Source organism: Megalops cyprinoides, chromosome 15 (genome assembly GCF_013368585.1).
Source record: "Megalops cyprinoides isolate fMegCyp1 chromosome 15, fMegCyp1.pri, whole genome shotgun sequence".
In the NCBI taxonomy this organism is placed as follows: Eukaryota; Metazoa; Chordata; class Actinopteri; order Elopiformes; family Megalopidae; genus Megalops; species Megalops cyprinoides.
In genome coordinates, this window is record NC_050597.1 from 12,419,553 (window position 1) to 12,563,731 (window position 144,179).

At 45.9% G+C, this 144,179-nt stretch overlaps 4 protein-coding genes across 6 annotated transcripts; all 4 read right to left on the minus strand.

The window, feature by feature from the left end:
• Positions 1-4,522: 4,522 nt before the first annotated feature.
• Positions 4,523-14,064, minus strand: b3galnt2 (beta-1,3-N-acetylgalactosaminyltransferase 2). The gene is made up of 12 exons (XM_036547072.1): positions 13,831-14,064; positions 12,869-12,995; positions 12,032-12,132; positions 10,561-10,754; positions 9,840-9,935; positions 9,580-9,690; positions 8,857-8,935; positions 7,222-7,405; positions 6,894-7,019; positions 6,587-6,746; positions 6,293-6,349; positions 4,523-5,813 (listed from the first exon to the last, which is right to left on the minus strand). Exons 1-12 carry the CDS (start codon positions 13,934-13,936, stop codon positions 5,673-5,675), a joined length of 1,482 nt encoding a protein of 493 aa, XP_036402965.1. The 5' UTR covers positions 13,937-14,064; the 3' UTR covers positions 4,523-5,672.
• A 3,647-nt stretch (positions 14,065-17,711) lies between these two features.
• Positions 17,712-29,665, minus strand: LOC118790048 (guanine nucleotide-binding protein G(I)/G(S)/G(O) subunit gamma-4). 3 transcript variants are annotated; one of them, XM_036546845.1, is made up of 3 exons: positions 29,573-29,665; positions 23,251-23,355; positions 17,712-17,932 (listed from the first exon to the last, which is right to left on the minus strand). In XM_036546845.1, exons 1-3 carry the CDS (start codon positions 29,603-29,605, stop codon positions 17,804-17,806), a joined length of 267 nt encoding a protein of 88 aa, XP_036402738.1. In that variant the 5' UTR covers positions 29,606-29,665; the 3' UTR covers positions 17,712-17,803. The 3 variants fall into 3 exon arrangements, with proteins under 3 accessions (XP_036402738.1, XP_036402737.1, XP_036402739.1); XM_036546844.1 differs by having other exon boundaries at positions 23,251-23,358; XM_036546846.1 differs by lacking the exon at positions 29,573-29,665 and adding an exon at positions 28,929-28,991 and having other exon boundaries at positions 23,251-23,358.
• Positions 29,666-33,932: 4,267 nt separating this feature from the next.
• lyst (lysosomal trafficking regulator) lies at positions 33,933-110,239 on the minus strand. Its single transcript, XM_036546317.1, has 54 exons — positions 110,195-110,239; positions 109,216-109,468; positions 91,914-92,005; positions 84,257-84,455; positions 80,763-80,853; positions 77,193-79,254; positions 73,844-74,822; positions 72,506-72,667; positions 70,366-70,522; positions 65,755-65,972; positions 65,405-65,471; positions 65,136-65,245; positions 64,276-64,702; positions 63,556-63,709; positions 63,266-63,439; positions 62,794-62,954; positions 60,573-60,763; positions 59,453-59,698; positions 58,159-58,332; positions 56,744-56,893; positions 56,315-56,452; positions 56,014-56,212; positions 55,280-55,408; positions 54,148-54,787; positions 52,393-52,573; positions 52,051-52,220; positions 51,486-51,716; positions 50,818-50,984; positions 50,301-50,453; positions 48,154-48,345; positions 47,754-47,938; positions 47,302-47,511; positions 46,229-46,405; positions 45,577-45,653; positions 45,281-45,469; positions 44,762-44,907; positions 44,488-44,584; positions 44,258-44,319; positions 44,012-44,067; positions 43,747-43,899; positions 43,117-43,361; positions 41,932-41,998; positions 41,388-41,544; positions 40,827-40,967; positions 40,371-40,588; positions 39,703-39,933; positions 38,849-39,038; positions 38,277-38,413; positions 37,636-37,734; positions 37,058-37,197; positions 36,219-36,316; positions 35,792-35,948; positions 34,537-34,608; positions 33,933-34,099 (listed from the first exon to the last, which is right to left on the minus strand). Exons 2-54 carry the CDS (start codon positions 109,294-109,296, stop codon positions 33,961-33,963), a joined length of 11,538 nt encoding a protein of 3,845 aa, XP_036402210.1. The 5' UTR covers positions 109,297-109,468; positions 110,195-110,239; the 3' UTR covers positions 33,933-33,960.
• Positions 110,240-114,543: 4,304 nt separating this feature from the next.
• On the minus strand, positions 114,544-142,483 carry nid1a (nidogen 1a). The gene is made up of 20 exons (XM_036546817.1): positions 142,152-142,483; positions 134,152-134,454; positions 133,652-133,881; positions 132,951-133,366; positions 132,464-132,604; positions 131,828-132,079; positions 130,982-131,182; positions 130,311-130,544; positions 129,047-129,184; positions 127,725-127,853; positions 127,266-127,409; positions 124,843-124,962; positions 122,021-122,251; positions 121,666-121,838; positions 118,727-118,853; positions 118,366-118,537; positions 117,541-117,698; positions 116,939-117,062; positions 116,044-116,156; positions 114,544-114,992 (listed from the first exon to the last, which is right to left on the minus strand). Exons 1-20 carry the CDS (start codon positions 142,353-142,355, stop codon positions 114,862-114,864), a joined length of 3,741 nt encoding a protein of 1,246 aa, XP_036402710.1. The 5' UTR covers positions 142,356-142,483; the 3' UTR covers positions 114,544-114,861.
• Positions 142,484-144,179: the final 1,696 nt, after the last annotated feature.

Genomic DNA, 144,179 nt, shown 5'->3' on the forward strand with positions numbered 1-144,179 from the left:
TGCATCCTCCAATCACAGCCTCCACACAATAAAACCAAACACTTGACTTAACAACTTCCCTCTCTCCTTTCCCTCCTGTGATGGCTTAGAGTATGACTGTGATAACTGTTCCTAGCAACCGAAATCCTTCCTTCCTCTTTCTCTAATAAAATCAAGGAAATTAGGTATTTAAAGCTCTGGTGTGTGTTAAATGCCTACGCCATTTCATTACCAGGGTTGTATCCTCTTTTTTTGGATTTCAAAGTGATAAAAATAAGTGATATAATTTGTGAAATCTATTCAGTGTATTCACTAAAATGTTCCTCATCTACTCTCTGCCAAGATATACTACACGTCCCTTCCAGTGTGACAAACCAAAACCACCATGTGCTGTTTTTGTTCACCTCTAGACCTAACATACAAAAGAGTGCTCTAACAGAAGCTTTATTTTCTTTGGAGAACTCCACTTGAGTTTCTATTTGAAGAAGAATAAATAAAAATCAATATTTGCTGAGAAATTCAGCGCACTCATCTCAGGTACTGGCCTACTTCCTTCTAAAAACCCTGCAACCAAAAAGCAAACCCTCGCTGCATCTTAATCAGCTTGAACCATTAATGATCATAAAACAATGAAAATACATTCTCTCATACACACAGAAATGCTCTGTGGGACCATGCACACAGGTGTTTTCCTGCTAAAATTTCAATTGGCGTGTAATTCTGAAAGGAGCAGGAGCAAGAGCAGGAGTGGGGGTGGGGGGGAATTTTAGCAGCCATTCCATTTATTAGAATTCAGCTTGCCCATCTCCATCTGCAGTTGTATGTAAGTACATAAAGTACAGTTCCCTGTTCTTTATGTACTTACATACAAGTATAAATACATGAGAAATTTTAGATTGAACCCATTTGTAAAGCTACACATAGTTGATTACCAGGGTGCATTGTTCTTAAAAGTGTCTGCTGGCAAAACTAGAAAACTTTTTTTGTATTTAATTGTATTAAATAAATTATTAACTGTGTTTACTGGTCCTCTTGTAAACACTACCTTATGCAATCAAAGTTTACCTGACATACTGTATTAAGGTAGCCTTTCAGAGAGGCACATGTAGTGTGTTGTTTAAACCATTAGATGGCCCCATAACATCACATTGCATTTGGCTAATAGCTGCACTGGAAGAAAACTACACTTAGAACACTTTTCATGAGCAGAAATTTGTGTACAAGTGTCCAGCTGGTGTCTTGAGTATCCATCTGGTGACAGAAACTAAGTAAAACAATAATTCTAACAGATTAATTCAATGCACATTGCTATTCATTATTTAAATAGAATAAAACACTGTGTTACGACTTTAAATTGGGTTAAAGGTACCCAATTTAATCACGCTGATTTGCACATTGATGTCATGTCATAATACACTGCCAAAATGAGCTTGGTCATACAGAGACTGAACCAGGGACTTAAAACAAACAAAGGGACACACACCCAAATATTCTCCTGTGCTTTGGAGGTTTTCATTTACACAAGGAGACAGTAAAATAATAATGGCAGCTTTGGAAAACATCAAAAAATATATTCATATTTAAACTACAGCGTAACGTAAAAGCACTCTATTGCCTATATAAATTAAAAACAACGGCCAAAGACATTTCATTTAGCAGTGGCTCTCCCTAAGTACCTTCCCATAGACCTAACCAAGAATTACATGAACCCATATAATGTGATCATGATATACTGCAACTACTGTCCCTGGTCCCAGGGAAACAGCTGAAGGACTGCCAAAAGAGAGACGTAGTAATAACTCTCCTGATGAAGTCAATGGCAACGTGTTCTGTCTCTCTGAAGATTTCCTCCACTCATTTACATGCGCGCTGCACCGAGCGGTGTTATTTAAGGATCCCGTTGTGAAGCCTCGTGTTTTGATGTCAGATTTTGCGGCTCCAGCAACATCTATGAATCATATTAATTCAGCAGCACTCACTTTATGCACTGCTGAACTTTCCACTGCTGTTACGCATACTTGCGAATCAGCGTTTACTGGGTGTCTTTATGTTGTTGGTTTTTTTTTAATCGTTGTTATGATCGCTGAACAAATTGGATTAACTCATTACTAACGCTGGGGGTATACTTGATCCGGTTGAATGACATGCGAGCCCACGTAAAAACCCAGACGCAAAATTGCCGTGACATTTTTGATGCGTTTTTTGACAAAATTAAAGTGTGGCTTAGCTGCAGGTCTGCAAATGTGGGACACCTAACAAAATGTTGTTAGCATGGTAATGAGAAAGCTGCGGTGAGACAGCAAATTCTGAAAACTATTCCCAGCGTGATGCTGTCTAATAATATCTCCACTCGCCCGAATCACATTCACAGTTGCTGGCATGAGACACATTTGGCGTTATGAATAAATGATTTTTTTTTTTTTTTGCGGGGGGGGGGGGGGGGGGGCGTACATTGCAAAACAGGTACCTGAACTGCAGATTCTATAGAGGCTTGGTGGAAACATCGGAGGGAATCGTTAGAACCTTACCTGTATTACTGGAGAGTCTAGACGAAGGGCCTCTCTCAGGTCGTCCAGACTAAGAGGTGATGTTCACGTGATTTAAAAGAAGGGGTATTCCATTATAGTCAGTGGTTCTTTCAGCTTCTCCTTTACTTTTGCTACTTGAGTTTAATTCCTGCCATGTGATTTTACTGTTATTTGCTTCTGTTGCATCACTCTTCTGGAATATTCAATTATTATGAAGCCCCCTGCCCTCTGCTATGCTTTCTGTGCACAGAGTAGACATCTTGAAGTGCCATGACCCTGCACATTGTGTATCTCTGAATGGTAAGGCCACTGATTGCTGAGTACCTAGACAACAGGGTCAGCTGCATTCATTTAGCCAGATAATTGATCCACTCATGCAATCAAGGTGTCAGATGGCGTGAAGGAAAAAAATAAACAGAAACATCACCAGCGCTCCAGCAGATTATAATGGCAAATGATGATTTCCTATTTCAACCAGTCAAAGATTCAAATAGGTCCATTCTGCCACCACAATATAAATATCAGAAAGGTCTTTCCTCAATTGAGTTCAATGGTTTAATTCAGACATGTCAAAATCAGTTCCTGGAGCAGCATGTGTATGCCAGATTTTCTTTCAACCGGTTCCCCTGGCTTAATAATTAAATAATTATTTTGCTGTATTCAAATGCATATAAGCGTATACAATACACTGCAGTGAAATACCTATTGAGTATGTATGGCATTCAGGCTCTAATTAGCAACACATGTTAGACATATCCAAGAGTTAGTGACTGGAGCTCAAGGAAGTACTTCAGAGCAGTAGCTGGGGCAAAACTTTTTCTTTTTAAACTCATTGCTGTTCCCTGATCTTTTTATTCTCCGTTCCCCTTCCGCTGTTACACCTTCTGTTGCCGCCCCTGCAAATGAAAATGCATATAATCTACTGACTTGCAGTTTATGTGCACTGAGGTCCTATAGACTTGTGTGTCTTAACCCCTGTACAAAGAAGAACGTGGGGAACATCTGTTTTTTTATGATGCACCCTAAAACGAGTAGCCTAGTACCGGCGATTTGCTCTTGGACAATCAATTGCAGAGAAAGTCGTCTTCTCGCCGCGCTTCCCATCTATCTCTTTATCAGTCGCTGAAAGCAGGATCTTTAAATAGCCGAAGAAGTGCAATGCGATCTGCCAGCGGTACACGGTCTGAAACGCGAAGGCGGCAACCCGCGTTATCATGCCGCTCACACACGCAGGGCGCCCGGCGAGAGAGGCGCTCTCGCAGGCGCAGTTAAAAGCGGGGATGAATCGCTCGTCCTCGCACGCACTGGACATCCCAAATCAAGACAAATGGGCCTCATCATCCTCCATGCACCGCGTGCTTTCAAAGGACAAACCAATATCCTTTTTCTTCTTTGTCCTCTCAGCCGTAGCCCGTTTGTCCTGTTACGGTTGACAGGAAAGCAATGGAAAATAATGTGGGTAAAAACAGTTGTTACACATGTACAGAATCCCGTACCCGTTTGAATCCACAAACATCTCTATGTGCTTCAATAGCAAGGCAGTGTCTCCAGATGTACGATCAAGTTTCCTGTGCAGAAATCCCCCGTTTAGTAGTGAAGCATTTCATTATCTAGCCAAGGAACTGTCATTGTAAAACTGAGCAGGATAAAACACAAAGGCTAAAATAAACAGCAATTATGTGCTCACCATACGGTTATTTTGTAGATCATTTTTAGGTACAATTCTTAATTTCAGTGTCCCTCCAAAGGATTTACAACATGTACATCATTGTGGTACAAACGGAATTCCTCATTTAAAAAGGACATCTCTAATTCCGATGATTTCGTGTGCTTTTCGTGATCTCTACCGGAAAATGTTTGATCTGCGGCTCGAACTAATAATTATTCATTGACAGGAAAGCCTCCGGTCACAGGCTTATTAAAACAATAGGCTTGCATCAAAGAGAATCGGTTTGCCTTTTTAGTGGAAAAAATTTATTGATTAGAAGGAAAACTGACATCTCGCACAGCATGGGTTTACTTAGTATTTGCTGACTGTGTTCCCAGGTGGTGGGAAAAAAACACACTGAAAAAGCAGGGCTACACTGAAAGCATTACAAACTGTATTGCACATCATTAAAGAACATTTTTCTCCCGGCAGGGCAGTTACAACGTATATAATCCGCATCACTGAAGTGTTGAAATAAATCACAAGTACTTTAATTACTGCTCACAATTAGCAATTAACTTCGACCATTTTCTCCACAACGCACACCATTAGGACTTTTTGTCCGTTTAAAAAAAGGGAGCTCTTGCTTCAGTGAACTTAAAATCATTCTCTTTATTTCCTGTCACCCTGGACAAGGCCTTTTAGACTGTGTCTTGCAGAGCAGCGGGATGAGTCATATCAGATGAGAACTCTCATAATCTGCGTTGCCCTCCTTTCAGCAAATTTCAGAGTGACATAGCATCTCGCAGTTTAGCTGCGGCACGTGGGAAAAGGGACGCACAGGTGCCATTTTCTAGAATGATCCGCTCTACATAGCTGCAGAAATCAGACTTAGTACGCCTGGGGGCTTACTGAGCGTGTCTGACAACATTCAAGGCCACGTAACTATTTAGCACAATAATTACGTTGTACAGATGAGGATGGAGTGTTGGTGTGTCATTTTATACTGAACAAAAACCCTGTGTCGGGTATGACAACTTGCAGATAATCTAAAAATGTCAAGAATAAGGCATGACAGAAAAAAACAAAGACTTAAGTCTACACAACATTTTAACTGTCACTGTTGAAACACGCGTAAGTTTTTTTTTTTTTTCGTGATTGCTTGCTTCTAATTCTGCATTGGCATCTGTTCATTCATAAAAAAATAATCAGTGGAGACCTGGAATAACCAAGTCCTGCACCCTTTGAATGAGCTTGCGAGAACTATCCTGAGTCACGGCAGTAAAAAACTGCAGCGTACAACGCATCCCGGTGAGGGCCTGACAACCTTCATTCGGCATTTAGCCCAGATGCAGAGGGACAGCATGACCGTATCTCTCTCATCGCCACTCGGAGCCCTCCCCCTTGAGCCCAAACTTGCAGAGTCGATGTTTCCAGTGGACGTCCCATGTTCAGGATGACGTCTGACTGCGAGTATCCCTGGCCCTCCGGTTTAAAGGGGGGGAGGAGGGGTGACCTCAGGGGTGACCCCAAGGGCAGCCGCACGGGTCCCCACAGACCCTCCTCCTGTCCCACAGAGAGCGCAGCTCCTCCGCCGAGTGCTGTGGCGAGGATAGCATGTCCACGAAGCACTCCTTTTCACACAGCCAACCCGAGTCCTGACACACACACACACACAACCATGCATGTACACATACATATACAATACACATGAAAAACAGAGTACTTAACACTATTATTATTAATACACTAGTATTAGAGGTGTCTAAATTCTATTGAGGCCTGTGTGTATACTGATTTTTGTTCCATAATTGTCCCTGATGGCTCAATTGATCCATTTACTTAGGTATATACACAGATACATATATTTATGAGTTGCAGTAAAATATTTTTGATGCATCATATTCAAAATGTAAAAAAAGATGAGTAATGACTCTTACAATTAATAAAAAGCATAGCTTGCAGCACATACCAGAAAACACATACCCCCAGGACCTGAATTTCACACTCTTAGTGTATATCATCATCAGCATATCTTTCCTTTTTTAAATAATTAATAAGTCAGTAGCTGTCAAACGCAGGGGTAGACTGGGGGTGACTCTGTGGAGTGTCTCTTCTGCTCTACTGATGTACTGACCTGATATTTTCGTGGACCGACAGCAGCCATCCATATACCCATACTCACATCCTCACCCTGCAATAAAAAACAGCACTTTCAAGATTTACTTTTGTGTATAAATATGAGGAAATAAAATAACCACAGCATCACAGGCTGCACTGAAAAATGTCACCGATAATCCTGTATACATTTTTCCATTGATCACATAAAAATTAAATTAAAAATTTTCATATCATTAACGCATCCCTTACAACATTTTGCTCTCATGCCAAGTGAAGTCCGTGGGATGGGGGGAGGTGGGATTGCCAGTACCTGGTAAGCCTTCAGCTTCTCCGCATTGCTGGCCAGCCACTCCACAAGGTCCCGAGAGACGACATAGCCGGAGCCACAGGCGAAGGCTGGATAAGCCGGGCTGGCGTACTCCAGCTCCTGCCACTTCCCAACACGGTCCACCGCCCAGCTCTGCCTGAAACTGAGGCACATGCAACCCTTGGAAACCCTTTTAGAGCCTTACCGAGATAGCACAAAGTCTCATATCAGAGAGATATTACATATGAAAGCCAGTCTAAGTAGATATGAAAGAGCTGAGTGGAGGCCTGTGATACTATTCGGAACTTACTTTCCCCACCAGAAATTGCTCCTCCTCAGCCCCTTGTGGTCTATCTTCATTAATACTGCGTCCACGTCGATATAACAATCATCATCCGTCTTCAAGAGCAGACTGAAGTCAGCATTTCCTATTGACCTATTGGAGTGGGAATGGCTACTTTAATTAAAACCTCAATTTATGCCTTTTTTCTGCCCCAAACGGAATTTGCAATCAAATGGAAAAGGAAAAACTCTCACAGAACGCTAGCGTGCACGCGCACACACACAGGACAGCCTGGTGTATAAACTGTGGATCCGCAATTACATACTGTGGCTGAAAGAGTACCAGGCAGCCGTACCACTTGTAGAACTGCAGCAGTTTGGAAGGCACGTTTCTGTAGGTGTCCACCACGTCCACGAACACCATGTCACCGTGCCGACGGCTCTCCTGCTCCAGCACCTCATCCTCCTGCCTCAGCCGGGACGCATGGTCATCCAGCCGCGCCTGTCGCCCCCGCAGCATCTCCAACAGGGCCTCCACATCTAGAGGGGGGTTGTTCAGCAGAGCTTACTTAACACATTGTACACGGTATTCCCACTCAAGACCGTGTAAAGTCAAATTCAAACGCAATTTTAATGACTGCTTGTGTTGTTTCTCAACTTAACTGTAGTAGGAACCTCCACTGGAGGGCCTTTGTTCTTGTGTATTTAGCAATAAAATGAAAATGTGAAATTCTTTTGCGGTTTTCTTTCCAGTCCAATGTCTCACACAGAACCCAGAATGTGTTTTGCAAAAAAAAGAGGGCAGGTGAGAGCTATCCCATTACACCTAGTGTGAACTGAAGGCAGAGAGCAGCAATGCTGAGAGGATCAATGTCCATTTCAGGCGAAATCTTATGAAACAACAACCTCCCCATGAAATATAAATGGATTAATTGTTCTGCGACTGCTGCCTAAACATGCTTTGAGGGCTCATATTGAGATCACAGAAAAATTATTGTTTCATTGAGTTAGAACTTCTATACACACCAAAGTACACATACTGTTATGAGGGAGGTGTCGTGTGCCTGAAAGCTTCACAAGCGGAAACTGAAAAAGCAGCTGGAGAGTCCTCTGCTCCTTAAACAACCTAGTGCACCTCAATTTCATACCAAATAAAGTGAAAGATAAGGCACAATGTGAAAGCTGAGCTGCTTTTAGATTTAGTGCCTATTTAAGGATAAATGTCCACTTTGCAAAAAATTTCTTCCTCTTACTGCTGAAATATTCAAATTTTGGAAATTGTACTACTTTGAAGATGGAATTGTGGGGGAGAGCTTTCTGATACTTAGCTTTCAAAACACAATGTTCTTGGAATTATGTATCGGACAGCAATGAGTTTGTGTAGTAGGCCAAATGCAAACCAATTTCCAAGCAATATCAACAAGCTGGCACTGCTAAGTCTGATAGTAAATGTCATCAGTCTAGTAAGACAGATGCCTTGCGCTCCCCATGAAAAGTAATACTGAAGTTGCTGTTGCGATATGCTTTATTTGGCCTTCATTTGACAAGGATGATCCACTGAGACCTTTACAGTAATACCTGGTCAACCAAGACGGGTGGTGAATACAAGGAGCTGTGCTGCTATAGGATCGATCAATAGGTAACCAGATGGCCTTTTCAAGAACAGTGGAACATTTCACCACTTCCATTACCTTTCACTGACTTTCTAGGATGTAAATATTTTTAAAGGATTGTGGGAGTGTGGGAGCGCTGAACATATCGCAGTGCAATCCGTCTGCATTAGCTTCCCCACTCCCAACCCATGTTCTGCCAGACTGCACAAATGTCTCAATAATGTAGGAATTTCATTTGTTTAGGTGTTTCTTTTTTTTAACAGTTTCCATGTCACTTATCGCTCCTCACTGCAGACATTTTTGCAGAAGAGCAAAGACTATATTTAGCTGTGTTGCGTCACTTTCTCTTTGCTGCTCCTGCAATGTCAACGGACCCACCATAAATCGAGAAAGTAAATCCTCCCGCCAGTCCAGGAAAACCCAGAGCACTTCTGTGAGGCAACGTCCCCTCTTCAACCTGCAGTACATTACAGGCAAGAAAAGCCTCACATCCAGCCACATTAGACAATCAGAACTGAACAGGCACTGTTAACACAGGCTCTCTCGAGCTCAACTGCCTCTTGTGGTGTCACACTGTTACTATGGGAAGTGCTATCTCTCATGTCATGAATCAATGACAAGGTGCTTCTCCTAGCTGCAACAAAAATATTGACTAAAAATGTAATTTTAAATAAATTCTTGCTGGACAAGTGACAAGCATAATTTATGTTTAGGAGTGACCTGAATATACCTCATCACATCACAGATTCATCACACTAGCACAGAGTGCAATAGTGTAGCTTAGTGGTAAGGGGCAGTGCTTGTAACCAAAAGGTTGCCGGTTCAGTTCTCCACTGGGGAATGGCTACTGTACCCTTGGGCAAGGGTACTTAGCCCAGAATTGCCTCAGTAAATATCCAGCTGCATAAATGGATAAAATTGTAAGCTACGTAACTCTGGATAAGAGAGTCTGCTAAATGACAATAATGAAATGTAATGTACTAAAATTGGCTAACAATAGACCCCATAATGGTACCCATTCTAATAATATGGTTCTATTATGTCCTAGTCACCACTGAGGAGAACAATATGTCCCAACCAACATAATGAAGAATTACTTACTGAGGATAATTTCAGCACCCCTCCTCCATTGTTCAGCTGGACCCTGGAGACATTTGCTGTCATCAGATCTGTGGAGTCAAGACTCTCCCACACCAGCGTTCCCTCAAATCCCTGAGGACAGAATAACCTTTGAGAATAACAGCCGACCTCATCAGCGACAGGTCTCCGCAGAGCCATAGCCCGAAACCCTGACCGTGGACCTGCCCTCACACCGGTGCGTTCAGCCAGGCGACGCTGCTGCCCTTGGGACCGGGACTCACCCTCGGCAGGATGAACTGCTCCACGGGTTTGTACCACACCCCGTTCACGTTGGCCCCGGCGCTGATGGGGCTAAACCGCGCAGTCACCACGGCCTCCTGCAGACAGAACACAGAGCCCGAGACAGGTACGGCAACAGCATACCAGAGACGCATCTCACTTCAATATCAAAGGACCAAAAATAAATAAATAAATAATAACAGTCAGCGTGACTTCACCTGCTGTGGGCTGGTCTCTGCTCAGCTTTTGAATTTGTTTTTCCTTTTTGTTCCCCCCCAGTAATTTTTCCTCTAATAATGCTGCAGATTCTGCACAGGCTCACTGATCTTTTTAGTAAATAGATCAGTTGATATAGAGGGCTCTGTGGACTAGGTGAGCTGGAAAATATCCAGATGACTTAAACATTAGTGATTCTGCTCAGAACCAGGGCAAAAAAAATCCATGGAAAAAGAGCTGGCACTGATAAGCCATGGCATTTTGTAACCCTAAGTCACACGGTCCCCATGGAACCATGGACAGTGGCCAGATCTGGTTCAGTATCTGAAGCTGTGCTCACAAATAGATGGCAGAGAACACAAAACCGAGTGCCATCACTGCATAAGGTCCTTGATTTGGTATAAAAGCACCACAAAAGGTGGATAATGAGAGCTAAATGAAGGCCCCCCCCCGGATTGCAGCTGCTTCTCTGAGCAAACGGATCCCCCTCCCTCGTGGCAGTCTTACCTCTTGGTCCACCTGGAAGAGCTTGACAGTCACATTCCCCCGGAACTCCAGGTTGGGGCCATCGGGGAACACCCCCAGGCGCGTTATCACGACGGGGTGCAGGACCTTGAAGTCCAGGCTGACGACGGACACTTCAGAGGGGACCAGGACCGAGGCATCGGGCACGGAGAGCACCTCGACCTCCTGCCCATTCACTGCAAACAAGCAGCACGATCAATCGACAGGAAAGTAGCACTCTGAAACACGTATCGATCAGGGCTGCGCGGTTTCTGTAGATGGGACCGTTGACAACATTTTGACTGCGCAGCTTTGATGGTGGCACGGGGGGGAAGAGAGCAGGAAAACGGCAGGCGCTACATTATTCCTGACATCAGCAGTTTGAGAGCCCTCTCTTCTTGGGGCTCCTGTCTAAAGGCGGACTTCATCACAGCAGTGGGGCTTCTTAATTAAAAAAAGAGTAGTTTATTACCCAGGAGATCAATGGAAAGTACAAGGCTGTTAAAAAGAGGCCGAGTTTTATTTTTACAACTTCAACGCAAGTTCCTTCTCCCCTGTCCCTCGACAAAAGCCAATTAAACACAAAGCGCCAGTGAGTAAGGTTTACTGGAGCAGATGCTTCTTCGCTTGCTGGGAGGGATGGGGATCGAGATGCTTTTAGCGTTATGCGGAAATTTCTCTAAAGTCGAAGGCTAATTAAAACACTCATTTTTGCAGCCCTGTCAGCACAAAAACAAACTGTGCCTCCTCAGAAAAAAAATCTTTGGAGCCAATTAATTGTCCATTTAGCACACGCGCTGACCTAAATCCAGAGTTAAAAGCATAATTGCATTTTAACACAGCTGTTAACGTGCCTCTCTCAGTCACATAAAGCATTGCAGCCACCTAGCTCCAATCCACAGCTCTCCATTTCTGACAGCAATTGCATAAATAAATAAAGCCATTAACGCTTTGAGCCACTGGAGAGGGAGCTGATCAGGAGGAGCAGTGAAGGGTCTGAGTGCAGAATTTCTGCATAAAATGTGCAAATTTCATGTTCGCTGGCAATTAAAGATGCAAGTCAAAATGAACCGAATGATTCCCTTGAGACAGTCTGAGACAAAGTCATGGAAGACAGCTCCTGCCGGGCCAGTCGTGAAGTCGGGTAATGGATAGAACTGCAGTGTTCTAAAGGTTCAGAGATTTGGCATGGCTGGTCACAGTTCAAAGAGTACTTTCGAGTGAAGTCTGAAGTGTAGGGACAGACAGGCAAAGCTGCCACCCTTTCCAAATCAATGCAACTCCGTTCCAGACTACAACTCAGTTCCAGACTTCAATTTCACATGTAAAGCTCCCTTTGAAACTGCCCCAGCTGAGCTGGAGTGAATGTAAACTGGATTCATGATTTCTCTTCTTGACAACAGTGTGACCCAAAGATGTAATGAATTTGTGATAAGAAAGCAGTGGCTGATAGAGTGAGATGTGCATACTGTACCTGGATCAGTGAGGTTCAGCAGGGTACATGAATAGGGATCCTCCCTGTCCTCTTCAGGTATTGGACAGCCATGCCTGCCAATTATAAACTTGACTGCCACCCTGAAAGCCACAAGAACACACACTGAAGAAAATCTTACGCACATGAGTACCTGTGTTGCCTTTATACATACACCTTCAATGTATTTCTGTCCAAAAGCCATTACAAGGGAAGGCCTTCTCATGTTGTTATGGTGACAGACATTGACAGGAAAATTTTCCCCTTCACCCCTTCATTGTTACCACCATACTAGGTAGACTGCTCACATGTTATTACAGTCAGTGCAAGGTCTGCTCACTTCCACCAATTAGCTTGTTTAGTTAAACAGTTGTTTCATATTTAGGCAGATCTCTGACAACAACCCATGCTATATGGAATGGTTTAACCATTACTGTTTTTGAACCTGCCCATTTAATGTTCACTCTTTTATTTGGTATATTGCCTCTCCCACTGTACCATGTTCATCTACGTCTTGTACATTGTAATACATATAGAGATAACAAAGGAAAAGGAAAAAGGGCACAATCTGGTAATACTGATATGCCTCTTAAAATATGGACACTTTTCTATCCGTAGGAGACGTACAGTATATATTTCGTCATTCTCAATGCGCCCCCCCCCTCTGATGTTTTCCATGGGTCACTTCTAATGGCTCTTGCAAGGGCAGTAATGCAAATCGCCAAAGTGCTTTTCAAACTAAACAAAATCTCAGTTTGAACATTGCTGTGTACGCAATGCAAACACACAGTCTGGATTCGCAAGAATACACCGTGACGAAATGAAGCGAAGCACACGCACCGATGTCGGAACTGCGGGTGCTCCCTGATGTATCCCAGCCACGTCTCCCTTATCGCGTCCCTGAGAGCATAGTGCTGCCGCGCGGACAGCACTCCCACCAGAACTTCTCGAGAATACGGCTGCCGATCTGTTGGGTTTCATTGAACAGGTTTTTACAGCCAAAATACGCTCTCTCTCCGTTGAGGAAAACGCTTTTTAACATCTTCATTCAATGCAATTTTACAGATACAACGATCTTGCTGCGATTCCAAAGGTCAGACATTATCCCTTTATCTTGGGGATATTACATACTGCACAGTTTTAGGCCTAAATCGAACATGACATATCAAATATACCTTATACGTTTACTTTTTCATGGGTCTCGGGGTGAGCCCTAGCACCAGTAGCCTAACGGTGTCCATTCGGGTATAATTACACTTGCACGAAACTAAATACCACAGTGTAAACTGTAAACATCAAATGACGAATTACAATGTAATTGCGGAGTCTAGCGATGCTGCTCTTGTTCCTTTCAAGCTTCAACGTTATTATAAACGTTTTAAGTCAATAAAAAGCAGGCAACGCTCACGTCATATTATTGCAAACGCTAATGCATCTAACGACGAGCATACACTTTGCCATTAAGCACTTAAACACTAGTAGCTTCTTCTACGTGGAGGTTTCCGTTTCAAGCCTTGGGGTGTGGTGCTAGCTAAATAGATGTTGCAACTTCAGGACCAGTCCTCTTTCGAAAAGGATAACTGGAGACAGAAAAAATATCAACGCCCATCTTGATAACTAACCAAATGAACATCCACAATTATAACCACATGTATTGCGAAGTATTTTTAAGTTCCTCTATTTTACTTACAGATCTGCTTATCAAGTACGAGATGCACAACTAATAAACAATAAACGCCGAGAAATATTCGCTTGCCGGTAGCATGAAAAGTTCAGAAACTGCGTGGGAGAGATATACCTACCTGAATCCTTGAGATCCAACAAGAAGGCGGTTCTGTTTGCCACTAGCCACAGATGCACCACAACCGCGACAACACACGGACACAGCAGCAATACTAAACTTCGCATGGACAGACTCCTTGGTGTTGATCCAAGCGTTTAACGGGCTGTGTGCGCTAACGATCTCGGCTGATTTGCTTTGAATAGCATTACTCAGTTTCTGAACGCGATACATTCCGACTCCGAATGCCCCATGTCTGCCTACTGTGTGCGTAGCGAGCTTGACGACGAGCGTATAGCCAATAGGACGCAAGGACTGCGACGCTGTGCCTTCTGGGGCTTGAAGTTACACGTGGTAAATCACGGTTGGCCTGTTTGATCGAGTAAGTTGTTTTAAGTAATTGCCTTTCAACGCCACTTAATTAGTTTGTAAACAGCAGTTCATGTGCCAGACTTTACTTGAAAATATAAATTGTTAATGGTTTATTTGAAATATACAAAGTAAGTTTCCCATGATACGTCACGTGTGCGTTTGAGAGTGTAGTTAGCTGGTCAGAAACTAGTTATATAGGTAACATAAGTTTATTCATTGGCGACTGCTGTTTTGTTTAAATATTTTAAAAGCACATCCAAGCAACGCAGATGATACGTTGCACTACAGCAACCTGCCACCTGAGGTCCCTAGTGTCATATGGTGAATTCATAGGAAATCAGGTTATTTTGGTCTGCAGTAGATGGATGTTTCTAAGTTCAACAAAATGATTGCAGTGATGACACAACTCAGGTTTTCTTTTCTTCATAGAATTCACTGTGCGATGTTTGTTTCCTTCAGTCTGATCTATCTGACTTACAGCTGTGCATTTCCACAGCCCCAGCCAGAACAACAAAAAAGAAACCTGAATATATGCAAACCACATATTTTCAAAATTGTCATTATGTTCCATTTCATTTAGCATTACATCAAACAAAAAATATAGGCAGACATTTTAATTAAAAATGTGCCTGTGTACGTGTTTGGCCATAACATTGATGAACCGCAAAGCTTCATTAATAAGGTGCAAAATAATATCCATAAACTATACTCTAGACAAAATATGCTTTATGTACGATGTATTTTAATTTGCAATATAATAAAAGGGGGAACACAGATTAACTTTTGGCCCTCGGATGCGTAAAATGAGGTTTGAAATTATCCTTGAGCTGAAGTCCAACTGTGAGACACTTAAATGCTGTATCTGTACAGAACAAAAAATAATCCCTATGATAGCTTGACAGAAGCATTATACTCTGACCATTCAACTCACATTAACCATGAAAAACACCACCTATCATTTTTATTTTTCATAAAACATTTTTTTCTCAATAACCCTTTCAGGGTGAGGAGAGTGAAAGTAATAAACATGTCCTCATATTTGCTTTGTCTTTTTCTGTTCTCTTTTTCTCCCCTGTTCCTCCTCTCTGTATGAGGTTGCGTATAGAATCGGGGGGTTTACATAGTTAAGGTTCTTGTAAATAAAGTGATAATCATGTTATTTCTATTTCTACATTTCTTGGCTGATTTGAACTACTGTCTATTTAAGGAGAAGAGGCTGTTGCAAAAGGAGAAATGCTGCACTAGGGGCTAAGGCCCCAATATGCAGTAGAATTATTACCCATAGGAAAAAGCCTCAAAAGACCTACAGAGAAAATGCAATCCATCCAAATATAATAAAAGTATTAAATAAACGCAAAATGTTTTTCAAAAGGCTTTGAGAAAGCATGCTTGTGCTAGGCTGTCAGATTATATTTGTGGAAGGAACAAACCTCATAAGCAACTCATCAGTGGAAATAGCCAAAGGATTAAGGAATGGTTTGGAAGGTATGACACACTCAGAACTAGACAAGGCTATTTTCCCCATTTCACAAACTTTATATTGGTACACTGTACGTACAGATCACAACTGCTCTTTTTATAGTCCGAATCATTGCTATGCAGGACAATGCTATCACAGCCTCAGTGATGTTACTGTCCCCGCTGTTTTTCTTCTCCCTCTTAGAAACTTACGGACTATGTCCAGGGCCTCCTATGAGATGACTGGACTGTGTTATCAAAGTGAGGTCTTATTCAGGTGACCTGTTTGGGAAAAGCTACAGGTCATGGCTTTGCTTCCATTCTCTCTTCTGCGATATTATCTTACACTAAAAATGGAAGGAAGACCCATTTTTAACCAGGTTTGAAAGTTTCAATTAAAACATGAAAAAATCACTGATATTGCTGTGGCATAATATAAAAACTTCCACTCTGAAATCTGTCTCTCAACATCAAATGGGTAGGATTATAAGAGAGTGGCCATGATGTGTAGGCACAGTCTCTTTTCAGCCAGTCAAAACAGCTATCTTTATGACATCTAGATGAGTTGAATGACCCAAAATTTCCTCCTGTAGGAAGGAATCTATATTTCAGCCTTCCTTCTAGAAAGAAAATGGTGACCCTGGAGAAAGAAGCTGGTATGTGAGTGTTATACTGCATAGAGACAGGCACTATAAGATAGCAGCCTTTGTATAACATCAAGATAATACTGTTAGAATAAGGTGTTTGAACACGTTATCATTTCCACCCTGGTTGCAAATGGATTTGTTCTGTAAAATGTATACAACTCAGATGTTCACTCAATTCAGTCTGCTTGGTATGCTTGGTCCAATACAAAAAGCCATATGTCACATCTACACACTGTTCTAACCACATATATACTAACTCCAGTTATGTTTCTTACAGTTTTAGAATTATAAGCTGCTTCTGAATACAAACAAATCAAAACAGCAAGCAAAAAAAGTATTTTCACATGAATTCTCTCAAAATTAAAATGTGCATCTTTTCTCTCCCAGTAGGTTATGAAAAGTCTGTGGTTTTTAGTAGAAGTATTTTAAAGATTTGAATCTGACCATATACAGTACATATTTATGCGAACCTTGTAATAGGACATCATCACTAAAAACTGCATTTTAATAAACAAAACACTGAGTGAAGGCTTTCGCAGCAGATATGGCGATAAGCAGTGCCTTTGTAAGTTACAGCCAAGCTGTAGTAATATTTCCTGTTTTTTGATGTGTAATTTTGTCATGGATATATATGGGTGGGCGATCACTGCTGAGGAGCTGAAAGGGAAGTGAAATCTTGCCAAGCTGGCATGAGATTCTTATCATAAATCTAAAGGAGTGTGGAGCAAAGACAGATATATAGGCTATATAAAGGGTACCACAAACAGTCCGTGGTTGTAAACACAGCATGTGGTAATCCACATGATCAATAACTCACAATCATAACTTAAGCAAACCTACATTAAGCACCAATGCATTCTGGGAATTCCATCTGCTGTAAATCTGGATCCTCAATATTACTGAACTTACAAAATTTAGGTGATACTATATATTGTTAGTGTGCTCTTACAATGTCCTTTGTATCCCGTCAGTCTTATTTGCTGTTTTATATGTTAAGAGCAGATGATGATAAGAATATTTTCAGTCACCTGTGCTGTTCCACTTTCACACTGAAAAATAATGCCCATATGCTTTTCCCATACTTTTCTAAATCCAAATCAAAGAAATCCAGCCAGGATTACATCTGTTTCATAGTGTCATAGTGACTGCTATTTTCATTAGGGTGATTAAAAAAAAAAAACATCCTCCACATTCCTTTGTTAGCACTTTTTGATTCCCGAGGCTTATGAACATTAGGCGACTTTCAAAGAAATAAAATTAAAAGCCAATCCCTCCATAAACAGTGATACCATTCAGTAATAGGATGTAAGGAACACAACGTAAGGAATTTAAACAAAAACACAAAACTATCAGACAAAAAGCAGCAAGAGGACCGACACGCCCCCTTTTGCCTTCACCAGACCGTAGCTGCTCCCAGGGTGGCAGACCCACAATGCCTGCCTATGGCCAATCGCTTCAGGGTGACCAGGGAGCTGGGTAGCATGGGCCCCATGCCCAGAGCGCTGTGGGCACAAGGCCTCAAAGGATAGTACAGAACAACTTTTTCTCCCTGAAGGGGTTCTCGGAGGCAGGCACTGGGACAATGAGCGGGTCGTCTTGTATGTTGGCCTCACAGTACGCAACCAGGTCGGCCGCCGCTTTCGACACCTGAGGGAGAGGGAAAAAAAAAAAGTCAAAGCAGTTTGCATTCCAGCACATGGTAATAACAAAGCACCTTCTCATATGGGCGTGCATCCGCGCGTGCACACACACACACACACACACACACACTGAGAACTGCATCTGGAGGAGCACTGCTGCCTTCATTATGGAGCTGATTGTTTCTTATGATCACACATTCTCTCCCCAAAGCCTGCATTGGAAAAAATGGACGGCAAACAAGACCAATGTCCTCTCATCAACACATGTCTGGTTCTCAGGATAAGCATTCCTCTGCAGCCAAGATATCCTGCAAACCTGAAATAGAGTGGAGAAATCAATTGAGAAAGAGAGAAGCAGACAGAGAATGGGCAGGAGAATTGGGTGTGAGAATGAAAAAACAGTTTGCCTGGCCACAATATTTCTCCCTGCCAAAAACTAATGTATTGTGTATGTATACATACATAATACATATATAATTGTTGTTGGTGATATTAATGTTTGCATGATGATAAAGGTAAATTTGAATTGAACTGATTTTTTGTTTTTTTTTTGAGAGAGAGAGAGAGATTGGGATAGAGAGATAGACCTTGTGGAATCATACCATAGTTAATTCAACATGCGGACATATTGTACATCAGCAGTTGAGAGCTCTTATTTGTTGCACGTCATCCTGACGCATTATCCATAAAGGCCGTTCTGTTGGGGAAGTCAACCACAGCAATACAGCAATTATAGCAGACGTCCTTCTGCCAGACAGACACTCACACGGGGGCATATTAGCGGCTTGCCTCCATATGGAGAATGGTCCCAGCGCAACCCAATCAACACAACACACCTGACAGAACTTGGATATCTGCAGCAGAGTCTTCGTTGGTGAATAACACATCTGATTTTTTTAATTGTCTGAACGTACAGTTTTTCAGGCCAAGGCCATTGTTTCCTCTCTTCAAAAATCTTTGGTCGAAGACACTATACCTACGGATTAAAGAAAACATGCAAAAGGCATTAAAGTAGAAGAGCTATAAGTATGTCCTCAAATGCTTTCTAATAAAAAAATAAAACTAATTATAGTTAATATATCCTTCTTCCTTTGACTGATTTGGAACCACTGCTGATTTATAATCTCAGCTGCAGCTCTGAGTGCATCTCAATCTGCTCTGTAACATAAAAGCCCCAGTAACACTTTCTTATTACTCATTATTATTCCTCCTGAGAGGGTGTAACATCTGCCCACAAGAGGGAACATCTCTGTTTTCTACCCAGAACTGTCTGTTTTTTAAATCTGTTTTCGGACATTTTTGGTTGGGAGCATGGGGAGGAAAAGATAATTATGGTTAGGGTACGGGTCTGAATTATTAATACAGAATACCATGAAAGCAATTAGGGGGCCTATCATAACAGTAAGCCAGAATGCCTCCATCAATAAACATGACCTTGTGTGTCATTTTGCTATTTGCAGAAAATGGAGTAAAAAAAAAAAAAAACAACAAATCGGAGACCCTGCTGCAGGCGTGACCCAATGTGTCATCTGGCCCAGACAGGCTGTAATTATGGTATATAAGCCAGCGATGGTGGAGCGCCCCTCTAATTAGCACATATCAGGTTCCGCCATGTGATTGAAGAATTAATGAATAGTCCTATCCTCCATCAGCTCACACTGACTTTGTTCCTACAACTGATGCAATCTTCCACTGACAGACCCCTAATTAGATCTGGCGATCAGGGGAAGAAGCTGTCCTCTGCATCTACAAAGGGTAAAACAAGAGGCAAAGTATCTCCAATTTAGGAGAGAAGAAGCTGTTTCAGGGGCCACATGTTTCTCTAGCCTGTGCCTCAAGTCTACTTCCTGCACTCTCTCAATATGAAAATGGCCAAGTAACTGGAGTGTATATAGAACATACTAATCTGTGAAAAAGCTACCATACTGGTCCTATAGAACCAACATGCTGGCTAAACTGTGCTCCCTATCCAATAAATGTTATTGTGCAGTGCTGAGAAGTGTGCAACATATATAAAAAGCTTTCATAAAATTTGATATCCAGTATGGTATGTGTATGTCATGATCACTTTCATCTGTACCTTCCACTTCCCAAAAATTGGAACATCTTAAGTCATGCTTCAAATGTGAAAAAATGCCAATGTCTGTGATGCAATGATGTTTAGCTGAATTTCATGTGTATTGAATAATCAGTTGTGAAGGTGAGGTGACTTTGGTTCATTACTCGTGATCATACGGCGTAGTATAAAACACAAATGCAATTTAATAAAACATTGACATTTTCATTTTTATAATGAAAACATATTAAGAAGAACCTTTATGGCAGAGCTGGAGCACCTCCTCAAAAAATGCTGCATATATATCAGGCCACAAGCCCTGTAAACACCTGCTATACATCCTGTTCACCCTATTTTTAAGGAGCCATGTCTATTCTACTGCCTTTGTCTTCAAAAAATAGAAGGAAAATAATAATTCCCACAATAATAATGGGAGAATAAGTGTTGTGGGTGCTCAAATACCTCATTGCCAATTATGTAAAAGGCCAGTCTAGCTGTTTTTGCCTGCAGGACTTCTACAAACAAACAAGACTCCAAACGAGATTTCCCCTACAGTGATTAGTTTATGATAGGCACAATTTCACATTGTGTGTCCACACTGAAATTGCAGAAAGCAATGATTTTTGGCACTGCTACATGGGTACTGACCAATTTCTACCCTAGACAAGCAATGCAACAAAAACTGAACCAAGTAAGGATGATTATATAGCAGAGAGGAAGTTGCCTGCTGACTGTGTGAGCAGGCGGATAACACATCGACTATAATGAAAAGGCACTTTCTTTTTTTAAACCCAGCAAAAATCAGCACAGTTGGTGTGGACGTCCACCATGGGCGCTATAGCATGGGAAGAGGAAGCTGTTTCTCGTCATTTCTTTTCTGAAGTCCTTTATCTTTTTCTCCACTTCTTTCCCTTGATTCATGGTAAACTAAAATGTTTCAATTACCTTAAGGAGAAAGACAAATTAAATTACAAAGGAAACCTGTAAAACCTGTGTGGTAATGAGAAAGCACTACAGTGCCAGAAAAGTCTTCAGTTGGATTGTTCTGCAGGTGGTCTCCTAATAAGCTGCTTAATGGCTGAAAGGGGGGGGGGGGGCGTGCAGCTCTGGGAGGGGAGGTGTGGGAGCAGACAGGGCTGTGCCTGTCTTTTAGCTGCTGTCGTTTTTCCTCACAGCCCCCGAGGCTATCAGGACCTTGGACAGTGGTGGCCTAAGGCATGAAGCACACCTGGAGTTTCCTAATAATCAATTCAGGCATTGCACGGTTGCCTTCATCAGGACTGTTACTGTGGCTATGGAGCGAGACCTCTATGGACGCACCAGCTGCACTCCCTGTCTCTCCAGGCTCTTCAGTCAACCAGGAACCATCCTCGAACCCACTGTGGGAGGACTCGGAGTACGTGCAAACCCACGTTGGGATCTTTTTTGTTGTGTCCCGATTCGGTTTTGTATTTGTCTCATCATATCAAAGGGAATAAAATAGCCATCGGCCAGTTTATCCTTTTGTGCGCGCTCCTGAACAATCACTGCCCGGCATGCCGTCCGCCGGGCGCTGTGCCACGGAGGGTTTACATAATTAAGTCACTTTTGATGATGTCACAGCCCCGGGAAACTGGCCCCCCTCCCGCTGTTTTAATCATGCCGGTGGCTTAAATGAGTATTCTGTCAGCCAAAGACCGTTTTCAGTTTAGGACACATGATGATAACAGGAATTCTGCACCAGAGAGCAAGTTAAGGACAGCCTCTTTTGATTTCAGTCTGGGAAATGTTTTACTATCTGCAAAATAATCAGATCACAGCTGGCTGGGGGAGCAGTAATCATTCTAGCAATGACTCCTAAATGGGGGGTAAATAAAGTTTGAAATCAGTGGAGAGCTGCGAGTTGCAGATACAGCAGAGAACTTTCCTTTAAACTGACAATGGTCCTGAACCTGCTTTGTGGTGATTTAAAAGCTTGTTCAGTAAGGATCACCCGTCAGTAGCAAACGTCTTTCTGCTTGCTTGTGTTGAATATGCTAGCATTACTTTTTTTGCACTTAAGTATGCTACAAAAAGAAACAAGAGATCATACGAAACGATCAAAAACAGGGCCAGGATAATTATCTCCGCCTGGCTTATTTGTAGCTCAAGAGCTGCCACTGGTGAAAATGCCTACACCTCAATTACAGTGCCCACTGAAGCCTTTTCTAAAGAGAGCCTTAAAGCTCCAGTGACTCAATGACAGCGCTGACAGCCTTACACCCCTGCTGAAATCACAGGCAGCACCGTCAACACCAGCACTCTGTCTTCTGCCTGCTCCTTCACCGCGCTGTTATTCCTCATCAGAGGCTCGGCGAGCCAGTGTGTGTGTAGAGTGGTAATTCTGTGAAACAGGACGCGTGCTTGGCGGACGCTTGTCATTACTGCGGTCCACATTAAGCGGAACACTCCTCGCCTGACTTTGATTTTCATTTCCAGCGGTGACTTAGAGCCGGCTGCTTCCTGCCTGCTGCCAAAAACAGGGCTGATTGACTGGCTTCTGTTCCGCATGTCTGCAGGGCCCGTCGCTGCTTCAGTGCTTACCGGGACATCAGCCCTGATTGAGTCCGAGCGATGCTGTCATTCAGACTCAGCACCCGCCCGTCACCGAGGCAAGGAAAACGAGCAGGGGAAATCATCTGGGAAATGTGCATGGAGATGGTGCTGTAGCCAAACACCAGAGGATGGGAGCGCGAAAAGGATGGGGGAGCTTAATATGGAAAGCCTCATCTTGGGCACAGTGCATACAACCCTGTGCATCTTACTGAAAAATACCAGAATAACTAAATTGCTCTAAACTTGGTATTGAAAAGTGACAGCCCTTGTGAAAAAAATCCCTGAATTTCATTATACAAATGATCTATATGACTACTTCAGTTGTTTCTCCAAGGCAGAACCACTATTGAACCTTCCACCAGCTGACTCTACACATTCTGGTTGCTCGATAATGCCTGGGTCTTTGGGTCCCATCCTGTGGAATACCTGACATTAACAGTCAAAAAAATATACATATGTAGTACATGTGTGTTTGCATACAGACACAGAAGCAGACGCAAACACACACATAAGCACCTCCATGCACACGCATATACAAACATGTACATAGGTACACACACACACACACACACACACACACACACACACACATACGCACGCACACGCGCACACACACACACACGCGCACACACACACACGCGCACACACGCACACACACACACACACACACACACACACAAACAGGGTTACAGTACCTTTATCCTCTCCATGCAGGACTCTATCTTCAGCTGTTCCACAGATTTCCTTGCCTGTGAGATGCTGGCAGTGCAGTTGTTGGCCACACCATCCTTCATCATGGCCTGCTGCAAGATAACCAAGAGCAAGGAAAATAGAGGCAGAGTTTGGGTATGTAGTCTACAGATTACTGTCACAGATAATATGCATGTAGGGCTTTAATTTACACCCAGATACTGTGACCGATGTCCTGCATTGTCAGAGCACCTCTGTCTTTCTCTGGCCATTATCAGTGTACAGCCTATGAGGGCTCTTCTGCTGCTGGCTGTGAGATGACTGTAAGCCTTCTGTTGGCTGCAGAAATTTCACCAATAGTTATTAAACTTCAGCGCTGACTGCCTGAGTCATAGGGTATTTTTACATCTTTAATGCGGTTGCTGAACGCTAGTGCTGGCAAGCTGGGGCAGTCAGGCCAGTGTGTGGAGGCCTCACAGGTTTCACCTGAGGCACATCAATGTTAGCGTCACTCTTACCATTGGGGATAGAATGCAAAATATCAGCAGGGCATTTCGCACTGGTAACAAAAATAGTGGAGGGAGGGGGTGGTGATAGGATAAACCCAGTAGTTTATACTTCCTATACAGTTCAATCCTAATGTGTCTAACACCAGAATCACGAGGTCCACTTATCAGATTAAGATTAGCTGGATTTTATTTACATGCAGCATGCCCTGGTGAGGTTAATGACCTTTCCACCTTCTAACAGAAAGACAACTTGAGCCATTGCATTCATCTTAAAACTAGCAGAAAGGGACAGCTGATTGCACAGAAAGGCTCTCATTACCTCTCAGTCATTTACTTTTATATAGAAAAATGTTGGTTCCCAGTACAAAAACTCCCTGAGGTGGAGTCTCTCATTTTCAACGCTGTCTTCATGCTGGGAAGGCAGCAGGTGAAACAAAAGGAACAAAGGAACAATGAAAACATGCCCAATAATCACAAATGTGACAATTCGTTTACAAGGATGCTCATTAAAAAAAGCCTCTGGTTACTTTTTAAAATACAATTTATAATATGGTTGCCGGATTAGATAGTCAACCGTTCCAGTTACAGATTGCCTTATAATTAAAAGCCTTTTTTCCCCCTCTCCTGTATTCTCAGTGCTTGAGGTACTGTGTTTCAGATGCCACAAACAGATCTGGGAATTGTAAAAGTGCTGCAAGGTGATCTCTCTGCTCCTCACTTCATAAAGTAAATTCACAAAACAATTCTCTCACGAAGAGTGAAACTCAATAATGCGATCTCCCAAAATATGACTCACAACAGTCATTTTTTCCCTCACTCTGGAGACAGGGGAAGGGGGTTTGGGACTCTACTTCCTCCTAAAAGGACATTAAACACCCCTCTCCCTCCAGGTGACAGGTTCGGCTGGAGCTGACTGAAACACCAGCATCGTGGAGAGGCCCACCGAGAAGAACACTGATAGACTGACAAGCAAACCATGGAGGCAAACAGTGTGAAACTCTACAGCTACGGCCTGGGGATTAAGCCTAATAACAAATGACAGACACAGTCACAAGCTGGGTGGAAGTAAGAGTTCTAACACTGCTCCAAGCAATGTTGTCTCAAGGAGTACGAAAATTTAGATCATATGACAGCCTGCTAATTGCATACAACTAATCATACACAGTGCGTTCCAAATCTACATCAAAACATGCATCTCCTTCCTATTGTTTAAAACTGTGAAATTGTTGTCAGTCCTATCGTCTAGCACTGTGGAAATAACAGTCTTTAGATGCACCATCATCTTACTGAAGGACAAAGGGCCAATACATGCCAGATGTAACTGACCAGAAAATTTGAACCACTTGTTAATCAGATAGAGAAGGGCATTGGTACAGAACTGGGCAAGAAACTGACACTATAGCCAGTGTATCACACCCTTCCAGAGGTGGAGAACAAGGGAGCAAATAGCTGGTGAATATCACTAACACTAAAGTAGGTCAAGAAGTCACCCAAGAACCCTACAAAGCTGAAACTCATGGGGACAAAAATGAAGTCATTACATTACATTACATTCGGTTAGCAGACATTCTTATCCAGACCGACTTCCAGCACAATAGAACATAAGTGTATCCATTCAAGCTGAATGAGCAACAGTGTCAGAACAGGCTAACAACACTCCCAGACTGATGAGTGTGAGCACAATACTATTCAAGCCCTATCACCAGTTAACTTGTGCAACCTGACTAAACAAGGGAATCCAAGTGCACTACCATATATCATTCGCTAGATCTCAGAATCCAAAACACATCACAATACTACGCATAAAATAAATAGCCAGAAGTCAAAACCAATAAAAAGTCTAGTACAGGAAAGAAGTGGCCTGCAGAAAAACAAAAATGATGAAGACCTAAATGACATCATCAGGTGACGCACAGGAAGTTTAAGAGCAGCTCTTTATGGACAAAGACGGTAGAGGTGCTGACAAAGGAGAGCCCCAGCTGACTAAGCAAAAAGAAAATAATACCTCCTGGAGCCTCTACAGAATTAGTTGACTGACCCTTGAGAGCCAGCTATCCAGCTGAAATACCAAGACACCAACAGAAACAAAAAAGAGTCAACAGCACTCAACCCAGAGTGAACCCTGCTAGCTGAATTTCACCAATACCTTTTTTATACGTATTTCTGTCATTATTATTACTGCAGTTCTCTCGGTTTTAATGATCTAAAGTGGTATATGTTATGGGAATGCTTGAATTGTCTAGTTTATAACTGCATTGCTATATGAGCTTTGAATTGTGTGTGTGTGTGTGTGTGTGTGTGTGTGTGTGTGTGTGTGTGTGTGTGTGTGTGTGTGTGTGCGTGCGTGCGTGCGTGCGTGCGTGTGCACGCATGTATTTAGCATCAGTTTGATTGCATTATGTACTGTTAAGCACTTTTGGCTGTAGTCTGTCGGAAAAGTGACATATAACTAAAATGATCATTACTAAAATGACAATTAGTAAGTCTGCAGCAGAAATGATGTAGAAATGATGGTTCCTGTCTAAAACCCTCAAACAACTTGTCTCTAACCAGCTGACACATTACCTGACTCAGAATAACCTACCTGACCCCAACCAGTCAGGCTTTTAATGCTTGCCACTCACCTGAGACAGCTCTCCCCTCTGTACGGGAGGCGCTCGGCTCTGCAAAAGCAGCCTCTTCTATCCTTTGTCTTAATCCTCCTTGATCTCGCTGCAGCATTTGATACAGCTGACCATCAGGTCCTATTGGCAGCCCTGACAGAATTGAGCATCTCAGGCAGTGTCCTCAAATGGCCCTCCTCTTATCTCTCTGAATGCTCCTACTGAGTATACTGGAGTGCTTTCGTCTCCAAGTCCCACTGCCTTACTACAGTGGTCCCCTAGGGATCAGTTCTCAGTCCCCTCCTGTTCTCCTTCTCCTTCCCACCCACTGATGTCCATATCACCCTGCGCATCAAAGCTTGCCTCAGCAACATTTCACTTTGAATTAACAGTCAGTACCTCACGCTCAGTCTCTTCCAGCCTCATCCTTCTCCTCAACAATCTCTCCATCACCCTTGATAACACAATGATGCCTGTATCCAAGACTGTCAAGAATCTTGGTATAGTTGTGGATGAGAATCTGTCAATTGTCAAAAACATAGTATCAATTGCCCAGAGCTGTCAATTCTTTCTTTATAATATCCACAAAATCTGTCAGCTTTCCACTATGTATGCTGCCCAGCTCATTATCCAGGCGCCTGTGCTGTCCTGACTGGACTACTGAAACTCTCATTGAACAGAATCAAATAAATGCAATTTCTCTTTGTCTGACAAGTAGCATGGAGCTGTACTCCTCAGATTAAATTCTAAACACAAGGTAGATTGTTTGGGTCCAAAATTGTGATGGTTATTTTTTCCTTTCAAAAAGATTACATTAATTAAGATCATTCTGTCTTTTGAATGACTAGCTCCAGGGACCACCATCTAGTGGACAAACCTGGTTACAATAGAAATAGTTGTTTTCAAAGAACGAGACCACAACACTTAATAAAGTTAATAAACTTACCCTAATGTAATTAACTGTATGCTGTTCAATCAAATGTTAAAATCATGGGATTTAGAGGCCTAAAACTAGATTCTGGCTGTTGATTTGGATTCTTTGGACCCTTTAACGTTATTAAAACCAAGATGCATCCAAATCTGACCCATCCTTTGAAATAATTTATTTTTGCAGGAAACAGAAACAAAAGCAGCGACTTTATCAAAATTAACATACTTTTATCTATGCAACCAACAAACATTGTCACAATAAATGGTTGGGGGACACCCCTAGAACCCATTTGCAACCTCTGATTTAGTGGCAGCAAGTTCTGAGACTGTGGGTGTTGCACCCAAGATGTGAGATGGATTGACACTTGTCAGATGGCAGCCATTATCTTTGTATGTGATGCTGCAATACTATCACATGACTACATCTGACAGCAACACTCTGGGAAAGATTAATTAGCAAGCAGATTTTGCAACCCAACTGGGATCTGCTAAGCAAAAGATGTCAAATATTTATTGCTGGAGTAAACATAACCTACTTCACAAGATGATTGACCAAACTGGAGCTTAATTAATTGTGTACTTAACAAGAAACCGACAGTATCAATATATATATATATATATACATATATATATATATATATATATATATATATATATATATATATATATATATATATATATAATTACACGTGGAATTCCCTTGGGGTGATTGGTACAAATGAACACAGGTTGAGTTATAACTCAAACAAATAGAGTCTTATTTAACTAAGCAGTTGGTCATTTGCAAGCACTTCTAATCCACAGAACAAAACGTTTCAAACTGCTATAACTGCATAAACGTATACGTATATCAATTTCATTATTCTTTTTGTTTTTGGGTGTACATTTTGTAGACATATTTTGAAAATCACGGCTTTACGAGGTTCGGTTCAGAAAGCTACTCACCTTATTTGTCTGTAAACCGAATTGGCAATCTGAAGAAAACTCACACTTTCACACTTCCATCAGATCTAAAACCGAAAACTATTCGTAGTGACAGCCACAGGCTACGCATATTTTCAATGATTACTCCATCCACGGTATTAATGTACACTCATTCACTATCAGGATTTATCCGTTGGCTCAGACATGCAGATATTTACTTGTTAGGGTAAGGGATTTAACACCACACAGTACCGTTCACATGGTGGATTCACCTTCTTTTCACGCACAAGGTCTAAGTTTGAGTATTGTGAAGAGAAGCTCACCACCTTTATATTTTTTCCGTCTTTCTGGCACTGACTTCAATCCTTAAGAAGCATTCACATTTAAATTTGTTGACAGCGAATGATGAGCTGTAATTATGTGGGTTAAATTGTGTTTGCCAAGTCAAACCACCGTTTATCGAAGTACTCCATTACAATCAAAATTAACATTTTCCATGCTCGCATAGCTCCATAATTTCCCATGTCGCCCTTTGTTTGACATAATTAGAGCCTTTCCCATTGATTTTTTTTTTTAACAATTGACGTTTGGCTGTAACCCAGCAACCCCGAATCCTATATTAATGACGGTTACTGAAGGTTGCAGGTTTCGTAATCTGTTAAGGAATTGTGAAGAAGAAAACAGATGTAAAATATGAAAACGCTCGCTTTTACCTACCTGAAGCGTGCCAATGATTATCCTATTGCAGGGGGGTAAAGGACCGATTCCTCCCCCGCAACGACTCAGCAGCTAATTAAATAAAATCGGGAACACACTCACATGAGTAAAAAGGGAAAACCCAAGGCTCAACCCCCGGTCGATATGTATGCAGGTTTAATAGTGACTGTTCAGATGCCTCTGAGCCTCATGCAACGCCGCCAGTCTTTCCAACTCGCCGTGCATTAACACGTTTTCTTTCGGTGTTAACTCTTTGGATGACAACAAAGCCCAGCCTTAATTACCGTTGGACTTGAAGAGTTTATGGTAATGGATGACGGGGGAAGACCTTTCTGTGGCGATTGGAATGTAGTAGGGCAGTTAGGGACGACGCACGCCATTAAACAGCAAGGGCAATAAGATGCACTTGCTCACGCACGCGTCGCCCTGCATTTCTGAACGCTCTCATGCTGTCTGTCATAAACTGTTTCGTTATTCGTTTATCCTGCGTTTTCGCTTTTCAATAACCCAACGCCCACGTGCCCATTCCCCATTCCTTTTCACACCTATGTGGAAATGGATTCCAAACATTTTAAAAATTGCGTCAAACGCGAAGAGAATGGTGCTGGAAGGTTAGACGGCATCCTTGGTTGGTTTTACATCACCTCTGACATCACTGGGTCTCCCAGTTGGTCCATCTTGAGCGGGTTTGCAGCTAATAAGAAACTGCTGCGACGATCATTTATTGTATGACGCTGCTGTTCTTCACTTTCTCCTTTGTGTCACAAGAATGAGTATGTGGGAGCAACAAAACGTCATTCATTCGAGTTTGGCTCAGGCTGTGATTTCCATGGAAACCGCAGTATATAGAGAAAAAGATGAGGCTTGCAAGGCAAAATTGCTGTATATTATAAGCCAATCAACAGTTTAATATTTTGCGTCACTATTTCCTTTGTAAAGGCAATCAATTACTGTATACTCTTTTGAATGAGCCCCCTTTGTGATGGTTTGTATTACTAAATTTACCTTCATTGCATTTTTAAATGTCTGAATTTAGTTTACTGACCGCTGATGCAGTGTGGTTTACCAAAATAATTGGGCCTGGTATGTTCGGCACTCCTGTCCCCAAGAATACACCTCAACATGTAGATATCTTTATAGGTCCAAAGCTGTAGTGAAATACAAAGACGATGCTTCACGAATGTTTCAGCTACACTGGTGAGGAGCTGTCTGTGCATATCCCGTTTCTCTAGCCTAGAGAATGAAGCAGAATGAAGCAGCAAATAATCTGAGGCCAACCTTGCCTCATGTGGCAGACAGGATGCAGTAGCTTTATACACAGACTCAAGAGGAAAAAAAGGTCTTTAACAGATACCTGACAGGGTAATCAAGGCCCCTGTGCAATTCTGTGATGACCCATGGGTATCCATTTCCTTCTTCATCAAAATGAAACTTTATCTAACACCAATACAACCGTTACTTTCTTTTTAAGCACTGTCACAGCTGTTTCGAAATTGCTGTCATTCTTCCAGTAAAAGATGAGGATAGTAGAGATGGGTTCACAGCCACTGCAACATAACATAACACAAGCAAGCACAAAAATCATTTTTATGATTCTTAAATATTTATATTTATATATTTATATACTCATCACTTGGTTTGTACATACATAAGTACAAAAAATAAGAAATGCATGTCGAACTTGCCCTTTCCTGGTATCAGGGAGGGGGGGAAAGTCATTAATTTATCGTGGAAATATGAATTGACAGCTACATTAACTTAACGTAACAACCAGTTTTAAATTACACAGAGCATAATCAATTCAACAACAAAGAAAAAAAAAAGAAATAAACCCTTTTACAATTTTCCTACACAGTTCAAGCTCAAAACATTTCACATTCTGTCCTGGCTACAGGCAGCTTTTCATCCAACAATATTTATATTACAAAGCAATGCTTCATACTGCCATGCGGACCACCGCTCAAAACGCAACATACACAGATGATAAAAAGATTCAAGAAGAAACAAATTAGGAAAATTGTATGTACATGTATACAAAAAAAGAATGAAATGGCTCCCTGTACCACACTGATAATTGTCAACAAAGACCCAATTGTAAACATCAACGGAGCTTTCGGTAGAACAATGCATGTGCAAGTAGTGTCAGAAGGCGCCAGTATTCTTCCTGCTCTTGTTTATTACTTTAACAGTTCATAGTGTCCACTCTGGCTGCTAGGGTAGGCTTATATAAATCTCCTTTAGCTCATTTCAAAATAAAAAAGCAAAAGAAATAAAGTCATTGTAGTGGGCGTGAAATAAAGAAAAAAAAAAAAAACGTTCCCTTTCATGTAAACAATTTTTTTTTCTTTAGAATAATCATGAAATGTAAGACATGGAATCTTTTAACAACTTGGAAAAGCCCATCAGCTACCAATGCTTATGTCTGACAAAGGCATCCGGATCAATGCAGTCTCTCTCAGGCTCATGCTGGATTTTCAGGTTTTTAGCAAGGTCTGTGGAATATGCGACCAAGCACTCACAGTTTGCTCCCAGCCAAACTGCCTTTCTCTGGTGACTTCGGCTCCAACGTTTTATTCTCCCACTCCCCTCCGCTAGCCCAACAGCAGCGTCATCAAAAAATAAATCCTGTGCGATTAATGGCAATTAAACAAAAAAAGAAACCCCTCGGGTTTACTGCTTGAGGGAAATCCATATTGGGCACAAAGTGTAATGCAATTACTTTGTATAAGGTGTGGTGACATCTACAAAGAAGCAGACACTCTGTCTCAACAGGTGTTCTGAAGAGTTTTTTCCCTCCTTTTGCTGATTCAAGAAAAACCTATAATTTATTGAACAGGGACATTAAGTAGGATTTGTTATAAGCTTTCATGTGGGAAGTCCCAGAGCACTTACACTGTCAATCAGCTTTACTAGCAGACATTAAAAGGCAGCTAGGGTGCTTCAATGAGGAAAATAAAACCCAAGAAAATTGCTTGGATGTTTCCAGCATTTCCAAATGATCTTCGTAAGGGTCACTAACTCAGTATGGTCGTCTAACCAAATGCTTTTCCCAAGAGCTCGGTTTCAAAATACTTATTGACTTTTTCTCCTCAGAAAACCTCAAATTAATTTCAAGCTCCAACTAATTGCACACATTAAATAATCAATTTAAAGTAGCTACAGGTCATTTTCCATAGAACAACCCTTTAGAGGTGCCCTTTACAGTGAAAGAAGCAGGGCCTCTATGAGGTGGAGGGAACAGCTGATGCTGCAGACTTCAGAGCTGAATTTCTTCAGTGCATCAGCCAAACTGCTACCACAGCTCAAAAACCCAACACTTGGCATGGATTCCACTCAGAATCAATGGAGGCATTAGTCAATGTAGAGGTCAGTTTGGTCCTCACTCACCCATAAAAATCTGAGGATTACAAAGCAGAGCAGCTAAAAGCAGCCAGCTCCACTCCTTTCTTTTTTCAATTCTTTCAGTATTGCCATCAGGTGTTTGGACATGGAACATTTTCTCCCAAGCATCTCACGTGCCTTGGTGATGAAATCTTGAACCTACAAACTAGTGATGGAGGAGTGAGACTCATGAACTCCATTATGGATGGAGCTGTCGATGACCTGCAGGACCCGTTCCTTGCAGTGTACATTTAATGGGACCTAGCATGAAAAAAATCTAGCTGTTGAATGTGTGAGCTTTGGGCCTATCTTCACAGGAGCAATGCAGGGCTGTTGAGAACCCCACGGAATGTGGAAGAGATTACCAGCATAATCCTAGGATTTTCAGACACAAAATCCTGCCAATCTCCTTGACACAAGCCTAACAGTTCCCTCCAAACAAAACAGGGCGGGGGGCTCACCAACTCCCTAGGAGCAAAATTATAAAAGAATTTAGTGTATTTTTGCCCCTTCCATTAGTAAAGTATAAACAAAGGTACTGAAAGTCAAGTAAAGAGTCACAAGTGTATCTAAATCATAACATTTAAAGCAGACCACTCGGTCTACTGGTTGCAGTTTTCAGTGGATATTAGCAAGATAAATGCTGTCTGTAGCTCTTCTAGACAAATCATGTTTACCTATCTTGCAGAAGGCAGCTTTGTCTCCTCTATACAGATTTGATTTTACCCAGACACCTTAGCAGGCCCGTAGCAGAGGAAAAACTGTGAACATTTGCACACATCTTAGCATTATGGCAGTGGAAGCCATGCAGGTACAGACAAGCTTGCATACACTTCACAGGCTACCTTCCACATTCAAGTCCAAGTTCACACACCCGCTCGAACATCTGTAGCATTATTGCATTCAGTGGGGAGTCAGTGTTCATAACACTGTTACATCATGTCAACCATACACAGAGGAGTTACTCCAAACAAAACCTCCACCTGCCACTACACAAATGTTAGCACGGGCTTTACCGCTGGGAGCTACTAACCCACGAGCAGTGCAGCAGGCTCCTATACAGCCCAGGAGTTTTTGGGCTTCCAGGGCAGAGGCCGACAGAAGGGAGCACTGATTTCTCACATCAGTCAAAACGTGACCTAAGAGGTACACCCAACATGGGAGCATTCTCAGAGGCTGGCCTGGCCAAGCCAGTCTGTAGCAGCTTCAAAAAAAAAAAAAAAAAAAGGGGAGAATAAAATACCCCCCCAGAAGGGAGCCAGGGCATGACATTTCAACATTCATGGCAAAAAAAAAAAAAACAAAACAAATGAAAAACACAATTGTACAATCAAAGAAAAAGAACACTTGGGGGTCATGTTGATAAAGGTGCCTTGGCTGCAGTCGGAGATCGTCTAAATCTCAGCCAACGTCTCCGACCAACTCCCGTCCCGTTCTGTCTCGTATATACACAACACTGTTTTCATCTGAGCGCGTGATGCAGGCTTGCGTGGTGCCCGGGTGGACGAGGAACGGGTCAGGTTTGGTGCATGCTATGCTGGGGCTGGATGTCCCTGGATAAGTGCTTGTGGCAAGGTCCCGCGTGAGGGTCGTGGGGTAGAAGGCCCGGGATGGGGGGGGGTGGGGGGGTGGTGGGGGGTCTAGGACGGGGTCATCCAGCGCCGTAGTTGCTAAGGAAAGAGTAGAACATGGGGAGCTTCATCCGCTGCTGGTCACGGCGACACCAGGCGATGACCGTGCCCTCGCTGTTGGCCGTGTACAGGTGGTGCCCGTCGCACGAGTAGGTCAGGCTGAGGAAGGAGGCCCAAACACGTAGCATCAATGCAAAAGCAGCTGGCAAAGCCGCACTGCTGTTCATTGGGCTCAGAGTCCTGCGGTACTATACATACTATCTATACTTAAAAATATTTTTTTTTGGAAAGAAATTCATACATGACATACATATTCATACATACAGACATGTGACATACATATTCATACATACAGACAAATGTAAATAGTGAAGTTGATGTCCTAAGAAATAAATGTCAAACATTTAAGCATAAGTCTTTATATCAAAATGTCTTTGATGTAAACTTTTGATGAGTACTGTAGCTAAAAGTTTTTTTTTTTTTAGACTGAGTGAACACATTGCTTCACCACAACATTATGGTGCTGTGCAGCAGGCTAAAAAGACAAAGGCCTGAGGCGCACACACACAGGGCCATACAGAACTGGGCAGGGGTACCTGATGATGGGCTTGTTGGACTTAGGGAAGGTGATCTCTCTGACAGGCTTCAGGTCCCATGTGCTCCACAGTCTGTGAAAGAGAGGAGAGGGCTTTTGCAATCCTGTAGCCGTGGGGCCTGGACACTGTGAATGCTGTGCACTTAATTATTAAACAAAATCTTCCAATCTATAAAGCGAATGTTAGACCAGGTTATGTGTCGGGTATTTTCTGCTGGAAAGGCAGTATGTGTTTCTGAAAGAATGGCTGTATGAGGAGTCACTTCTGTTGGCCTGGGAGGGCTGTGTGTGTGTGTGTGTGTGTGTGTGTGTGTGTGTGTGTGTGTGTGTGTGTGTGTGTGTGTGTGTGTGTGTGTGTGTGTGTGTGTGTGTGTGTGGGTGTGTGTGGGTGAGAGAAAGAGAGAGAGTTTGGAAGAGGCAGACAGAGAGAACCCACGCTTGGTGAGTTTTCATACTGTAAGTCACCCCCAGTGCATTCACTCTTTTCAGGTGTGAGTTTTGACTACACTTGGCAGGAGCGAAAGGGGTCCGTCACTTTCGCTGAGTCACTTCCTGCTGTTCCCCAGACTCCGCCGTGACCGAGCCGCCTCTGAAGGGGTCGCTGTCAGGTCAGCCGGCAGGGCACGTTAAAAAGCTAATTAAGACTTGTAACAAAACGGCCACTCTGACCTGAACACTCGCACCCTGCCAGCAGCACAATGAAACGTCTTTTATATAAATACCACAAGGCAATCTTGTCCAGCTAGAAGAGGCGCAATTAACAGAAAGAGCTACATTTTGGCACCTTACTGTGTCCTTTCTAATACACAGCTTTACACACTCCACTTTCTTTCAATGCGAGAGCTTGAGGATACCTTAAGTCCTGTAACTCAAACGTCTGTTCACATTTCTACGAGAAAATTGAATCTTTCCCTGTCCTGGCGCTAGAAAAGTGCAAGACAGCTATTGATTATGTTTCCATTACCCTGGCTGCGCTTGATGGCGGCTAAATGTGTATCCTTGAGCTGCATCCAGGAACTCGACGCTCTCAGAGTGTCAGAGTGCGCTCAAACCTTGCCTCTCCCAAATGAGCTTATTTGTTCTTCCACATTGACTGTTGCGAGCCGACCCTCGTACCTCTAACGGAAACACAGCCACTGGCAGGGAATGGACTGTGTTTGAAGCATGAAATTTTCAATACAGGGCGGACTGCAGACTGTCCAGGTGTTCATGCCACGCCGAGACTATGTTCAGTAAAGCAGCAGGCGGCTTTTTACCTGACCACTCCGTTCTCTAGCCCCCCCGCGATGACATTGACGGACACGCCCTCCGGCTGGTTGGAGAAGGCCACCGAGCAGATGATCTCCCTGCAGTGGACGTGCCCGATGAGATCCCCGTTCACTGTCCACAGACGAAGGTCACTGCCGCCCCCCACTGGCCACAGGAATACAACCGCAGGAGAGATGCTCGCTCAGTCATAACGCATGTCATACCGACACTGCTCAAATAAAAATCCAGGCAAGCTTAGTGTCTGTTTGTACGAACAGCAAAGCTGATGCCACAAGTGCTGCTCAAACCATGTACATGAAATCTAAATCTGAAAGCAGCTACACTTTTTTTTCTCCTGTCATAAGAAGCAGGAAGGCTCCAGGTGTCCACGAGGCCCAGCTGAGTCACACACTGAGTTATGCGCACAGGGCTCACCTGAGTCACACACTGTAGCTATGTCCCCTGTAGTCTCGCTGGCAGATACTGCTGTGACTGGGCTCTTGTGTCCTGTCAGGCTCTGTACATAGCATAACCTGGCAGGGAAAGGTGAGAAAACACCACATATTTTCACAACCTTTGTGTTCTTAATGCAGTCCAGCAAACGCTTTAGATGACAGGTGCAGTGAGAATTCTTCGGTGCATTAACATGAATTCTAGTCTTTTGCCTTCCACTTGCAGATATCCCTATGTATCCACCATGTCTGATTTCTTTCTCAGTTTCCGCTCCGCTGCCATCGTGTGTGCATGGGCGTGTGTGGGTGTGTACGTGCATGCATGTGCTCAGGCTGTGTCTGAGTGCTTATTAGTGTGGCTCTGATGACAGTACTCCCTCCTGGGATTCTGCCTCTGCAGGAAGCAGAACTACTTGGGCCAAGGAGAGCCAGCCTAACAGCACGAGACAGGGCCTGGACTCCAGTAACCGAATGACGCATCCTCACACTGCATGCAGAACATTATCAGCCCACAGCACTGCATATTGCATCACTTCTCCTCAGCAGCAGTGAGTTAAAGGAGAACCGAGCATGCACTGATCAGGGTGTGACCACTTTGCGGGCCTTTTTTGCCCCCTTGGTAAAATAATGTACTGCCACTGACTGCCAAGGGAGCTGCTCATTCAGTAAATGAGTGAGCAAGCACAAGCATGAGTCAGTCTATCAGACAGTGAGAGATGCTACTGTCTCTCAGGCTCCTTCCTACAGCTGTACCCAGAAAGGCGCTGCAGTCATTCAACGGGTTTTTTGTTCGGGGGGGGGGGGGGGGGGGGGGGCACACACCTGTTGAGGTCCCACAGGATGCAGGTACCATCCTGGCTGACGCTGATGAGGACGCTGTAGGGCTTGCAGACAAACAGGCCCGTCACTTCTGCCGTGTGGCCGTACAGGTGCACCTGGGACTCCACGTCCATTTCCGAGGGCTGAGGAGACACAAAGCGTTACGCACCGGAAGCCGAGGAAGGGAGGGCTCCGCAAAGCTCCAAACCCTCCTACGCAGTGATCTAATCAGATACCATCAGATGGCAATCTTTAACACAATAAACTTTAAACTGATATGAATATGGCTGGATCGCAGCTACGACGCTAAAGTGCATTAGCGTGCCACACTAAATGATACAATCGCGCATTAGCGCTAATTGGTATTTAATAGTCGAGGAGACATGCCCGGGAAGCACGATAAGCCCAGAGCAGGAGGAGAGTCAGTGTGCGGTGGTGGAATACCTTTTCTGCCTGACTAATGACAGCCCCACCTGTAGTCTCCGAAAGTGTGCTTCTAGGGCAACCGTGATGTAACTAATGAAGCAAGTACAGAGATCCAGCATGGTTGGGAGACAGCGGGATGTGGAGGGGGAACGTACCGTGGTGCTGGTGAAGCGGTTACTGTAGGCAGTGATGACTCCACACTTGCTCCCCGTGAACAGCTGGCAGCTGTCTGGCACCCAGGCACAGCTGGTCACCTTGAGCAGACACAGACAGAGAAAGACGGAGAGAGAAAAGAAGTGTGAGAGAAACGGGTAGGGGATGCAGACGCAGCTACGTAACTGCACACAGACAGAGTGAGGGATAAACCACACCGCTGATACTGAGAATAAACTTTGCAAGCTTCACTCTGTCACAGAGCTACCTGACAAGGGCCCATTGTTAACATGTAAAGCAGCACAGCACGGGGGTGTGAACGGGGGTGGTGTGAGGACAATGGAGCAGGTACGGTCTGTACCCAACAGCGCTAAATGAGCCACAGACTGCTGTGCGCTGCCAGCAGGGCTGCGCCGAGCAGGGAAAGAGGTAGCGTGCCATTTTTCCAGACCGACTCGCTGACTTCACGACACTAGATGGCGCAATAGTGTTTTTTTTTCCCCCCCATTGAGCTACGTATATGTGCAACAAAACATATCTGAATTCTCAAATTCCTACAATAGTCCGGTGAAACTAATCAGACGCTGGTCTCACTGAAAGCTGTTATTAGTCGGGGGAGGGAGCCCCGTGACGGACGGCTCACCTGGTGCAGCTGGGAGCACTGGATGAAGTTGATGGGCGGCTCGCTCTGCTTGCTCTTCAGCCGCAGCATGTTGTCGGCGTAGCCCCAGCTCAAGATGGCCGACCACTGGATGTCCGTGCTGTGCATGCTCCTCACACCTGCAGACACACGGCGGTGAGACCAGGGAGGGTCCCTCGAGGGCCGCTATCCGTAAGCTGCTCCACCACATGACCCTGTCTCGGCAGTTCACTCTCTGTACATTTACACCAATGCCTTTCCCCGTCACCAGACTGCACTAAAACGTTTGCATATGAGGGCGTGTGTGCAGTCTTGAGATGTAAGGAAATCATTATATATAAAAGAGAAGTTGAGGAAATGATGGGGTTAATTAAGAAATTAAACAAGATCCAGCACACTCTAAACAGCAGTCCCTCAGAAACTGAGTTGGATAGCCTTGGTCCAGGTGTAGGGACTTATCTACAGTCATCATCAGGGGTAAAGATACAGGGAGAGAGACGGTCTGCAGGGGTCAACACACAGGGTGAGAGGTCGTCAGCAGAGCCTGTCCCTCTGTCACAGGCCAGCACACTCACCCTGCTCCTTGCTGTAGATCATCATGAGGCAGAACTTGCGGGAGAGGCCGCAGACGGCGCGGGTGGGCAGGGCCAGAAGGGAGCCGAAGCGCTCTCCGTGGGGCTGGCTGAAGCACACCACCGGGTCGGGGGCGCTGGGGGACCCCACGTACTCGCCCCACTTCAGACCCTTGATCCAGGGCAGGGGGCTCTGGAATCACAGGGGGGATTTAATGAGGTGCCCTTTCATTACATTCAACAGTATTCCCCCCCCCCCTCCCCCCCCCCCCCCCTTCCCCGCTGTTCTCTTCAGCAGGATTGACCAGCTTGGTTTGATGTGTCACCTCTCTTGCCAGTTTCTACCCTAGCATTACACATAAACCGCAAAACCTGCTCTGACGCTAGCAGTTAATGCACAGGACTCTCACAGATGAACTCTGTGAAACTGCTACACAAAGCTGGGTAAACTCTCTGAGGGGGGGCCCCCCTACAAGGGAACAGCTTCAATACAGCACACCTGAAGCTACAGGACTCTGATGGAGGCAGCTGTGTAGCACAGTGGTAAGAAGCAGGGCTCATAACAGAAAGGCAGCTGGTTTGAGTCCCCACTGGGGCACTGCTGCTGTACCCTCAGGCAAGGTACTTAACCCAAAATTGCCTCACTTAATATCCAGCTGTATAAATGGATAACATGTAAAAATTAACCTGTAACCTGGGTAAGTCACTCTGGATCAGAGCATCTGCTAGACGACAATAATGTAATGTAATGTCATGTCATGTCCCACTGTGTGGACATTTTAATTTGGATTTTACAGCCACAGCATGTAGCTTGTACAGTCATCAGAAGTTCGAGGCGAGAGGGTTAGAGGTTGTACCGGATACACCAGCTCCTTGGACTGCTCCTTGGACTCCCGGAAGGCCAGCTGGACCAGCAGCCCCATGGCGGCCGGCAGCTCCCCCTCCATGATGAGGCGGGGGCCGGCCCGGCTGATGTGGGTGCTGCCGAACAGCTGCCGCGGCGTCTGCCCGTACGTCTTGATCATGGTCTCCAGGGCACGCCGCTGCACGGGGTCCTCCACCGCAGAGACGTCCATCCCGAAGTACGTCTGCAGGGCCAGAGTGAGGCAGGCACAGTATGAGTACAGCACAGCAAAGGGGCACGGAGTCTGATCCACAATACCCTAACTGTTTGATTAGCAAAATATAAAGGGAGTCTTCATTCACAGCATAATATCCAATTGGAGATGAAGATACAGACAAATGTACACGACTGGTCTAAATGGGCACATGCTCTGTACATGTTTGTAAAACAGCACCTATGCCATGTTGTATTTGTTTAAACATCTCATTACTGAAGAGGCTAAGATGGTATAACCATATTTGTACTGCAGCTAGAATCCTTTAACCAGAATCAGATTCACTTCAAATGTATTGAAGTTCTCCCTCAGTCAAATCCAGTTCATGCTCTTAATATTAAAGTGCATCCCTTAAGGCGGCCCTGGTGACCGGGTCAGTTCGGTCGCGTCTGCCTCCACATGCTCACCGCGGGGTGGAAGACGTTGATGGCCTGCACGGCCGCCTTCCCCTTCTGCTTGACGCCGAAGACCAGGTCGATCCAGTGGCACAGGGTCTGGGAGACGTGGTCCGACTCCAGTGCTTGCCGGTGGATCAGGATGAAGAGGCGCGGGTCGTTCCGGGCCCAGGGCGGCAGGTTGACATGGTTGACCCGCTCGCTGTTCTGCCGAATGCCAAAGTCGAACCCTGAGGGGGGAACGAGATGTGAGACGGGACGAGGGAGGCGTGCTTCAGCGCAACTCTGCCTGTCAAAATTATTTTAAGTGCATAAGGATAAAGCTATTAAATTAGACTCAATTAAGTGGGAGTCTGCTGCATATTGAATATTACTCTAAGTGGCAATGCAGATTCAGGATGGTAATCAAAGGCCAGTCCTGTAACTCCATTATCTGCTGCCTGCTGGCCAGCAATGGTCCTTTCCTACCTTCTCTGTTAACCAGGAACTCCGGCAGGTAGAAGAACTCTGGGATGAGCTCCTTGACGTCAGTCATAGACTCGTACGATGACAGACGCCACGTGGTGTTCATGGAGTGGAATGTGCGGTCCGGGATGTCAAAACTCTGGTCTGGCAGATCAAACAGCCAGGATCAGGAACAAAGGCATTTTAACAACACTGCTTTCAGCATCTCATGAGCTAGAGAGCTGCATAGCTTACTCACTCCTGCATTAAGAATCAGCCACAAGGGAGAGACATACAGCACAAGAAAAGCAGACAGTCTTTTTGAAGGGAAGTGCTCAAGGCCTTGCCTGACATAAGAGATCTATCACTTCATCAAAACCCTTCAGTGCCCATTTTAAGAAGCACTGCGTGTTTATGAGTTTAAGAGCACGACTGGGAGGAAAATACTCCAAAACATGTAAGAAAAACTGAGGCAAAATGCAAAAAAGACAATTTGGTATAAATTTTTAAATAAAACAGTGTAAATAAGCTGAACCCAAGAGTCCTTGAGTCTTTACAGAATGTATCTTAAGGACGCATCCCCACCTTGGTAGGCCAGGAACATCTTGGTGAAGGGGGGCATCCGGACCAGGAAGTGCAGCACGGTGCCGCTGTTGGAGTAGTGCGAGCCGTAGTGGTAGGGCTGGACAGGGGGCATGGGGTCGTCCTCACGGGCACCCTTCCGATACTCCTCCTCCAAGTACTGCAAGATCAACCATTGTTACACCATAGGCACTTTCACATACACATAGACAAAGACACAGACACAGACACAGACAGTTACAGGCAAACATCCATGCACACACACAGCCAGGCCACACATAGCATTTTCGAGTGACACCAACATACATCTTTGACAATGTTATGTGAACAATGTGCTACAGTTTATAGATGAAGCCTGACCTGAAAATGAAAATCTTTGAAAATCTCATGTATCACTGATCATTTACAGACTGCATGCTACTGTATATGATATTGTGTATAACAGTCACGACATGCCTTTCACAAAGGAACGAAAACTACTCAGACTTTGCCACCACAAGCCAGCAGTAAATACAGGAGGGGGGATTCTACAGCAATCAGTTTGTACCTTGTAGTTGTCCACATATCGGTCTTCCTTCTCCTTGGACTGCACCGCTATGGGCTTACTGAGGTTCCTGTCAGACGAAACAGAACCTGTAAACATCCTGACTCATCAAAACTCGCTTATATCCTTGGAGACGCCACAACAGACTTTCTGATTTCAATTTACGAGCTCATGTCTAGCCTGAGGGAGCGCTAGTCCTTTTATGGTACGCAATTAATCAAGACTGAAAAGCTGCAGGGGACTGTTTGTCAATCGACTGTGTTTCATGTCACTCAGAGTGACGTGAAAGCCCTTCACCAGGCACAGCCTGGCACCATCATTAAGTGCCGTTTCAATGCACTCAGGAGTCTTTACAGCGTAATGGATTGAAACTGCACCGCATCAAGCACTGCTCATGCGGCAGTGCCGGGTTCATTACAACACGTATTAATAATGCGCACTGCTGTGAAGTTTTTGGACATTTTACAGTTTTTTTTTTTTCAGATGCATATAGAAATGAAATCTTTGTGCATATTTTAGCCTTTTACTCTTGGCTCCCTTCCTTTGCTTTAGAGGGGTTCTTTGTGCAGCACATCTGTTAAGCCCTGATTTCATGAGTGATCTTTCTGCCGTTGATGGATGAGGAGCCTACTGCCTGTTCTGTGCGGCCTGCCAATCTTATGCTCATCATCTTTATTTTCTTATAAGTGTTGCTCTTCCTTGCGAGACACAAGGATTTTCCAGTCCTTTATTATTACTTATTTCCATAGCAAGTGCCTTATGCAGGGTGACTACATAGCTTACAGTTTGACACATTGTCAATTTATATGGCTGGGCATTTACAAATCAATTCATTTTAAGCCCCCTTTACAACAGCAGTGTCACAACTAGGAACTGAACCTGACATCTTTTGATTTCAAGCCTGGATGACCCAGCCTCAAGACATACCCTGTATAACAAGGCATTGTGCTAAATGTGGGTGGCAGTGTAGCATAGTAGTAATGAGCAAGACTTGCAACCAAAAGGTTGCCGTTTGGTTCCCCGTTGGGACAACGCTGCTGTACCCTTGGGAAACGTACTTAACCCACAAGTGCCTCAGTAAATATCCAGCTGTCTAAATGGATAACAAAAATGATAACACACCTAAGTTGCTCTGGATAAGAGCATGTGCTAAATGACAATCATGTAATGCAATCCGGCAGGACAGACCTGTACATGGCGGGGTCCTGCAGATCCAGCGTCTCGCTGGTGTAGTCGCTCAGGATAAAGGGGAAGACGGGGTACTGCATGAGGTCATTGAAGGAGCGCCCGGCGTGCTTGTTGAGGTGGGTGAGGTACTCAAAGTTGGAGATCTGGCCCGAGCCCCACAGGTGCGTCAGGGCCGTGAGGTTGCCGTACTCCAGCAGGTTGGGCAGGTTGGAGGAAAGGATGTTCTGGTAGACATCGTCTCGGAACTGTGTTGGGGAAGGGACACAAGCCCCATCAAAGAAATACTCCTTGTATGGTGTGTACTTATGTGCTGCTGTAATGGAGTGAAGCACACAAGAAAAGGGAAAAAACTATCCATTTCACATCCCCAGAAACTTCTCCTTTAAGTAGGGTCTAGCTACAGACAGGCAGTTTCACTCAAAGCAAGCCTGAGTGTAGATGTGACATCCTTGACCCCAACCAAATTCATAGGAACAAGCTAGAAAGACCTGACTTCTGTAGTCAGGACCACCTGGACAAGACAATTTCAGAGTTTCAGGTCAGATAAATGCTGACAGTGGGAGGGCCTCCTACTTTGTGGGATCTGTGTCAATGGTGAGCTACAGACAGTGCCAGGCGCGTCTGCCTTGCCTTGGTGTTGTCGAAAGCCAGGAGCAGCGTCCTGCCATTGGTGAGGAAAATCTCCACGCCATTGTCCCTCAACTGCCACCAGCGCTTGTGGACCTCCTTGATCTCCTCGTAGGTCCAAGAGAAGGAGGCGGGCTCTGTCTCCCCATGAGGACTCTGCCATCACACACAAAGACAGGGTGCATACAGCATCCAGCTCTCCTGACCCTAAACAGCACTGCAGCGCTTTTATATACAGGTGTGTGACAGAGTCGGACCCTGTGCTCACCTGACTGTCGTGGGCATCTGCAGCATTATCCTCTACAAAATACATCCCAGACTTCCCTGAGGAAAAGCACAACGAGCAAGCACAAAAATCAACCACTGTCACTGCGCACCATGATGAAGGGATGCAACAAGCAATATGTACAAAATTAAGAATCAGGGCAGGGGGGAAAGATGCACGTATGACCTATATAAGTATGGGAGGAATGAGGAGGAGGACTGTGGGCAGGCATTCAGAGCAGGGCCTTACCTAGCAGCAGCTCTCCTGCAGTCTCTCTGGAGGGCGCTACGCTGATACACCGTCTGGTGAACCTGGGGACACGAAAAAGCCTCATTCTTTTATCTTTAAAGGAGCAGTTGGCCTATTACACCAGCCCTGAGCACTCTCTATTCCCCCTCAAATACCGGCCAGCGCTGCCGATCCCATGCAGTGCTCCTCGATACAGCAGTTAAACGGGTCTTGGATAACGCAGGCTCTACCTGATGGGCTCGCTGGTGGCTTTGTCCTTCACAGTGGAGGAGAAGGAGGAGTGGGTCTTGTCCTCGAAGAGGTACGACACCGGAGGCTTGACTGGGTCTACACAACAGCGTGAAGACACACACGCACGCACACACACACGCACACACACACACGTCACTACTGACTCAAGAGATAAGTGACAGACAGCCAGGCAGAAGCTGCCATCACACGGCTTTTCTCACTTCAGATAAGGTGTGAGGAGAGCAGAGAGCGGCAGCGTGCTGCGGGGCCTACCCTCGGGTTTCCGCCGGTCCCTGAGCAGGTATTTGTTGGGGATGGTGAGGTGGCACCTCTGCAGGCGCCGGCGCTCCCGGTTGGGCCCCTCGGTGGGGTCTAGCTGCCAGGACGTGCGGTAGGAGGCCTGGTCGTACCACACGGCTCTGAAACACACAAACAGGCGCTCACGCTCCTGTCTTCACCACGCACATCCAGGGATGAAATATGAGGTAGGAGGTGCCAGCCAAAACGAATGAAGAGAAGGGTTTAGTGTGTGACGTATGTGGTGGGAGGCATGAGGTGTGAGGTAGGAGGTGGAACCACAAGACAGGAGGTATGGGGTTAGAGGCAGGAGGTGTGATACATGCAGTATGAAGAGTGAGGTCTAATGTGTAGTATATGCGGTAGGAGCCAAGAGATGTGAGGTAAGAGGCAGATGTGCAAGGTATGTGGTATGTGGTAAGGTGTATGTGGTACGAGGTATGTGGTATGTGGTATGTGGTATGAGGCGTGAGGTGTGAGGGGGCCCCCGCTCACCTGTCGTGCGTGAGCTGCTGCACCTGCTCCTGCCAGTAGCGGCTGGCGCTCAGGTCCACCTTGTAGAGGCCACGGATGTGCTGGATCACCTTCTTCCTCTCCATGCCCTGCCGAAGGGACACGTTCTGCGTGATGTCCGCCGCGATCTTGGAGATGTCCTTGGACTTGCCGTCCAGCCTCTGCATCAGACTGGGGGCGGGAGAGGGCAGCGGTTATTTACCAGTACGAGCCTCCATAAGCACCTGTCATCAGTGCAGCGGAGGAGGGGATGGCGGTGGCCTGTCGCTGTCTTTTACCTCTTCTGCGTAATGCCCATCTTCTTCTCCCACGCTGCTTTGCTCATTTTTTCATCTGACTGGTATTTGGCCTGTTCCTGTGCAACACAGGTGCCACAGAGGAGCCAGTCAGGTTGACAATCACAGCAAGATAACCCAGCTTCCCTCTCATCACATCTGCAATGTCTCCTTTTCTCTTTGTGCAGTACCAGTCAAAACAACACATCTGACTGAATGCATATTTCTCATTATATTTAAGACATTTAGATCTAAATACTTATGCTTAAATGCTTGCCATTTATTTCTTCGACAAATATAAATAGTGAAGTAGATGCTCATTCATGAATTTCTTTCCATAACAAAAAAAAAATTAATTTCAAATTTTCTGACAACTTTGAAGAATATAAAATGCAATATAAGCTTAGATTTGTATAACACTTTTTTGGTCACTGCATAATTCCATTTGTGTTATTTCATAGTTTTGATGTCTTCACTATTATTCTAAAATGTGGATAATAAAGTGGAAAATGTGGAAAATAAAGACAAATAAAGTAAAAATAAAGAAAAACCCTTCTATGAGCAGGTGTGTCCAAACTTTTGACTGACTGACTGTATGTAAGCCACACCTCTGTGTGAGAGAGAGAGCAGAGGGTGACTGTGACACCCTGGTTACCTCTTTGATGGCCTTGATGAGGTCGGGTTTGGGCGGGGCGTTGGGGGGGATGCAGCGGTGTCCACACAGCTTCAGGGAGGTCATGAAGACGCCGGCGGCCGTCTGCTCCTCCTTCGTTAGGCTGTCCTTGTGGTCGTGGAGCATCTCGTACAGGTAGAGGGCCAGTTTGGGGCCGTGCTGCGACGTCAACCAAGGCACACACACACACACACACACACACACACACACACACACACACACACACACACACACGCACACACACACATTACATTACATGTATTTAGCAGATGCTCTTATCCAGAGCGACTTCCATCACAACAGAATGTAAGTGTAAGCGTTCAATTTAAACGAGCAACAGTGTCAGACACACACACACACACACACACACACACACACACACACACACACACACACACACACACACACACACAGTCACTGCTGTGTAAGGCAAGTGTATATTGCAGGAGCCAAACTCTCTCTTGCGTGCCCCACCATTAGTCGTGAAGCTGTTGCCTTGAAAGATGAAAGCTGGCTGTCATGGAAACACCAGAGGTGACAAAGATAATAAAGACTTTCTCACACTTATCTGTCTGGGTTATTACAGTACAGGGGCTCGGCAGCTGTTTGAACAGAGCACATGGTAATGACAACCTGAAGGGTTGCTTTCTTTCACCCGGAAAACGAGAGATGTGCAGTGCTGATAGAAATGATACAGTTCACCATGCAGACACTGGTGCTTTGATATTTTACTGCTTTCATCTATAAAGCAGACACTAAGAAGATTCCCCTCACAAAACACTGGCTGCCTGATTCACTGGCACTGGAGTGACGACAGGGCGGAAAGGCAGCTGGAAAAAAGTGGAGCAGTTGTAACCACTTAACCGTTTACTCAGTTGTGGTTCTTAAATTAAACAAGGCAGGTATTTGTGTGTGAAAAGTCATCATCAACGGAGCTTTGCTATGGTATTTAAGCAGTAAGGCTGTCACTGGGCTTAACTTATAGCCCAACATCCAGGCTGCACTCCATCTGGCAGTGTGTGACATCACGATGACGTAATGATGATGTCACTCACCTCCAGTCCAGGACTGAGGCTCTCACGCAGGATGTCGGGGTGGCTGGGCTCATAAACGAACTCTAGTGCCTCCTTCCTTTCGGGCAGGGGCCGCGCGGGGCTCAGGGTGTGAATCAGGAGCCGGCCGATCTGTACCCGGAACGTGTCGCGGCATGACCACAGGATGCGCCTCCACTGCTGCTTCGGAGCGCCGCCCCTTCCCAGAGTGCCCTGAGAACCGCAGGGGAAAGGCAGGGGTCACCATCACAGGGACATCTCTCACAGGCACAAGCCTTCACAGACACATCACGGTCACAGTTCATAGACAGACTCTCAACTCATCTTTCACAGACATATGACTTTATTTCTAATCTTTATCAGACAAATGGCTTTTAACCTCTAGAGCCAAGCAAAAACAAATGCAGATGCCTGAATGACAGGTGCCCAGAGTCTGGCAGTGATCGGTAACTCACCAGGCCGAACTTAATCCCCTCCATCATGAGCTTGAGGATCTCCTTCTGGAAGCTCTTCGTGTTGGTGGGGGGCGGAGCTGTGCCGTTTTCCTCCGGGGCTTCCTGCTCCCCCGCATCGGACGGGGCTGCCTGGTGCACAGGGGATTCTGGGATGTTCAGAAGGTCGAAGAAGTCTTGGCTGATGTCTGAAAGGAGAGGGACACGCTGACACCACTGCTTGTCATGGAGCAGCCAGCTGTGTTCTGCGAGATATGAGATGTGAGATATGAGTTGAGATGGTATGAGATGATGTGAGACGGCGGGAGACGGCGGGAGACGGCGGGAGACGGCGGGAGACGGCGGGAGACGGCGGGAGACGGTGGGAGACGGGTGCCATGCTCGGAGGCTCGTCCCGCTGTACCGTAGTAGATGAGGCGGTTGACGGCCAGCACCACCAGCCTCTGCAGGCGCTGGATGAGCTCGCTTTCGCTGGCGCGGATGGGGTTCTCCTGGCTCATCCGGCGCTGCATCATCATGGTCAGCTCGTCACCCGCCACCGAACGCATCCGCGTCAACAGGGAGTCCGACTGGGCCAGGGAGAACCGCCGCAGGCCTACAGACGAAACACGTGCAGGGAGACGCACATGTACAGCCACACACAGACACACACATACACACAGAGTACGGAGTGAGCCTGATGATAGTTAATGATAACAACTGCTGCCGTTCAGGCAGGAAAGGGTTAGTGTAAGTCAAACACACACTCTTTCCACAGCACAACACATCACAGTGTTCCCATACAGAGAAACCAAGGCACTCAGATTTTAAAATGTACTCACAGTAATCACTTCTATCAATTCCCACACACTTCATCAAATGCATGCATAATGCACAGCAGATTCCATACAGCTGTCATGATTTAAAATATTAGACATTTGATCAGACGTAGTTCCTCTATATTATATTAGCTGGTAGCAGAAGTGTCCTGCACAATAGTACTTTCATTAAATATTTAAAGATTTAGCATGTCCTCAGGCCCAGGTCTAAAGCATGTCAGTTAGGTGAGTACAGCACTTGTCGTACCACGCCACGATCAAAAGTATTCACTGAAGTTCCAGGAGCCCCTGCACCAATCCGCCACCAGTCGAGAATTAGATATTCAGAAATATCTACAGTAGACTAACTTAAAAGGAAAAAATAAGACGGGGCACCAGTAATCATTCGGTGTACTGGGCAGGTTAGAAGGGTCTCTTCCCGTGAGGTAAGATCACAGCAATGGAGAGACAATCTTCTCGGAGAGAGGATGCTCTTTTCCATTGGGGAAGGGGGCGGGGGGGGCGCTTGTGTACTGCACCTGATTCAGTGGGGAACACATAGGAGGGCGAGCCCGTGGGAGAGGGGAGGGGGGAGTCCTGGGACAGGAGGCTGAAGGGCGGGGGCAGCGGGATCTGGCCGTACGAGCAGTAATGCTGCCTGGGAATGCGGGGGATTATGGAGTCTTTCATGGCCATCGAACCTTGGGGCGCCACCGTGGGAAGAGAGGGGGTGGCGGAACGGAAGACACAGAGAGGTAAGCCGCTGGGCGTGAACCTGCCCCCCCCCCGGGGCAGCCATCAGCACAGGAGGGAGGGAAAGGGAGTCATCGGTGTGACAGTTACAGCAAGACCGGCTGGCTCCCTTCCTTCCACAGTCATACTGTTCTAACTACCCACATCCTCTCTCCAGCGATATGAAAAACTGCCCTGGTGAAGACCGGCATTTTAGTTAATCTATTATACAAAATGGCTAACAGCTGATTAGATGAAGGAGGAAATCCTCAGTTACATATTCTTTCATGATTCAATAGTATGATACACTAGTATACAACTCATACCTTTTTTTTTATAATTCTCATCTACACAGGTGAACATATAATGCCCTCTATATTTATTCATACCCTAAACAAGGACATTCATAACTAAACAGGGACAAAAAAACATGCTATAAACAAAATATATATTTTTGATGATTTTTTCCACTCAATTTTGTTATACTTACACGTTAGCTGTATTGCACAGAACAAATTCTGAGTAATTAAAAATAATACACCATAAATCCTACGGCAACAGCTGGAGATCTCCTAAACAAACTGGAATCATCAAGTGTCAAGAAGAACCATTCTAAGTTGCATGCTAGGCTATGCATGTTTTGCTCACACTAACTGGTCTGGGAATGTGGTTAGCCTGGTCTGACACTGCTGCTCATTCAGCTTGAATGGATGTTCTATTGTGCTAGAAGGCGCTCTGAATAAGAGCGTCTGCTAAATGAGTGTGATGTAATGTAATGCATGCGTGAATGCGTCATTCATAGCTGGGTTGCAAGGAAGAAGCCGCCTCTTTTGACGGCAAGCCACAAAAACATGAAACTTGAATCTGGATTTACAAAACACTCATTAGAGGGATTTGCATGTGCAATCACACGATTATAGATCCAGCTCCTTAATCACCGCACCGCATTGGCAGTGTAATGTTCAGTGAATAATCACACGCCACACCACAGCACCCGCTGGCCTACAGTGCCTGTGCTCACCTGCGATGCTCTTGCGCTTCTGCAGGATGGCGTGGTGCGGGGAGGTGGGCAGGTGGTCCGAGCCGCTGAGGCTCTGAGGGTCCTGATTGGCCGTCGTCCGGATGAACTCGATGGCCGACTGAAGGACCCTGAACTGCAGAGACACGGCCATCTCTGCCGACACCCAGGGAAGTGAGGAAAGAAAAGGAGGGGGTTAGTGGCAAAATGGAATAGGCACACAGTTAACACGGGGTTGAAGATACAATTCTGGGAGCTAAATTGTGATAAATTTCCCCATTAGAAAGGGCCTGCTGTGCATGCTTACAGGTATGTGAGCATACACTTACAGATACATTTATGTTCTATTGCGCTGGAAGTCGCTCTGGAAAAAAGTGATTGCTAAATCAATGTAATGTAATGTAATGTCTCCGCATCTGGCCCTATGCACGTTCTCTCAGGCGAACCCAGAACCACTTAACTAGTACTGCAACGCCTCAGCTAGCAGCGGAGCAGCGGCGCCGGCGGCCCGTGCCCTCACCCTGCGTCCGGCGGATCTTGCTGGAGTGCAGGTACCCCAGGAGGGTGATGAGGTCCTCGATGATGCGGAAGTACTGGGAGCCCGAGGAGCTGCAGGAGTGGATGGTGACGGCCACCAGCAGCTGCTGCACGTCACACACCAGCAGCTTGTACTCGTTCAGCGGAATGCTGCGGGGAGAGAGAGCCACCTGTCCGTTATCCATCACTCCTCTGTCGCTCTTTGAAGTCGGACACTGTTCAGAGCTCGCCTCAGGAAAATGGCAAGTGACGGCACTATAATGCGTCAGACTGGCAGTGGGAGCACTTTTAAAACTTAATTGAATCTTGATTAGTAACACTGTTGTGTGTGGTTCACTGACAAACCATGTATAGAGCCCTGCAACATAACCATACTGTCCAGAGGTGTCATATTCACCATATTTTTATTCATCATTTATGACTTTTTATTTCTATCATTTCATTCTCAAAGGGCAGCAGTGCAGCATAGTAGTGATGAGCAGGACTCATAACCAAAAGGTTGCCTAACCCAGACACCTAACCCAGAACTGCCTCAGTAAATATCAGGCTGTATAAAAGTCTGGATAAGAGCATCTGCTAAATACCAAAAATGTAATGCAAAGGGACTTCTGTATGACACGCTGCCCTTTTGTATGACTCGCCAGCCCTCACCTGTTCTCCAGGCCGTTGAGGGTGGCCAGCGTGTTGAAGAGCACGTAGAGCAGGCCGTGGTCCAGCAGGATGTCGGTCAGCCTGGGGCAGGCGTTGAGCAGCTGCAGCAGCACGCACAGGGAGTTGTGCACCAGCGTGTTCTCGTACAGGGAGTTCTCGATCAGCCCCAGCACCGGGATGATGCAGCGCTTCCTGAAGGGGGAGATGCTCTCCATGTCCTCCAGATCCAGGCTGCGTGCAGACACACAGTGAAGGGTTAGACCCTTATCAGGCTGCCCTACAGTGCTGTGACACATTGGGGTATCAGCTGTGAAATCGGCAGCATACAAGTAATCCAGCTACAGAATGGACCAGGTTGTTAGCGCTATGCTAAACAGATAGCAAACAGTTGAAGGAGAGATAGGAGAGATCAGACTCCATGTTCAGTCATGTGGTTTTCTATTAGACTTTCTTATTGTCTCAGGAGCACTCTCTTAGGTGCTGACACCTGAGCATTTTAAGTTGAAACAAAGTAAAAGGTGAAATCCAAAGCAGGCCCTGAGAACAGCGCCAAATGCACACTCACTCCTCCTCCAGCCCCACAGGGCGGCCAAACAGCATCTCCAGGAAGCACTCCAGCAGGGCCTGGGTGCCCTGGTGTAGGTACAGCTGGTTTGCCAGCAGAGAGAAGCCGTGGTTCTTCAGGAACTTCTCCTTCTGCTCCTTGAAGGCCCGGTTGAAGTAGGCATCCAGCAGCTGGAGAGAGAGCAAGGAGAGAACGCATAGAGCCGTGGACCACCAGGACAATCTCCTATCACCCTCTGAGGTCATCTTCTTCACCTTCACGGTAGTGGTGGTTATGGCAGCAGCCATTGTGTGGCACATCATGTGTGAGGGTGGACAGGGGGAAAGGAGAGGCAGGACTCACCTTCATGACGCCCAGCTGGATGAGCGGGGAGGAGTGGTTCACCAGGACGATGAGAGCCTCGGGCTGGATGAGCTTGTCCATCACCTCCTCCAGCATGAGGTCGGGCAGGAGCAGCAGGACACCCCTCAGCAGGTCATACAGGCCGCAGCAGATCAGCACCAAGCAGTCCTCCGTACTGGACCTGCAGCAGCCCAACACAACGCAACACACAGCAGCATCAGGAGCTGCGGTCCAAACCACAGGCTACACGAGGACCCTGAGCACTGGCCCCAGATCAGCTTCAATCTTTCCTGAAGGCCTGAAAAACTCAGCACATCTCGTTGCCAGACCCTGTGCAAGATTGCATCAGCTGCACCGCACTGTATTCCAGCCAGCCAAGGTCACTTCACTTTCAGTTTAAAAAACCGGCCTCTGATATTCAAACTAAAAAAAGCACGCGGAGGCTTTGGAGTGTCCGCAGATCAATCACGCGGTCGACACAGAACGACCTCTAACGAAAGTGACAGTTCCCATTACTGTCACCCTTATTTCCCTGCTGCCTACATCAGAAAGCAGACTGGAACATCTGAAGCATTTCACTGCACAGCATGACCCCTCTCACATGCTGGAGTAGTGAGGAAACAAACAATCCCCGGTGCCCGTCGTCCCTCCTCCCACACAAAGAGCTGCCTCTCCGCTCCGTCACCCCGCAGGGGGGGTACGGCTCAGCGAAAGGTGAGACGTTTCAGCGGGACTCGGCTCCTCCCCCCGCCTGCGATTGTTCAAATATTGATGCCTAACTAACAGGCTGTGCCCTCAGATGATGCGGGTTATTATGGAGGTCTGCTTCCAGGGTGCACTGCAATGGCCAGAGTTGCTGGAAGCTTTCAAATAAGATTGTTCCGTAAACTCACTGTAGCCTCCTGTCAATTCTATGCTGTGACTGTGCAATGTATACACCAGAGATACGTAATGACAGTTCATCCATTTCTGGACTTGGTGCCAACTTCCACTCTCAGTAATTTAATTAGCCCAACTGCCGTTGATAAAATCACAAATGGTAGCTGAGGACTGTGTTTTTAAGAAGCAAAACATTTTACTGTTGTCTAATACAGGAATGAGCCGGAGCTGGTTTATACAGGTAATTAGGAAATGAAGACAAGGTAATTGGTTGAAACAAAAGCAGCACACTCACTGGCCCCTCCAGGAATTAAACACTTTTGATGTACACAGTGAGCTCAGCTGGATTAGATCAATACGGAGAGATTTTCTCAGCAAATATGACTTCAAACAGGGACCAAAGTGCACACACATAAAAACAAGTGAGATAAATAAGCCCGCATCACTTAAAGCTCCATCGGTTAAGCCCTGTGGACTGTGGATGAAAGATGAAATGCCGGAGCGTGAATTTCTGCCTGCCTGGTGATATCGTCTGCGTCAGCACAACAGAAAAAGGGATTTTATGCAGAGCGGCGGAAAACAAATGCGCACTGCTACGGGCTTTTACCTCGTTCAGCGGCGTATTTCACATAATCAAATGAGACTACTCCTCTGATGCTTCAGAAAGAGCAATGAGTATAATCCATTAAGGCACCACTGCGAGGCAGAAAAAAAGGATAAAATGGAATTAGGGCTGCTTTCACAGGGCCTAGTCTGTTTCTTTGTTAACAAACATCTTTGTTAACAATGCTGCCGAATCACAGCTGCGCCCCCCCCCCCGAAGGAGAACGTGTGAGGTAGCGAGGGTTCGGGGGAGACCTGGTGAGAGAGTCGTACCTGTCGCTGGAGTCTGCCTTGCTGTGGGCTCTCTCGTACCCGGGGGAGTAGGTGTAGCTCTCCCAGTCCTCGGGCAGCACGCCGCGGTCAGCCAGGCTGGGCCAGCGCCCGACGGCCAGGGAGCCGTTCTGTGCGGGGAAGGCCAGGCCCAGGCTGGCCAGGTTGCTCTGGCTCCGTTGGAGGGACTGGATGCCCTTCAAGCTGTCGGGTCTCCGCAGGGCCTCCTCGCTGGTGGAGTCGAAGTGGTCCTCGGACTCAGCGCCGCCGCTCCCGTCAGCCAGGCTCTCCTCTGCCTCCTCGCGCTCCTCCAGCTCCTCCTCCTCCTCCTCCTCCCCTTCGGCGCTGAGGGAGGGCGGGCGGGAGCCCTCACCGGGCTCCGCCGAGTTGCAGATGGTCCTGGTGGAGTCGCAGCTGCTCAGGAGCTGCCCGTCCCCGCCCCTCTTCAGGGTCTCCGTGCTGCCCAGCGCCTGCGGCGTTCCTGCCGGCTCCGGCTCGCTGTCGGGCTCCGTGGCCTCGCCCGACCCCCCGTGGGCCAGGCGGGATGGAAGCAGCAGGGAGGGCTGGGGCGAGGGTGCCTCGCTGGGGGTGTGGAGAGACTGACCCTCAGCCTCCTGCTCTGGGGAAGGGAGTTGGGCAGGATCTGTTCAACAAGGGGCACAGAAACAGGTCAGGTGGGCTGCGGGGCCTTCTTCCAGCAGAAACACATTTTTGCTCCCCCCTGCACATTATCTGCTCACCTCCATGCCCAGCTCGTATTTGTTGCAACAAATGAAGCGTCTGGGGCTTTTGAAACACCGGCCGCATTTGCACAGGAACGCAATTGATTTGTACTTTGAAAGGTCACGGGGTTTTCAGAGCTTTAATAAGAGGCACTCACCCTGCCCATTCCAAGGGCTAGCCGAAGGCATTTTTAGCCACAATAATGGAGAAGCTGTTATCCGTGACATTTATAGCGCTGGAATGACTGCAGAATTCCCATTTGTGAGAGCTCAGAGCACTGAAGCATTAACACCATTATCTGCAAGGAACAGGCCTTCTGCAAGGACAGAGACTTAACGTAACCTGGCGGAGTTAATGGGCCCGACGCTGCCTTTGTCTGCCCTGCTGAGAGAGGAGTCCGGCGGTACTGTACCTTCGGGGGGCGCCACTGCGAAGCCGGTGGGAGACAGCGAGAGGACGGAGCTGCCCGCAGACTTCCCCCCACCGCTGGAGTGCCTCAGGAACATGATGGACTGCACCTTCTCCAGGTACAGCTTTCCATCTGCAGCACAGACAGGAAAAACACGGTCTCTACCCCAGGGAAACTCCACAGAAACAGACACATTCTCTTCCAGAGGTCTTGCACAGGTGGCTGGGATGAACACATGCTGCGCACACAAAGAACTCCCATGCGCTCGTGTGCGGTTAACCAAGACGCTGGTGTTATTGCTGGCAGATGAACCGCTGACATGCTGCGATGTAGATTAGAGAACCGGTCTCCAGCACAGGGACTTCGAAGCCAAAAACGCAGTATCTCGCCGGTAATGTGCGGCTTGATCAAAGCACCTGAGCCACAAGTGCCTGAGCGGATATCCAGCTGCATAATTGGAATGTGTGCAAACTTTAAGCAATTTCAGCTGGGAAGAGGGCAACCGGCAAGACAGCAAAGTACATATTAAAGCACTGGTCTGACACTGTTGCTGGTCTGACGCTGTTGCTCATTTAAATTGAATGGACACAGTTACGTTCTATTGTGCTGGAAGGCGCTCTGGATAAGAGTGTTTGCTAAATGCATGTAATGTAATGTAATGTAATATAATGTAATGCCTCGATGCAGCTTCTTTTAGTGAAATCTCAAGGCATCATGGGAAGGGTGAGGTCACCCACCGATGTGCAGTGAGAAGTAGAAGCTGGTCGGAGTGTGGCACACGTAGGTGTTGGTGGCTGGGTGCACAGCAAGCAGGAAGTTGTAAATGAGCCTGAGCAGGTCCAGGTCCGGCGGAGAGCCCAGCACTTCCTGGATGATCTTGACGAAGGAGAGGCAGACCTCCTGGGGAATGGAGGTCAGGTGCTCGTCCTGGTGCTCCTGGGCGAAACAAAGTGAGGGGGGGCGGTGTGAGAGGGGACTGCCCCCGTTAGGAGCCCTGCGGTCTATGCACGCTCGGCGACTCGGCCAAGGGCCTCGTACCTGCAGCACTTGGCAGGTGAGCAGGAAGCGGTGGACCACCTGGGCCTTGAGGAGCTGGCGGATGTTGAACATCTGCTGGGGGTGGTGCACCCTGATGAGGATCTCCAGCGCTGCTAGCAGGGTCTCCCACACACCGCTCTGGGGGAGAGAGACGCAGGGGACAGGAAAACTGTCACCAGCTGTGCTCTGTGTTTACACACTAGCATCAGTCAGGCCTATTATAACCTGCTACAACACAAAGCACTGGCAGTGAGAAGGCCCTCTCTCTCCCGTTCCTGTCTGACAGTTCTCCCAGTTGTTATCTCAGTGAGAGAGTGGTGCTGAAAACAGCAGGAAAGTCTCTTGCCTCTTGTACAAGTGGCAGTGGATCAGGGAAAGCTGGTTAGAGCAGATACGCAATCGCAAAGGAGAGACAGCGGGCAGGTTTACCTGAGCCTTGGCCCAGATCTTCCAGTCCAACAGCACTTCTGACAGCAGCCTTAGGTCCTGGACCACGGCGTTGGACTCAGTGTCCAGGCAGAACTGCCCGTCCTCTCCCAGCGTCAGGATCTCCCTGCTGCAGCAGCCGTCAAGCAGAGTCTGGGCACAGGGTAGAGGGCAGAGGGCAAAGGTCAGAGGTCAGAGAGCAGAGGGCATGACGCCATGAGTATCAAGGAGGAAGGGTAAAACTGCACTGCACCAGTCAAAATTAAAAGTTGTTTGTTAACTCTCACTTCATGTGGAAACCCATTTCTATTGATCAACCCCAAAAACTTGTGACACATTATGATTCTGATTTCTGTGATGATACTGTGCAACAAGATTACATAGCATGGGATTAGTATCACTGTATTGGTTATCATTACTGCATATGGCTTTCCGCCAAGAAAAGGCTAATTTCACATTAACACACATCTCAAAAAAAAAAAACTGAGCTTCGAGGAACAGCGGGAGAGTTTACCAAGTTCAGTTTTTTTCCATTCATTTTGCTCAACGAACGCTCGGTGAACTCTTCAATTACACGGAAAGGCAGTGCTGTGTTATGATAATTACAAGGCGCACGGTGACAGAGCGCTGAGGGGAACGAGCAAGAAAGCAAGTGGAGGTGGCGGGCAGTCGCACTGCGGGCTCAGACAGCGCCTGTGTTTAGGAGCGATCTGAGGAGGGCCACAGCTGCCGAAATCCAATAAAGCTGTGGAAAATCCAGCAGCGAGCTTTGAGAGGTTCGGCAGAGAGCCGCCATGCTTTGAAGGCTGCTGCCGTCTGATCTCTGTATATTTCCCCGCGTCGGACGTCAGTCATGTGTGCTGAGTAGCGGGCTGACTGATCTCAGCCTTCAGTCAGGTGGAACAGACAGTGACTGCCACTGGGGACTGCTCAGCCCTTGTATGTGTACATGTGTGTGTGTGTGTGTGTGTGTGTGTGTGTGTGTGTGTGAGTGAGAGAGAGAGAGAGAGAAAGATATAGAGAGAAAGAGAGATGGAGGAGACAAGGTCATGACATAACGAGCAAACAAGCAGTCAGAGCACTACAAGACATGATTTAAACATCTCAATTCCTGAAAGAGGCTAGTATTGTAAAAAGTAAGAGTCATGCCTGCTGTAGTGTCAAGAACCAGTAGGTGGCACTGTTTCATATGATAATAACTTAAGCAGGCATGGGCTGCTGACTGAATGTAACCTTTTGTATTTGATAATCTTTTGTATTAAAGAAGCTCTCATAGTCTTTTAACTCCTAATCTCCCAAATAAAACTTAAGAAAAGGACCCCAAGAATCATCACAACATGGCTGAGGACAATTACAATCAAGATGAGAAAATGGTGCAACAACAACGTAACAGGAAAGAGAAAGCTGCTGCTGCCAACCTTGAGTATGTGGTATCCCACAATGCACTTGGACTTGATGAGGACCTGGTGGATCATGGAGTAGCCGTGACAGCTCTCCATCTCCTGGACGCGGTGCTGGTTGTACTTGACCAGAGACAGCAGAATCTGCAGGGCCAGGGCCTGGGTCTTCTCACAGTCACTGAGCTCCACAGCCTTGAGATAAAAAGAGAGAGAAAATATGTGCATCACTTAATTTCGAATGCAACTGCTTCAGCAATACTGCTGTTTTTCCAGTCAATAAAGCACCTGATGGTAGGGGAGAGGGAAGCAGGGGGGAGGGGGAGGGAGAGAGAGAAAAAGAAGCACAAGAAACAAACTACCTTCACCCGATGAGAACATGTCCTGCTTTATGGGTACTTTTTATGTATGTGCTGCTAGCATATGAATCCTGATGCCACAGGAGGTGATAATACAAGCACAGAATTAGATAGTGACTTCAAAGCAGTCACTACCAGGTTGTAATTTCTTTATTACATATGAAAAGAAGTTCCCTGTGTGAAGGTATCAGCTTGTTTGGTGAAATTATAAGACTGTCCAGTGGTAGCAGGGCAGACATTCCTGTGCTTCCTCAAAAAGTTTTCAACAGGAACACCTCTGAGTGGGCTTGAATGGCCATGGGGGTACACATAAGAGCAAGACAGGAACTTCTGTTTAACAGTAAAAACAATATTAAAAATAGCAACAACTTCACCATATCACCTCCTACATAACTTACAACACATTTTGGACTCGAACAATAATAAACCATGAATACAAAGAAACGAACAAAATCACTACCTAAAATAACTGGTTGATTTTCTAAACTACGCAGCTAGCTAAGTACTAAAATACTAAGGGTGATGTACACTCATTTAAGAAATGCAAGCCCTAAATGACAGCATCTGGAAAATAGAGATCTCTTCCTTCCTTTTTTCTCTGTCTCAGCCAATTGCATTTCAGAGAGGTAACGACTCGACTTGTACAACATTTTACATCCGACCACAGGCCATTTGTTTCAGTATCAAATATAGCAGCCCTATTGGTCTCACAGGGGAAACAATATGCATGTTCACAAACTGCAAAGCAAAGAGTTCAAACACAGGAAATCAAACCTGCTGAGCAAGTCTGGTGCTCTCCAGTTCAAATGTAATGCTGCATCATGCCTATGAAATGCTAAGGGAAACACCATCTTAGAGAACAGAATAGGATTTTAAAAGAAACTGACAGAACGTCCATGTACCAATCAGGCAGATGTGGGAGGAAATGATACCAACGGGGCAAGCTTGTCTCGTACCCTGGCAAAGAGGAAGATGAAGGTGCCGGTGCCTCCGATCTTGTGCAGAACGCTCTGGAGCCCCTGTGAGTCCTCGGGCCTCAGGGCTCTGAGGAGCTGGGGGTCCAGCGCGCCGCTCTGCACCGGCCGGGCGCTGAAAGGCCGCTGTGACACCACCGTCTTGGCCTGGCCCTTCAGCCGGATGACCGGCTCGTAGATGGTGTAGTGGCTGGGGCAGCTGGGGGTGTACACCACCGCCAAACTCTCCTGAGGGCACACACAGAAACACACACACACACACACACACACACAGAAACGCAGAAACACACACAGAGACACAGAGACACAGAAACACACACACACACACACACACACACACACACACACACACACACAGAGACACAGAAACACACACACACACACACACACACACACACACACACACACACAAACACACACAGAAACACACACAGAAACACACACACACACACACACAGAAACACACACACACACACACACACACACACACACACACACAGAAACACAGAAACACACACACACACACAGAAACACAGAAACACACACGCACGAATAGTTAGATCACAAGGACAAAAAAATATCAAACACTGCTTGGTTGTTCCATCCATACTCTTTAAGGAGGAATTAACATGTGGGGCCTGAGTAAAAGCCCTGACTATGGAAAGAGTCTGATAAATGATGTGCCTGCCATCACATACAACTATTTCATTCAGTCCGGAGATAAGACCATTAACAAAACCTGTGACATCACAAATTATGCAGAGACTGAAAACTAATTGTCCTGTTACTGAAAAGCTATTAAGCAACTACAAAACAAATCTAAAGTTTTGGGTTTCTCACTCCTGTTCTAACTTCAGTTTGTAAAGGTACTGTGGAAAGAAATTACTGTATTGGGGAAAAAAAGGAAATTGGCCATTTTTTGAATATGCAGTCTCTTTCATAAAAAGAAATAAAACAGAAAAACAGGTACAAAAACAATAAAATTATCACGTCAGAGAATAGCACCAATAACACGGTACCCTGACATACTGACACACAGCAATGCGACTGGCAGGCCTGGTGAGGCAGGGCGGTGGTTCTGAGACGCTGCTGAGAGACTTACGATGAGCGGCGCGGCGTCCACCTCCTTGCTCTTCATCAGCATGTCACGCACCTGCTGGCACTGCAGCCCCTCCTGCGTCACATACTTGGACAGCTTGACGCTGGGCTTGCCGTACCTGCAGGGCATGATGGAGGTGCAGTCCGGCCCGCTGGCATACAGGTAGAAGGCCTCCTCTGAGCCGATCCGGGAGCCTGCCCCCGACACGGAAGAGATTCGTTACTGAAAACGCGCCTGTCTGTGACCTACGACCTGACCTGCTTTCCTGCCTCCCGAGAAAGGGCTCTGCAGATGGCCGCTGAGAGCCTGCGATGCTGTGAGTTGAACTTTCACTCAGACTTCACCCAGCACCGCTCGCCTCAGTCCTGACCCTGGAACAGTGTGAGTTCAACGTAAGCAGAATCAAAATCCAAGACTTTCAAAATGGGACCCACTGCCTCTGCCGAGCGCCACAGGTTAAAAGAGATAAGGCCCTGAGAGAGGCGCTCATTGCGGCCAGGAGCCGAACTTCACACCACAGAGATCAGGATAAGCTCCGACCCCATGAGCCACACAGCTTGGACATGGCTCCCCAAAAACACATTCCAGTTTTATCCTCCGACAGAGCTGTTTGTGATACTTTTAAAACTCCTTTGTACAAACTGGTACAATGATGTATGGGGCTCAGCCGTTCTTAGTGTGATATTAGCTACAGAATAAGATTACATCAATTTAGGTCATCACAAACGTATTACCAGGAGAACAAAGTAAAAAGTGCAAAGGGAAGGGAACAAATCACAAGGACCTTGTCTAAATCCGGTCTGATCCTGTCTTAGATTTGGGTTAATCAGGGCCTGTGAATTGGAGAGTTTTGCATCCTAGCGATGGGAAAGTGAGAGCTCCACAAATTCTAAAATGTGTGGAGCTGTAATGCGTTACTGGTTGCTCATTGACTCAAAAAAAAATAAGTGTTTTGCTCTGGAGGGCAACATCTCCTGAGTTGATTCGTTTGCATGAGTCAGTAAACCATTATGGGATTCATGAAGCCTCTCTTCCCAATGAGTAACCCACAAGAAGGACCTCAATTCCTCATCTTTCCTGCTGTATTTCAATGGAGCTGCCAGGTCTTGGCTGCAGCACTCAAGGAGTCTTGAGAAGGCTACAGAATTTACAGAGCTTTTAAAACCCTGTGTGTGTTGTTTTTAGAGAGAGTCGTTCCCTATCACAAATATTAGAACACCAAGCACAAAATAAATACGTTCTACGAGTCAGGGGGGATTTAATGAAGACAATAGACAAACTATTTTGTTCCAAAAGATTGTGCCCACAGGAGGAACGCAATGAAGACAACAGTGCATGAAATAAGATCATTAATTATGATACAACTGTAATATCACCATGACTCATTAGTGCAGGGCTGAGACTTAATTTGCTACCGAAGCCATGCAGAGAAGTCTTCAGCAACAGAATGCAGGGGCAATAACCAGGCACACTAATGACATCTGTCTGTTTCACAGATTGAGAATCCCATGCCACAGCCCATTCAAAGCCAATTAACGGAAACAAGAGGGTCATTCTGTCACTGGCAGGGCTGTGTCCAGAAAATCTGCAGAATCTCCCTGCACACACTGTTAATCTGTGCTGAGAAATCTTTACGCAGCACACCCCACAGAATCGCACCTTCAGCTCACAGATGAATGGTTATGAATGGCTACAAACAGTTATAAAAGGTCATGCAATGCTGCATTGCAGGAAGAACTGACCTCCAGTCAGTTTTGACTGGAAGAAGAAGCTCTACCTACATCAGAACATCAAAGAACTGGTCCCATAAAGGCACTCCAATGGAGCAATCCTGGGAAGGAGGCCCTCAAAAGGACGAGGCAAGCTTTTTCTGGCAGAAACTTGACAGGTTTTACTGAGTATCAGTAGGGGGAGACATGACACATACCAACTGCTGTAGGTTACAGGTCTCACTGACCTCAGGTTGTAATCAGGATTCTATAGGTTTTGATTTCCCAGTGCAGCCAAAAAAGGCTGCTAGTTATGTTGCTTGGTTGACTATCCAATAGGACAAATAGATAATACATAAAAAAATATAACATAATCTCTGCAAAAAAGCAGAATCTGCCAAGTGAATACACATTATTAATAGTGACACTGATACTAAAGTTTGCCAAATGAATGAATGTAAATGTAAACGTAAATGTAAATGTTGATCACAAGAGGACACTCCTCAGTAACGTACCATTGAAGAGCAGCATGCTACCCACATCCCAGCGGCCTCCGAGCCTGGGTAGCTCCTCAGCGGAGTGCAGACAGTGCCCCAGCATGCAGAAGGTCTTGTTACTGTCAGAGGACAGGCTGGGCTTCCTGGGCACGGTGTAGTCCAGAGACACTTCACACTTCCTGCAGGAGAACAGGAAATTAAAACGTTCATAAAAATACCCATTTACAGCTCAGCAGGATCAGAATGAAGTCAGGAGTCCTTTTATCACAGGAAATAATTAATATAAGAATACATAAAAGTTATGGGTAAACAGACATGGACATAGGGAAGGTGCCCTGGATAATATGGCTTGTTTCATGCCTGCCCGTCAGAGATTAGGAGTTCTCTTTATTGACTGGCTATAGATGATGTACAATGCAATGACACAGGCTGCTATATTGTTTATTTAAGCCAACACACAATGTCACTGCATGCTCCACAGAGGGCGTACCTCACACCGCACACCCAGACCACCAGCGTGCCATGGACGTTCTTCTTGCCCTCAGGCTGCTGGGTGTAGGTGAGGGCCAGGTGTTGCCATCGGTCTAGGCTCAACAGTGCCTCCTCTGATTCGGCCTGGGCTAGCAGGCCGGCCTTCATCTCATCGTTGGGATCGACGCAAATCCTGATCAACGTGTAAACCAGAAAAGAAAAGAGTTACTTCAGCTTAGATCATCACACTGTTCCCGCACAGGTCACAGGTCAAGAATTAGAGGTGTCAGAGGTCACACCAAGCCTCACCTGAATAATAAGGTGCCGGTGGTGAGGTCGGCCCACACCTGCAGCATCAGGGCCTTGGAGCCCAGTGAGGCCAGGTGTACAAAGCCCTCCTCCACCAGCCTGTCCCCAGAGCGGGGCGGACCCAGGTGCTCTGACACCGGAGACTTCTCCTCCTCTGAAACACACAGGGAGGCCATCACATTATTACCACAAAAAAAAAAAAACAGTATACAAAACAAGAAAAAAAACATGTATACACTTACATGCAGTGTGTTTCTCCCTTCCATTATCCATTTTAATTTTTAATTTGGAATTACCGTACATTCAGCATAATTCACCCCAACTACCTCTGCACTCATGAGGGAGGCAGAAGGGTAACAAGTGCAGTCCTAAAATACACACACATCAGACCATGACTGTTTTTCACATAACAAGTCCCAGTATGGCAGGCCAGCATAACCCACTCTATCCTGGCAGAAATATGCCAACTGCTGTGGACTCTGAGCTGTGTTGTTGGCCAATACTGACTACTGACTCTGTTCCAGCCCGCTTGGAACGAGCACTTTTATCCTCAAATCAATGATGTTTAAGAAAAAAAGCCACAGTAGGATTCTGAGGCAATCACAAGCGACTGTCATAACTGCTCCTGTACTGCAGTAGTAACAGGTCACAGTAACAGTCAATGGCCGCCAGAAGAGAGGTGTTAGAGGCACTGCAATGAGAGGAAGCCCGGCTCAGTACCTATGCTGTCCATGCTGCTGTCCCGCAGTGCCGTCGGCCTCCTCTTGGGCCTTTTGCCCTTGTCGCCGGGGCTCTCCTCGGCCGTGCTGGTCTGGGCCCTCAGCCACAGGGACACGCTGAAGCCGTTGGCCATGTGAGGCCAGCAGTTCTGCCCCACCAGGGGCAGGTGGACAGGAGCCACGTGCCAGGGAGAGGTGAGCTGGTGAACGGGGCGGGTCTCCCCGTCCCCCTCCCTGCGCCCCGGGGAGAGTTTGCCCCTCCACAGCAGCCCCACGCCCTTGCCCCCCGCCGCCCCGTTCTGCCGGTGGCCGGGGGAGACGCCGCTGGGCGTGGAAGCGCTGGGCACCAGGGGGAAGGACAGGAACTGCAGCGGCTCCATGTCCATGTTGGCCTCCACGATCCGGAGGATTCCCTTCAGTAAGATCTCCTGCAGCAGGGGCCAGAGGGACGAGAGGGAGGGTTAAAAGGGCAGGCTGAGGAGCAGACCAGAAGTGACTTATACTAGTTGCATTCATACAGCTGGATATTTACAGAAGATACAGAGGCAGGAAGTATCTTCCTCAAGTGTGCAATGGCAACTTTAAGGTTACAAGCACAGCTTCTACATCAAAATACCAGACACTGCTCAGAAACAGCAGGGCAGCAGTAAAATAACTGATCCGATCACTTGTAGTTTTCTGGTATTGATCACCTATTACTGGTCTGATTTCATTTTACACCCACCAACTGGCATATAGTGACGCTGAAGCATTGTGAAAAGTGGCAGATACACATAGAGCCCTATCAACTCCATTCACGCATTGTTAGGTCATATGAAGTGCTGTAGTGTGGGCAATGAGCCGTAAGATGGCACTACTCACAGTGGCAGGGGTCTTCTCCAGGAAGAGGCGGACCAGCATGGCCAGCTCCTCTGCAGTGATGCGATCACTCACCATGGCAACCAGCAGCTCGACTACTATGGCCTGACACTCTGTGCAGACACATGGGCACAGGTTATAACACCCACCACCAAACACCACAGCAAACTGTCCACAACCAGCGCAATGCACCATACCACACGCCTAACTCAACACGCTCTCTGACAGGTCAACGCGTTCAGGGCGTTTAACGAGGATGAGAGTCAACGCACCTTCAGCCGAGGAGTCCGAGTGGTTCAGGATGTTCTGAAATCCTGCCAGAATGGTCTTCACAGCCCCCTGTGGCAGAAAAACAACTTCAGCACCACAGAAATCTTTATATCCTGCAGTCCACGGATATCCAAGAGTGGTGTGATGCATTCTACAGAGGTCCAGTATACAAGCAGAGAATGCATGGATCCTCTGACAGATGAGGGGCCTGATGGACGTCAGTATGAACAGCAAGAGCAGCAGGCAATGACTGATATTTTATTCCCAAAATGGTAATCGGCAAACAGTATCTTCAAACAAAACAAAGCAATAAACGAAACACAGGAGGACAGCGGATGGTAGGGGGGCTGACCTGCTGGTAGAGGAGCGTGGCGTTGCGGGCGTTGCTGTGCACGGCTCTCAGCAGGCTGTGGAACACGTGGCGGAGCACCTCCAGCTCCGGCGAGCAGGCGGACAGCAGCAGCAGCTCCATGGTGCAGATCTCCGGGAAGAGCAGCACCCCCCTGCAGGGTCCCTCCGCCGCCGCCCCGAACGCGCACTCCCCCGGCGGGGCCAACTCCGCCCTCTCACCTGCCGGGAGCACCGAGGCGGGCGTGAGACACGGCCATCGGCTCGCCCAAACCTCGCTCGCTCGCTCGCTCCACCAACCCGCACGTCACCAGGAGCCTGCCGCCCCCACGCACAGAGAGAGGGGCCGCTCCCTCTTACCTCCCGGTGCTTCCAGGGGAAATGCTGCTCATTAGCCTGCACATGACCATGCCCGATTCCAGCGCAAGACAAGCACAGCCCAGATCTGGATCAATTCATCAGAAAGCACCTAATCCGCTTTGGACCCAAAGCAACAAGTCTGAGCTGAGCCGTGCCGTTTTTCCACGGTGCCTGCGCTTTGAATGAGCTGTTCTCTGCAGGCTCTGCCTTTACCACACCAGCAGCCTGATCCCAGCGTCTTACACACACGCACACACACGCACGCTAATGCTAATGACGGGGCGCCTCTGTTCCTCAGGCTTCCCCTGACACTCTGCCTTTCATCTGAGCAGCACCTCACAGCAACCTCACCCCCGGCCTATCACGGTCACGCAGGGGAAGAGCGCTCGCGATTGGCCGAACTACCAGCCTCCACAGGGTTCCCAGCATACACTGCTAATCATGGGAGTTTATATTCAGGCCCCTCACATGCCACACACACACACAAACAGCAACACACGTCACGCACAATCAATCTCGCAAGAGCAATAAGTCTTCAGTAACGACCACTCGGTCTAAATCAACGGCTGCAAATTCATGAAAGGAGCAGTTGGGTGCTGATACAGTAACTCCATTAGCCGCTAGACAGATTGGGTTTTTTTCCCCCACTGAAGAACCCATTTCATCAAAGGTGGTTTGATGCCGAGCTCTGCAGCAGCAAGTGAAAAATGCATGGATGAGATCACTCTGATGCAGTTGCCATTACTGGCAGGTTGGGAGGACCAAAAGCAGGCTCTCCCCTTCACACCACTGCATTACATTACATTGCTGTCATTCAGCAGACACTCTCATCCAGAGAGTGTTTACAGTTTTACATGTTATCAGTTCGTAGAGCTGGATATTTACTGAGGAAATTGTGGGTTAAGTACCTTTCCTAAGAATACAACAGCAGCGGCCCAACGGGGAATGGAACCAGCAACATCTCGGTTATAAGGCCTGTTCCTTACCACTACGCGACTCTGCCGCATGGATCAGATCACTCTTACTAGCAGTGATCACTCTCACTAGCACTCTTACTCCCGAGACATTACTAGCAGGCCCTTTGGCATTGCGTTTATATTCTAATTTTAAAATTTTAATATTCTTAATCTTATTCTCTCCGGCCTTCTCTGTATTCTTGTAGTGCCCACAGTGGCTGCCCTCAGTCACCGCTACTGTAGGTCACACAGCCTGCCTTTGCTGGCAAACACCTGCAGAAGCATTAACACCGCATTCTCTCATCCTGCTGGGGGCGTTAGATGCTCAAGGAAGTCTGCATGAAAACACCACCAACACGCGTCTTTATTCATATAATCCCATACAGTTGCTTGCCAGGTTGTTTCAACACAAGCAAAACAGGTACAATCTGGCCAATGTTAACCACTGGTCAGGGAAACACCTGTCTCTTCTGTTGACTCATTTATTTCACTGCACGCCTGGTCAGGTAAATTGAAATGTTTTGTTCTCTGAGCACATTCCTCTTGCTGTGCTTGCCACAGAAAGCTACTTCTCCCCAGTGATTAGATAATAATAGGGAATGCCAGAGTTTGTCTCAAGGGGAGTTTGGAGAATGAGTCCCCCGGGTCTGCATGTTTGGAGGGGCACAGCCAGCGCCGCTGTCACCGCCTCCTTTGGGAGTTGGTTATGTTACTGCTGCAGGCTCCTTATTCTCCCGAGTCCTCTTACGCATGCTGGCTACCTCTGATTAACGGCCAAACCACAGGGAGGATGAGGATGCCGTTGACTCAGTTCAGAACATACACACAGTATTCCCTAAAAGCACAATGACAAACAAAATGAAGTACCCTATACACCTGAGAGACTTTTTTATACGCTGAAGCTTGACAGGGATTTATGCCAAGGAGGAATGCCAAAACAAAGTATGTAAAAAAGCATTCTGGCACTTTACTAAATCATCAGATTCAGATTTCCTTTCTTGTAATGTTTACTCAACCAAAAATGTAGTTTTCTAGAGGCCAACTATGTTTAAATAATAACTCTATTATAACTTAATTAATTGCAAATAATAAGTAAATAAATAAATAATAAGTAGATAATTCTAAATTTCATTCGGTAAAACGCCTCTGAATTATAATCTTTGTCTGTTCATATATTAAGACATTGGGGTCATTGCCTTAGCATATCTTATGCATTTTGAAGTACATATTTTTTTATTTGTGTGTATCTTTCAAAATGACAAAAACAACTCAAGTGTAGAAGCCCAGCGAATCCACAGAGCAAACTAGTGAACCCCCAGACCACACATACATGAATATAAATAGAAATAGAAGTATCAAAGTATAAACATGACATAAATAAGAATGTAAGGAGTAAGGGAATTCAGGTTGGAGTGCCATATATAAAAACTGTCAGAAGCACGGGAGTCTCATCACGTTTTATCACCCAACCAGGTCTTGGGAGGGGAGAGTGCGCTTGCAGGCAATCTCACCAGCACATCTGCGCTGCACAGTGCAGGGCCTACGCGCTTTGCATTAGTCACACTGACACACTGGCATGTGACCACCGCGTAGTCTTTCACGGTGTCCGTGCATGACCCCACCCAGAGGCACTGCAGAGGAGTTCCCCCAAATTACCGCAGTTCCTCTACACTGCAGGGTGTGGAGTGTGGCATGTTGGTAAAAACTTTTTCAAGGGTCTCTTCTCATCATATTACTACAGTTGTATTTCATTCTCGGAAACAAAACTGACTCAAATTCAAACTGCAGTTTTACTGAGGTTTTTAAAAGTTTATTTTGCTGAATGGAGTGACCTGCACCCAGAGCTTTACTAAATTACAATCATTATACACTGAACTTGTAGCTTTTTTCTTCCATTTTCTTGCAGAACAGTGACATATTGTTAAATGGGACAATAAGGCACTTGAATTCAAAAGGAATTTCAATAAGCCTTAAAGCTGTGATAAGCTGTCTGTGTGGAATACTTCATATTATTGCGTAATAACTCAGAATTTTCATAATTATTTTGCAAGCCCATAATGTGGGATGAAAATGTTCATTTCACAAAACCAGTTTTAATGATTTCTTTCACCTGTATTCAGTATTCAGTTTTTCTGCTGTGTTCCTATTTTGCAAGGAACATGTTTTGAGAGGCAGTCTCGACTTACGTAAAATCCGCTGCTGGTGCATGACATACCATTTTTGCGAGCGAAAACCACTTTGAACTGTGGATTAGTTTTGGACTGAAAAGGGTAAGCAGAGGTAACCAATTCACCTGACATGCAATTCAAACCAACAAGGTGACGCAGATAAGTAGAAAGCTTGCATAAAGACAGAATGGGGGGGGGGGGGGGGGCATTTCTTTATCTCCCCCAGGGACACTGACACCCCTCTGTGAAGTAACCCATCACCTCAACACTCATTAGCACCCAACAAAACATCCTGCCTGCTGAAAACGGCCTATCAGAGGCAACACTCACTCTGTTACTGGGGAAACCACCCCACTGCACAACCGGACTCAAAAGCAAAATCAATTTGAATTTCTCAAAGGCTTGGAGGAAATCATGACTCATCACAATGGAGGAAGGAAGAGCTACATCAGATACCCGAAAACAGAGCGTATCAGTCACCCGAGGGATGAAAGAAAGCATAGCCCCTATCATGCCTCTAATGCTGTGACATCTCCAACAAGACACTTGAGAAATGAGCAGACAGGTGGTAGTGACAACACAAGAGAGACAGGTAAAGCAAGAGTGAGAAAGTGGCACACAGGCCCCAGATCAGTTCCCACGATGCTACTCTTCACTATGAATGCAAGATTAGAAGCCCGAGTCTGTCATCCAAAGCAGCTCCTGCTCTTGAGCTTAGTGGGTGTAGCTCTTTCTGCTTAGTTGCAATGAATTCGGTTCAAGCCAATTCCATTGTTTTCCAAACCATATCACTAGGTCATCGTGAGCATTACTTAAAATCCTGTCTGGAAGGTTAAGCTCAGCTAAGCCCACCTTTGCAGACTGCAGACCAATATAAGTGTTCAGCAATAGGACCTGATGGCAGGCTGAGGTCAAGTCAACAGCACCTGACCTTTCAACTTCCAATAAAGCAAATAAGAACACCTGACCCCAGGGAGATGCACTCCTGAGACTTCCGCACACACCATCTGTGTGTCTGCATGATCTTTCTGCACTGTTCCACACAGTACCACAGCTCTCACTACACCGCTGCGCTGTTCTGTTACACACTCCTTCCAGGCTGTGTCGGGGTGCTCTGTGCCAGCGGCCTACCTTCCTCCCGGCCGCCGTTGTCCTCGGGGTTGCTCTCGCTGTCGGCCTCGTAGCCCTCCTCCCCGCCCAGGGGCCGCAGACCGCAACCTTGGGCCTCTTCCGCTTCCTCCGACAAGTCTCCCGCTGGAGCTGCCAGCTCCACTCCCAGCTGTAGCTTCTGTTACACACACAAATGGACAGACAAACAGGGAGATAGAGACAGACAGAGAGAGAGAGACAGGGAGAGGGAGACAGAGAAAGACAGAAAGAGAAAGAGAGACAGAAAGAGAAAAAGAGCAGAGTTAACAAAACAGCTTAAAGCTTAAAGCTGCTAAACTCACACATCCCAACCAGAACATCTGGCCCAGCTCCCACATCCCCACCCAGACCTGTGGTTCAGCTCCAGCCCGGACACGTTACTGCCCGTTGAGTCGTTAGGCCTGAGTGAGACTGTCCAGAGCTTTGCGCACAGCCGGCGCCGCCTTCTTTCTGTAAAGCTCTCCTTGTTTACAAAAGCGCTCGTCTTCGAGTAGCTGGCCGTAACTAACGCTATCAGTAACGGCGAGGTCAGAAGTTACTTTACACACAGTCAGATGCATACATCTGTTTTAGCTCCTCTGGCAGCTGGAAATACTCAGAATGAAGGCTTTCTGGCAGACATTCAATATTCTCTAGTAAAGAAGTGAGGGTTTTATTCAAACTGACTTCATAATTTGCTGCAAAAATCAATGATAAAGATAAAGCCATAAAGCTATCTTTTATTGAGCTTTGTTAGGTTACAGTCATTTAAAAAGATCAAACTAATATAAATATAAGTTCTGACTATGAGACCAATGGTATTTGGTCAGGGGTTATTGTGGTCCTCCCTGAGCTTCTGTGCCACAGTTCTCACAGAGGAAGCTCTGCTCATTCATGTCTTCAGCTGAAATGTGTAAAACACAGCAGCTGTGTAGCATAGTGCTAAGGAGCAGGGCTTGTAACCCAAAGGTTGCTGGTTCGATTCCTCACAAGGCCTTACCCTTGGGCAAGGAACTTAACCCACAATTGCCTCAGTAAATGTATAAATGGACAACATGTAAAAATTGTAACCTACGTAAGTCGCTCTGTATAAGAGTGTTTGTTAAATGCCAATAATGTAATGTAATGTAAAACCCAGGGTCTGCAGAGTGACATCAGTCAATGTTCTGTACCTGCAGAGTCACTGACTCTCCATTCATGCCAATATCTCTGTTTGCAGGACAGCATCCATGGCTAGTGGCTGGAAACTCTGCCACCACTCTGCCATCTGGCACTCTCATAAATCTCAAACTCTGCACGGTAAGCAAACAGGGTCCTTGTTTGTGAAAAACACATTTCTGAGACTAAAGCTCGTATTGAGCAAGAACCAAACTGGATTTCTGCCCGCTTCATTCCAATCATAGGGATAAATTGAGGATAAACCAGTTATATAAAAGGCCTAAGCTTAATCAAACAGGTATGCTAAGACCTGTGGTAAACATCTGCTCAGAGATGGAGAGGTACAGAGAGATCTGTGCTCTCTGAACCAGGCACAGGGGACCAGATCCCTGCATTTCAAAGACTCCCTTTGTCAGGAAGAGAGGACTGGTACAGGCAAAGCCATGAGCACTGCATCCCACACAGCCAATATTCCAACCTAAGGCACTCACTGTTAAAAGATGCCTAATGAGGCAGAGAGAAAATAAACCAAGGGAAAGTGAATGCAGCAAGCATGTATTAATCAACCTTGTAAAAAGCCTCTGACTTGCTTACAAAAAAAAACAAAAAAAAAAAAAACTCTTTCACACCACCAATAGGACGAATGAAACACCTTAAATGTCATTCGAAAGGCATGAAACAGTTATACCCCAAGGAGGCTCCTGAAATGCCCATCATCAGAAGCACAGACACTACGCTACTACTGGCAATTAGCAGATGCTCTTATCCAGAGTGACTTGTCCAAGAGTACAGCAGCAGTGCCCCTGCAGGGAATCAAACCAGCAACCTTTCAGTCTTGCTCCTCACGACTATGCTACATTGCCGCTCACAGATGCCAGAGTAGTGATGCTGTGAGGGCCAGGCTGAGTCCGGGTCCCACGTCAGGAGCAGCCTCCTCCAGCCTCACTTCAACGTGTGAAAGAAATGTTTTTTTCCCCACTCTTACCCGCTCGTTCTTCTCCTCCGGCGTGTCGGGACCGACGCCGACCTCAGCGAGGGCCACGCGCAGCAGGGAGTCGAAGAGCGGCACTGCCAGCTCGGAGCACACGGCTCCCGAGCGGGAGAGCTGGTCCCGCACTTCAGCCAGGGTCTCCTCCACCGACTGCAGCTGCGGGAGGAGAGAGGGGAGACGTGAAGTGAAACGGCACCGGAGCGACTTTCACAGCTTTCACACAGAGCCCATTTTCACTGCCCAAGCCCCACCTGAGAATGGAACAAGCCCAGCTCTTTAATCACTGATCCTCTACACAGCCCGGAGCTAACACCACCATACGCTGCACCCCTGCAGCACATAGCTGTAGCAATGCAGTGCACTGCGTTTCAACAGCATACAGCTGCAACACACAGCTATAATGCCATTATAGTGCAGCTACACAACACACAGCTGTGTTACAATGCACACAGCTGTGACACCATTACAATGCTACTCAGCACACAGCTGTACCACCATTACAATGCTACTCAGCACACAGCTGTACCACCATTACAATGCTACTCAGCACACAGCTGTAACACCATTACAATGCTACACAGCACACAGCTGTACCACCATTACAATGCTACTCAGGACACTGCTGTGACACTATTACAGTGCTGAGACACAGCAGACAATCCATACAAAACAAAGGTACCCACTCGCGCATACACTGCTAAGCCTTGCAGTGAGAGACACTGCCTTTCAAAACCAAAACTGCTAAAGACTTTCAAAAGAAACACTCCTCCATAAAGCTGCAGTGCTTTTGCCTCACCAAATTCAACGGCTCTATCATCAATGAGCTTACAGCTCAGATTAAACAAACACAAAGCAGACAAACACAATTAGCCAAGGGGCTTTGTAAACATAAAATGCTTACACCAATGGGATTACCCCCCTGCCTCCAAAAGCTACTGCTCATGTTCTGCTATAATGGGAAGCATGCTTTCCAGACTGAATGAGCAGAGTGCTTGCTGCAACAGAAGAGACAGTTAGGAGGGACTGCTAAGTGCTGCATTCTGCCCTGCCATCTTTCACACATTTGGGAGTGGAGTACGGGTAGATCAGGGTAAGGCAGCAGTGTGTGGCATAGTGGTAAGGAGCAGGGCTTGTTACCAAAATGTTGTTGGTTTGATTCCCCGCTGGGGCACGGCTGCTGTACCCTTGGGCCAGGTACTTAACCCACAACTGCCTCAGTAAATATCCAGCTGTATAAATGGGTAATATGTAAAACTATAACATAAGTCACTGTAGATAACAGCGCCTGCTAAATGACAATAATGTCATGTAATGTAATGTCAGTGGTAGTACCTGTGAGGGCAGCTCGGGGTCAGTCCTCTGCATAGCTGAGCTGGCGCTATGCAGACAAATGGCCAACAGGGCCTCCAACAGCCGGATGCTCTGAAGAGGCCACTCCTCCTCCAGCTTCCTGGCCGGGTCCCTGCTCCTGGGCTCACTCTGCCCTGAGCTGAGGGAATCTGCGGGGCCCTGCTGGGCTCCATCCATCTGTTTGGGTGACACAGGACCAGGCTCTGCTGGGACAGGCCCAGGTAGGTCTGCGTGTGACGGGCTGGCCTTGCCCTTAGCCTCTCTCTTCTTCTTGGCCTTCCCATCCTTGGTCTTGGAGGCCAGCTTCTGGATGACCATGGTCATGAGGCGGGAGCAGACCTCCAGCCCCCCCAGCCTGTAGAACTGCCTCTGGAAGACGGCGCTGGACAGGTAGATCCAGCGGCACATGGACCAGACGTCGGCCGCCCGCCGCACCTGCTCCTTGGAGGGCAGCACCACGCTGTCGGGGGAGAGGCAGGGCAGGCGGCCGCCCAGGGGCTCGCTGGCCGTGCTGTCGTAGCCCGAGGTGTCCTCCGAGTCGTTGACCGAGTCGCGGTCTGAGTCGGCCTCCTTGCTGACGCAGAGGAAGGCCACGCACAGGAAGAGGTTGATGGCGTTGACGTGGGCCTCACTCCAGCTGCGCACCGCCCCACCCCCGGCTCCGGGCCCCGTCCCGGACCTGCTCCGGCGCCGGGGACAGGCCTCTCGCAGCCCCTCGTAGAACTTGCTGAGGCTCTGCTGGGCCTCCCCGACCCCCCTCGGCCCCGTACCCGTCCCCTCGGCCAGCTCCTCCGCCTCAGCGCTCTCCAGCTCCTGCAGCAGGGTGTCGGCCTGCCCCTCCCCCACGCTCAGGATCAGCGTCTCGAACACCTTCAGCGCCCACGAGCGCGTCGGGTCCAGGTAGATCAGCTCCGTCACCTGGTTCAGCCCGTTGCAGCTCAGGAACATGTCTCGGGTCACCCTGCACGGGGACACAACAGCACGTTTGGGACAGACCTAGATTCAGCAGTTCAGCTTTGCACACCCACAACACTGACACAGCTGTTCTGCTGTTGCTGAGACAGGCCAGAGGCCCTCCACTGCACTCTACTGCAGCACATTCAGAAGCCTTCATTAACTCCAATTCATTTCAAAGCCAGCATCACTGTACCATACTAAGCCAATAACTATTCTAGTGTAACGTCTCAAAAGCTGCGTAAAAATTTGACCTTGCTTGACTTGGACATTAACAGCTTTCATGTATTTTTTAGGGCAAATAGTTATTTATGCAGTGAAGAATTATGTAAATCCTTCTGTGGAGGTATGTAGGAGCATTCACATCCCACCACAGCGCTCACAACCCAAGGCCATTAAGGAAGCATGAAACCAGTGCGGCTACAGGCGCACGCTAAGATCACCTCCCTCCAACGCTGTGCTGAGTGTCCCTACTCAAACTCCGACAATTCATTCTGATAGCCACCGGCCCCAACCATATGCAACTTATTCATAACTTTACAAACAGCTTCAAACACTGCACCTTAATACCATGCAATTCAGAGAGGACTTTCTGATTTGTGTTTACGGTGTAAAACGAGACAGATTATTAGCGCGTGAGTGCTCCCACAGCAAAGCGGCTCCTGCAGGCTGCATAAACATCATCAGGTCGACCGGACGAAACAAAGCAGGACGTGGAACGCAAGGAGCCGAGTGAAACAGCGATGAGCTCATGCCGTGAGGAATGTAAATGCAATTTCCCTCTCTCCCCTTTCTCCGCATCAAAAAAAAAAAAAGCACTGAGGAATGTTCGACCGCCCTGCTAATGCCAGCGCAGAGAAAAAAGCCATTCAGGTCTCCTTTTCTCCATTTTATGAGAGGCGCTGCTGAACAAACTGTTCCAGGACAGGAACTGATTGTTGATTAGTTTGAGAGGCTCTCAACTTTCCGCGTGGATGAAATACTGTCACAAAACCACACATAAAGCAGCATGGCTCTCTGGTAAACAGCAGTACAGTGCAACACAAATGACTGTACAGAGTCATTTTTTTACCTTTGCATTTGCTAGTACAGGGTGAAATAAAACCACTCTTCAGCATTTTTCAACCCTAACCGTAAATAAAACAATAACAACTACTGAAATATGGCCCTTCACTCAGCTTGTGTAAGCGGAGTAAAGCTTGGGGCAGCAGGGCTCCTGGTTAGCCATTACTATTCATTTTGTAGATGTTGATATACTGGTTATAGAGTCAACAGATAATGCCAGTGAGAATACCTAAGGTGACAAAGAAGCCATAAAAATGTACATAAACATCCGCATTGCCACAGTAATGTATTGGCCTTGTGCACAACATAAAATTATAACCTCTGCCCATGCCTAACAGTCATGGTTTTTGCTGGAATACTCTTTGCCAATTAGGCCACATTAAAAGTAATGCCATTTTACTTGGCCACTAGCAAGACAGAGTCTCAAATTCTCTGCTTTTTTGCAAAACCAAGAAAGATTTTTCCTTTTTAATTCATGCACTTTACAGAGCTATTAATAGAAAGCAAAAAAAATATATATATATTGACTGCACTGGGATATTAGGCTTTTAAGACCTGCTAGAAACTGCAGATCTCTACTAACAAAACAACATGAACAAAAAGGTCAATAAATCCCACTCATCTTGGGTGCGTTGGCCTCATTCAGGGTGATCAATAAAGAGAATAACAACCACTCTTTTTATTATGGGTCAGTGGAAATCTTCTCTGTTTACTCTGTAAGACTGCAGTTGAGGGGAGACAAACGCTTGACCTGCATTAGTTGCTGTCACTGATATGGCCCTAATACAAGGCGAGATGTTTGTCTTTCTTTGTCTGTAGTCTGACCAGCAAAAACTGCAGCACAGAGTTCTACTGAACTGTAATCAAGGGTGCTGACCTTAGTTTAAGTGCTATTTTAAAGATGCAGCATACAGTAAACATGTGTTTGTCTGAATATTATGATAGTTTCCAATATGCAATGGAATGGTACACCCATAGACTGACAAGATTGATGATCCATTGCATAATCACAACAGACTGCAGTCTGGACCTGCCTTGCTGAAGAGATAAATAGGACCCCCTTCCAACGGTTAGAAATAGCTTTGCTAATAATACTACAGTGAGAGACATTTAGACATCTGGCCTCTGGCCTGTACAAGGAGGGCCTGTGGAGAAAAGGGCCGCTTAATAACATAACTGCATCAATTAGCAATGCATGAAGGAATTAGAGAGCTGATGACATTAAGCGGCTGCACAGGCTCAGGGCAGCTGCGGTGCTGGCCTGGCATTGGCTGGCTGCTTCTGTACAGGCCCCACGGGGGCAGGTGCTCACCTGGACTTGAGGAGCGCGGGCAGCGTCTGCAGGTAGACCTGCAGCACCTCGATGGGCAGGCACTGGCTGTGGTAGCTGCAGGCCTGGGCACAGGCGGTGGAGACGCCCAGCTGCTGGGCGTGGTGGGCCAGCTCCACGCCCCGCTGCAGCACGGGGCTGAAGATGTGGGTGTAGAGCTGCCACTGTACTGCGGCGTTTCCGCGCAGCGTCAGGTGGCACACGTGCCCGGCCACCTGCAGGCTCAGCTGCCGGTCCTCGCTGAACACCAGGTCCTGGTAGGCCTCCAGGGCGTCCCACTTCCACAGCACGTCCTCGGCGCTGCCGCTGGGCAGGATGCCCTGGGAGCGGTAAGAGGGGCTGGGGCAGGGGGCGGCCGGCTCCGCCCCCTGCAGGGTCTCCTCCAGCCCGGGCAGCTGGCTGCTGTCCAGCGTGCAGATGTTGCAGGAGGCCTGCTTCGCCCTCTCCGAGGGCTGGCCCCCGCCCAGCTGCTCCAGCAGCAGCCGGCTGAGGATGGCCAGCACGTGGGCCTGGTAGCTGTGCAGGCCCGGGGCGCGGAAGGCGTGCAGCAGCGGCCCCACCACCGAGCGGGGGTCCATGCAGCAGCAGATGCCCACGGCCTGCAGTCCTGCCAGGATCTGCAGGCAGCCGGCGCCCGTGGAGGGCAGGCGCGGCAGGAGGCGCAGGCACTGGTGGGCGAAGGCGGCCAGGCAGCAGCAGCGCTCCGGATAGCGCACCTCCCCCGAATCCTCCTCGAAGGGGTCGCGGCGGCCGGCCTGCTTGAAGGCGGACACGGGCAGCCCCGACAGGTCGCGGTGGTGGTGCAGGAAGTGGGAGTACTCGCAGCGACGGTGCCGGCGGCGGGCGCACACCGACTGGTGCAGCTGCTCGGACTTGGTCTTCTTGATGGCGCTGACGATCTTGAGCACGGCGCCGAGGATGCCCCGCGAGCGCTCGGACGCCTCGGCGCTCGCCTCCGACTCCCGCACGGCCGGGCTCTCCAGCCGCAGCACGGTGGCCTCCAGCAGCTGCAGGCCGCGGTGCTGCACAAACTCGTGCACCAGCTCCACCGCCTGGCTGAAGAAGAAGGGGTTGGGGGCGCAGGCCTGCAGGCAGCCCAGCAGCACCTGCAGCGCCCCCTCCAGGAGCTCCGGCAGCAGCAGGGCTCGGTGCCGGTAGCGGGAGAAGGAGAAGTCGTCCTGCACCTCCTGCAGGGTCTTCTTGGGCCGCGGGGCGAAGGGGTCGGCCTGCTTCTCCAGGCAACTGCGGATCTTCAGGGTGGCCCGCAGCAGGTCGGTCAGGTTCCGGCGCAGGTGGTCAGGCAGGGCGTCGCCCTGTCCCACGTCCACGGACATCAGGTGCAGGACGGTGCGCAGGAGCATCCTCTGGACCAAGGCGATGGGCTCCTCGGTCCACCCCCCGGCCAGGTCCTCCACCCCCGCCCCTCCGCCGCCGCCCGGCCCGCAGCAGTCCCCGAACTCCGTCAGCATCTCCGTGAGCGTGGGGACGACGCTGGCGGCCAGGCCGGGGCTGTGGTTGAGGGTCATGTCGAACTTGCAGACCTTCTCCAGCAGGGACAGCAGGACGTAGCACAGGTCGAAGGGCGAGTTCTCCATGCGGTTGAAGATGGAGAGGGCGGCCGGGTCGGTCAGCGTCTCCGAGTCCGGCGGCTGGGAGCCCAGGAGCCACTGGCAGGGCTCGGCCTTCTCGGGGGCGCCTGTGGTGTCCGCTGGGGGTGGCTGCATGGCGGACCGGGGTTCCGAGCGGTGGTGCTGACAGCTGACCGGCAGGGTCAGGCCGTGGGAGCGCCGGTGCTTCCCCGCGGGGCCGGCCGCCTTGTCATCGGAGTTGGCGTCAGAATCAGACGTGGACAGCCGGGACTGGCGCGCATCTCTCACTGAGTAGCGCTGGGCGGTCCTGCGCTGCCGCCGCCACCTCCAGCTGCCCAAGGAGCTCTTCCCGGCCTCCTGCGCCTCCGAGCCGGCCTTCTCCTGCCCTGACCTCAGAGGGACCGCCTTGCCCTCCCGGCTGAAGAACACATCCAGCAGCGAGGGCAGCGTGAAGCCTGGGAAGGCAGAGCAGTCGCATTCAGGACACACGGAACAGCAACCTGAGTGACCCATTTGGAAGAGCTTTCAAAAAGGGCAGGGATCTTGTCAATCTTTAAATAAGACCGTAGTATTCTGGGGCTACCAGAACGCTCTGGGCACACCAGGCTAGAGAAAGGCCCTTTAAACAAAAATCCAATCTAATTTACTCGACCATTCCAAACAACGAGCTACTGTCTGATATTATTACATAAAAATCTAGCTAACACACGTGTTGCCCTGCTGGCTCTCATAAGGACAGTGTGGCCTACGCATGGGCCTTCTCCTAGGCCTCTGGTGCTGAGTCACAACTCAAATATAGGAACTAATAAGGCAAAAATCTATGAGGTCTTTGTTAGAAAGAATTAGCACACCCTCACTAAAAGCCTGCGTCAGCTCAGGGTCAATTATCTCCAGCAACAACTGAAAGTCGATCGTCAACCGCCTCCTCTCCTCTGTAACTCTTTTAATAATTGCCGTCATTTAGGAGGTCGCACGTCACCCATTGTCAGATTAAGAAATGAAATACAGCCTTCAAAGAACCAGTAATAACGCCGGGATTTCACAGCGTCAATCTGATTTCCGAAAAGAATAAAGGCCAGCAAAGGACGACACGCTGATGATGATCTGTACGGTAATTCACTCACTTTTATGAAACAAGTAATTCATCACAAGGCCCAGACACATCTGAGGACAGCGATGGAACATAGTTAAATAATTACAAGCAGGCATTACAACACACAAACGAGCTGTTTAAACGAAACGGAGCTACAGAGAACAGAAGAAACCCAGATGAATTTGGATGATGATGCAAGCATGAAAAAAAAAAAAAAAGTCACAAAAAATTTGTTTAAATTTCTGGCACCGCGCCATTAATAATGCTATCGTAACTTATTTAGCGCAACAAGTGTAACAGTGTGCTGCGCAGTGCATACCATTTCTCTGGTAATAAGATAGTGTCCTTGATCCTTATCAAAGGATGAATAATACTGTCACAGTGTTGCAGTTTTTCCCTCAACAGTCTTGACTGTGATCTCTGCAAAAATAGTCTTTAAGCCGTTTCTGAGTAGTGAAACATCCTTGTTCTATCTCAGTGGAGGGACACTTCAAACAGCACAAAATTTGTACACCGTACAAAGACTATACCAAACAGAAAAACAATGTCAGGGTAAATTGTTGTGTGCTAGTTTGTTTATGAGAGCCACAGTTATCAAATTGGGTATCCGTAGCAAAACTGCGTGAACATGGTCCTTGAGTATCACCAAGCAATACAACAGAAATCAAACCAAGATGGGCATTCCTGTATGAAGCTGTATGGCAACAGAGGGAGAGATGAAACACCTCTGATCATTAAGACAATTAAGGAATGTGATGTTTTTCATCCATTGAAAAAAAGCCACTGGTGTTTTAGCCCAGTCACCATCAGCAAAGCATACTGTCCCCACGGGCCCCATGGTGCTCAGGTGTGCGGCAGTCAGGGACTCACCCGGGGCTTTCTCCTCCGGCACAGGGATCTTCCAGACCAGCGGCAGCAGGGACAGCAGCAGGGTCAGCAGCTCCTCCCGGCAGGTCAGCTCCTGAGCGGGACCACAGACGGGCTTACTCCTCAGGACACACGCCACTTCTCCCTCTCTCAGTCCCGCTCTATCCCTCTCCCTCTACACCCGTCCTTCTCCCCTTTTTCGCTCTGTCCTTCTGTCTCTCTCAGTCTCCCACCCCCTCCTTCTTCCCTCTCTCCGCTCACCCCATCTGCACCCCAAACCGTCCCACTGTGTCTGCTTTATCTGAGGCAGGCAAGCCTAGGCACAAAGATGGGAAACGGAGACCAAAAAAGAAGACTGGGTTTTCTCCTCCACAGCCAATGTGAGCCGCGGGGCCGGCTACTATATGTGACACCTGTGTGACAGCACTCCCATAAATACTGCTCCCTCCCCACGCCTCGCAAGCGTTGGGGCATTCCTCACCGGGGGGAGAAGGCAGGCCCTCCAGTGCAAATTAAAAGTAAATAAGGAGGACCTGGAGGGCGGCACGGGGCAACAACCGGGGGTTGGGGGCGACCCTCCAAAAACAAAATCAAAAGGTGCAGCTCACATCTCAGTGACAACGACAACAGCTGCCCCAGAACAAGGCGAAACCAGACCTTGTTGAACCTGGACCCCCGTTTCAGGTGACTGATACCTCCCAAAGGTTCTGCTCACATTCCACATGAGCACCACAAAATCAAGAGGAAAAACCACAGCTTTGGGAGGGGTGGGGGGAGGACTTCACATGTCATGACTCACTGTCTTTGATCCAAGCCTGCGTTTTCAATAATCAGGGCTTTAGGCAACCGCTGCAATGCATGCCATCGTAGAAAGTAGCTGTGTATCTCTGTGTGTCTTCATGAACGGCCCTGTGCCCTGTCTCACTTGCCTTGCAGGTTGTTATCAGAAAATGGTTTTGAGAGGTGGCGGGGGGTTAAACACGATAAACACTGTCATTTGAGTACAAGCCGCAAGGTTAATGGTGACATTCTCTGTAGCAGTAATTAGCCCTGTCAGACTGACAGCTGTGGCCGAGCGGGTGGTGGGCGTTAGCGACACTCCACGTGCGGTATGCTGAAGCTCTGTACACCTCTCACAGGGTTTCATCATAACACCGCAGACCCCTTCATTTACAATATGGGCCACTCTGTCCACTTCTTTACTCAGATGTTGACAAGTGAAAAATCCATGAAATTTGAATTTTGTTGCATGTCAGTCTCAATCAGACAAAAAATAACAGCCCTCTTCCTGCGTGAAAGATGGAATTACTTTTTGACACATTGCCCGCGATAAGGCAACATTTTTCAAAATTGAATGAAGCCCCAAGCTGAATGTGACTAACAGCAGCTGTATGTTCAGAGGAATGCCTCTGAAACGCATTTGACTGACAGCAATCTAGTTTAATATCCCTTTTTTTCTGACTGTGGCCACTAGCTCTGGTAACAGCAAAATGCTATATATGCTGGTCCGATCTGATTCAGCGCACAATAACCTGGAATGCCTTTGCTAGAAACAGCCGCCCCATCTCCCTTGGAGAAAAGCAGCACACACCATGTCACCGAATAGATCACAAACCACACTCTCTCTCATGTGGCATTTTAGTGTCCATGTCTTACAAGGCACACCTCTCTTTATAGTCCAGCGGAGCACTCAGTTTTGACATCAACACTAGGTCCAACAGTGAAAGCCAGGGGTCTGCAGCCAAACACACACATAACCGGCCATGCACAGAGGCAGCTGTGTGGTGCAGGGTTAGAGAAACATGCTGATGGCGCGCAGAGGAGGGGGAGACACCCACACAGGGGCGGCTTTGTGGTAGGAAGCTGGACAGACGTGTTGATGGTTTGGTGACGGAGGAGGAGCTGTGAGTGTGTGTGTGTATCGTCAGGCGTGCTGCCCCCAGGGCACAATTCACTCCGGCAGTTCAGACCGCCACCCGATACCCGGCCCGCCCCGGCCTCCGCGGTCGAGCGAAACAATGCGGCAGCTTCGCGCTAATGACGCTGCTCGCCCTCTGGAACGCTTCTGTTCCTGAGCGCCGACGCAGAGGTGAATGAGCGATTCGTCATTCGGGAGAGCTGGTGTTCAGCTACAGGCCCCGGTTTAAAACCAAACTCTGTCGAGAGCCGCGCGACTGACTGCACAGCAGCAACAAATCAAAACCAGTAACGACGCGTTCAGCACGCAGGCCACAGCACTCGCAGGGGACTGGTTGCATTTAATATCATCTTTGTTTCCACTGTAATATCTCATTACAGTGAGCCAAGATCTACAGAACATCTGTACATTGCAATATAGATATACACATCTACATTACCAGTTAAAGGTTTGAACAGACCTCATTAAAATAATGGGAAACATGGATTCAAAGACATTTTGATCTAAAGACTTATGCCTAAATGCTTGAAATTAGTTTCTTAGACAAATATAAATAATGACGGTGATGCCTATGTATCAATTTCTTTCCAAAAGAACATTCATTTTTAAAAATATTTTTGGCTACTTTGAAGAATCTAAAATATAAATTAGTTTTGATTCCATTCCGTAATTCCATTCCACAGTGCATAATTCCATTTGTGTTATTTCACAGTTTAGATGTCTTCACTAGTATTCTTAAATGTGGAAAGCAGTAAAAATAAAGAAAAAGTATGTGCATCCAAACTTTTGACTGGTACTGTATATTGGTCTGGCTTTTAAATAAGGTATTAATTCTGGCAATTTGCACCTCTGGAGCATGCTCTCACAGTTTATTTACATAGCCAAGAGCTTTATTGTCAACTCAGCAGAAAACCTGCTGGGGTATCAGAGAAAAGCCTTTCTGCATTTCATCATGGCTTCTGGTCCTTAATCCACCATGAAAGCCACAACGCGCAGATATAAAAGCAAGACTATCTGTTGCAATCGTGAATGCCTGAATAAATATCACTGAAAGTTAAACTTTAAATTAGGCCTTTACTCTGTCTGGCCTGCAGAGCCAGAGCACCTTTCTCCTGGCCCTGGGCCATTCAGCCGTGTCCTGATACTGACCTCAGGAGAGCCATACTGGGGCAAGTGAGCAGAGATAATACGCAGAAAGATGAGGGTAAGCAAGAGACAGCAACGACTCTGAGCAGAACAGGCACTGACGCAAGGTGGTACAGCAAACACATGATCGTGTGTACACAAGCACAGGTGAAAGAGTGACAGCTCCATTGAGCATGTCTGACTGAGCAGAATAAATGGGTGAAAGTGATCAGAACACAGTGAGAGAAAGATGTAGGACATAAAAGTGAATGTGTGTTACTAGGATGTGCTGTTAGACAGCTATGTTAGAGGTAACTATGGTTTATCCATATCACAGCTGACTGAATTAGACATGTTTTTTGTGTATGTGTGAGAGATACCTGTTTGAGTGAATGACAGATATATTGCAGAGTGAAGGTGTATGTGTGTGGCTTACGTGTCTGAACATTCCCACCTGGTCGATGACAGAATCCAGGGTGCTGAGTAACAGGAATCCTCGACCCCTGACCAGGTACTCCCCCAGTGCCACCATGTGGCTCTCTTCCTCCTCCTCCTCTCGGGCCTCCGCCCGCTGGGCCACAGTGCTGCACAGCTGGTGCACATCTGTCAAGAACTCCCGGGCCAGGGTGTTACTGGCACCACTCATGTCTGAGCTGTGAGAGAGAGAGGGAGAGGGAGGAGTTAGGGTGTTACTGGCACCACTCATGTCTGAGCTGTGACAGAGAGGGAGGAGTCAGGGTGTTACAGGCACCACTCATGTCTGAGCTGTGAGAGAGAGAGGGAGGAGTCAGGGTGTTACAGGCACCACTCATGTCTGAGCTGTGAGAGAGAGAGGGAGGAGTCAGGGTGTTACAGGCACCATTCAAGTCTGAGCTGTGAGAGAGAGAGAGAGGGAAGAGTCAGGGTGTTACAGGCACCATTCAAGTCTGAGCTGTGAGAGAGCGAGGGAGGAGTCAGGGTGTTACAGGCACCATTCAAGTCTGAGCTGTGAGAGAGAGAGGGAGGAGTCAGAGTGTTACTGGCACCACTTGTGACCCAGAATTCAAACCTGCAACCTAATGATTACCAGCCAATTAACATAAACACAACATCATACTGCTGCCTAGAATGTCTGTGTGTAGTGGGGGACACAGGTGAATGGGAGCTCAACTATTTGGCACAAAACACAAAATTTGTCAGTGACTGCCACTTTTAAATATACTTCTTCACACAAATATTGTCAAAATACATTTTGCAATGTATGCAATTTCACAATACATTCTATTAAATTTTGACATTTGTATGAGACGTTGATGATAATTTAAATACATATATACTAAAATACTGGTATTTAAATTCTGACATACATACTTGCTTGCATTCTTTACACAAATTTGACACATACTGCTATGAGATAAGCGCCTATTTGAAGTTTGTTGTGGTGTCCTGTCCTGGGTGGAGATACTGACGCAATGCAATTAAAACACACACACACACACACACACACACACACACAAAGCTCCACCAAACCACACCAAACTCCTCAGCAATGCCACAGAATGTGAAAAGAAGCCCATATTCTCAGCCACTTCTATGTAAACTGTGGCAAACGTGTGAGCATCCATGGCAGTCAAAACGCTAAACAGAAAAACCCGCCAAACTGAGGCCTCAGACCTGTTTGTGAGTTACCCGTATGTTTCCCGCCCTCCCCCTTCCCTCTGACTCAGTCACAGGAGATTCTGGCTCTGCAAAACGAGAAAGCAAAGCACCGTGCTCCTTCGGTGTCTCCGCATGGCCTGAATGATATGAGTCAGGTCTTCATTACATGGTAAACTAATTACGGGTCAAAAGTAAAAACAGGAGCCCTGTCATAAGCTGTCCAGGGAGCATATAAGCAAGTAGGCCATTACTTTCATTGTTGGGTGGTGTTCAGGACCGTGGGACAGCAGTAGGTATGAGACAAAAATATTCAGCTGTTCTAATAATTGACCATGAGATCCCCCATCAATTACTTGGACATCATTACAGGAGTACTCAGTGTTCAAATATGACTGAAGAAAAACTCATAAAAATGGAGTGCTCCATTATCTCTTATCAATATTCATGACGGAGAGACTTAAGAGGCCTGCATAAAATAACAGATAATTTACATAGAAAAGTTTGAGTGGATGCAGTAAGTCATTATTTACATAGACTTAAGTGGAGTACCTCCAGATCATACCATGCCCTGGGGAAAAAACTGAGTTTGATTATATCATTCTGCCTGGGGAGCCAAAGAATATTTGAATATCAAACAAATCAAAATGCAAATACCTAGACAGTATGTTACAGTCTAAATCTAAAGTGAATTGACTGCACTGCTTACAATGTAGAGTATTCAGTACAGAATAAAACTTCGCATCCTCACCCACTGCAGGCTATGCCAAAATGACTGATCTGTTGAGCTCATAAATCAAACCGGCTTTTTAAATCTTGATTTCAAATTTTTTAGAAGGATGTTAAGTCTTCTTATCTATATCTAAAGAACAACCATAGGCAGGCAACCATAGGCAGAGAACTGCCTGAAAGCAGTTGATATTTATTTTTGTACCAATAAATGCGGGAGGTGTCTCATGGAATCTTGATAATCAACCTGCTGATTCCTGACCAGGACCCAAAATTCTGATTATTTAAAACGAAAAGGAGGCCACAGATTCCACAGATGACCTATTCCAAAGAAATTCTACTTTCCCTCTAGTTTAACGACACAAAGTTAAATAAAGTGTTCAAAGTCTAACACAAGCTGCAGTTTACAGCGCCTTCCTTCTGGGCTCACTGCGAAATCTGTTAATCCCGAAGTTGCAGGTCATGCTAGGGAGAGCAAAGACACCGAATTTCCGCTGGCAAACCGCGCTCCTACTCCGACACATCCAGCCAAAACGAGCCTTCAGCCTGCCTGGACCGCGGTACCCATCACGCAAACGTATTATCTTCTGACCAGAGATCAACGTTAGGGCAAAGTCTACTGGCACAGCGCAACCCCGTTCCAGAGACCAAAACACACACGCTCGCACGCACACGCACACACACACACACACACACACACGAACGAAATCCGACAGTTCCCCTACCTCCTATATCCGGCCAGAGGCGAAACCAATCATTATCTCGAGAGAGAGATGTCGACGCAGATCGTCCCATTCATTGTGGGCGTACGATCTCCGTGCAGCTTCGGGGGGTTTCAGAGCGCGTGTCTGTGTTCTCCCACAGCGCTAGCCACCCGGTTTTCTGTCCCGCGGCGCAAATTCCATTAAACGGGAATTTAAAATGGAAGGGTTCCAGATTTGGAGTTGATCAGTGCATCACATGAAAGCATGTGATGTCACATGGGACTAGCCCCGTGTACATTATTGGACAAGTCCCGCTCTCTAGCAGCAGAGGGTGGAACAGCGCCTCTAGTATTACTACCACTACTACTACTACGTCTCTTAACTGCAGACGCTGCTTCTCCTGCTTTCCTGTACTCTCTCATTCATCTCTTCAGAGCAACAGTTTCCTGCTCCAAACATCTGGAGGTGTGTCCTGCTTTCACCGAGATTGGGTGTGTAGAAGGGCACCTCACGTTAGCACTCTGAGCACGGGTGGGGAAAAAAGAGCGAGCGCTTCAGCGTCGTCACGTCTGGCTTGCCAGTTGCAGTGACTCAGACGTTTTTTTTCCCCTGATAATTTTTTTTTTTCATACTTGTAAACATCCTCTCTGAAAGGATAACAGTAAACACCACTAGACATGGGCAATTAACAGAAGTTAGGCACTACACGCTGTTTAACTGATGAATTAATTTAAATAATTTTAATTGTTGAAGGAAATTTGTGTTTTTTTTTTTGGTCAGTGGATCAGTGTCCAACTGGTGACTGCATAGCACATTATAATGACAACAATATTGATAATATTACCTGATTACCTGTAGTGGATTTCAAGGGAAAAACTGGTGTTAATTTGTATTTGCGTTAAAAGTTTGAAACCTGCTCCAAAGCCTGACATTAAGCTCATGTTCTGGATGATGATGTGTTTCAAGTGTCAGGACTGGAGATCCCAGAAGCCCCAGAGCAGCCTGCATTACTCACAGTGGCTTCTTGAGTGCAGTGCAGAGAGAGTCTCAGAATCGTAACATAAACCACGATCTGAACAACCTGCTAAGGCTGAGGGCTGCAGACGTTTTTCCCACGCTGATACAGCTGACCTTTGCAGATCTGTGCAGGCTTCTGACATCAGCCAGACTGCTTTCAAAGTCTGCCAGACTCAAACCAGGCAATGGAGGCACATTTGTGTGCGGGGACCTTGGGCACCTCAGGAGGCACAGTGAATTTAAATGTAGCCAGTTTACAATCAAAGCACAAGGTTTTATTTTACAATTTTTGAGAAGCATGGAAGCGGGACTGTGACAAAAGGAGCAGGACTCATAACTAAAAGTTTGCAGGTTCAATTCCCCACTGGGGCACTGCTGATGTATCCTTGGGCAAGGTACTTAACCCACAATAGCTTCAGTAAATATCCAGCTGAAGAAATGGATAACATTGTAAAAAACTGTAACCAATGTAAGTTGCTCTGGATAAGAGCATCTGCTTAATGCCAGTAATGTAATGAGTTTATCAAGAGAGAGTCATTAACTGCAAAACATACATTATTTTCAACACTTAGGTGATATCTATCTACCAGTGCAATCCCTGCTGCCTGAACAGTGACTTCACAAGGAAAAGGAAATGAAAACACCTTGTTCCTCACAACAGTAACAGGAAAAACTAGGAGCTATCAAGTACTACATGTAAAAACAATCAGACATGAAGGATAAGATTCATTCATTTTGTAACTAAATTAGGGAATATGATGACTACCACCAAGGACCATGAATGATATGTACAAGCCCTGTCAAATTTATTGGTGGTTATTATTCAGGATATTACCTGATAGTCATCAAATTTCAAATATGATCACAGTTTGGTTTGGATTTTTTGGCAAGATATGCACAGATAATATGATCTAATGAAAAATCTGAATTACATGATTCAGTACCTATACGGCTACATTCCCAACCCTACTGAATGCACTTTTTGTAAGTTGCTCTGGATAACAGCGTCTGACAAATGAATGACACTGTGAAATTGTGAAAACAATGCAAATTAACAGAGGTACAGGACAAGATAAAACAGCATCAGGGTAGAATTAGAAAAGCAAAAGGAAGCTGACATAAGACACCTTTGCAAATGTATTATAAATCAATGCTTTCTGTGCAGACCTACAAAGCATCAAAGCTGTGTGTTCAAGCAGCCTCTCTTTCATGTGTGAAAGTGTCAGTAAAAAGAAAGAATTTCATATGTAAATTAAGTCAACAACACCCGTAACACGTAAAAACTCATAGAAAGCTAATTAACTGTGATGTTGTCAGATCCTGCTGGCTGAACTCTCATCTCTTTGTGGAAAACAAACAGGCACGACTTACACAGCGTTTTGACGCCTCGTTATGTCAAAACTAGGAGCGGTCAGTAATGTCAGATGGACCGCAAATTTCACTTTAGCTTCCCGCCAGCGGTTTTGAGGTGGAAAATGCTGCAGGGCTGAGAGAGTGAAAGTAAAACACGGCCATTTCCCTTCTGTGCAATGTCAGGTCACGATACAAGACAAACGGGTGAACTTCCCCGAATACTGGCCTGGCCTCATGTGCCCTCAACGTGTATCTGCAATCCGCAGGTGCCCCCTGGGTACAGTAAACTCCTGTTAATGTTTCACATTAACACTGCCTTTGCAGTCTGCTGTATGTGCTTCAGGATAGCGCCTACTTCCGTTGAGATCACAATATTATGCATACGAGTACATTTTTCTGGTAAGCTGTGTAAATATGGAGCATATTCACCCCCCCCCCCCCCCCCCCCCCCGGGTGCTGAACAAATAAACACACTGACACTGTAAATACAATGAAACAAAGTCCAAACTGTTGTCAAGGGAATCTAAGATAAATCTTTAATACAGTCTGAACGCCATGGCTACAGAACCAATCAATCAATATAGAGAAAAAAGAATGACAAGGGTTCAGTTCAGACAACTAGACCCAAAACTAAGACCAGTCTGATGTTGTCTGCACTGACCGGCCCTTACCTGTCAGTGCCTGCTCCAGTCTAAAAGGAGAGCAGCATAAAGGAAAGAGAGAAACCTGAAGGATAGCTGAGCAATTACTTGGACAGGGCTCACTCTGAATGGCCCTCCTTCTTGCCAAACGTCCCACAGGGCATACGTATTTTTATTTCTAAAGTGTTGCTAGTCTGGCATGCCAGCTCCCTGCATCTCACAATCATAAGATGCTGACTAGGAGCAGTGACATAAACGTAATTGACTGCTTAAAAGTCCGTTTACCAGGAATGGGCACAGACGATCTGGCTGTCTACATTCTTACAGTTTCCTGCAATGTGAGCCGTGGCTGCCATGCCTTGCCCACGTCCAAGTCAGGCAGTTAACTCCGGCAGTAACCAGCACATCATGATGAATGAGAGACAACATCTACTCTCACCATGAACCACAACAGAGCTGTGACTCCTATAATCCTCTATATCCCACATCTTGCCTATAGCTGTCTCCTTTCAAGCAAGTATGGCTTCCTACTTTACCTCTTACAACCCACTACCATCCAGTAGTGCAATGCCTGACCAGAGCAAAAACGACTGCGCAATGAGAACCTGCAAATTGAGGCCAATAAGATCAGTGAATGAGATAAAGGCCAGACATGTCATCTCAGTTGCAGTTAATTGAAGAAACAGCTTCAAAGCGTCCCTATTAGCTTTAGCATGAGCCCCAGGACAACAACCCTTGAGCTTTTCCCATGGGCCTCAGAGAGAGGAGTGTACCACGCATTGATGACGATGCTCAGCTAAACACATACAGGCAAACATCCAGGCAGCAAAACCTTTTATTCTCAAAATATTCTATATTCTATATGCTCAGGGTTATAGCAATTACTGCAAAATAGGAATTTGAAATACAAAAGTGATTAAATTAAATGGCTTTGCGTTCACTATACCCCATTAAACGTGACTGAGTTTTTTCATTTTTATAAGCAGTGCTTTATTTTTATAAGCAGACTGCCTGATTCTCACAAGTGGAGTACTTACACAGTGTTAATATAGTTATAATTCTGTCCCAGTGTTTTTTATCACAATATCTGGACACTTATATCAGCATTTCTTAAAAGCTGTGTGCTTTGTAGCCAGCTGGTCCAGAGGTACTGTGGAAATATACTGAATCACCAGAAGCAAAATGTTTGATGTAGGGCTCCTCAACATTGGTCAACAGGAACTGTGGCTAATTTCAATTTCCTAAGGTTAACAGTGTTTAGATAAAAAAAGTGCCATACCCCAAATACATTGTTCATGTATTTACATTCACCTTCAAACTCACATACTAATGTTGTACTGTTACTTAAAGCAAGTTTCATTAAATACCCAGACATATGAAGTGGTAATGTAAAAAACCTATTTAAGAAATGCTAAATAAGAACATTTTCCACTAAATATTGTAAACTAACGTAAAACAGGCTCTAATTGTACACCAGTCCTTGTATTTTGGAAGATGCTGAAATTGAGAGTCTTTTCAGTTAAATAGTTTTTTATGCAAAACGTATTGGTCAGAAACATCCGTTTTATTCTACTTGTGGGTGTTCTGAGCGTAAATGGGGAGGTTACCCCAACCCTAGGCCTTTCAGTGCATTTCCTCTCCAATGCTCCTACAGAGTGAACAGGCAGGTGTCGCAATTCACTTGCACAGTAGCAGCCAAACGAACAAAAAAGCCACAACTAGAAACCACCCCTGCTCTTTACTTCCTCCAACATGTATAACATGTACATGACATGACATGTACACTACACAGCAAGGGGCCACCAGACTCAATCCCTTCTCATGCACACACACACACACACACACACACACACACACACACACACACACACACACACACACACACACACATTCATTACCGCCTCCACACTGTGTGACATGAGTCAGCTCCCGCCAACACACAGCACTGAACACGTGTGTGAGGTGCTGCGGAGAAGCAGGAGGACTCAGCACTTGTGACTGCTCTGGTTACATCACAGATAGATGCACGTACCAGAACTTCACAGCATCCTTGGTCTCGGGGTCGTGGAGGCGCTGGACACAGTGGAAGAGGCACAGGAAGCGCTCCAAGCACTGCAGACTAACCTAGAGAGACAGAGAAAGAGGGAGAGGGAGTGAATTATCCTCTCAGGGAAGGAGAGGCTCTTAGAAACGGTGCTTTTCACACACTGCCGAGCTAAATAACACGCTGGGTACAAAGCCGCGGCATAACAACTCACCACAAAACCTCTCTCAGGTTCACACCTGACTGCCCTGCGTAGAACATGCTTCAAGAGGAGACTATTGTGGTAAAACGCTGCGTACTGAGCATCTCCATTGTGGCAGAATTCAAGCGGAACACCAGAAGCTGAGGGTGCCCATGTGGACGACAGCGAGGACAATACTGGCCTCTGATACTGTAACAGGAGAGTAGGTTGTTATCTCCTCCTTTTTATAGCCACGCGGCATCTGACCCTGCCAAAGACAGCCCTGTTTCCTTCTCCTCTTACCGGAATGGGACGAGGCTAACTTCGTTAAGCGGAGCCAGGGTTCCTCATGTGCACAAATCAGCAATAGGCCAGAGCTCGGCTCGACACCTAACATACTGGCCTACTGGGTGGCAGTGTAGCATAGTGGTAAGGAGCAGGGATTGTAAGCAAAAGGTTGCCGGCTTAATTCATTGCTGGGACATTGCTAATGTACCCTTTGGCAAGGTACTTAACCCATAATTGCCTCATTAAATATTCAGCTGTATAAATAGATAACATGTAAAAATTGTAACGTATGTAAGTCATTCTGGATAAGAGCATCTGCTAAATGACAATAATGTAATGTAATGTAGTTGTGCCCCCACTCTGAAGCAGAGCACATGGAGGGCCACCCTTCACACACTGGGATTGGGAATCCTGAGGTGTTTGTATGTCACCTGACCCATGGGCAAAGTGGCCCAAAGGGGGGCAGGCGTACACACCCAAGTGCTCCAGCCAACGATCAGTGCAGCTGCCCCCTCTGGACACGGAGGCCTGGGAAAGTACGGGAGCTATCCTGGGTTGTCATATAACTAGACTGTGATAGCCAAAAAATAAAACAACACGTAGGGTGAGAACGACAAACATGACAAAGACTACAGCGGATCCACTGCGGTCCTAAGATCACATGCGTGTTGAGGAGAAACTACAATGGCCGCCGGGAAGGAAAAGCAAAGGCTGGAGTCTAAAGAGGCCTTTGTTTCAGCTTCCCTGGGAATGGGTGCTAGCACAGCTGAGTCAGACCTGCACCTGCACCCACCCCTGCAGCAGGATGCTGTGGACAGCTGCTCACCCAAGGCCAGTCTCCATATAGAAATGGTCTTATTGCACTTCCAGCTGGGAGAGCACTGGACCTGAACTCACGCAGTGAACACGGAGCACCCCCAGTTTCACCAGATCCCACAGCGCGCTCTGTTCAGGAATACAGGAGCAACACCACATGGATGGCTGAAGGCTTAAACATACTGGGAGAATGCTACAGGAAAAAGGCAAATGTCTTAAAATACAGCTTGTGGTCTCAAAAATTAATTGCAGTTTGCTTAAGCGCTTGAAGTAGTTGCTGAGGAGAGAGGACAGCTAAATTATTTAGCAGTATGCACGCACACACACGCACGCACGCACACACGCACACACAAAGGTCTCATTTTCAAGCAGTACATACCAATAAACCCAACAAAGAATTTCAGAACCCCTCTCTGACTCAAGTCCTTAACGATGCATCTTTTGATGTTTGAGTTTACAGCTCAAACATTGGCTAAATAATTTTCTGACTGGCAAGGCAGTGATTGGAAATAAACACTCTAACTCCTGAAAAGAATAGCATGTTTCACAGGGGCACAATGACTCAGTTTCCTCCCTTTTTGGCTTGCAATGGATGGCAGGAAAAGTTGTTTTTTTACACCCTCTTAGCACCTGATAGACAGAATGATCTGAAGACATCCGAGAGTATTCTGGCTCCAGTGCTTTTATTTCTGATAGCGCTGCCAACCGTATAAAGCAGCTGCTCTGAAACATGTCTCACTGACAGCAAACAAATGGGTTACAGCCTTTGAGAGCTGGTGCTGACTAAACTGTGGTCTGCGACAGCCATCCCCATGGGTTTATTGCCTTGACAACGCACCTTGTCCGCGTGACACCGCCCGAGGTGAAATTTCATACCTGATCCAACTCCGTGTTGCATGAGAATATGATGCACCTGGTTCCATAATTATCCCCTCTGGCCCATGGACAGACACACAGGGTGTGGGAGGGTGGAGAGGGATGGACACACAGCCTCACTCACCAGCTCCAGTGGGGCGCTTCCAGGAAGGGTGAAAGAGAAGGGAGAGAAGGGACAGAGGGGGGCTGAGCTCCTCCGCCAGCCTCCCTAACCCCACACCCTCAGCCAGCAGAGGGCGCCACTGGGGGGGGGGGGGGCACCACTGGGGGGCACGCCAGGGGGCTGGACAGAGGAGAGAGGAAAGGGATATGGAGTGGTGAAAGACAGGAAATGGAAATGGGGGGAGAGAGAGGCAGGTAGTGGTGCAGACAGGCAACAGCAGCATGCAGTGGAAAAAGCAGGTGAGCAAAGGCAGCATGAGATCCCTGTGGGTGCAAGGCAAAGAGGGGAAATACACAGGCCTGCAGACCAGGCCTCACAGCTGGGCTATGCAGAGGACAGGAGCCACACAGTCTCACAAGCAAATCCTTCCTCAGCAGCTGTGGAATGCACACAGAACACAAACCCTCATTGTAGCTCATGGTGTGTCACCTCAAGAAGCAAACGTGTGTGCCGAACTGTGACTTTTCAAAAAAAGGCAAACCAGCAGCACGGCCCTGAGCTCGCTGGTGCACAGGCTTATCCTGGAAATTCTCATATTGGTGACAGATTTACCTCCACCAGTTCTGCTGCATTGGAAGTGTTTGTGCAACACTGAAGGGTCAGGATATTTGCTACTGATGCACAATGTTTGGCTTGTGCCCAACAGCTGACTTCACTTCACTTCACTGTGGTGACATTGTTCAAGGGCACAAGGAACACACACACACACACACACACACGCACACACACGAACACAGACACAGACACAGACACGCGCACGCACACGCGCACACACACGCATACACACGCACACACACGCACACACACACGCACACCCCCAAAAGATCCCAGGTATGTCGCCCGCGCCTTTGTCCTGCATGTGGGTCAACTGTGATCATCAGGGGTTACACTGCTGGCAGGGAAGAGACTGCCGAAAAGTTCAGCAGGAGTTCTGACAAGAATGACCCCAGTTTCCCGTTACAGTTATTTTCTCTGGACCGCTCTCACAGAGCTCTTTTGACACTGAATGCGTTTAATACAGGCCGAGACTTCTGAGCGGGTAATTGGGAGATGGATGACACAGATTAATCACCATTTGTTATTTCAAATGTTCAAGTCTGTAAAGCCCCCACATCATACTGTACCGCCAGTGCTGCCCTGCCAAGCGATGGCGGAGTCTGTGCAGCTGGGGCAAAGAGATGGTTCTAGAGCCAGCCCGACAACAGGCATCCGCTGACAGGAACAACAGAGCAAATTAGCCTGTGAAGCCAGGGAGTCATGTGGCAGACGCAGCAGCCTGGAGCCCTCTCTCTGGCTGGTGGCGCGAGACCGAAGGAGCGGCCAGCACAGTACGTCTGGCTGCCCTCCGGAGCTTGCTCACATCAGAGCGCCAACTCACCATCACAAGACCTGAGTTCAGCCGGCCGTCACAGGAGGGGCACGCACGGGTATCAGCTTGCGACATCAGGTGCAGAAACAACAGCCAGTCATAGTAAGAGGGCATTAACCCCATCATTTTGTTACACGGCTACCTCTATTGACATATTCATGAATGATTTATCTTTACTGCCATTTCTAATCAAGTCCCGGAGGGCTGGATGAACATTTTTGCCCAAGTCAGTGTGGCAACAAAAAGTCTCTGCAAATTAATAAAGTCATACTCATCATTTTGACAGAGGCATGTCAAACCTGAGGTACTGGTAGACTTGTTTACTCTCTGTGTTCACACAGGAAGTCTGATGTGTTCGTGTGACAGGTTTGTGCTTGCTCGCTTAACGCAAAAACAGTTTTGTGCTGTTCTTTTCTCTTTTTCTCAGTTCTAATTAAAACAAACATCAAATTAATAATATCTACACATAATTTTCAGCGAAATTTCTGTCACATTTATTCTGGTCTAGTTTCCCTAGTGGCACAAATTTAATTTGTAAATCACCAAATAGCCTGAATGCTAATATTTTGGCTTGCTTTGAGTGAGTGGAGGTGAATGTGCATGAATGTAGGACGATTCTGCCCTAATCTCACAACAACACTAATCAGTCCTCTCTACTCTGGACCTGGTCATCTCTCAAGGATTAGATGTTAATGTAACTCCCACCCTATACAAACATGCATACCAGTCAAAAGTTTGGACATATCTGATTAAGATAATGAGAAGTATGGATTTAAAGACATTTTGATCTGAAAACTTACGCTTAAATGCTTGAAATTGGACAAATATTTTTTTGGCTACTTTGAAGAATCTAAAATATAAGATTTGTGTTATTCCACAGTTCCACAGAAAATAGAAAAACCTTTCTAGGAGCAGGTGTGTCCAAACTTTTGACTGGCACTGTAGTTGTGTCACACCATTCCTGTATTTTCTTTAAGGGTCATTACCTACAGAAAAGACTACCGTGGATAACACTATCCACAGGCACTTCCTGGATCCCACAGCAACTGTCTGATTTACAGACCTTGTTAATATCCCTCTGACGTCACCTGACTCGTGCTGCATGGAGGAGCTGGTGGATAGGAGTGAAAAACAAATTAAGCACTTCCACTGACATTGCTGGCATTCAGAAAATTTAAAATGATGTCTTTGAAACTGACAAAATAATTTGCAACCATGATGATAAAATTTCACAGCTACACGGACAATACTCAGTTGTATATCTATGTGTTACCTAATAAGGACTACACTCACAACCCATTAGTGAAGTGTCTGTCAGACATTTAAGTGCTGAAAGAAAATCAATCCACTGACGGACTAAACCTAATTCAAAGTGCAGTAACACAACCTTTGTCAAAAATGAATAAAAGATTTATATCATCATATACATCTCTGTATTCGTTACCTAAATGCTTTAGAACAGACTTATAGGCTCTCTAACTTGTTTTAAAGCACTGAATGTATATGTATTCAAGTGCTGAGCCAAAGATTTGATTCCTTATCAGAGGAGCTTTCCAATCTGCTAATGCAAGTCTGCTTACTTTACCAAAGGTGAACTGCAAAAGATCGAGTGTTTGGTTTCTGTTTTCATGCTCCAAAGCTATGGCCCGCACTAGCACAATAAATTACAGACTCTACATCTGTGAACACCTTTAACTTCATTATACAGTACCAGTCAAGTTTGGACACACCTACTCATGGGTTCTTTCTTTTTTTCTTTTTTTTTTTTACCATTTTCCTCATTTTAGAACAATATTAAAGACATCAAAAGTATGAAATAACACAAATGGAATTATGCATTGACCAAAAAAGGTGTTAAACATTAGAAAAATGTAAATAGCGAAGTTGATGCCTAAGAAACAAATTTCAAGAATTTAAGCATAAATCTTAAGATAAAAATGTCTGAATGCATGTTTTCCCAGTATCTTAATCAGATGAGTCCAAACTTCTGACTGCTATTGTATACTTTGCCCGTGTTCCTCTCTTAATGTTTACCTGTGCACTTTGTGCTCCATTTTAGCGTACGAAAGGCGCTATACAAATAAAGAAGCCTGGACACTGACGCGGTATAAGCACAGACCAAAATAACTCTTTGACTGTGATGTGACAACTACAGATGGTTTCATTACAGTAATATCAGAGAGTCTATCACAGTGGTGCTACACAGTGCTGGTATGTCAGTGCTAGCTATCTGGCAGGTTGTTACAAAATTCAAAAGCGTGTTGATCTCTGTTCCTGATACCAAACAGTCATGTAAACTGTTTTCTGTGGAAACACGTCATTAGCATTGCTAGAAACGAACCCTGAGGCCAAACTAAGCTCTGATAATGAGCTAGCTTTTAGCCACAGCGACAGCACTATTCAGCTTTGCTAGCTATCGAAACCGGCAGAGAGGAGAAGGCATCAGTGAGGATGCTAACTAATATGCTAGCTGTCGTGAGAGAAATGTTGGTCCAACTAACAGTGAATGGGGCAGAATGTGGCTGCTGTTATCCAGCATTTACAGCCACTGACTCAAGAGTTCCAATCTGCATGATTCACTTCCTCAAGCTGGGAGAACTTATTAAACAAGCCAAGTCACTCTTCATTCCTCATGACAGGGCATGGGGTTATGGCATGATTTTTTGGAATTTCTGTTTTCTCACTTTTTGCATCATTCTGTTTTGCACACATGATAGGGCTCAAGTGGAGACCCTGGCGTCTCACACTTCCTGTAAATGTGAGAGGAAGTGAGAACAGGGATGTGATCACCCCACTCCCCCCCCCCCCCCCCCCCCATGGCTTTCCTCATGACTGCAGAGGACTCGGCTCTCTGTCTAAAAGTCAGGAGGGTTTCCTTGGGCTGCAGTAAAGGCAATTATCCACCCTCCCAACTTTCATTCAATCTCATGTCACAAATTAAGTGAAGTCAAAGGGGGAAAAGGAATGAATGTGACTGAGAGAACAGACAAATGAGGAAAATCTGCCAGCGCCCCCACCCCCCCGGTGCAGGGCCATGGGAGGATGTGTGTGTGATGGTCAGAATCAGCCGGGTGGGAACACGAGGAGAAGCAGCAGTCTGAATCACAGCGGCTGCAGAAAGATGAATTATTCACTCCTGGGCCAATTAGCCTGACAAGAAGGGAAACAAGAGAAAACAAGCTCAAGGTAGGGGACAAAAAAAAAAAAAAAGATGAACTGTGACAAACCTTTAGCCATGCGATGCCACTTCGCTTATTAAGGATGTCTCTTCAAACACAGAACCTGACAGATGAATTTTCATATTAATTTCAACATTCATCAAAGGACTATTCATCAGCAGATTAAAAAGGCTCTTGATATCACACACCATGTGTGAGGTATCTAATAAAAAAGGGTAAATGGATCAGTGTAGTATAATATGGTAACACAGGGTTTTACTGCCATGTCTGATGAATGTCGTGTGTCTAAAGTAATCCCCAAGGAGGTCATAACCTTGGTAAGTGTGTCAGAGAGATGCCTAATTAGGCAGCTTGGGGCTTTTGTGAGAATATGTTACTGTGAATCACGACACATGGACAGGAGCTACGACGAAACACAAGTCTGTCTGTCTGTCAGCGTGCTTGTTTGGCTGTCTCTCTCTCCATCTCTCTTTTTTCTCTGCCGTTACAGGGAGAGGTGACCCATTGTTGTTTGTGCTCCATTTCCTGCTTGGCAAAAACCCAAAGACATAATACTGTAGGTGACAGCTGGCTCATGTTTCACTGACCAATGTCCTTCTCCCCCTCCCACCCACTCCACATCCCCGATCCCCGTCTACCTTCTTCGTGACGCGGCAACATTACAGAGGCTTCTGCCCACAACACAGGTCGCACTTCCAACTGTCCCTCCACCTCCTTGGTGGGGCCTGCCAGCAAGCTCAAAGCCGCTGACTTCACTCCACTGTGATGACTCAGAGCTAGACTGCACACACACAGAGGATTCCAGGAATGGCGCTCCGTTCAAATCCTTCCCCTCCCCCTCCCCCTCTGAGAGAGCTGGACTGGCAACACCCGCCTGCACGCCCACACGCCCGCTGAACCCTTACCAAAGCCCAGCCAGTGCCTGTGCCGACACAAAGAGGAAGGTCACAGGCCGATGCTGGTTGAACCGCCATGTTTCTGATCTATTAGGCTCTCCAGGTTTCATGTGCCAGGCTCTACAGTGCAGCAGATGTCTAACTTGATTACAGACAAAACGCAGCTAATAGTCTTACAGAAGCGCTGCTCATTTCAGTGGAAGTCTAATCAGTGCACATTTTGCCTGGAAAAAAGGGGTCAAAGGGTTGCAGTCACATCTGTATTTTTCTCAACGAAAACAGATGAAAAATTCAATCGAGTCAATCCCTTTTTCTGCCGCTTCATGATCTGCCCTATCAATTGCTGGTACACTCCAAGAGAAAAACTAAAATGGCAAAACGGCACATACTCACTAGATGGAGGTTAAAGGCTTCATTGTTCATTTTCAGAAGCAGTTCATTAAAGCGCAGACACAATTCTTGTCTCTGCCCTCCTGAGTGTATGCAAGGACTCAGGTTATTCTGACAGCTGTTGAAGCATGCTTTCCATTGAAAAGATTAACCAACACAATGTAAACATGCAACTAATCACTTATTTCATAAATGTAATATTTGCATACATTTTCAAAAGCGTTTAAGCCTTAAGACTTTGAAACTTCCAATGTTTGTGCTGGCCAGATTTTTTTAAATCATATTTCAGAGCTGAGCATGTTTAATTACTGCCTAGCCAATGCTTATAAGTTCCTCCACAACCTTATGTCTTCGCAACATCAGTGCGTATATGGATGCCGCCCAATGTCAGGATGGTGTCTGGTGTGCTTACCACAGGCGTGGGCTCAAAATTGAAATTTTCGACTACTCCCCTGTTGCCAGTCACGTCAATACTTTGCATTCAGTCTAAAGTAATCAGGAGCCCTGTCCATCACAGTACACCAATAGCCTGGCTCAACGAAGACCACTTCAACGCTTCAAGTACAGAATGACAATGATTACAGCTTAGCGACAGCCAATTCTCAGAGGATGAGGAGGCATTGTAGTGCCACATGAGCGGTCAACGCTAGCTGCCTTCATAATAGATTGAAGGTTTTTCCCTTCGCCTTCATGCTGAGACTGAAGAGAACGGAACGGTGGTCTGAGGTTTAGAGAGAAATTAACTTTCTCAGGAAATACTTTACAGTACACAGTTTTACACACACCGACCATCTGCAAAGGAGAACATCCTTCAACGATAAGCAAACTTGGGCTGAGCAGACACCATCGTCAAAAAAATGGCCAATATGGGCAATCTCTCCACAAAAGCTGGTGCTATCCAGACTTCTCTTCTCTTCTCTTCTCTCAGACTTCATAAAGCACACTCATCAAACTTTCATAAAGCTGCCGTTTCAGTGTCATTTATCTTTACAGTTTTGTCCCTCTGCCTGTGGACATGTTTAGATCAGTAAGATCTCTGTATGATTAACATGACAGGCACAGTGAATTTGACTGCAGTCCCTCTTCAAGCACGGAAAAAACATACAATAGAGAACAATGGGGAGAAGTCTACGGCTTTGGAAATGGGCAATGCATGGACATAAAAAGAGAGACAGAGGAGGAGCTCACCTTTCTGAAAACAGAACAAAGGCCTGAGACTGTTTCATACACACCTTTACATTTCATTACACTGTTTTTATGTTATGCTCTTATCCAGAGCAACTTGTATGGGTTACATTTTTACATGTAATCCATCTATACAGCTGGATATTTACTGAGGCAATCCTGGATTAAGTACCTTTCCCAAGAGTACAGCGACAATGCCCTAACGGGGAATCAAACCAGCAACCTTTTGCTTGCGAGCCCTGCTCCTTACCACTATGCTATACTGCTGCCCATTCTAACACTTAAATGCTGAAATGTGAATGTACATGAGGCATAGCAGAAAGGTGGCTGTGTGTGCTGAAGCTGCCGTTCTTCTGTGCAGGTTTATTAAAAGCTTCAATCTCAGAAACCCTTACCTATGGATGAAATCTGTAACATGGTAGCCTGCACTATCAGAAATGATCAGTAAACAGGCTATAGCTGCAGACCAAAAATAAAAACACACAAAGTAAATCACAAAGCTTTAACATGTACGATTTACTCCAATTTTTTTCAACTGGATAATTCCCAGACCTGACACACCCCAGCATAAATGGACCAGGCGTAATTAAATAGCCAGAGCATGATGTCATTGAAATATTTGAAAAACAGGATGGGTCTGTGATGGTCCCACATGAAATTGCCTGGCTGTGGAGGAAATCTCCACAAGAGAGCTACTTTGTGACTGTTTCCTCCAGCAGACGGTTAATCACAGGCATCTCTCTCATACTCATGGGGGAAGTGTGCAGCTTCCTGCCTCTGGTTATCCCCAGTAAACACTGCCTGGGTACATAATATGCATTACCGCTGCTGAGAGAGAGAGAGAGAGAGAGAGAGAGAGAGAGAGAGAGAGAGAGAGAGCATGCAGCGTTTAAATTCACCCTCTACCGTACTATGCAGGTCCTCCAGGGAATACTGCTGAACTTAATTCGATAAGATGCGGGGATTGCTGCCGATATCGCTCTCGAAGCTTGCAGTGATTTTGCGGCTGGTGCTGTCTGAGGCCAACCCTCCTCTCTGGACCACAGAGGTTTTAATGTGCAGCTCCCGCAGCTGCTGTGACAGCCTGCCTGTCCACTGCACCCCACTGTGCTTCTTCCACAAACACATGCAGCTCTTTTAAAGCGAGGCACATTCTCCTGGCCAGGACAGGAGCACTAAACACCAAAGCAAGGGCACTTCGGTTGTCATTTAAAAGCCGTTGTGCCAAAGCAATACAAACTGCGGCTGAGGACCGCAAGCATGATGCAGCTGTCGTTCTATCTGCAGCAAAGTCTGATATCTGTTATAAACTATCCCCGAAGTTTTTTCCCCCCAGGATGAATAATGTGTTGTTTCCACTCTGGCTAGAGGCGCAGAGCTGTGGCCTGACAGCTTCGTAAGCAGGAAAAGGCAGATTAACAACGTCACCCCTGCCCCCTGTTTATGGTCGCAGAGCGAGGCAGCAGAAGCCAAGCAAGAAACCAAGAACTTACATAAGGGCTTGCACACCTCAACACCTGGCACTCCAGATCACCTCCTCCTGAAGACAAGCCGGTAGCAGAGCTGGAAAAACACGGCGTCAGTCTCCAACAAAGGCAGATCACATCCACGTCCTCCTTAGACACTTCAGCGCGAGTGACAGGATGTACTTTCTCTGGCAATCCCGCCTCTGATGCAAGACAAACCTCAAAGCTCGATGAGAACAGGTCTACAGGCCGCGAAGGCGCCTCCCCTCCACCTCCGCAGCGGCGAGACAGACCCTGTGAGCACACGCTCTGATTGAAAGCTGTAGAAAGTGACACAACGCAGACGCGAGTGCTGTAACGACGATTCTGAAACTGTGACCTGTGACACGGTCATTACCGCGTTTCTGCAACAGCCGCCACAGAGAGGTAACAAAGGAAGGAACAGAGCAGTGTAACATGTGGCCTACCCGGCGCACGCTAATGCTTCAGAAAGTGAGAGCTCCTAATAAAGGAAGGACTCCCTTCTGAGTTAAACTGGTATTAACCATTCATCACATAACGAATGAATATAAAGAATTACTAGGCTTTACTTTATTCAACTAGTGTTTGGATAAATGAAAAAGGCCTTTATGTCAAACAGAATGGACTGCTGATGAAATTATGCTCATATTGGCTATACTTTATACCTGAAGACAACAGGACAGGCTTTCAAAAGATGATTAAATATTTAAGAACTACCCTTGACTGATGGTGAAAAATAAATTGCAGAGGCAGAAAAACAACAAGAGAAAAAGTTGTCTCAAATTTCGCTTCACGTCTGCCCGCATGCCTGTTAGGACAGACAGAAATTCAGCCTTTATGCCTTCAGGCCAAGAGAAACCAACAGATTTTGCCCTCTGAAGCAAAGCAAAATGGTTTGGAAGCCCTGTCTTCCAAACATCCAGGAAGATGGAAACAAAGCTTGCCTGCTGCTTCCTGCACCTCCAGCTGTTGTGTAAAATTGCAAGCACATGGGAAAGGTGACCAACTGATTCTTTCCTCTTGCAGGAGCATCAGGGGCCATTCTAATCCCATGGTAGGCGTTTACCTTTTGATGATGTGACCCTTGCAAAAGGAAACGCTGGCGAGCGCATGATTTCGGAGCCAGCCAGGCATGTTCACTGACTTAACGCACTCTGTGGTAGTATCAATCACGCAGCGTGGTAGTACGCCCCTCCCTTCACAGAATTCTGCAGTAGAGGCAGAGGCCCCGGGGGGAAACCAGAATAAATTAAATGGGGTCGAGCCACACAGACAACAGGCAAACAGCACGTAAGATCAAGAAGATTTCAACTTCCCCTTTTGCCCTGCACATTTCATTAAGCAGGGCAAGAAAACCAGAAGGGGGTGCAGTCACGTGAAAAAAAAAAGCTCTAACTACTGGTGTAATGAAGTGCCGTAAATCAAGAGAGGAAGCTGCAGCTGGTACCCGTGTGTCTTTCTCCAGTTCGACAATTTCCATGGCAACGAAAGATGTGGTCATCTTTTAACCCCTGTGTCACAATATCGCAGCGACTTCAGCCACACCTCCTCTCAAGTTAAAAAGAAGTGTTTTTTTTTCCCCACCAATACCCATATGACGAGACAGAAATCTGCCTGAACACACAGTGCAAAAACAGCTGAAGTGTGTTCCAGAGAGAGCAATGGAAAGAATCCATCAATAAACCAGGTTTCTATTTTCAAAGTCAGCTTCTGTTTAAATTAAATCTGAAATGCACACCATCATACTAAGCTACTCTACACTCAGGTCCCCAGCCTACCCCCCTACACCTTGGTTTCAGCAAGCCTTAGCAAGGGTAGCTGACATTCGAAAAGGTGGTGCCAAGCACACAGGCCAAACTGTGCGGCTGCCCTCTCTGCGTCCCTGGAAGTGCAATCTCATTAACACAGGCACGGATGGGTGAAGAGCCTGCTAATTAGAGACGTGTCTAAAGTCTTCAGAAACAAGGCATCCCTGCTGGCAGCATGAATTCTGAAAACAAAAACAGGCAGTGACAAAATAAGGAAGCAGAGAGGGAGGTCAAGGAGGTGAGAGAAGAAATATAATTCAAGTATAAGAGTCAGTGGTGCAGGACCGTTTGATTCAGTAGTGCAGCTTCAAAACTTGACAGGAGAGAAAAAAATACATTAAAGTGGCCTCTGTGTAAAATAGTGACAGATTGTATTCAGTTGATAACTTACTATATTTCCCTCAACAGAGGGAAGGCGACTGCAAGCACAGAAGCTGCTTGACAAAGCACACTCACTGCCCCAGTCCTTCAGCTCTGGCTCACTTCCTCCTCATGAAGAGTCAGGTTTCATTAGTATGCTGGCCCAAAAGGAAAAGTGTGTACGTGATGCATGTTTAAAATGATGGAGGGGGCTGAAGAAAGCTACATAAAACTGACCACAGCAACAGACGCGGTCACACTGCTGCATGGCGACCCGTCATCTCCACAGCACTGAATGCTGTCTTCATTGGTAATCCACTTATTATCCACTAATTGCGGCTGTAAGGGTTTCTTTAAAATAAAGTTTCCTTTTGAGGCACTACCACACACCATCCAATCAATAAGATGAGCTGGTGGGAAATCACACAGCGCGTCTGCCATGGATTGAGGATTTTGGACCCGCTGTTTTCATGAGCTGTCCTTGGTCACGCAGCAATGTGCCTGCCTTCTACAGTCCCTGCATTGGGATCACACAGCGCAGCAGGAGGCTTACACAGGGGCGACAAAAGGCTAGCACTATGGGACACTAATCCTCAACAACATCTACAGAAATTATTTCAACAGTCAGTTCCACTCACTGCTGGCTTGCAGCGAGAACTCTTCTTTGCCAAAACATTTTAGGAAAATTACGACTTACACACTGGTTACACGCTGATCATGGGATGATGGGTCACCAGCTTTGTTTGACTCACTCGTCTAGACTCCTGGAGTCTCACAACAAGTATTGTGACACTGAAAATCCGGGTACACAGAACCTTCTAACTTGGTCAGCTGACAGCTATGAAGGCAATACTTGTTTTTAGTCACCGTAATCAGGCTTTAATCGGCTTGCGTTGGGCTATAGGACGTGCTAGTGTAGCATTGTGGAATTCTCTCATCTCAATAAACAGATATGGCAGTTTTCTGAACACAGTGCGCTACCAGAGAGGGGAGACACAAAGAGCTTTTGCCTTGGAGACTGATTTTACTGTTTCAGCAGGTTCTGTTCCATGTCTGGAAGTCTGGACTGTCCATTCTTGAGGTGGGACAAGGATTTGCATCAATGTGGGGTGAGAACGTGCAAAAACGGCACTCCGCACAGACACGGGCTTCCTCTTGCACCCAGATGCACTCCCCCAACACCACTGTGGATATGGAGCCTGTCAGATCAGCGCTCTGCAGCCTCTCTCACACCTTTATGCAAATCTCAGAGCCAAGCCTCAAGATGCAAGTAAAGCTGCCCCCTTAAGGACTGCATAAGCATGGTCTAGGTCAGTGTTTCTCAGTCCTACTCCTGGAGGCCCCCTGTCCTGCATATCTTCTATCTATCTTTGCTCCAAACACACCTGATTGAAATGATTAACATGCTCTTGATTAAATCAGGTGTGCTCAGCTAATCAAAAGTTCCACTGATGAGTTCAGTCAGGTAGGTAGAGCAGGGAAAGATGGGAAAACGTGTAGAGCAGGGGGGCCCCAGGACCAGGATTGAGAATCAGTGGTCTAGGTTACTCTTTACAATGACCCCCCTTACAGATCCAGTGCTATAATATTATCTATAATCCTACAGGCTTTAGGCCATCATGCCCACTCAATCAAATCACTATATCCTACCAGATGCCCTCACCCACAGCAAACAAATGCACTTGTTTGGGTGAACCTACAGTACAGCTATTGAAAACTGATCATGCAATTCCTAAATGACACAAATACACAACCTACAGTACAGTGACAAGGACGATGCAATCAAGTAGAGGATCCTAGAGAGAGAGAGCAAACACACCTCTCATCCGCTCTGTGTACAGACTGGTCTAAACAGGAAGATAAAACCACTCCAGCTGGCCAGACTGTTTCACCCTTTGTTGCTTACAACCCTTAATCGACTTTACACAAAACTAACCACTTCTCACACTGACCCATATTAATTAAAACAAGATTAAGCCAACTAGTCTACAGGGACTGGTAATGCCACATTCTCTTTGAGAGCCTAAGATACTGTGCTGTTTGCTCATTAAGTTACTTTCATTGGAAATGTCCTTTCTAATCCATTAAGAGCAATTAGGCCACATATAATTGATCATTCAAATGAAGGATTACTCCAACTGTTTCCAAATTAAATACCTTTAGAATCCCAAATTGCTTTTTTATTCATGTATGAGGCCACGTATCGAGTGGCCACAACCTGAAGAAAACAAGTTCAGAACCCTAGCAGCTTTCTGCATTTTATAATTTATTACCCCTTTCTCTTATCGTAAAATTACAGCTAAAAACTGGTGTTTTCAGTAATAGACAGCAATTTTACCACATACATCCTAAAATACAATTAAAGTCATGTAAAGGACTATTAAACTCATTTTTAAGCTTATTGAAAGATAAACATGCATATATTTTTTCCGTACATACAATAATTAACATGTTTGTGATTGCTACAAGCAAGAAATACTGATGCATCCTAACAAATGGAGGGAAATGCAATTCTCTGATTTGTGAGAAAATAAACTAGGCCAAACTCCAGATAAATCTGACTGTAATAAATCTGATTTTAATAAATCTGAGCAATCCCCCCCCAATTGAAACTCTTTAGCTCAGGTCACCTCACTAATGGGTACAATGGCTGGCTGACCTCCTATCCAGGATTTGAACCGGAAGGCTCCAGGTCATTAAATACTATGCCAAACTGCCACCCTCATTTGATTAATGGCTTCTGCAATAACCTGGAAATGTCTACGCCACCCCCTCGGCTGCAGTGTTTACACAGGCAGTGCCAGTCAGGAGTGGTGAACGGACATACAGCGTCATCACTCCTTGTGCACAATGACAACCCCACCCAGTCCTCCGAGCCCTCTGAGTACCAGCCCCCATCAGAGCCAATAAAATACAATCCTCTGTCCTGGCCTGCCAAGACAAGGGGCATCCCCGGGACAAACTACTGCCCAGACCACAAATGGACAAGTTCCACCACAGAGAAAATGACATCTAAACAAAACCCTGCACAGCTGACGTGGCACCAGACTCTCTGTGCCCTGAACGCGTGTGCTGCCCTACTGAGAGCTCTTGTCTGTGGTTCTTCATTTTATTCTTTTTTGGTCCATCTCTCAGTCAGTTCTGCTTTCTGGTTAGAAAGAGAAAACAACATGTGCTGTTGCATTAGGATTCATGAGCGTGTGCTGCGGCAGGACAGCACTGCGAGCTGATTTGGGGGATGCAACATAGTGTCTGTGAGCGCTGCATATAACTGGGCAGAGGCTGGCACAGGAAATGCTTCATGGGTTCCCACAAATGACAGCTTTGCTCGAAAGACCGCTTGGGAAGAGACAGGAAACAGCCCTATTTATATGCCTCATATTAGCGTGACCCCCCTCAAGGCTAGAAGGGTTGTCCTCTGGAAAGGAGGAAAATCTCACAAGATAGGCATAGAAATAGAGAGAGAGACTGCAACAGTGTATATTTTAGGGAACGGTGGGAAAAATGATGGCCTTTTCCTTTGGCCTCTGTGGTCAAATCTTCCACTATTATCCAGCTATGTTGAATCATACATTCAAGATTATTATGGGATGTGTGAGTTTTCATATTTCACATTGGTGGGGGTGCTGAAGAGGAAGAGAGGAAGGCTGGAATTGATCGAACCTTTGCTTTGTTGTCTGTCACTTCAGAAAGAGACACAGCTTACATCCTGATTCCAGTAATAGGGTAATACAAATAATATACGTCGTGCTAACCTTTCAAGGAACCAACAAAACCAGCATATTGATAACGTGTTGTAACTATGCCTACCGTCCAGTACAGAGACGTAATGACGGAAAGGGGAAGAGTTGACTGGCAATATTCATGGTAAATATGAGGGCGCATGGCTGCTCTTTACTAAAGTTGTGTTTTGTGTGGAAAATACCGAGTGTCAAACGCTTGATTCCAGTATAGAATTCTGTAGAATATCAGGTAAGACAATTCCAGAAAGGTCAACAAATGTCCGTCTTTTCCTGACTGTGCTCGCCAGTGACCAAGGGTTGAGGAAAGCTGTGTTTAAAATGCACCGAGTTAATATTCTTCTTTGTGATTGAAAATTGACAGATCTTTCATTTCATCTAATCTTGTCAAAGACTGGCGAGCTGACATATTGCAGTGTCTTCAAGAGCTCTGACACGCATTGCTACTTGTAAGGAAGCACTCGGGCACAACTTGGAAAAAGTTAGTATTGTGATAGCTTCTTAATTAACTAGCTACAGTAACGGCGTTACGTCCCCTTGTGTATCACTTACCTGTGGCTCGGCTCCGTGCATCCTGCAGTCTATGAATTTTTCCCACACTTGGGACAGATTAGCCAGGTGCCGGCTGGTCATTTCGGGCTAAACTCCAGGTACCAGAGAGTCTCGGTGTAATAAAACAGCCCTCCTCAACGAAAATTACTTATGCAGTCGAAGTCCTCCAACACTCCGACATACGCATGACGCGAAGCGCAGCGGCATTTTCGTGGCAATTCAAGAGTCCACTCCTTCCAATCGAATGCTGGTCCTTCGGGGATTAAAAACACACATTAAAAAGCATGTGAATTGCTAGTTAGAAAGCTGGTTTTCTATTTCTGATTGAAATAACTTCTACGGGTCTGTAATTTCCTAGTCTAGTTTTGAAAACAGTGTTTGGGTATATCATTTTTCTTCCTGTAATTTAAAAAAAAAAAACACAAGACGATGACGAATTTGCATTCAGTTCGCAATAGCCAGCTGCTTGGCTAGAGCCAGCTAAAATACTGCAGAGCTTTTTTCTGTGCTTCTTAGCAAACTAGTCAATTCCTCACACTGCTGCAGTTAGCTATCTAACTTAGTATTCAAGCTACTTAACTGACCAACTCTTCACTAGCTAGCTAGGTAGCTAGCAACTTCAACTTGCGTCTTGCCATGGAAGCCAATCTAACTCACCAGCTTGCTCGGGCGGTAAATGACAGTTTACGGGCTAGCCGGTTATCACACCTCGCTAATATGGTAAACAATACTAATACAAGTAAAGTCCGCCGATTGCAACCAATGTCAGAAACCCTCCTGTCACTGCTGGATCTCGCTCTAGTTCAGGATACCATTCAATGTCCCGCACTATAAAGCTTCAACTACATTAGCCGGGCAATCTCGCTAGCTAGGGATAACAGAAGCTGTGCAAACACAGTCGCTAGAAATCTACCGCCGTTCACCCTTTTCGTAATCTTTGGCTAATTTCTTGCTCGTACGCGTCGTTCAGTTAACATACCTGCTCTTATTCTTTCCCAGCTGTTTGTACCTGTGAGCAGCCCCAATTTGTGAAATTGACAACACAAAAAACACAAACTGCAGGAAGTAACGCCCACAGGACGATCTCGGTGATTCTTATTGGATTAACCGAGGCTAACCCCCAATCAATCAAAATATTTATTTCAAGCCAGTGTCTTCATCACCAATCACTCACGCTACGTCGAACAGGGTCCCCCGTATGGGCGGAGTTTTCTTTTTAAAGCGACACTACCGTATATTTGCCGAGTCTACGGCTACCACGTTTCGATGGAGGCAGATAAGAAACGGTAACGCGTTGCAAGACAAGCAAGCATATGGCACAAAATTGCAGTGCGTTGAATTGTATCACCAGCTTCGTCGTTAGCAAGCAGCTTTTCTTTTTTGGTATGCTGTTGGCGGTTGCCGAGCTGCTGTAGTCATTTTAACTATCTGGATCATAAAGGATATCTAAGAATTATGCATATTATAAATTAATTATAAATTCACAGTGATAAAGGAAATTTTAGTGGGCTCTTTAACCTGAAGCCACGAAAAGTGTAGCTTTCATCAAAGCAAAAGTTGATTAACCATTGGTCATATTTGACTTTATACATTTTTTCAGATGTATAACACAGGGTAGTCCTTCCAATATGTTGACTATGAAACCATGTGGTTTGGTGTCACAGTGTACACCATTCCATAAGCATGATATTTATGTAAACTAATCTCTACATAAACTCACATTGACACTCTCTTCCTTTTTGAGTCTTCTGAATGGTTTGATGGTATGATGACATATGGCAAGTCGTTAGATAGATCATTCATAAAGTCAGTACACAGTACATACCTCTGCTGTAGAACATTAGCAGCCTGTAGATTTTGATTGTGGTCTTGTGACATGGTGATGAGATCCAGGATTCTGCCTGTAAGTTATTGCTTTCTTTACAAATCAAGATTTTCAATTCATGAGCATTGACAATATTTAGTGTGATAGTACATGTTTTCTCAACCAGAAAGAACAGATGACAGCAGGGGAAGTTGTGGAGAATAGAGTGGGGGAGAGAGGGGGGACAAAGTAGTTTCTAGCAGCAGAAAGGGCAAGAATCAAAGGGATGTATGACTGTATGACACAGATAGGACAGGATGGGCTGCCACCTTGTATGAGGTTTTCAGTCCCACAAAGTACATGTTCAGTGCTGTCAGACTGAGGTATCAGCCATGCTTCGAATGCTTGTATAGTGAGAATATGAACATTGCATCTCATCTCTATAAGATGATCATGGTTTATGACCAGTATTTAATACGTTTTACTGATATGCTTCCATCAAGGATGAAGAAACGCTAGATTCCCCCTCTCTAGGTGTCATGCAAGACCACTGTCAATGCCTCAATTATGATCTATTCCAGAGTTTCCTTTATTTCATCATCACTTAATCTATAGAATTTGTGAAGGAGAAACTTCACTTATCCCCCAGAACTGTTAATTGTTTAATTGTTTAATTTGTTAAATGTCTCAGGATCTTGTCTTTTAGTTTTAATTACTGTCAATAATTGAGCTTGTTTCACATCAAATGCATCTAAATGGGGTAATTGTGTGTGTTGGTGTTTAATTGTGTGTGCAGGTGTTTAATTGAACAAAACCAGCAGTGGGTTAATGGGTCACACCTGCCTAATCAAATGCTTAATACAGGTGTGTGGCTGCTACTAGGGAAGACTTCTTGCTTCAGCTGGTTTGGCAGTGTGTTCAGGCTGGTTCTTTTGTTTGTGGTGTTTTCAAATAAATTATTTGCTCTTGTAGTTTTCTTCCTCGTGCTTCTTTGTGCGAAGTGTCAGCCATTTTCTTCACCGGGATTATTAGTGGTTTTAGTCCACACATGAAAAACTGTATTCATGTTGTTCTTTAAGGGAAGTACAAGCAAGATTCTGAAATAAGTGCAATTGTATTTATGATGTGGACCTACAATCTGGAATAAAACATGTTTATTATGTTCAAATAGTCTCGGTTTCTCTTGGGAAAAAAATATCCATTATCCATATCTCAGTTTCACACAGCCAAACACAATTAGCAAAGAAATGATATTTATGGCTTTTCTGGTGAAGAAAGTGGGAACTAATGACAGCAGACTGTTTATTTTGAGCAAAGTCAGTGCTTCTGGTGTGTGCCAAGGATGAGATTTGCAGCAGAATTCTTTTGAAAAAGTAGTTGCAGTCCAGAGGGGCATGCATCCACTGTAGTGGTTGTGATAGAGAGCAATTCACACACTCAGTCTTCAGGCTCATGCACAAAAGACACTACAATGGATGTCACTTCATCTTCTCTCCTTTATAGTAAGTGATTCATTATTTAGGAGCAGGTCACTGAAATCATTCCATTCATTTTCTCTGTAAAGGAAGATTGATGGATGAAGATAAGTTTTTTAGATAAGGTTTTTCAGATAAGTCTGCATTTGAAATACAAAATGTAGTTGTTTTACAAAACCCAGTAAATTGCATTAAAATTATTGTACAGTGATTGATGGTGTTTTTCAGATACATTCATCATAGACATTTATAAATTCAATTTTTGGAGGACTTAGACTTTTTAATGAAAGACAGTATACATGCACCTTGATATTATATCAAAGGAATATATCAAATAGTGCAATATTTAAAATATGAGCTGGTTTTAAGGGAAAGCATTTTCAAAAATAATACAAACTATTCCCTCAACGGAACGTCATCCTTTTTACCACTTTAAGACAAACACTGACATCTAGTGTTCAAAACAGATTATTGCCTGCTGATGCAACATGATATATTACTGTCATGTTTGCCGTAAGACAGGTTATGACTGTAATTACAGTGTTTTAAATGTGGTACATTATTAAGGCCAAAAAAGCAATGAATGTCAAATTTTATGTAACTTTTCCACACTTTATTGAGTTTCTTTAATCTATCCCATTATAATGTGTGTGTCTCCACCAATTTTAACGTCTCATGTTCTTTTTAAGGGTCAAGGAAATTTACCCTTAAAAAAATGCTGAATAAATTTTAAAAATGTATTTTACACAACTAAAAGTATATGAACTAAATATAAACACAAGACAAAGAAAGCACAACCACAGTATGTCCCTAGGCTCAATCCATTTCACAAAACATCTGACAAATAATGTCTGCTGCATAGTCATAGAGACAAATGTTATGTAATCTTATACACCGAGCTCCAGAGTACCATTAAGTGTGATAACAACCGTGCTGTCTGCATAATACATGATCAAACAAGCACTCCGCTAATAGTTTTTTTTTTAACAACAGAGTGGTGCACAGGACAGTCATGGCATAATGTAACATTCCCATTAACCTCAAAGGCAGTGTTTTTTCTGCTTTGCCCTGTTTTTGTAAAAGCTGAAAAGAGTATACTATTACCTTAAAGCCAGTTTCTGTGACGTTCTCATGGGAACAGAGCTACTGAATGATTTCAGTCCATCCCAGATTTGCAAAACATGAACATGCATCAAAAATGAATCACCATGGCAGCCTTGACCATCTAGCAGTGCAGAAGGATTCTTACCAGCAGTGCATTTAATCTGAGTTTGATTCCTGTTGATATGCAATCACTTCTATACCTTCAAGATGCTACAATATTCCTTTTCAGAATTACATAAACCAGAACATGATTTAATACAAACGTAATGCATATACAATGCATATAACTACTATGGTAACAACCTATTCTGTCTCTTCAGTGTCAATATCTGCTGAATGGAGAGAAATGACTTGTTTCCTGGGCCTTCTACCTGTAACAAAAGCTTTAAAAAAAGTCACTGACACTGTGACTTACCCATGGCTGCATCAATATATTTTAGGTCTGCTTTTGTCCGGCAGGTAATAGGCAACATACAGAATTATATGCATGTATTTATACACGCAGATACACACACACCATGTCTGTACCTCAATTTAGTCCACTGGCTGGTAATGTTTCCTTCAAATACCTCACCTCTGTTATGTCTGAACACTCTTTCACTAACAAGACAACATGGGCACAGCCAGTGAACAGAGATCTGGCCCCACCACACCTCATGAATGCAGAGATTTCTTTTAGAAAAAAAAACACAAACTACACCTCTAAAAAAATGTTGTTTTATTGGATAGCTGTACAGAATGTAAACGTCTCTCATACTCCAGTCGCATATACAGTTGACATGTATGTTGACTCTGTAACGCTTCAGAGCAAAGTTCCAATTATCTCTGGGGATGACGACACCAAGAGGCAGATGCAGAGGGTTGACGCACTCTCTCACCTGCGCTCAGAGCTTCACATTCTGCTATAGCCCGTAGATTTCACAGTGACTCCTCAAACTTTCATTCTTTTTTTTTTTCCTTGAGAGCACCTCTGAGAAAATTACTTCAAATAATATTTCAATTATTTACAATAAAAAAACAATAATTGTGTGTTTTTTTTTTTATTAGGGGATTAAGGAGTTCAAAACAATATTTTTTTCTTAAAAGTAGTGTGATTACAAAAATGACATCCTTATGACACAGCAGTCCCATTTCTGGTGTTTAGTGGCTTATTGAATAACTATAGTGACCGGTGACACTTCTTTTAGCACCAGAAATCGGGTTAGGAGCGACACGCAAAGCGTATCCTTATTAACGAATGCTTTTCTGCCTTGCTCTTCCTCTTCAGTATCTGCCCTCTCTCTCCACGCAGCTCACACCCACTGCGTTGTCAGGGCACAGGCAAGAGCGGCCAGTAGGGGTCGCTAGACACAAGTGAGTGCAGCCTCCATTATTGACGCCGCAGTAGTTTTGCCCTGTGGAAAAAAAAACAGCTTACACTAAGATTGAGACTTCGGCAGAGAAGAAACAAGCACGAAAAAAGACATGATTCAAAGTCATACTTCACATAGTACCCTCATAACAAGGGCCAAAAAGGCTGCTGTAGGATGTAGTCCTCATTAGAGAGGAAAATAGAAGGTGCTAACGAGATTGCGAGAGCACATTTTAACCAGTACGTGACCACAGAGACATCCATGCTCTTAGTATAGAAAATGGAAAGTGAAAGCTTTAAATTAAGTGAACCTAGTCTTTGGGGGGGGGGGGGGGGGGTTGAGGTGTTGATTTGTTAAAATAAAATATTCTGCTGTAGCTCATTTGTTGCTTTCTGAGAAAAACAAACAACACGCAGCTCAGAGCCAAGAATGCACTCATATCAGGCCAAATCAGGAAAAGGGACCAAGAACCCAGATGTTGAGGAATGCCTGGACTCAGCCTCCCCCAGCCCTGACTAATTATATCCAGGCAGGGTGCTGGATGACAGTGATCAAGGCCTCCCTGTACCAAGCCGCACAACAAATCCAACTATACACTAACCACTCCGTGTTAACCAAGGGGAGGAAATCTCTGTCCCCACTTCCAATCTAAGAAGCATTTGAACATCTAAGCATCTGAATATTCCTGCCCTCCTTGTCCCCCCCCCCCCCCCCCCCCCAGAGACTTAGGGGTCACGGTGTCAAGCTTTGCGTCACCACTGGGAATACTAAAGAAACGGGCAACCTGAGCCAGATTTAGTGGTGAAGCCGGGGTCAGCGGTACTCTCAGAAGTGGGGCTTTCACTGGGTTGAACATCAAAGTATAAGGATATGCAATCTCACTACAGAGGTTTCACCCATTCCCGTGTCTCACACATACCCCTGCTGTCAAAATGAATATGTACGCACCCATAGGACGGACCAGTCAAAGACCAGATGATTATAATACTTCAGCACCCCGCACAGGACATTTTTCAGAATAGATAAAGCATAACCCTAGCAGCAGCTCACATGTGGTCAGCGCTAACTGAGAGGTGTGTGATGTTGTTCATACCGGCGGGGCATTGCGCGTAGGCAGTGGTGATTCCGTACAGCCGGGATCGCTTCTGAGGCTGGAACTCGTCCGTCTCCCTCCCCGCGGGGCGATCTGCCACGATCACGGCGTCCCTGGAAAACCGGACACACCCAGCATCTCACTGCTGCCCACACAACTATGACATACATGAGAAATCAATATAAGACAGTGAGACAGTCGGCTCCTTCTGGCCCCCCCTGGGGCTGCATGTGAGATAAGAGAGAGGCCCCCACACCCCAGGAAATTGAACAATTGCAAGCAGCTGCCACCGTCTGAACAGAGCCTGTGACTGTCTTGACCCCATTTTACATGGCTGTGAGACAGCTGGAGGGACGAGAGGGGGCCTTTTGGTTTTCTGTTTTCTGAACCCCTTCTCTGATGAGGAGGACTGAGCTGACATTGAACAGACACCTCCACAGATCCACCATCTCTCATCTCTGGGGTCCAGACATTACACTCAGAGCTAAGCAGTGGTGGCGTTCACTCTTCTAATGCTGCGGCCACCGCAGCAACTGAACAAGCCTCTCAAACTCCTCTGAAGCCCCCCTCCAAGCCCCTTCTTTACATCAGTACTGGCCCTATCTCTACTAATTTCAACGAGAAGGAATGATAATCACGATTCAGGCATACTGTTCTCCTTGCACCAATTCCCGTTTGTTTAGAACATGCCCAGTCACCGTATGACCACAACACTTGACATTTGACAACCACAAACTGTTTTGACATTATGCACTTAAAAAGAGCATTCACTTAAGAGAAATAAGTTCATTACGCAACAATGCAGCAGACTATGAAGTGATCTGTTTCCATTTCTAAGGAGTCTACTGTATAACCACAACAGGAAATGCAATGATCCATGTTGAGATATCCCTACCTCCTCCAGTCGGTGTAGTAGAGATTCTTTCCATAGGATGTGATTCCAAAGGGGTACTGGATACCATCCAGCACCTGTCTGCGGTCACTCCGGATGGGGTTCATGCACTCCACCTTATGGGTACCTGCCAACCAGACAACCCCGAAATCCATTACTGAGCTCATACTCAGGTCAGAGACACCCATTCACAGGCACTAGGCCAAGGGTGAAACTGTGATATACAACTAACAGACATTACATGAGGCATGGCAGACTAATACCATCGAGCAGTCTGCTCAAAGAAGAGCTTACAGAAAAGCTTCCAAATAAACACGCCATACTTCAAAAGACCTCCCGAGACCCATTCAAGCAGCACTCTAAAGGCATGAGGTGATGTCTGACAAGTCCACGGTGTTGTTTTCTTCCCCTGGCAGGTGTGACTTTAATGTGCTCAAGTGAAAAAGAAAAAAAAACTGACGGCTTTTCTCCACTTACAAAAAAGCCACCATAAAAAGAACACGTTGCCAGAACTCCCACGCTGCCAGGATCCGCCGCACAGGGCTGTGTTAGCTGTAGAGCTGAGTTAGCCCCCCCACCCTCCCCCCGTCACATGAGAAACCCACCTGCATCGGCCCAGCACAGCAGGGAGGTCTGAGGGTCATAGGTCAAGCCATTGGGCAGCCCCAGGTCATCCCTCACCAGAATCCTCCGGTTAGTTCCATCCATGTAGGAGGTTTCAATCTTGGGGGAATCTCTGTTCCAGTCAGCCCAGTAGAGGTGCCTGGCAGGGGGTGAAGACACGGTCTCCGATCAATGGTTTCACTTAAATGTAGAACACATGCACAAACACACACATGGGCACACACACACACACTCACACACAATGATAAGGAGAAGTAAACCTATACACCTATGCTATAGCAGATAGCTGTTTTAATCAGCAACTTTTCTCTATTTGAGAAGAATAATGAATAATAATAAGAATAATGGCGGTTTATGCAGTTGTGTTTGAAGATTGCGCAGTTACACTGTGATACTAAATCTGAAGGAAATGGGAGATAACGTTTTTTTATGTATGGAAACATTTGCAAGGTCTCCTGGCTGCTTTGGCATTTGAGATCAAGGATGAAACTGCAGACCAAAACACCCCAATTTTGATTTGCATGTCCTTGCTGTTAACATCTAACACTTGGCTCTGTCTGACCTTAAAAAGGTAGAGAGCATCTGCATGTCTAGGGCAAGTAGGCATGACTCGGACGAAGAGTAACGAAACATGATTTTGCTGTGGATTCACAGAGTAATCGCATTGCCTCTGCAGTGGATGACGATGCGTGCAGCTGTCCATTCCATTTGCAATAAGACTTCAGCCCAAAGGAATTACCCCAACGCCTTGCTCATTTTTAAAGTGATAGAAAATAATTCTCCTCCAGGCACACACACACACACACCCGTTGGGAGGGTCAGTGATGATGGCACGGGGGTTGACCAGGTCGCTGTCAAACAGGACCCGCCGCTGGTTGCCATCCAGGGAGGCCACCTCAATCCGGTCCCGCATGGAGTCTGTCCAGAACATGGTGCGGCCCAGGTGGTCGATGGCGATTCCCTCGGGGCTTACCAGATCTAGGGAGCAGCAGAGGAGGACAGGTTCCACATCACTGGCTTGCTTTTGCAGTTGAAGGTGCTATTGCTTGATGAGCAAGACCAGTGAAATCAACCTGGATGCCATGTAATGCACTTTATGTTGTCCACTGACAGGACCACAGGAATTGAACTAAACAACACTACACACACTCACAGCCTCTGACCCACCTGTATTGATGACCGCAGTGGGCTCTCCCCCCTTTAGGTTGGCTCTGCTGATAGAGGGTGCAGTGATGTCAGTCCAGTAGACCATCTTGTCCACGCAGTCGTAAGCCACTCCGATAACCACCTTCTCCTGATGAAAGGCAGGAGGCATGAGAAAACTTTCAGACAGCCACGGTGGCAGCCTTTTGCTGTGTAAATGCTATGCGGGCAGATGGATACTGAACTTGAAAAGACATTCCATCACGTTATCCCCCACTGTCTAGACGCTAAATTAAATCCAAACAAACACTGCATATGTTCCGTGCGAAAAACGAAATCCATTTCAGACCAATTCATTGTGACATCCTCTTTCAAAGCACAATCTGTTACATTAATGATGCAGCACTGATGAGCATCATAAAGGTTTGCCTCTACATGTGGTTTTAATGAATACCAGGCCCACACACAACAGCTGGGAACTGGTAAATTGCACAACTCCTTGCCGATTGCAGGCAACGGCAGAGACACTCTTAAATGTCAAGTGGCCTGCTGGACCCCATCCTGAGGTTTCCTGAGTCCAAAATCTGCATTTTCTACAGAACAGTCAGGTGATTGTTCCTGGGGAATTTAGGACATCAAAGTGGGTGTGTTCATGTCTGTGCGGAGGCCTTCACAAACAAACCACACACAAGCACCTCAAAAGGGATTAAAAATATCCACTTTCATTTCGATTTATCCAACACATCTGCCCTTTAGTGAACATGGTGAATATCAAGGCATTAGAGATAGAGATGGAGAGAGTCATGACATGTTCTGGAAAGGAATGTCATACTCACTGCATGAGAAAATTGATGCATTTAATCTGACCTGAGCAGGTTGGATATCAGGAAAGCCCTGAATTATGGCTCATGTCAAATCGGAACTATCCCTCTTGCAGGGAGCTCGCCAGTAACGCCTGGGGTTTGGTTATGGTCTCCAACAGAGCTAAAACCTTCATTCAGAACCACCACACGGCAGCTCATCCTTAATCTGAATTTTTTTTTTAAAAACCTGTTATTTTATATGCATGCAGATCGTTACTATTTTACTTTACTGCTGATGAAATTCAACAAATGAAAATGTTAAGTAAGAAAAACTGTTATAATTTTGTGAGCATCACTCAATTAAAACTAGGCCTGAATCCAAGCGTAAGTCAACCATGACTGACTATGCCTTCAGGGATGAGAAAATAAGTCAATAAACAAACTGATTACTGTAGATTGTCAGAGGGTACATACGACCCCTCTCATGCAAGACACTCCGCTGGTAAAAAGTTTATAAAGATCAAAGCTATTAACTGTCCAGTTAACAATCCACAGAAAGTGGCACATTCTGATACTCTACTTAGAAATGTCCCTGCAACTACTGGAATGTATTGCAGAACAAACAAATCTTCAGAGATAATGGGGTGGCCGAAAAAGTTTATTCACATGAGTTACTTCATTTTCACGCGCATAAATAATTTCACAATAGCAGAGCATTCCTCGATAAACAAAGTAAATAGGCCTGCAAGAGAACGCCGTGTCAGCCACGCCAAAACGCTCCAAGAATAAACAGACCATGAGCTGACCAATGAGCGAGGGCAGCACAGGGTGCTCTCGGACGGGTCCCCTGTGAGTCACTGGCTCTGAGGACAGTAAACATCACACTCACAGCTCTTTTAGCTCAGACAAACCACAGCTGCTCTGGGAAAAGGAGACTGAGTGAGTCACTCAGAAACACACAGACCCACGCTGCATTTCCTCCGCTGTTGCCGCTAGCATGCTGCGGTTGTACCCTGGAGAGCAATCGGGGAAAGACTCCCCACAGCTTAGCGCTGCGTGTGTCTACACATTACATTATCAGCCATTTAGCTGATGTTCTTCTCCAGAGCAACTTGCATAGGTTACAGTTTTCAAATGTTATTCCTTTATACAGTTGGATATTTACTGAGGCAACTCTGGGTTAAGTACCTTGCCTAAGGGTACAGCAGCAGTGCCCCAGCAGGGAACTGAACCAGCAACCTTCCAGTTACAAGCAGTGCGTCTTACCACTATGCTACACAGCCGCCCCACTACACCATAGGACCATAACATCTACTGTATGATCATAGGACCATAGCACATAGGACCACCAGACCATAGTACATTACCACAGAATATGCTCAGGTTTGTCTTGTAATGAATAAATGATAACATAAATGTTGGCCGTCTTGTTGCAGAAAGCTGAGAAAATATCTACACATCAAAAAGTCAAAGCAACTACAGTTTAACCAAGTAAGTGTGAATTTGGGGTTTATTTCCTTTGGTATTATTGTCCATCCTTGTATTAGCAGGGGAAATCTACAGTGGCTACAATGTGCATCTGTCAACTGTATGCGAAGTTGTGAGGTCACAACTACTATAGTGTGATATAACTGTCTGTGGGGGTAATGTGCCACACAGCCACCGCTGTCACTTTCAGAGTCTCCAGTAAGTTTCTGCTTTGGCAAGTTAGTTGACAGGGATACACATAAATGGTGGATGGTATGAGGATGTGTGCAGAGCTCACAAGGGCATTTATGTGTGCGTAGTGAGGTGAGTTCAGAACTTCCTGAGGCTTTGTGTTGGCACTAGGGACGTTCAATAACTATGTGAGTGTGGATGGTACAAAGGATATTCAGTAACTGGATGACTGTGGATGTCACTAAGGGCGTTCAGAAGCTATGTCCCCGGTAAAACACACGGCCACAGGAAATCCACAGCGTAGTCCACACTGTCGCTGAATGTCATTATCATACGTACTGTAGCTACGTATGATAATGACATTCAGCGACTTTGTGACTATGGACTGCACTGTGGATTTCCTGTGGCTGTGTGTGGTACTGGGGGCATTGAGTAGCTATCTGATTGCAGATGGTACTGAGGACTTTCAGTGAGTGTTAGAAGAGCTTCTCCAGGACTTACAGGGAGATGCAGTACGGCCTTGGCCTCACTCTTCTTCATGTCGTAACCCTCCAGGGGAATGTGCTCAATCTTTCCGCTCTGAGCGAACAGCAGATGTGTCCCTGGAGGCAGTGGGTGGACGTCGGGCCTAGGGGTGGGGCCCACCGGCGGTGGCACCACACCCTGATCAATGCCTACAGGGGCGGCAATAAGTTGATCTCACTACAGTGTCAAACATATTGTCACACAGTCAGAGACAGAAGGCTTCACAGGGACATGAGAGAAACTGCATGCAAAGAAAAGAAAGTCTGCATCAGGTGATTTTCTCACATTCTGAAGACTAAGGACAGACAGTCTGTGAGGAAGGGTCACCTACACATGGGTGGTCGGCTGCCAGGCCCAGTGCGGGTCCCGGGAATCTCCACCCCGTTCCGGTCCACACACCAGCACTGGCCGATGCTGCCGTGGCACTGCGTGGGCTCGTAAGTGCCGAGCGCGTCGCAGGTCGGCACATACTGCCCGGGAGGGGGGCGCGGGCCGCGCGGGCCGAAGCCAGTGGAGGACAGGATGCTCTCCCGATGGCGCTCACACTGAGTCTTCTCACGCTCTGATGGGACATGCAGAGATGGGGTCAGGAGATGACACAGAGGACTAAAGCTGACAGGGTCTTTATGGAGTACAATTTTTACAACTAGGATCCCATGTGTTTTGCTGTCTTTCACTGGTTTACTCACAATACCAAAACTCCAGGTTAAGAGATCCCAGGCTTATTGTTTTCCCCCAGAAAACGAGAGTTCTAGAGTTATGCAGCCAAACATAGGCCAAAACCTCACTAAAACATGCTGTTCGGGACCAAAACCCAGAGAAAAGTGGATGCTGTGCTACATCTGGCATTTTGAGGTTTGCAGAGATCTTTGTCGGGGATGTAAACTTATCCAGCTCTTTTCCAGTTTCCTCTTCAGAGGCCACAAATAAACCATAACAGCGCTTTCCTGTCTGCCCACAAATATCAACAGAAGAAAAACAAAAATCACAGTCAGAGAGGCCGCATCACTCCGCCTTTGCTTGTGAGCAGACAGACTCTCTCATTGTGAAAACAGAGCGCAGTATTAGTCATTCAGCTGAACGTGGGCTATTGTAAACAGCCTTTGGAGCTTCCCATCAAGGGGATGAAATCCTGACCTGAGTCAGCACTGGGGTGGACAGGTTAATATGTACAGTATGTGTGAGCTCCAGGGAGAGGAAATGGGAATGAATCTTTCCCAGTGCCTTAGCGGGGCTGTCAAACATCCATCACTGAAAGTGCGAAATGTCAACAGGTGTCAACACAGCGTTCTGAATAGTCAGAACACTGGAATATAACAGATACAGTTTTTACGCAAGTCATAAAGATAAGAGCGCATTATGATACCTTACGACAAAAAAACTTGATTAGCAGATCCACAGCCATAATGCTAAAAGAACACATGAACCAACGGTGGAACTTCTCACAGAGACAAACACACCGCTAACGATCAGGGTATGGACGCTTCCCAAGGGCCAGCTGGATGCCAGAACTGAAACAAGCTGAAAGCTGAAACAAGCTGAAACAAAATTCCATTAAACTCCAGTAAAATGCCTTTCAAGTTTAGCTGATTAAATCATGCTAAATTTCAGAGAAGCTTGAAAAGCTCACAAGTACGCGCTTATGCCAACTGCTCTGGCATGGTAAATAACTAATAAAAATACAAAGATCGAGTGACTGTCAGCTATGTGGCTTTCTGACCATTTAGAAATGGCCTCCTAAGCTGACATGCAGGACCCTTTAGCATGAGTGAAAACCCAACTGTGCTGAAAGGTGCTCTATCAACTTCCCAGTGCTAGTGGAGCCAGTATGTCTGAACGACATTCCCTAAAACAGAACCACCTGTGGACTCGTGTTTTGCCAAGCTGGAGCACTTCACTGCCTCACGTCTTCACAAGAGCAAGAGTTTTTACAGTGCTGCAGCTGGAGCTGGTCATCTCCCCTCCCGCTGAATCTATGTCTAATTATGCATGTGCATATGTCAAATTGACCCTCAGGGTACCTGTGCAGACTGTGGTCATTTGTGAACTCTAAGAATTATTTGAATAATCACTGCTAAAATCAGTGCTCTCTTCTCTGAATGTGCTCCAGTCTGACGGCAGGAGTATTTGGGTTTTGAAACAACAGGTGAAATAATGATTAGTTGTGACTGATACAGTATAGATTACATACTAGTTCCAACATTCTATTGCTAGTAATACAGATTCATATAAGTTTTTTTGTTGCCCTTGTAAAAATCACACAACTGATTTAACATAAACTCAATATCTGTATAACATGACAGCTGCTGTCCTGCTGTCCACCTTCCAAAGGACCACAGTCATCTCGAAACTGTGACAATTGTGCATGAGAAGCACTCTGAGCCTTATAATGCATACTGATGCAATCTCTTCCGCAGACAAGTTAGGCCTGTTTATGTGCCAATATGCTACTCTGTTTTGCCATTTTAGCACTGGGGTAAAATAATCACAACGTCCAACTGAGCTTGATTCCTTGGGGATCCCCATGGAAAAGCAAAGGACCAGTCAAGGCGGAACTGAGTCCTCTGCTGTTTTAGCCACTCAGCTGCCTGCGCAATGTAGCCAGAGCTATGTTTGGAATTGTTCTAGCCCGTTATGGCTACAGCAGATATTTTATCAACACAGCACAATTTCCCTCCAGTCACAGTGCCCTCCAAAAAAAATCCCCTTTCTCCCATCCTGCATTCTTAAAGACAAGACATGTTCCAGCTGGAACCATAAAAACATCACTACAGTGTATTAATATAAACACGGCTCAAATGATTCCTCCCTGAGACAAAGCTAACGAGGAAATGACTGTAACACACAGATGAATGTTGGACTGAGTATGACTCTTCGCCGCTCCTGGAGAAAGTGTGAGAGGGACTGCATCATGCAGTGCATGACGGCCGCCTTGGCCGTGTCATCCGTAACACTGAAAGCAGCCCAGTTTCTTCCAAAAAAGGAGCACTCACGCAGGATCGGAGAGTAGACATGTGGTGCTTCCACCCTGAAGGGCACAGAAGTATAAACTTGAAGAGTTTTTTGAGTTCTTGAGAGTTTCCTGAAGCCTTTTTTTCCACCCTTTGTTTTGCGGGAGATGCCAGACCTGGAGGAGATGTGGCCGGAACTTACCGGTGGAGCAGTGGAAGCCGTCACCGTGGAAACCAGGCCTGCACTGGCAGGTGAAGGAGCCCTGAGTGTTGTAGCACACGGCGTTCTGATGGCACCTGCCCGGCTGGCACTCATCTATGTCTGTGCGAGTGTTTTTGGAAAGAAAAAAGTGGGGGGCACAGGAGAGGGGTGGAGAGAAAGAAGGGGACACAGCAGGAAAGGGGGAAAGGAGTGAGAGTGAGAGTGGGAGAGGGAGGAGAAAAGGAGAGGAGGGAGGAGTTCAGCACAAACCACAGGCATCTGACTTCACCACAATCACTGAACAGGCATGTACCTCCATTAAGAACTTAGCAATTTGACAGCAGGTTGTGACAGAACTTCAAAATCACTGTAACTTACCACCAGCCTGACTGTATCATATGAAGTCTAAAGCCACAAAGTCTTGCATCTTTTAAAACCCAAACTGTTTGTCTTTAAATCTGATGACCATTTCTGAAGATCCTATTGAGTCAGCATCGACCAAAGTGACATTACTTATTACCTGTGTTGCACCTTGCTCAGAGCACTTCTAAAATGTGCACAACATCGTACCCTTGTACTAAGCAAGTAGCAGAAACTGGAAGTAAAAGGGGCCAGTGCCACAGTGGTTCTGGTGGCTGGCCAAGTTCAGTAATCATTAACACTGGGATAGAGACATCATGGATGCACTCAGAGCCCTGCAGCTCCTGTCTGGGTCACTAATGTGCTGTCCTATGTCCCCTCGCAGAACAATGTGAGCGTTCCCCTTACAGGGGCCCTGGGAAGGGGAGGGACAGGGACCGAAACGGCCGAGAGAAGGCCCCGAGACATGACATGACACAGTAACTCTGCTCAAATGGAGCAGAGTTACTGTGTTAGATATTATTGTATCTTAAGGGGGTTTACATAAATTCAAATTTACCTATTCCGAGTGATGTGTAACCTGAGGATTCTAATATAATATGGTCTGTAATATTCTATGTGTTAATTATATGAATTCATTAATAAAACTTTGAGCTTGAGCCTGGTTACACCGTATGGTATATGAGACTATGCAATTTTATCTTAATCCAATAAATTTCACATATTTCAAATCTCATCTGAGAGGACACAGCTACACAGGAAACTGTGAAACCAGCAATGGCATATCATATCAAAATGTATCAAACTGTAATGTACAATTCAAACACCTCTTGACATACTGATCTGCAACACTTAAGTAAACCAGAAAACAGAGATAAGTCAAACTTAGTTTCCCAAATTGGACCTACAGTGAATAAGTGACACTTTCACTTTCATGACCTCACTGCCACTGAAATGGTTTCCGGCATAATGTCTTCAAAAGTGTGTATTATCAAATGAAAGGACCAGTTGAGCCTTTACTTTTTTTTTTTTTTTTTTTTTTTTTTTTTTACAAAGAGCTACGTGCTCAATGCCTCTGCATACCCTCACAAGAACAGACCCGCACACAAGTCTTAATTAGCTCTCTAATTAGCTTAATCAAAGCAAATGCTGCACCAGTGAATACTAAAACAAGACCACAAAACAATCCTTGGCAGTCCCACTGATTTTATGCCACACTTGTGTCAGGCAGCACAGGCGAGGACACAGTCGCAGACCCAAAAAACGCAAGGGCAGAGAAACACAGGGCAGAAATCAATAACGAGTATACAGGCAGGGTCAAAACCAGAGAGGCAGTCCGAGGGCAATTCCAAAACGGGAAAGTCAGAACAGGCAGGGTCGGAAAACGGGAGGGCACGATCAGGCAAACAAAGCAAAGCGGCAGGCAAAAAAACGGAGTCAGAAACAGGCAGGTCGAAAATCACAAAATCAGCGAGCAAAGAAAACGCGGGGACGAAACAGGCAAAAAAACACTGAGACGAACTAGCAATGACTGAACAGCGAGCAGGGCATATAAAGGGACAGACCGACGAGGGGATGAGATGCAGGTGCGCAGGTAATCAGGCGGAGACAGGGCGGAGAGAAGGGCCGGGCAGAAACACAAAGGAAAAAGGAAAAAAAAACCAAAAGCGCAGGGCTAGGAGGCGGGAGTACTGACACTTGTCTCTCAAAAGATTTATTGAGAAACACTGTTTTTGGAGTCAGCTCACTTGTAATAAAATCACTTGTGTTGGGAGCTATGCTTCAGTGTGCTGCTATTTCATTGTCTTTTGTTATCATTTTAAACCTTTTACACACACCCTGGAGCATATGTATTCCCTAAATTCCACATGTATGTAATTTATCTTGACATATTAGCCTTTTACATCACTCTGAACATAATCGTCCTGCCAAACAAATAACGCTAATGCAATTACACTTTCAGATCAATACAAGTGACAGAAAGGAACCAAAGGCCAGTAATTATTCAGTTCTAAGTTCCGCTGACCTAATCTAACAGGGGGGAAATCAGAGAGAGCACATACCCTGGCAGGCGTGCCCATCCCCTACAAAGCCCTGAAGACAGGAGCAGATGAAGTTGGAGCCTCCAGTGTAGCTGCACCTGGCCCGCTCTGGGATGTCACAGTTGTGGGTCCCAGCCTGGCAATGATCAACGGGACGGGCCAGCTCTGTGACGAGATATAAAGGGGGGATCATATCAGACAGGGTAAATTTGGGAGGGGTGACAGTAAAAAAAAAAAAAAGAAGCTAAAAAGGCAACATCCTGCCGTTGATTGAGGAAGCAGGTGGTCGCAGACAAGTCTATTTTTGCGACGGGACGAGACGTGATGTCAGCCCCTCTTTTGTTGTCACGACTGGGTTTGCTGAAAACCGAAACACTTGAATGCATCACACGCACACCACGCTCCTTTCATTTTCAAAGCCCGGTCTTTGCACAGCTCATGCTGAAACATTTATACAAAGGAAAGGATATACAGACATACCTACGCAGGTACGCCCATCGCTGGAGAACTGAAAGCCATCAATGCACTCGCAGCGGAAGGTGCCGGGCTGGTTGCTGCAGGTTGCGTGAGGGCCACAGACATGGGGGGTTTCTCTGCATTCGTCAGTGTCTGGGGAGGTATTATTATGATTATTTAGTTGGTAGTAGATAAATAATTCATCAGATTTTATTCCTTGCAATTGGAATTAGCTGAAACATTTCAAGCCAGGTTCCTTGCTCCGTGATACAATGGTTGAATAAAATCTGTAACCTGAAAATGGGGAATGTGAATATTTGAGTCAAGATGTTACATGAAATATAATTTCCTTTTCAATGTATCAACTTTTCTAGTGTTACAAACTACTCCATTTTACCCATTTTTATTGAACGTGGCACTTTTGTCTAAATCTTCCCATTCAATTAGTTGAGAGGCTTAAAATTGTGAGGAGTCATTTTTCTCCTCACCACACCATCACTCTCTTTCTTGGACCATCTGAGATCAAGTAAACTTTACATTGAGATAAAACAATTTGTAAGACTGTCTCAGCAGAGCCATTCGGCATTTATAGTAGGATACAGACAGAATCTGTTACAATCAGTCTTCACTCAGAAGTAATTTTCTATGATCACAGGAGAAGACAAAATCAGGTTCCATGATTACAGACGTTGTAGAGATACAATCTTAACTGTTTGACTGAATGGTAATTTCCTTGGGAAATGGTCCTTGAGCCAAAATGGACTCGGGGGACTGATGAAGACACGTGCATTGCGTACTGAATGAGTGGGAATGGTGGTCGCACAAACCTTTGGACTAAATGTTTGGACAGGACTGTGCTGTGATTTTTTTTTTGGCGGGGGGAGGGAGTGCGCAAAGAGCTTAGAAACAAATTCAGATTATAAGAACAGCTTTCATGTAGAAACGCACTGAGGGAATATCATAGCAGGAAGAATCCTGAGGAAGGAGGAAATCCCTTCCAAGAGGAAATTAAAGCCTATTAGGGCCTTAACCTAATTGTCTTAATATAAACTTAAGGGGCTGTAAGCTAGAGCACATGGGGTCACAGAAAATCCAATGCAATTTGCTATCAGAGTTATTTCTGTCAAAGGAAATGCCATCAAGCATCTATCTGTGATAATGGTTATTGTCTCGACAAGGGGCAAGGATTACTGAATTATTACGGATTACGTTTACTGAAAGCACTTACAAGGTGTGCATGAATGCTGCAGTATGACCGTGTTTGTGTGTGTGTGAGTGTGTGTGTGTGTGTGTGTGTATGTGTGTGTGCGCGCACGCGCGCTGGTCTGTGTGTGTGCTAAACCTACCGTAACACCTGCGTCCGTCCCCGGTGAAACCAGTGGCACATTCGCAGGTGAACTGGGTGCCCTGGCCATGTCGGCAGACAGCGTTGGTGTCACAGCCATGTCGGCCTGTGAAGCAGGGGTTCTCCTCCGGCTGACCACCTCAACACAAAGTACGCAACATAGCCTTTCAGGATGGGGGAAGGGGGGATTCAGTCTAACCACAGCGTGCATTACCTTTATTTATACATATTCCACTGATATCTATATTGTGTTTTTTTTCTGGGAGGAGATTTTTACTTGAGGAGACTGCTGAACTGCTTAGGATGTTTGTATACACAAAAACGTGAGCAAAAAAAGATACAAAATGAGCCAAATACCTTCTATGCTCTTTATAGATGCATTATTTCTGTACTGTGCATTAGAAATATTCAGTTACTATGCACTCCCATCCAGGGTGACTTGCATAGCATACTTTTTACATATTAAGCAACTACACAGCTGGTTAGTTACAGAAGCAATTCTGGGCAAGTTCATTGGACAGGAATACTATAGTAGTGTCCAATCCAAAGCCATTCAAAGTCCAGTTCACAGACAAATACACTACTTGCTCAAGGTTGAGCAAGAGTACCACAACATTGCTCTATCTGGCATTCAAACTTGTAACCTTTGAACTACAAAGTCCAGTTCTTTGGCAAATATGCAACACCGTCAGCTGTCCAGTATGACTTATTGACTTGATGAGTAAAAAACAAACAAAAGAGCCAATCGCCTCAAATGATGCAATGCTCTTGGGGCAAAAAAACAACAGTTTCATTCCGAATTAAAGTAGATCACATGGAGTGTGATGATCCTGTAAGGCAGACAGCCCGTGGTCTGGAGCGCCCAGCTGAAACATGCTGAACTCGTCACAGGCAGCTGCCTCCTCCAGGGGCTCCAACAGCCCGGCTCTGCCAGAGCTCACTGACTCAGCTGCTAAAGCCTTCCGCAGATGTTCTGTCTTTTGGTAACAAACTCGGGCTGACAGTGTCGAGCCGCCTCGCACAGCTCCATCTACACTGGCACCACCCCCACCCCCCCTCCCACCGCACTGTACAGCATGCACATGCAAACTATAACATATCCCTGATTCACATTCCTGACCGCCCCCCCATACTGACTCACAGACAGGAAAAGAGAGGGTGCAGAAGGGAGCGACTCGGGCGAGTGTGTGTGCGTGTGTGTGTGTGTGTGTGTGTGTGTGTGTGTGTGTGTGCGCATGTGTGTGTAGGTTGTACAGGGTCACTACCATGGATGGAGCCGATTTTGTTGCTCATGGCGTAGCGGATGAGCTGGTTGCCGGGGTCGTACATGACGAAGACCTGGTCGACGCTGAGCTGTTGGGTGGGGAGCGCCGCCCTGGTGGCCTCGTCGTGAGGGCAGCTCTGGAACACGATGGTCTGCCGCCACTGGAAGGTCCTGGTCTGGGTGCTGCCGTCCGCCAGGTTGAGCGTGTACTCCCGGGTGGCGGAGGAGGTGATCACTGCGGAGGGGTGTCAAACACAGCAGGGTGAGGCCTTGGTCTCTGTTCATCAGCTCTCTCTCTGCGCCTGCTCCCGCTGGCATTTACTCCAATCTCCTGCTCATAACTCAAAAAGGAAGAAATGCTCAAAACGAGACTGTTATTGCACTTTTCAAGCCTCCAGATTTTTTTATCGGGACCTCTTGCACAGCGTACACAAATTGTTCCCCCTTTTAACAGGTATTGCTCAGCGTGTTGCCTGGAGCAAAGACATTCCACCAAGTCTAGCGAGGTTGTGACTCATTCAGCAGAGCTGAGACGACGGAGAAAGCTTGTTAGCCTGGGATCTGAAACACCTTTGGCTCTGCAGGTGTGCGGCACCTCTTACGCTCCCTCTGTACAGAGGTGGTCATACAGGGGGGGCACGGCTCTGCTCGGGGCTGTGCGGTGACTCTTACGGTTGCTGCTGTACTGGTAGATCTCGGAGTACGGGTCGATCTGCACGGTGGATCCCGCCGGCACCTCGGGCACCCTGCCCTCCAGCTCGGTGTTGACCACCAGGTGGTCGTGCTCGTCGATGCCTTTGAACTCCTGCTTGATGACCAGCTTCTCGTTCCCGGGCAGGAAGGTCACTTCTGCCTGCCGCGTGAACTCTCCGCCTTTGGGGAAGGGGAAGAGAAACAGGGGGTGGTCAGGGCAAACTACACGCAGTTCGGAGCTGCCTGTTTCCGAGCAGAGACAGCGTATATTGACTTTAAGCGGAAGGAACACTGCAGGAAATTTCAAACAAAGCAGCCGAGAGTAATGCGTTTGTGTGCTGCACAGCCCAGCCAAGGACTTTGGAACACCAGGAAAAAGTTGAGTTTATCCAGCCGGGGGGGGGGGGGGGGTCTAATGTAAATACTCAGCTCTCTAGCCGATACAAAACTAGATTCACAGGAGGGAGCGATTAAGTGGTCAGACATACCAAATCCACTAACCCACTAACAATTCTGCACATGAACACAGACAAGATGAGTTTCCCTCCAAGGGAGACCCGAAAGTGGGAAAAGTTAAAAAGGGAGGAATTTTAAAAGATAGGTTCAGCTCTCACTTGAAAGTGACTGTAAGCATATGTACCTACATTTTTTCACTTAGGAAAAAAATTCAATAATATACGGACATGAAAATCTTTGGAGAGCATCTTAGCCATCCTTAGGTTGCAACTGACAGACTGACAAGATTCAGACAAGAAACAATAGCCTTAGTTAAGCAGATCAAAACCCGGTGGTCCAACTAAGTGTTATATGAGGGAGGTCACTCACCAATCAAGCTGAAGCCATTCTCATGTCCGGGCTGCTCCAGGGCAAAGGCCCAGCCGATGACCCCACCCAAGGAGGAGAGGGGGAGCAAGGAGGGGCCAAGCCGGGGGGAAATGGTGCTGATGGCAACGTAGGCCCGGCCATCATTGGCCACCACATAGGAGTGCAGGTCGTTGTTGTTGAACTCCTCTGGCACAGGTGAGTTCCCCACATACACCCTGCCGCTGACCTTTCCATTCATCCTTTGGGGCTTGCCTGCCAATCACATTGAGAGCTGCTCTTTAATGGTGCACCATCCACACACTCAGGTTAGCCAAAGACTATGCCACGTCCTTCTTCTGTGGAAAATGACAACAGAGCCACACAAACTTGACCTATCTCGTGGCACGCATGTGCTTGAATTCACTTTTCACCTCTTTTGATTTCCAATTTCCTGATCAATTAATTTCAGAATCTGAATAGCCATTTACTGAGTAAAAGAGGCAAATACAGACCATGAAGTTATCATGAGAGAAATACTACTTCTTGCAATATATATAAAAACCAATGCATCCTCCAGTTCTAATGCACACACTATAAGAGAGTCCCAGTAAAGAAACAATGGAGGTGGAGAGGCAGACATGGCAGACCGTGCCCTACCTTCTGCTACACACTGCTTGCCATTGCCATAGAATCCAGGTCTGCAGTGGCAGCAGTATCCATTTGGGTAGTCTCGGCAGTCAGCAAAGGTAGAGCACTTCTGTCTGTTGTTGGCACACGTTTCAAAGTTGTACGAGAACACTGCATTGGAAGAAAAGAACCAGGGTAACAGCTGTGAGATCTTCAGTTTGTGCGCTCAGAGCTCGACTCCGCAGACAAAGTGGTGACATTTTTAAGGGGGACCCATTACATTACTGGTATTTATCTGATGGTCTTATCCAGAGGGACTTACATCAGTTAGGTTTTCTTTTTTTTTTTTACAATGTTATCCATTTATACAGCTGGATATTTACTGAGGCAATTCTAGGTTAAGTACCTTTCCCAAGGGTGCCCCACTGGGGAACTGAACTGGCAACCATTCGGTTATGTGTCCTGCTCCTTAACCACTATGCTACACTGCCCCCTCCACGGCCTGCCTTGAGCTCACCATCGACATTAATGAGGCTGTCGTCCACCACCACCACCTCGGGGTTCTGCGGCTGGTAGCGGGGCTGGTGGGGCTGGAACTGGACCGGGTGGACGGGGAGGGCTTCGCCGTAGGGCTCCTGAGGAACCTGCTGCCCCACCACATCCACACGCCTCTCCTCCGGCTCCAGGTACACCAGCCGCTGGCGTTCGCTATGCTCCTGCTCGTAGGGAGCGTACTCCACGACTTGCGGCTGGTGCACTGGACCTCTAGTCCTCTCTGGGGCAGTGACCACCTCCTCCTGCACGTTGTAGCTGACCCTCTCCTGGCCTGCCTCCACCGGCAGCTCTGTTACCTCGCCCGGGGCGACAGCTGTGAAATATGGCGACGTGCCAATCTCGTACACCCACACACCGCGCTTGCCGGAGTTTGTCTGCCTGGGGACCACAGAAAACAGGGTTTCTAAAGGGGATTGTCTTGAAGGCTTTTACATGGTCTGCTGCTCACTAGCCATAGCTTTTCAGTGATGGTGTTTGGACAAAGAGGGGTGGGACTGCAGTTCAGGACACTTCAGGTATTTATGTATTTGACCAAGAATAAGAGTCTGACAGAGCTTTCAGACACAGTAAATGGAAATATGGATTTGAGAAGTGAAAATAAAAAGGGATTTACATGCAATCGACATCCTGACTGTTTGAAGCTAGCTAACGTGCAAAGCTTACTCTGCCAGTTTTCGGACAGACTCCTTGTCGCTGGTGGTTATCCGATAGTATGGTCCCTGACGAGTGGTCCACAGAAGGAACTTCACCAGCCCTTTGCTGAAGCCAGCTTGCAAGGGCCCATTTTCGCCCCCAGTGGATGTAGAGAGGAACTGCATCCCTTCCCTCGGATAGAGCAGAATAGCATAGGAGGCCGTCTCGACTGAGGCAACCACCAATTGAAAGGTGTTCCGCTGGGAAAAACAACACAAGATCAGTGTTAGTACAGTGCATATGGGTACTGTCAAGTCGTATCTACTGGCCTGGATAAAGGGGAAATGACCTGTGCTTGGCCTGCATGTAACCTACTATCTGTTGATATATTAGAATATTTTAAGGAGGTCATTCAGGTTTATTACTTTTCCCATACAACTGCAGTGCCCACCTGGGGAATGAACCTGCAACCTCTGTGGTAAAAAATCTAGCTCCTTAACCTCTCTGCCACACCTACTGGCGGCCCTCACCTGCTTGTCATGCCCGTCTCCTCCGATATGGGGCTCATGGGGTGCCACACTGTCCCAGGTGACTACCAGGGCGTGGCTGGGCTCCACCTCGTTGTCTTCCGGAAAGGCCCGATTGATGTGCTGAGCTGCCAATCGCAGCGTGGCAGGGCTGGAGTCATGACGGAAGAAGACCTTCCCCACGCCATCGCTGGTGTCCAGGTCCCCTTGCAGAGCGGCGATCATGCCAAAACTGGCCGGCATGTTCCGTAGGTACTCTGACTCCGCAGTGGGCCTCTCCACAGCAACAAATCCATTGGTGTTGATCTGAAATCATATAAGATAAGCACAAAGTAGTCACTCAGTCGCACACTGAGAGAATACAGAAGTACACTGCATTTTGGATGAGCTAACCCATGGATGGACTGTCCCACAGGTGAGACCTTGTGCAGTGACTCTGAGGCCACCGACTGAGTGATCATCAGCATCTGAGGAAGAGACTAAAATGGGGTATGAACAATAAACAATGTCTACCTTCCACATAAACATGCCACACAATTTTAGAGATGTTACCTCCTAAAGGAACTCTATGGGTATGCACCAACACCCCTCTACATGGCCAAACCCCACCTTTCATATAGGCCTTGGCCTCCCCTCCTCCACTCGAAGGCACTGCTCTCTCTCTCTGAGCGAAGGAATGAGAGGTTCCAGCATCCTGTTGTCCTACCCCTGAGAGCTGGACTACCATCAAAGATTCATTCAGACACACTCTTAACAACTTCATTGGGGATATCTGATATGATCACATCTGCTTTTCTCAGAAGTTGCCTTTTCAGCCCACGCAATCTCACACAGCCCCACTGTTAATGTGATTTGGCAGATTAACAATAGAAAGGGAAGAGAAAGTACACTCTTCACTATACCCTGAAAATGCACAAGAAAAGCCAAAAGCCTCAGCTATGTTATTACTTAGCATATAACTGGAAGCGCCAAGATATGAGTGTACACAACAAAGCACTGGGGTCTGCTAGAAGGTAATCCTTCACACTTCTTATGACCTTACTTGCCTGGTTTTTATATAAATTCTAGCAACACCTGAGCTCACTTACTATCCCAATATCATCAGTGCATGAGGTTCATAACATCACTTATTTTAACGGTAGTGTACATAAATTCCCCCACAGCTTCTCCAATGAGTGAGAGTGTCTGTGAGGAATATGCATGGAGCCGTGAGCTTTGCATTCGTAATATTAACAGTGATCAAAGGCAGGTTTTAAAATAATGACAAGGCCAGGGGAATGCAGGAAACCTCTACCCTCTACATTCCTGAAAATACCAAGACCTCCAATCATTACAACCACATGGAATGAAAAGTTCAACAAGAGGCAATCAGCAATAAGACCCAGGTACCCAGCACTGGAGGAAAAGCAAGCTCCTACCTTCTATGACAGTCTTATAAAACTAATAAGCCCTCTTATACCCTTACCACATTTAGAATATCTGCACACACACTGGCATACACGCATGCACACACACACACACACACACACACACACACACACACACACACACACACACAAAGAGAGCGCAAGGTTGGGCAAAAGTGATCTGCTGTATAACACAGTCCATTTATAGCATTCCAGACACATGGAGAACTCATGAGCCAAATTAAAAGCACTGCCATAAAACGCCCTTTTCCTCAGCAGTCTGTTTCCCCTATTAGCCAAATGGCGTCATTCCCGGCTGTGATCTGACAGCTTCCCATTCCTGCCCCAGCAATCTAGGCACTCGGAGATCTTTCAGTATCTTCATCAGATGGACTTCCTGATAACCACGTGATGAAGGATGCTACTTGAAACAAGAGCCAAACAAAGTGCTCATTTTTTTACCTTGGGTGCAGGAAGCATACTGGAAATAAAACGCTGCTATCGGTGCCCTGAGGTCTATGCCAAGGTCTGCTTGAGTCTGCTTTCACTTACCCACCTTAGCCATACTATATGTATGTTTTCTAATCCAAACTAATGAGGGTTTGCATCGCAGATAATGTCTCACTTACTGCTAAAGTGCTGACTCTGGAACAGTGTTGAAGCTGACCGTTCTGCTATTGCTTACATCCACCAACAATAAATTTATTTCTTCAATAAATGGGTGAGACTGCACACCATATTAGTTCATTGGCTGGTGATCTCACAACAGAAGAAATTCTGATGTTTGTGTTATTTCAGTGTAGGGGAAAAAAGGAAAATTTATGCTGATTTCTGAGGATCTGGCATATGACACAAAAGATAAAATTGTTTTCTAGTATGACCTTTTAAAGATATGTGAAGACATCTGTACCACTTTACAGGTAGTACTAGGCAATGAAAAGGACATATGCTACAGTATTTCACACAGGATAAACACCCCTATGAAATCCTGGGCCTGGGCTCAGGGGGAGTCCACTAGCATATCTGGAATTAGTTAACATGCACGCAGCCCATGTCACACTGTTATTGTGCCTCTGGCTTGTCTCAGATATACTGTAGCTGATCTCCGGCTAAGGTGGGTCAGTGGAAGCATGTTTAAACACACAGTTCTTTGCACAGGGCTCTCCAAGGGTCTGTTTAATTATGAACTGGGAACCACTGTGACATTTTGCAGTGAGTCCGAATGGAGCAGGGCCCCGGTGACCTGAGCTTGAACCAGCAGATAGTTTGCTTGCAGACTGTTGAGAGTCTGCCTTTTAAACAGAGAGGAGAGGGCCCCACTGAGGCTGTCACCTCTCTGTATGGGAATCTGAGCAGCCAGGACTGGACAGGCCTGAAGGAGAGGGAAGGATCCACAACAGTGGATCCTTAGCATAGTGGTAAGGATCAGGGCTCCTACCTGAAAGGTTGCTGGTTCAATTCCCTGCTGGGGCACTGCTGCTGTAACTTAGGGCAAGGTACTTAACCCAGCATTGCCTCAGTATACAGCCATATAAAAGGATAGCATGTTAAAATTGTAACCTATGTAAGTCACTCTGAACAAGAACATCTGCTAAATGACAATGATGTAATGTAGTGGGCCCAATTGCAGCTGGTCTTTACATGGACGGTTCTATCAAATTATAGAAAGCAAATCGACAGCATTTGAAACAGTAACAGCTAAACAGCCACCTTGCTCTTTTTGGGATAAAATCACCTTTACAAAGAACGAGAATCATTGTCTCATGATATTTAATGAAGCTTTTAGAGCATATTAACTTCAACTTTATTATGATCCTTGTTTTTGCCAGATACAGGGCTGGAGAAAGACTTACTGGGGGGATTGTTGCCATATTTTTCTGACTCCCTACTTGGAACGCAAACACATGCAAGCCTTTATGTCTGGCGCAGAAAGGCTTTCTGTTTCCCTGTAGGGCACAGACTGTTGAAGGCAGGTGTTGACTTAACGCGTCGGGCTTGAAAGAATTTGCGAGGCCCCACTTGAGGACTAAAGAGAAGGAAAAACGTGTTTGTGACGACTGACATGAAACTAATTGAGATACAGCTTGTGGCAATAAATAGCCCCAGGCTTCCCTTGCCTAATGTCAGTGAAGGGGTAAAACTGTGCGTGGGTAATGGGTGCCACACATGACAAGTACATAAAGCTTAACTGCTGGGAGGCACCTTCTCTGATGCCCGCTTTGGTGAAAGTGACACCATTAAATAACAGGTTTGGAAAGAAGCAACAAAGATCCCTTTCATTTTCCAAGCATTCCTGTAAGCTCTGAGTTGTGTCCTCATTTAAATTGGTATGGGAAATCTGAGAATCGTCCGAGACACCTGGGACACTTATAGCACAATATCCTCCAATATTGGTAGCACTGTACACCTTACACTCCTTCGCCACTTCTCAGAAGTTCTCTCATGTCTTTCAGCTCAGTCTACTCTAGCCTTGTACAGTGTGCAGAGCTATTTTCACCCGTTGAAAACTGTCAAGAATATCTCACATAGAAACAACCAATACCATTTTAGTAAGGATCACTTTAGCCAGCCACAGATGACAGTCACGAGCTGAAAGCAACGTGTGGACAGACTTCATTGTAGGTTAAAATGTTTAATCCAAATCCAACAAAGAAATCCAACACCAGTCACAATACAGTTGCTTTTCCTTTATTTGTGAGCAGAGATCAATAGCTGTTGAAATACACAAGACTGATGATTCTGCACTGATATCTGGGTGATTTTCATGTATCTTTATTGTCACTTATTTTTTCTTGTCAGATAGCGTAATCCAAATGCACCTTCCTTACATTTTAAATATTATCCAGTTATGCAGTGGTATAGATATGCTCCACCTGGGATCTGAACCAGCAAACTCATGACTACAAATTAATTTACCATTACATTACTATGCCTCCCCAGGATCAAAGCCTAGATTGCCAACAATGAGCTCTACAACATAGGACTGCTGGACTTGTCATGCCCGTCTTGGTTAGATTTCCTCTCAGCAGAGAAGTCATAAGTGACACTAATTGCTTTGAAATCAAATTTACATAGGAGTGCATAAAGCACAGAAGCACAGTGCCACAAGAGTACATGAAAGCACACCACAAGGACAACTGTTAGGGTTCAGCCAAGTTCACTGAGAAGAAAGATTTAAGTTTTACTAAATTGTATATAAACCATTTAAAATAAACCAACTGGGTCAACTAAAAACATGGAAAATCCCAATGCCATTCCGGACTTTGAGGGAGACCACAAAAATATGCAAGGAATTTAGAGAGAATGGGGAAAAAGCCCAAAGACTATAGTGGTTTCATCACAGTCAGGATACATATTCATCTTTGTGGACAAAGCCTACATCTGGCCCTTCCAGATGTACCACACTTATGACATTCTACATGGGTGTTCTAAAAAGACTCTTAAGATTCCAAGAGCATTACCCAAAGTGTGGGTCTGCCTTCTGCTGCAAATACCTATGGAGGTCTTTTAATCTTCTACACAGCTGTGCATCTATCCATGCTTAGCCCTGAGTGCAAGATCATCGGATAACCATCTGCTGCATACAAGTTTTTGGCCGAGAAAGAGAAACTCAGTGGAAATCTAAATACTCCTGTTTCTAATCCAATGAGAAGGTCCGAACATTATTGCCCTTGTAACTGGCACTCCTTCATTGGCATCCATTTCTGGCTCACAAATTTCACAAACATTTTTGTCTGTGTGTTCAAACTGCTCGCATTAAAACCAAAAATTGGTTTCCTCCAAGTTAGCATTAAAAACAAGCTTTTTGCCTGGGCCATCATCTCACATCTCACATTTTCAGCAATGATATTTTCTTAACAGCATGACAGTCTGTCTGCTGCTATAGCTTCATTAACTACCATGATCTTAGAGCTGCCGTAATTCCTTCCCAGTCCCTTGGGTATATCCATTTTCCTACTGCTATGACAACTGTACACCACATCTGCTGAATGCACACTATCTCCACTTGTGTCATTTTGGAAGATCAACCTTACCTCATAAAAAAATCTATGCCCCCTAACTCTACCTATGGAAAACCCCAGGGGTTATGAGGGAAGAACGATGAATCAACTCCATCTGCTCTATGAAGGAGGGCAGGGTGTTATGCCAGAGACACCTTCGGTACAACCAGAGTCACATCTCAACTGGAGCTGCTGGAACACTGGTGCTTGACCCTGAGAAAAGGCCAATCAGAGCTGAATAGGAAGTACCTCAAGTGGGACAGGAAGCCCCTCAGAGGAAATGATGATAAGCACCACATCCTGTGAAAAAAAAACAAGCTGGGCCTGGAGATGTTAAACACATGCACTGATTGGGCTCCAGACCTGGGAAAAGAGCAGGAGATGGAAAGATAACCCAAACAAGTGATTCCTCAAGATGAGAATGTGAGCATTGCATTTGTGCAAATTAAATGTCATACATACAAAGCAGAATTTTAGCCAATACTACTCCTGTATCACAGATGAATTTCAAATACAGATTTGTAAAAAAGGAGCAAATGAAATCTGGTGCAAGACACCCTCTATGTCAACAAATTTAAGCCATTTTAATTCAAGGCATAGTGCGACCAAATTAATATTAGCCTTAAAATTACAACTATCTGCTCATTCTACATATTAGCTATTACAGTCAAAACTTAGAAACCAGTTCAATTCCTATTATGGAAGTAGGAAATGTTTATAGTTAACCAAATTCAAGTACTGTGTTAATATCTGGGTCACAACTGGAGCAAAGACACAGCATTGCTATTTTGGTAGTGATTCACATGGGAATAAAGGGGGTTTTGTCTGTTGAGCACAATGGTGACGTTTTGTGCCAAACGAATTCTGCTAGCCATTGCTATTGTGTTCAGTCAATTAGGCAAACAACAAAAGGACTATGGCCTGCTAGGACAATGACAAAACAAGAAAAACTGTAACTGCAATCTTGTGGACACCTGAAATTTTCAGGTCATCAAATGTCACTTAGACTGTGAGAGGGAAAACAAGTATCCCGTTGTCAACACCCTGTAATGCCAGAACTGTGGTATAGAAAATGTGAGTTGTCCATTCCATACCACAACATATTCAGTGCTGTTCCCAGTGCAAAACTCTCCAATTACCAGTTCGAACAATTTTCAAACTACAGTACACTTCCACATTCCATCTTTCCAATCATTAAGAAATTTAATTATGCATTTTGTCGGTAAAATGAAGCTATCTTCAGGTTGCACGCACCATATATGGGTACTATCTCACAAACCGCCACCATAGATTCTCTAACCATGTGGAAAAATTAAGCCAATGGAGAAAGAGCTCTAATGGTAATTGAAGGCAACAAGCCAGCACAGACTAAATTGAGAAATTTTCCCCAAAGGTGTGCTTACCCCGGCTCACCCTGAATGTTAAATTAGGATGAGGGGATAACGCAGCCTGCCAAAGAAGAGAGACGACTGACAGCACTTGTTCATCTTGACAGGCCAATGAACTGCTGGGGGGTGGGTGCAGTAACACCCCCCCCTTCAGCTGTGTATCGCATTAGCCCCTAGATTCACGCTTGCTGTTGCCTAAGAAGGGGACACCAGGCCAAGACATTCCAATGTGGGCGACCTCAGCCCACTTCGGCCATGCAGCTGTTCTGCGCATTAACTCCAGCCGGGAGCAACCTTTCCGCAACATCCCACAAGCTGCAGCAATCTCTGTCAAGGCTTTGTGAATAGTTCTCTCTCATTTCCGTATCATTTCAGCTTTTGTAATGCGTGCAGAGTGTTCAGGTTTTTTTTTTTTCTTTATTATTTTTCATGTCTCGTGGTGAACAAACCCACATGTATGAGCATATGGGAAAAAAGGCAAAAGGTGAAGATACGACAGCTGTGTGAGGTCGAGTTTAGTCCTCGGTATTTTAAAGATAAGAAAATCAGGTCTTTTCAGGACTTTGTCCTTGGGTTAATCCACAAAAAGATAAACTCTGAAACCTCTGAACGGACATATGAAAACTATCTGCATTCCACAGAAAGATAGCGATACCCCTGACTTAAATATTATTTTGCAACACAAAGCCGCTGACCATGCGACCTCGTGCCATTGAAATGATTCATTCCGATGCAGCTGGATACCTTTTGCTGACAGGGGTGCGCACCAAACGTGACTTTTTATTAGTCCACTTGTCGGTGGAAACATTAAAAGCATCAGGCGGTAGCCTATATTGTAAAAGCACAAAAAGAGAGCGCAACAAAAGTAGATGAAAAGACCCTTCGTCACAATAGCTGTTAACTGGCAAAATTGCGCAACTGAATTGGCAATCTAAATGTGTCATGCTACATGAACCCCTAATAAATACTCACGTCAACATGTTGCTACTTGGGGAACATGGACAAATGATAGTGTTTACGCATTAATTTAACATTTGTACGGTTTTTGTTTTTACATTAAAATGCTTATTATTTTGAGATATCTCATTATGAAGATGCGTAGCTCAGTTTATCATGAACTGTTGCTTTGTTTTGTGGACCGTTCATTCATATATCAGGCCTTCATCCAGTGAAAACAATTGTTGTATTTAAAAGTTAAATCAACTTACGTAAACTCGGTCAAACTTTCTGTCATAAAATAACAGAGGTTTGTCGAGCACCAGTTCCTGCGTCCGGTCATTTCCTTGCTCCAGCACTCGGTCCCCTGCGCTCTCGCCGTACTGGAAGAGTTCGCTCCGGCGCACACAGCTCACCGACACCCCAAGACTGAGGAGGGTCACCCAAACCAGCCATCCTTGTCGCTGCAGACCCATAGTCGATGTAAAGCCCGGAGAGGACACAACTCTATCACACCCCTTACCGTTTGCAAGAATTGCGGTTTGGTTACTGACCAAAACCCCAGATAGGGCTCAGTCAGAAAAAGGCAATGTATCCTTACAAGTTGACTGGGTAGAGCGAAATGGGCGGAGTTGGGCAGGGCGGATCTTTTGGAAGGTTAATGCACAGTTCAGCGAAAGGAGCACTCCCAAACCATCACGACAAATGATCTGTAAACCTCATCGGTATAATGAATTTATGATATACTATTGTGATCGGACAATAGAATGGTCCCGAACAAATGTTTTGACGCCTTAATTCGATTGTTCAAATATGCTCCTCATTTCTAACAAATAAGCGTTCTTTAAGAATTATCTCAATAAATTGTTCCAAACTGGAGATGGAATTTGAACTATTTGCGCAAGGAGGTATATAGGGGTTTATGTATCTTGATTTATGTGCGGGTCTTCGTACATAGACCATACATACATTTTTATCCTGCCGCTGCAGTGCACCAATGTGGTCTTTCTTCGGCTCTCTTTATCAGGCGGATGTCAAATACACGCTGGTTTGAAAAGAACCAGTCCAAGAGCCGTCAGCACTTCAGTGTGGGTTGTGCTTTGACCTTCCTGCCCGTCACTCACCCACCACACAAGCCATTGCTTTTTCCACTGTACCTAACTGAATATATAACTATATTTCAGACAAAAGAAAAAAAAAAACTTGCAATGATGTCAGCGTCAAGTTTTCAGGGGACATTTTAAAAGCCCCCTAGCCTTGGCTTAGAGAAGAGAATAAAAGCTTGGAGAACAAAGTTTTTGCCAGTCAACACAGTTAGTGAATTTTAAGAGTCAATGAGCAGTTGCAGTTGAAAATAGCCAGGTCTTCTCATCTAATTTGCAGATTTTATGGAAAAAAAAATTGAGTGACTTACCCTTTGTTTCTACCATACATATATAAATATGTTTGTCTGTCTAAACATTAAATGAGTAGAGTGTGGCTGCTAGCTCCTTGGAGCCCTAGTGACATTACCCCTTTTTTCTGTGGTTAAGAGAAAGTTTTCATGCTTTAAGAGAAAAGGCTGGATTGTGTCTCTAAAAATACAATACTAAAAACGAAAACTTGATGTGTACTTGACATAATGTAGGGTTAACAATTGTCTCCCATTTCATATCAGCAGTGTTCGTTTGTAGGACCCAACTCTCATCAGTTTATCACAGGTGTAAACGAACAGATGGATCCATGTAGGAGAGGCACCTCACCCCAATTCATCCAATTAAAAACATGTCAGAAAATATCAGAAAAATACTATAGAAAAATTTATAAACCTAATTGGCTCCCTGTCCAAGAGAACCAGATGGTTTGATCCTCAGGGATGCTGTCATTCACTCTCCCTAAATTCTTTTATTGCAGAATTCCAGGACTGGCAATGACAGGCCAGCTTATCAGAAACACAAAACATGTCTAACATAATCTGTAATTTTTTTTTTCAAACATTGACATACCTATATCAAGTCATTAAATAGACATTATTAGCATAAACTATGATTTTTTTAATGAAAAACACTGGAGAAACTGTTCACATGTAAATATACATTACCAGAGAAAATACCTAATCAACTATTTATCTGGGAAGGTGAACAGAGTAGTTTCCAACTGTTGAAAAGAACACAAGAACCTCAACTAAGGTACTCAAGTAAGGTGAAAATAAGAGTTAAAATGCCTTTGTTACATGGCAGGCTCTACATTAATATGTTAAAAACAAAAAACTCAGACACATTTCAGCATTGTGCCTTCCTCAGGGAGTTAAAGGAAACCAA

Excerpts from the sequence above, each read along its gene's own strand:
- lyst (XM_036546317.1), bottom strand. The coding sequence starts at position 109,296 with ATGACCAGCCGGCACCTGGCTAATCTGTCCCAAGTGTGGGAAAAATTC. Across the intron at positions 92,006-109,215 it reads TGCACGGAGCCGAGCCACAG|GTTAGTCTGCAGTGCTTGGA; the intron begins GTAAGTGATACA and ends CTGTCTCTCTAG. Across the intron at positions 39,934-40,370 it reads TCAACGTCTTCCACCCCGCG|ACGTACTTCGGGATGGACGT; the intron begins GTGAGCATGTGG and ends CTGGCCCTGCAG.
- b3galnt2 (XM_036547072.1), bottom strand. The coding sequence starts at position 13,936 with ATGCGAAGTTTAGTATTGCTGCTGTGTCCGTGTGTTGTCGCGGTTGTG. Across the intron at positions 12,996-13,830 it reads GTTGGATCTCAAGGATTCAG|ATCGGCAGCCGTATTCTCGA; the intron begins GTAGGTATATCT and ends GAAACCCAACAG. Across the intron at positions 7,020-7,221 it reads CTGCTGCAGTTCTACAAGTG|GTCAATAGGAAATGCTGACT; the intron begins GTACGGCTGCCT and ends CCACTCCAATAG.
- LOC118790048 (XM_036546844.1), bottom strand. The coding sequence starts at position 29,605 with ATGGACCAACTGGGAGACCCAGTGATGTCAGAG. Across the intron at positions 23,359-29,572 it reads GAGACCCAGTGATGTCAGAG|CAGGCCATGATGAAGGATGG; the intron begins GTGATGTAAAAC and ends GTTATCTTGCAG. Across the intron at positions 17,933-23,250 it reads CCTGCATGGAGAGGATAAAG|GTGTCGAAAGCGGCGGCCGA; the intron begins GTACTGTAACCC and ends CCTCTCCCTCAG.
- nid1a (XM_036546817.1), bottom strand. The coding sequence starts at position 142,355 with ATGGGTCTGCAGCGACAAGGATGGCTGGTTTGGGTGACCCTCCTCAGT. Across the intron at positions 129,185-130,310 it reads CAAAATCGGCTCCATCCATG|GTGGTCAGCCGGAGGAGAAC; the intron begins GTAGTGACCCTG and ends CTTTGTGTTGAG. Across the intron at positions 117,063-117,540 it reads GCTGTGCTGGGCCGATGCAG|GTACCCATAAGGTGGAGTGC; the intron begins GTGGGTTTCTCA and ends TCTGGTTGGCAG.